At 37.9% G+C, this 134,315-nt stretch overlaps 2 protein-coding genes across 7 annotated transcripts; both read left to right on the top strand.

Annotated features, from left to right (window-relative positions):
• The first annotated feature begins 8,505 nt into the window (after window positions 1-8,505).
• On the top strand, window positions 8,506-43,313 carry cacng7b (calcium channel, voltage-dependent, gamma subunit 7b). Of its 4 annotated transcripts, XM_057834356.1 has the most exons (7): window positions 25,935-26,427; window positions 26,535-26,613; window positions 26,755-26,950; window positions 32,559-32,645; window positions 32,922-33,062; window positions 36,216-36,361; window positions 41,938-43,313. In XM_057834356.1, the coding sequence occupies exons 3-7, from the start codon at window positions 26,755-26,757 to the stop codon at window positions 42,358-42,360; spliced, it is 993 nt and encodes a 330-aa protein (XP_057690339.1). In that variant the 5' UTR covers window positions 25,935-26,427; window positions 26,535-26,613; the 3' UTR covers window positions 42,361-43,313. The 4 variants fall into 4 exon arrangements, with proteins under 4 accessions (XP_057690338.1, XP_057690337.1, XP_057690339.1 ...); XM_057834355.1 differs by lacking the exons at window positions 25,935-26,427; window positions 26,535-26,613 and adding an exon at window positions 8,506-8,831; XM_057834354.1 differs by lacking the exons at window positions 25,935-26,427; window positions 26,535-26,613 and adding an exon at window positions 20,494-21,053.
• A 20,991-nt stretch (window positions 43,314-64,304) lies between these two features.
• On the top strand, window positions 64,305-132,987 carry cacng8b (calcium channel, voltage-dependent, gamma subunit 8b). 3 transcript variants are annotated; one of them, XM_057834923.1, is made up of 6 exons: window positions 64,305-64,407; window positions 103,093-103,353; window positions 110,100-110,324; window positions 122,454-122,537; window positions 125,952-126,092; window positions 131,325-132,987. In XM_057834923.1, the coding sequence occupies exons 3-6, from the start codon at window positions 110,102-110,104 to the stop codon at window positions 132,122-132,124; spliced, it is 1,248 nt and encodes a 415-aa protein (XP_057690906.1). In that variant the 5' UTR covers window positions 64,305-64,407; window positions 103,093-103,353; window positions 110,100-110,101; the 3' UTR covers window positions 132,125-132,987. The 3 variants fall into 3 exon arrangements, with proteins under 3 accessions (XP_057690906.1, XP_057690908.1, XP_057690907.1); XM_057834925.1 differs by having other exon boundaries at window positions 64,367-64,407; window positions 103,096-103,353; XM_057834924.1 differs by lacking the exon at window positions 64,305-64,407 and adding an exon at window positions 68,196-68,871.
• The last annotated feature ends 1,328 nt before the right edge of the window (window positions 132,988-134,315 follow it).

Here is a 134,315-nt window from a genome sequence, read left to right as displayed (position 1 = left end):
ATCACATTATAATAGAATAAGTTTTCAGCAAATCAAATTGAAGCATCCCTCAGGTTCAGGTCACATGTGAGTATTGGTGCTACAATACATTGATTTGGATCATGGTAGACTTTGTAATATTGGCAAATATCTTATTGTCCAAATAATTGAGGGTAGTGGGGAATGAACCCTCTCCCACCCTCCTACTTCAAATTGATTGGGCATCTAGTGCCGTGAATGGCAGCCATTGGGTTAGCAGTGTCTGACCAAGGCATGATAGCAATTCAGTTACATTCAAGTGAGTATGAAACAATTTAGTGAGAAAAAAATAATAATAATTTTATTTTACTAAAAAACATAACTATACATGATTGCAGGGGTGGAACCTAGGAGGGTACTGGGGGTGAGAATGCACCTGGGTCTCTAAGGACTCAGATGTCTTATTTGTGGTCGTCTTGAGGAGCCTGCAAAAGGGTGGAGGAGCCTTGCCTGGCATGGCCAGACTGTTCTCCCTGTGTTTTTCAAACACTGAGAGTATAGTCTGGGACCCAGCCCATTAACGGCCTCTCGAGCAAGTACAAAATCAATCAACAAATCAGATTCGTTTATTTGCGTGACGTGTTCTTAACAAGCAACGTCACTCTTCCACATCGGAAGTCGTCTCCACAACAACACAGATGGCGAACAGGAGAGCCAAGAATATGTTCCAGTCCACGGTAAAATCAGTTTTAAATGACCAAAAACACATCGACACAAGTCATTGACAACAGTCTGTCTCGCGCTAGCCATGTTGTATAAACTCCGCTCTCCTCATATGTTTACTTCCGCGCGCAAGTCCCTCGTCCCGCCCGTCGCTGATTGGTCCACTCCGCTGTCTGTTTGCTGTGGCTTGCTCCGCCCTGGAAATTTTATCCGCTTAATGGTGGCCAGACTCAATAGCTGGAACAGCGGTGAGTCTGGAGTACCAGGCTAGGAGGAGCCCCCAAATAATCGTCAACTAACACTTCCCACCAGCCCCCCCTCGTTGAAAGGTCCACTCAGGGGACCTGTTAATATTTGTTCCGCCACTGCATGATCGGCATCTGCCGATACCACACCAAAAAATAGTAGTGGTGCAGCAATAGTTAAAAGAAAAAGGTCGTTGTCAATACATATGTGTGTATATACAGTGATCCCTCATTTTTCGCGGTTAATGGGGACCAGAACCCACCGCAATATGTGAAAAACCACGAAGTGTGTTCAAGTGTGTTTGTGTGTTCATTGTATTTATTCAGATTTAGCATTGGAAAAAGATACATATAAAACATGTTCTTTCACTTTTTATTTTTTTATTTTTGCAAAAGTATAATTTAAAAAATATGTTTTTTAATAAATGGTTTTTAAGCACTTCAAATGTAACAAAGTTTTAAACATGTTACTCAACATGTAATAAAAAAAAATATGTTTTTTAATAAATGGTTTTTAAGCACTTCAAATGTAACAAAGTTTTAAACATGTTACTCTCCCACCGAATTATGTTAAACAAGAATAAAGTAGGGCTGTCAAATGATTATTTTATTTTTTTTAATCGAGTTAATCACAGTTTAAAAATTAATTAATCGTAATTCAAACCATCTACAAAATATTCCATATTTTTCTGTAAATTATTGTTGGAATGGAAAGAAAAGACACAAGACATATATACATTCAACATACTGTACATAAGTACTGTATTTGTTTATAATAACAATAAATCAACAAGATGGCATTAACATTTTTTTACATTCTGTTAAAGCGATCCATGGATAGAAAGACTTGTAGTTCTTAAAAGATGAATGTTAGTACAAGTTATAGAAATTTTATATTAAAACCCTCTTAATGTTTTCGTTTTAATAAAATGTGTAAAATTTTCAAACAAAAAATAAACTAGTAGCTCGCCATTGATGTCAATAATTACACAATGCTCCATGGTGCTGAAACCCATAAAATCAGTCGCACCCAAGCGCCAGCAGAGGGCGACAAAACACCAAAAAACACAAGTAACAAATGGACATGACCCTGTGCTGTCATTTTAATCTGTTTGAGTGGGGCATGTGCGTTAAATGTGTCAAATATTTTAACGTGATTAGGTAAAAAAAATTCATCACCGCCCGTTAACGCGATAATTTTGACAGCCCTAAAATAAAGTAGTAGAAAAATGCTTGGCTTTAATAAATGCTTCATTGAGTGAGTTCACTCAAATCCGCTCAAGCTGCTCACTTACACACAATGAGATGCCACAGCAACTGTTTAACAAGTTAAACGATGATTGGCGCATGCGGCGCTTTTGAAGTCCGTGTCTCTGGCAATATCAAACCCAAACATCTGTCAATTATCGTTAACTTTAATAAGAAACTGAAGTGCACTGCCTGACGAACAAAGAGCAGGGAGAGGCAGGGATGGAGGGAGCGAGAGTGATAGGACAGCTCATATGTATTTTTTTTTTTTTAATTTAAAAAAAAAAAAAAACGCAATAGACTGAGGGCACAAAGTTTGAAGCATGAAGTAGCAAGGGGTCACTGTATATATTTTTACATTGTGCTTCATTCATTTCATCAGTTCAGTTGCTCTTTTCTTAAGTCATTCTCAGACATGTTCGAAATAAAGACTTCACTCACTCAAACTCATCATACTATAGCCCCTTTCAGACTTATTTTCCTGGTAAATTCCTGTGTAAGGTGACCACCGGATTTACCCGCGTCATTGCTTTCACACATGGAGAGCTATCCCACTATCTTCCTCGGCTCTATGATCCAGTAGCAATTTAATTTCGTTATGTTTTCAGTTTAATTTTGCTATTCCCAATTTGCCGTGTTGATAACTGCGATGCTTGTTTACTGCTTTTCAACTCATTGCGAAGAAAGAGGAAATGACGATCGGTCCACGATGATATTTACATCATCAGCCATCACGCTGTGACCCGGGAATTTAACGCCTGCTTTCACATATACCGTTTCCGGGGAAAGTCCTGGACATTATACTAAGACACAACTCTGTAAATGTCAGCGTGATCTCCGTGACAATCGACCCGGGAAATTGCTTTCACACATGAGGGCTACCAGTTCAAATCCCGTGATTTTAACGGTGTTTAGGTATGTGTGAAAGGGGCTTAAGATGTTTCTGTACGGAATTCATAAACAGACAAATTAATGCAAACCTGTAATATTTTTTAAGTTTGTTGAAAGTCAACACACTGTAGGACCCTTATGTGATATATGCCTTTAGGGGCATGGCCTGGTTGGTGACATCCACAGTCTAATTCCATCCTGTTGTTGGTTCATAAGGATTTGCTCCAGTTTGCGTGTTTTCCATTCTCTTTGCCATTATTTTCATTTTATTTTTGTTTGCTTAACTAAAAATCAAATGGCTTAACACTCACTGGAAACTAGCCAACATCATGCAAAAAGTGAATGACTGATGCTGAAAAGGAGTTGAACCCGGTTGTGTTGACATGCGGTATAGCTGCAACAACCCCCCACCACCACCACCACCCCCACTCACCCACCCACTTCCAGTACATGCGGCTCATCGCTCACTGTCATTCGTGACGCCACTCTCATCCCTCTTTCTCTATTTCTATCCTTCCTCTTATCGTGACACTCCATTCCAACGTTCTCACCACCGTGCTCCTTCCCTCACTCCTTATCACCGTGACAATCATGTCACCAGTGCCTTAAGGTCAGAGTGCGCCAGGGACTTGAGATTTTGTTGCTAAAACTGAGAAGATTCTCTCAAGTGCCCTCTAAATATAGACGGGACCTCTGAGACCTCTAACAGGGCAAGGACGCGACGAAGACATAGCAAGAATGAAAGGAAAGAGAAGAGAGATTGAGAGGGGAACCTGAACGAAAAAACAGTAAGTGGGAAGATGAGCAAAAAGGATAATGCGGTGATAAAGCAGGGTAAGAAAATGGCTAGATGACTGACATGAAGTCAGAACAGAAGAATGAAAATGGAAGGAAATCAAGGTAAAACACAAACGATGAAGAAAAGGAGGGAGGAAAGTGAGAAGACAAATGAAAGGGGACTGATTATAAATAAGGTGGCAAATAGAAAGAACGGAAAAAAAGAAAATTCAGGGAAAATGTCGACATCTGAGATGATAAAAATAAATACTCTGAAAGGAAGACCAACGGAAAAATGGAAAGCTTGAAAATTGGCAGGAATGAAAATTGAAAGGCGACGTGAAGAAAACGATTTAGATCGTTTTGACAGTTAATTTCAAGGTTTCTTTTATGATTATGCAAAGCATGAAAACTAAAAATGAAACTCTTCTGTCATCAAAATAAAATATGTTTGTTTCTACCTTATTACGTTGTTTAGTAATCGGCAATTGAAATATGTCTCAACAAAATCAACTGTTTTGGACAAAAGATTTGACAAATATCTTTTCAAAAAGATATATTTTTTGACATTGACACTAATATTTTTGTTGTTGTCAATTGCATTTAATGTTTGAACTAAAAAAAACAATAATAATAATTAGCCAATCAAAATTAATCATAGTAATTGAGTTAAAGGGACAGGCAACACTTAGTATAAATGATTTCATTTAAAAAACAGTTGCTTCAAGTAAGTCGGCAAATCTCAAATTTTTTAGACCTCGGATACTGGAGAAAATAATGTTTACAAACAATAAACGACACCGTTTATGAGCGCAGCAACTTTGTGACGTCAGTTCTACCCAAACATACTGTACTTAATTAACTCAAGCACAGATGCATATGATAACTGGTATTACGTCACGAGGTAGGATGGGAAATACATATGCAGAGGTGGATAGTAACGCTTTACATTTACTTGAGTAACTTTTTGAGAAAAATCTACTAAGCCATACTTTTTATTTTTTAGCCAAGTACTAAGCCATACTTTTTACTTTTATTTGAGTAGATTTGTTAAGAAGAAACACTACTCTTACTCAGCTACATTGGGCTACACTAGTTGTTACATTTTTCCTCTTTATTCTACATATTAGATTTTACTTTTTATTTTATTTTATTTTTTTGCCAGTGATGCCAACAATGCCTCTACCAGTTTCACCAATGAGACGTCGCAACAATAATCACATGACTCTATTATACTAATCACACTCAAGCTTGCCGTTCTATGATCACGCCAGCCTGTTCAATCGCGTGGCATCTTTAAATCACCATAAAAAATTAAGTATTTGACATAGAGACCTGCTGTCAATAGGACTCGAAAGGGTGGACTTTAACCTCACTCCCAGTTTTTATTTGGCACTGATTGACCAAGAAAAACCGGAGATATGAGACTTTTAATGTCATCATAGAAAATGTGTTTTCTCCACTAGAGGGCACTCATGCTCTTTGGACAAATTATGCTTCATTTCTGGAGATCTTTTTTCTCTCGACAGAATTCAGTGGGGTTTTTTTTGTTTTTTTTGGCTTAATTTGGTTATGTAATAGGTTATAGTAAAGTATAATAACAGTTCATATAGAAAACTTGAGAGAAAAAAAACATCCCCAAAAAAAAAAATCGTAAAGTTACTCTGAATATTACTCATTACTTGAGTATTCTTTCCACCCAGTACTTCTTTACTTGTACTTGAAGTAAATTTTTTGGAGGACTATTTTTACTTTTACTTGACTAAAATTATTTTGAAGTAATGCTACTCTTACTTGAGTAAAATTTTTGGCTACTTCACCCACCTCTGGAAATATGGGATACTCGCATTTGATTGGCTAAATTAGTATTGGTACTGACAATATCAAGGGCGCACTGTAGGTTTACATTGGGACGGTAGGGACATAACACTACCTTTCTAACACTAACTTTCAGGATACTCAAATTGTCCCCACCAACCTTTAAGCAACCTTATATGCATTATATAATAGTTCAGTTATACAGGTAATTTAGATTGTATTCCCATATGTTGTAAGGATAAAATTGACCCTACCATTATTAAGTGAATTATTTTCATTGTGTTCATCTTATATTTACCCCTTTTCACTTGCTGAATGCACCGGTCCATCCCCCCCCCCCCCCCCCCCCCCCCTCAAATGCACGTTTGATTGGCTGATGACTTGACCCACCCACAACACACACACGCATGCTCACACTCACACAGCCCCGGCAGAAATACCGGTACATGTCGACAACATGCTGCCTCCTCCGCCCCCTTCGAAGACAGGGGATATTTGAATTTTTTTCCCGCCAGCTGCAGCCACTGTAAGTAATTTAAAAAGACACCAATGTTGTGGAGGTGGGAAACACACCACTAATTTTGCGACTGAAAGTCCGACCTGCATCAGAGTTAGCATAACATTAGACTGTGTGAACTTGCTAATCTGCAAAATTCGAGTAGGAGCTGCTTAGAAGTGTCCTTCTTTTTGTGTTTTCTACTGTTAACATGAATTAAACTAAGAGAAATGTAGTGAACTCAGCTGAAAATGGTAGAACCAGCTAAAGTGAGCTAGAAGATGCTTAGAGAGAGATGGGTGCTGCATAACCTCATATGTTGCTCACCAACACAACATAATCATAATTAACTATGTACTAGTGTTGCACCAATACAAATTTTTGGCCCTTATGTATTTTAAGCAAAAACAACTGTTGTGTTTGATAGAAAAATATGTCTATATGCTGCCACAGCAGATTCATGGCGCATTAAGCCACCAAACTATTTTTAATTTGTGGAAACCCCCGTTTACAGACGTCGCACAACCGCTTTTGTTTCAACCCAGCCATAAAACAAAGGTAAATATTTATATTTATTATTCAAAATGTCTGTCATTTTTAGCTTAGAATCATTAATTGATGTCTAATATTTCGTTAAAAAAAAAAAAAACAACTTAAAAAAATTATTCACTCGTGTAACAGGTACACGTCGGTCCGTAGCGGAGCGTGGAAACCTCCCTTCCGATTCCTTCATGTAGGGACGCTGACGACTGTACCTTTGGCTCAAGCTTTATTGGCGCAGTAGTTAGCGTCCCTACCTGTTCGCGTCCCGGCCTGGTCAGAGGTGGGAGCGGAACGTGGGGCGGCGTTGACACAGCGGTTACACTCACATATTTTAAACTTTTAAACAAACAATGAAAAAAATGGTGTCTGCAAAAAAAGTCACGGATATCTATATATATCGATATATTTTTTTGTTACTGTCGCATATTCTCCGATATGTTAGATGATAAATAATCGATCCAAACAAAGAAAAGTTGAAAAACAACATTTAAAAGGGTAAATATATGAAAAAGAACATCTCGACCACTCCTTGATGTCTGCAATTTCTGCATTGTGACCCTTGTTATATTACCATGTTTCACCCATAAAATCCCCCCAAAATCCAGCTCTGGCCATTCACAGCTGTGTCTTGACACTCAGTGATACATGCTACATGGAATTTTTGGATCGAAACAAGGTAAGTACGCGATAATATCTCGTTAAAGTCATGGCGTCTTCAATTCTGCTCTCGCGTGCTCTCACCTCCAGATAGGGTTTTTCTGTTTAATGTTTTTTTTTTTCAAAATGCCCTCCTGTTCAAATTTTTCTTCCCCCAGAAAATTGCGATTTTAAGCTTTCCAATGATGTATCACACATGCATATCGGACAATTTTGAAAGTTGTCCAAATCTGGGGTCTCAGAGCGGAACTTCAAGTCACCACAGACAAGGCTGAAAAAGCAAGCAGTTTCTGCTCTTGCACCCCTCTTTAAAATAAACTGCCATATTTTAAGCCAAAGAAACTGTTGTGTTTGATAAAAAAATATGTCTATATGCTGCCATTGCAGATTCATGGCGTATTAAGCCCACAAACTATTTTTAATTTGTCCATTTTACCCTGGAAACCCCCGTTTACAGATGCCGCGCAACCGGTTTTGTTTCACCCTAGCCATAAAAAGAAGGTAAGTAATCCTATTTATTATTCGAAATGTGTGTCATTTTTAGCGTAGAATCATTAATTGATATAATAGCAACTCTTGGCACGCGCCTATTTTTCTTCCTATTTTCCCATCAGTTTGAATCCCCCTGTGTTACCATGTTGCCCCTTGCAGGTTAGTCTTGGTACTACAACCAACATTGTGTGATGTGATGTTAGTTATCTCACCGCGCACTGACGCACACACATTTTTGAGCTTTTCATCACGTGTGGGCTCTTCCACATTTTAACTTTTCCGTGCCATTGACGATGATGGACGACCAAACGTGAGACTCTGTCGTCCTGATGTGAATTTAAATAAGTTCATCACTAATAAACGTTCAGTTAATTCGAAGTGGATTCGCTGCCACCCTCACAGTTTAAATGGATAGGACGTATATTACTGGGAAAGGTATCTATTTAGTTAATCATTTAAATTAATGTTCTTTAAAAATTGGAACGCTTAAGATTTAAGAAATGAGGGGAAAATGTCCACAATCTCCATTCCATTGACGTTGTACGAATGAGTCACAGAGTGATGAGCTCATACATCCACTTAGTTCACTTTATCTTAGGGTCACGTGGAGTTTGGCTTCTCGGTGCACCATTTCTCATCTTCACACTTGCACTACTCCACTATTTGGTGAAGGCATCATTACAGGACACACAACCTCGCTCCTTTCCCCCTCTCTCCCCCCTACTCTCTCGCTCTCTCCCTCGCTCACACATACATGCACACACACACTTTTCAAGCCGAAGTGGCGGGCAGACGCGCATCCGCACCGCAGTGCCCGCTCCGGATGGATCCAAGCAGGGCTGACGGATATGATGCTGGCCTGGAGATGAACGCACGGGGGGAGTGAAGACCAACAACCCATCGAGCGTCCCTGGCGTGTGTTTTGTGTGTTAGTACGTGTGCTTTCTGGGCTGCTGACGTGTGCGCACGACTCTGGTGGCAGGGTGAGTAATTCCTTTCCTCTAATAATCAAATTGTGTGTTTTGCCAGTAATTGTCCGTGATGACGACATCCTCAACCAGACTTATTTTGGAGCAAAAAAAAATGTACGTGCGTGAGTGATGCAGCGTGGTGCACATGTTGTGTTAATATGCGCAGCGTAAATGAGTGTGCATGTTTTCTCCGTGTGCGCCGTTGACTCACGTGCACGCACGCCGTGTTTGGGGGCTCCAAACTCCGGCTGTGAGTGCGCCTGGGTTGGGGGGGGGGTGTTGGGAGGAGGGTGGAGGTATCATCCATTAAATGCGCACGTCGGTGCTATACCATGTAGGTAGTTTGAGTGTTTAACTCATTGACTGCCTTTGACGGCGATGGACGTCCAATCCATTTGGACTGGAAGAGTCATGTCAGCAGATGATCACTGCAAGCCCTCCCAGTCCAAAATGATTGGAGGTATATCGCTGTCAGTGTCAGTGGAATGTAATCATTCACTAAAATGGAAGCAGAAATTTCATTAGAAAATCAAAATGGATTGGACGTCTATTGCTGTCAATGGCACTGAAGCGTGATCATTCACGACTATGGAAGCTGAAATCTGTTTAGACAGTCAAAATGGATTGGACCTCTATTGCTGTCAATGACACTGAAACATGATCATTCACTACCATAGAAGCTGAAATCTGATTGGACGGTCAAAATGGATTGGAATCTATTGCAGTCAATAGCACAGAAACATGAAAATTCACTGGTATAGAAATTGAAATCCATGTGTGAAGTCCAAATTAATTGGACGTCTAGTGTAGTCAATGGCAATGAAACAGGAACATTCACTGCCAATCCTTCCAATCGAGATTGATTGACATCAGTGTACACACAACTGTAAGGCTAAACTATGTACTAGTTGGCAACTGTGCTACTAGTACCTCAACTGAGTACGACATTGAGTTATAAATGTATGTATATTTTCTATATGTAATTAGTAGGGTTTAAGATATTAGATTAGATTAGTTTAAATACTGGAGTGTTAAGTATTTGTTGTAGCAAATAGTAAACTTTGAATAACTCTCCAGCAAAATTACAAAAATGGAGTTAGCCCACTCTAGATCTCAGTGGCTTTATTAGGTGCAATAACATATCTAAGTTGTTTTTGTCTGCAATGTGAGCATCACGAACAAGTGAGTCATTCCACCAAAATACGACACATAAAAACTGTACTTTTTGGACTGAAGTTATTGTGTTTTTTAAGCATTCAAAGCTATATTTAAAAAAAAAAAATAAAAATAAAAATAAAATCTGATTCAAAAGTTAAAAAAAAAAAATACATTTTACAGCTTTAAATTTGGGTAAATTCAAGACGACCAAATATGAAAACACATCTAAAGAAACCAAAAGGAATTTTGCCTTAAATGGTCTTCTGAGATTGTCCTTAATTCAAATAAATGGACTGTGACAGTCATTTTGATCATTTACTGTAACTTGGCACCACCACTATGTAGAGGTGGGAACCTCTTGGTACCTCATGATACGATACGATTTGTGATACAAAGCTCACGATAACGAAGATCTCACGATTTGGCGATATAACGATTATCGATACATTGGTAAGAAAATCATTTTACAATACAACCAATAAACAGAAAAAACAAGCTACCTACATCCTTCTGCTGAAAGTTTATCACTAGTAGACGTCCAGTCCATTTGAACTGGGAGGGTGACAGCGAATTAACCCCTCCAACTTCAAACGGGCCCCTCCCACTTCTACGGCAATCAGTGGCACCCAATGCCAGGCAACGAGGTAATTTTGGGCCATTTCACTTCCTGTTGATTTTGGGGCATTTTATGGGTCACTTCCAGTTCTGTTACTCAAAATCAACAGAGAATGAATTGGCAGTTACTCAAACCCGATAGGAAGTGACCTGTAAATGCCCCGAAAATTGGAAGCGTAATTGTGAACGCTTGGTTCTGAATGAACAAACGTTCATTCGCCCTTCCCGGTCCTAGTGAACTGGGTATCGAGAGCCGTCCATGGCAGGCATAGAGTTAACTAAGGCTACATTCATATTACAGGTCTTAATGCAAAAATCCGATTTTTTGTCATATCTGTTTTTTTGGCGTGCCCGTTCAGACTGCCTTTGTCCATTAAGACCATTCAAGTATTAGGCATGCGCAATAATTCGCAGTCCGACACGCGCTGAGCAAGACGACCCGCATGCGCAGAAGCCTCAAAACAAATGACCACACATGCTGGCTGTCATCCGTCATTCCAGGGATATCATATTTTGCTTTCTAAAAAGAGGACACAAATAACAGACATAAATAATCCCCGTCTAGGCTTATATTCAAAGTATATGGATCGATAGCATGCACGCTCTGTCCGTGCGTGTCACACACACATACGGGCAGTTTGCCCCGACTCTCGGCCGTGTAAGCAATGTTGAAATTTTACTTATATGGAGCAGACAGAAAACCGATCATTCTGAGGCTTATCCTCAACCCATTTTTGTTTTTTTTATGACTGTTGTCAAGTCCAACCCTTCCTAAAAAGCCGTGTTCAAGGCAAGCTAGGCGCTAATAATGCACAGCTGCACCACTACCGTAGCGTTTCTCTCGCTTTTTGATGACATAATTGCTGCATGAATTCCGATTTGAGAGAGCAGTACAGACCGCCGCGACAGTCTGGAAAAATGTGGCCCAGATCGGATTTGAACTATATACGAAAGTGACCCAGATCGGATTTGAAATGGTCCAGTTCTATGCGACTTGTCACGTTCAGACCGTCAAGTTAATGCCTCATTCGAGTCGGAAAAACACGAAAAAATCGGATTCGTGCATTAAGACCTGTAGTATGAACGTAGCCTAAGACACTATTATGGTGGAAGATTTCGGTAGCAACTTGCTGGTTCCTTTTTTATTTATTTTTTTTTATTTTAAACATCGACACCTTTTTACAATGATATCTCGATTCTTGGCATGAGCATATCGATAACCTTTTTTGATGCAAAGTATCACGATTATCACCATTTCGATATTTTGTCACACCCTTACCACCATGCTACCTGGAGTACTGCATGTAGCAACCAATATTATTTCTACATTGAAAGCTCCTACCAAAATAAGCATTTTTGCGTATTTTTTTCCTCAATGCATGCTCAAACACAACTTTCGGATCCAAACCAGCACGTGAATGTTTCTGAGGTGAAAGTTTACTCCTAAGGCTTACATCTCATTTTGTCACTGTGCGAAAAGGACTGTTCTCAGTGGAACAGCTCTCAAATGTTCTCCAGTTTCTCTGACGTATTTTGACCTATACTTTGCTATCTTCCGTGAGTTCTGTTCCTTCTAGCACTTTACCTCTCCCTTTTTTTTCATCCATCACGGCCTCTTTCCCTTTCCCCGGAGAGGCTCCGTGGTGATGTCAGCCAGGAGATTGTGACACACGACAGAGATTGAAACCCTTTCGTTCTCCCTGGTGTTGCTTCAATCTATCCAATTCAACCGGCTCATTTCTTTCTGGGCCAAGCGAGAGCTTGTCTCGGAAGGCCGAAGAATGCATTGTTAACACGCGTCTAACAGGGAAAGTGGCTTTGTTTCCATTCAATCTCAATCTGGACTGTTTCAGGTTTATCTCTATAAATGTTGGCTGCTTGGTTGGTTTCAGTACAGAGTTGAACACACTCAATTTAATTCCCCTCTCGGGAAGAATAAAAATGTCTCTTATGTGTGATGTGTTGTTGTTTTTGGAGCTGGTGAAAAATAAGGTTGCTCTGTTTGTTTCCAAAGAGGCTCTCGTTGACGCAACGGAATGATTAGCACTCATTCCTGACACCTCGGACCTTCATTCCGAGGTGCGATTGTTTATTACTGAAGGGCGTCACTCGGTTGCCTACCATTTCCTCCACTCTCAGTCACGTTGCTCCATTTCTCTCCTCCTCACATGAGACACAAGAGCTCGTGCAAAGGGCGCCATTTGCGCAAATTAGAACTTTGGACGTTTGATCGCTTTGATTTGAAGCTCTCTGCGACAAAGGAGGTTTTCATCTCTACCCTTGACATTGGCATTAGTAACTCTGTGTGTACTTGGCACTCGTCAGCTCTCAGAGAACTTCTGTCTTTGTTGCCTTCACTGGCTGGCGCACTGCTTTGTTCTTATGAACAGAAAGTCTTGGTTGCGTTGCATGCTCTCAGTCCAGATACAAGACAACTGTATGTCCCACTTAATGCACGCGCAAACTCTTCACTTGAAGCATTTTGGCACACTGAAATACTGAATGATAGGCGTGAGGCAAATTTGTTGTCTAAAGGCCCGCGTTTGATTTTAAAATCTAACAGATGGGCTCGTGCATTCATATTTGAGGTAAAAGAACAAAGTCTTATTGTTCATTTGAACAATGCAATGATAAATCATTGATATTTTTAAATTATATTATTCATAATGTAATTAAATATGCAGGTTTTGTTTCAACAGAATAAAACAGAATATGTTTAAAACTCACTGGCTCCAAAAACCTTGTACTAACACACAAAAAAACCTCTTAAACACACTTCAAAAACACTTACACATAAAAAAATACACTGGAATCCCGTATTGTTTTCATGAACGATGACGATAATGAAAATAGTTCGTCAATGAACACTTTTTTTCATTACAATGACGAGACAATTACGGGCTAAAAATGTGTTTTAGGCAGTGTTGTCACAGATTACTTAAAAAGTAATTTAATTACTGATTACTGATTACACCTCAAAAAAGTCATCTAGTTACTTTACTGATTACTTTATTATCAAAGTAACCAAGTTACTTTAAAAGTAACTTATCAGTTACTTTTTACCAATTTTTCTCCTTTTGCTGCCTCAACATAAAAATGCCAACAAAAAAATGTCATCGCATGCAGTGTTGTCACATATTACTTGAAAAAGTAATTTAATTACTGATTACTGATGACGCCTCAAAAAAGTAATCTAGTTACTTTACTGATTACTTCATTATCAAAGTAACTAAGTTACTTTAAAAGTAATCTGTCAGTTACTTCTTACCCATTTTTCTCCCTTTGCCGCTTCAACATAAGAATGACAAACGGAAAAATGTCATCACATGTAATTGACTTTCCGATGAATGAATTTAAAGGGGAATGTCAGAATTTCGCGCTAGCTTAGCCACTCCGGAGCCCTGAAACTAACAAATATCTGACAAACTGCTTGGAATTTGTTGAAATCAACTCCACCGACCAATTAAACCCCGCTAACTCTAAGATTAAGCCTAATGTCAAAACTTCTGAATTTCGGCTTATGGTTAACAGCATATCAGTGCCAGTGTAAAACAATGCAAACTGACTGCACAAAATTGCAAAGGTGGTGGGCACGAATGCGCGTCCACAACCCGGAAGTAGTCCTCTCAACACACACGCGGTCAATATGGCCACAAAATGTGGCGGCAACTAAGCACTTTACACTCAATAGGACTTACAACAAATCCCACAGATGCTAAACGAACACATCACCTCATGGCATAAATGTGCAACACGCATATGATGTAAACAAAGCTTGCCAACTTGGAGCGATGACTGCCCGTCGTTGCTACAGCAAAGCTACGAAGCGGCCGCGCATGTAGGAAGTCCAACCTTTTGCTGATACCCTCCAGAATGAAGGAAAAATACTCATCTTCATTCATGGATATCCACAGATCAACAATCCCTCGCAACGTGTCAACACTCGGCTCCAATGTCCACCCGCCTGGCTCATGCCTTCAGTCCCACAACATATGTGACACGAGACCAAAACAGGAAATAGCTAAGAGGTTGTCATGGAAACACGTACCGAAACCTTTTATTTTAGCATTTTCTATTCAAAATGCTCTTCGTACATGACTACAATAATCTTCATTTTACATAAGTTATGAGGCAATGAAAAAATAGTAACGCAGAGACACTAAGGAAACTAACTTTAATCAGATTACTGGTGTAGAAAAATGAACGCGTTAGATTACTCGTTACTGAAAAAAGTAATCAGATTACAGTAACGCGTTACTAACTAACGCGTTACTGACAACACTGATCGCATGTAATTGAATTTTCACATAAGGCATAATCTTTGAGTTAGCGGGGGTTTATTTAGTCGATGGAGTTCATTTCAACCACCATTGACTCGCGCTAGCTTAGCCACTCCTGAGCCCTGAAACTAACAAATAACTGACAAACTGCACGGAATTTGTTCAAATCAACTCCAACGACTAAATAAACCCCCACTAACTCCAAGATAAAGCCTAATGTCAAAAATTCTGAACTTCCCCTTTAAAATACAGACCTTTCTGTTGAAATACTGTCTATAAAAGTTTTAAAGCAATAAAACAAACAACAAAAATTAATGAAATGAACAAGAATCCTACAACGTATTTCATATTGGGTCAAAATCATTTTTCGAGCAGATCATGTGACTAGCACCTAAGGCACTAGCTTTTGCTTTGTTAAGCCAAAACTACACCTATGGAGGCTAGATGGATATTTTGAATTTCTGTAAACCTGAGCTTTCAAACGCAACCAACAACAACTGAGCTTGAACAGTTTTATATATATGTATATATACAGTATTGGCCGAAAGTTCGGCGAAACCTCAAAGGTGGATACTTTGAAGAATGTAGAATATAAAACCTGTTTTTCAGTTATTTCCCTTTTTTTGCCATTCCACATGTTCGTTCATAGTTTTGATGCATTCAGAGAGGATTTACAATAGTATTGAAAATATATCGAACGCAAAAATGATGAGGTCTGTCCAAACTTTTGACTTTTGTTTCAGTCATCAACATGCTTTGCCCCCAGTCCCACAAAAGCAAAACTCCGCCTATGGTTACAAACACTAACAATAAAATGTGCATAAAGGCTGGTTACAAACTATAGAAGTGCTGGGTTACCTGTAGGCTTTGTTTAGAGTTTTTTCACGTTGTGCTGTAATTCCAAGTGCTTCCTTGGTGAATTGGATGTAGAGTTTTTAGCGGCCGACAGCTAAATTTTACAGTATGTGTAATTAGCATGCATTGTAGCAGTGTCTGGTTGTGTCACTCATGACGTGCAGCGCTCACTCCGCCCCAATTCCCGACTCACCAGTGTGTCATCTCCAGTCTCCATGCAGGTTTGCAAACCATGGTAAGATTTGTTTTCTTGGTTAGAGAGAATATGCAAAGTTGCTTTAGCCTTTAAAAGTCTGTGCTGACTCTGCTGAGTGATCATCACACACTAAATGTAACTCATAGTGTTAGCATAGCATTCGCGTTAGCATTAGGCTAATGCTAACGGCGCGCTTCCTCTTAACTTTCAGACAACATTTTTTACATTCAGTTCGTGGCGTCCAGGTGGGTATATTTACAGTAATTGAAAATAATCTATTGTTTTACTATTTAGTGTGTTGGCGTTGTCCTTATAAGCACTACAATATGTATGTATAACGTCTGTCAATGTTCATTCAAAATCCTTTATTTATTTCGAGAATGATTTTATTTTTCTATTTTACAGACGAATACATTTGTAGTAAACGTCGACTAAAACTAGACGAAATTGGTCTTGAGTTTTCGTCAACAAAAACTAGACGGAGACAAACACGTTTTGAGATGACTAAAATATGACTAAAACTAAAAAGTGTTTTTGTCCAAAAGACTAAGACTAAGATGAAAATTGAAAAGACTGCGAAAAACAACGTTGGAAGAAAAACTATCAACACACAAAAAATGCTCACATTCACAAATTTACAGGCAACAAGAGAGTTTTAACAACAAAATAACATTAAAAAAACCTCACACACACATCAATACAATCTTATACACTGACAACCTCTCAAACACGATAAAATCTACACCCACAAAAAAAGGCATAAAATAGATGCTCTCGCACACACGCAACTCATAAAAAAACCTCTCACGTGCCAAAAAGCTCACTTCGTTCACACTCATGAAAAAGGCAAAAGCCCCCCCTAAATTTTTAGACACATTACAATTTTTTCCCACCACACATAAATATAAAACAAACATTGAAACATTTATTGCATTGAGAAACATTTCTTCAAGCTCAAGTTTCTTTATTCTTAAAGTTTTTTTTTATCGTTCCTTTCATTTCTTTAAACCTTTCTTCATTCCTTTGGGTCTCCGCTTTTTCAGCCTCATTCAAGTCATTTTGCTTTGTGTTTTTTTTATTTTTTATTATTATTTTTTTATTATTAAAGCCTCTTCCGAAGTTTTCTCAAGGAACAGTTTGAAGACATTCATTTTTCATGGAGCAAAATAACCACCTTAGCCTACTTTCACACTGCACGTCAATTCTGATTTTTTTGCCCATCTGCGACATGTATATGACATTTCCAGTTTTTCCATACAGTCTGAAACAGACCAATTTCAGTCGTCAACAAGTCAAATATGTCACCACCGTTTCACAAAACAAACAAAAGAATGGCGGACATAGGCACAAAAAAGTACCTTTTGCTTCTTGATACCACATACGAAGCTGTCAATGATGCTATAAAAAGTTGGTCACTGTAGCATAAAATCCCCCCAAATGGCTGCAAGAGCGTGACAGCATCACGGACCCTTCGCAATGCGAGTTGCATATGTTTATGCAATATGAACGGCAACACAAAATCAGCAGATTTATCAAAAAAGTCTGAATTGGTCATCACGCCCTGCATTGTGAATGTAGTTTCAGATCCAAACAAAGTGTGTTCCGATATTTATGTATGTGGGGTAGAATAGAATAGAATAGAATAGAATAGAATAGAATAGAATAGAATAGAATAGAATAGAACAAGATTTAAAGCTTTGCCATAATGTGTGCCACATAAAACAAAAGCAAAAGTACAATAAGGCTAATACATATATATTAAAAAACACAGGTTAAAATGTACATAGATTGGAAATAAAGTGAATAAGTGATTAGCAACCAGTGGTGAGCGAGTAGTAATATAACAGTGCGTATATGACAATTTACAGTACTCAGACTAGGAGGCAGATGGCTGACTTGATATGATAGTGCAAATGGCAGTTTGTGCATACAGTACATTTTGAAATAACACTCTAAAAAATGCTATAACGTAGCAGTGCAACAATTGCATATGCAGTACCTCGATTTAGATAGATGTCTGAGAAAATATTACTTAGTGAGATGCATGTGACAATGTTGTGGCAATAGCAGTGCAATGACAGCAATATTTCAGTGCAAACTTGAGTTGAGTATGGTGACAGCTCTCGGAAAGAAACTGTTTCTCAGGCAAACCAATGACCAACTCCAATCTAACATGAATTGGATAACTAATTCATTGTCACAAACAAACAAACAAACAAAAAAAAAACAAACAAACATGAGTGTAAAATAACAACAGCAACATAAACTCAGAAAAGTAAGTAAAGTTACTTTAACAACTCACCCCAAAAAAAAAAAACTACAAACTTCCATACATTTACATTATACATACTCTCATTTGGTGTATATTACATACACCAAATATGATTATGATTTTTTAAAAAATTACATTCAAATAGGCCTAGGTCTCAAAGGTGCAGTCCAGGGACCAGTTACAGCCCACGCAACAGTATTTTTTTGGACCACATTTGACATCCAGTTGTTGTATTAGTGTTGCCCACGTGTATTTTGCAATGGGCAAATGAAAAAAGAAATTAAATAATTCTAAATTAATCGAATTAATCAATTTGAGGCTCCATTGTGGGAAAATAAAACACGTATTTGAATAATAATAATAAAAAAGAATTTAAAAAGAAAATGCAAACTAAAAAGGTCATGAGTAATAAAAATATAAATTAATTTTAAAAATTAAAACTTTTATTTTTTTTATTAAATACAGTAAATTAAAACAAATTGTAATGAATTGGCGGGGAAAAATAAGAAAAATTGGGGGAATGGAGGGATTGGACATCTATTGCTGTCTATACGTGTTTTCAATATCATTGTCCCTCGTTACTAAGTACGACAACACATACTCTGTCATCTGAGCTGGCAGTGAATTAATTAAGCTAAAACTTTTATATTGCTGTCCACTGTAGTGACCACTGTCCCTGAAATGTTTAAAAATCTCATAAACTATCTTCTTTGAAGGTGTATGCAAGAGCTTTTTCTTTAGGCGTGAGGATTCCATTGTATTTTTTTCACCTATAAGCGGATGTGGGTAGAGTAGCCAAAGATTTTACTCAAGTAAGAATAGTGTTACATCTAAATAAAATTACTCAAGTAAAAGTAGTCATCATCATCAAGTAAAAAAGTATTCGTTGAAAAGAATACTCAAATAATGAGTAACATTGTGAGTAACTGCTTACAATGTCTGTTTTTTGTTGTTGTTGTTTTTTAAATAAAATATTGTTTTTTACCAGCACAACTCTATTTGTATAAACTCTTGTTATTATTATACTATACTGCAACCTATTGCATGACCATATAGGCCAAAAAGATGTCACAAGAATCATGGAATTCAGACCAGAACAACACTACGAAGCATCACCCATCCAAAGAGCATGAGTGCCCTCTAGTAGAGAAAAAAAAAACATTATTACTTCTGATTCAAGTCATGTAGTTAATGTTGCGACTTCTCATTGGTGAAACTGAGACGGCCACTGTAGGCAACTCTGGCAAAAATAAAATCAATATGTAGAATAAAGACGAAAAATGTAACGACAGTAGTGTAGCCCAAAGTAGTGGCGCAAGAGTTGTGTTTCTTCACAGATCTATTCAAGTAAAAGTAATAAGCATTGGGTGGTACAACTACTCTTAAGACGTACATTTTTCTCAAAAGGTTACTGAAGTAAATGTAACACGTAGAGCTGTCAAATTTATCGCGTTAACGGGCGGTAATTAATTTTTTAATTAATCACGTTAAAATACTTGACGCATTTAACGCATGCACGGAATGACCTACTCATGCATTGCCTCAAACAAATTACAATGACGCCGTTTTTGCACCTTGAGAGCTAAAAGGCAGTGATATGCGAGTGGACACAGGCGTTCATTGAACCGTGCCTTTTATTGGCGTAAGCTTTGGCAACTCTTTCACAACAAACATAACTATTGTGGCAAGCGACTTGGGGAAGAATGACAGGAGATTATCTTTTTTTTAACACGCTTTATGGAACACAACGCAGAACATTTACCATTTGCAGCCACCACTGAGAGTCATGGTTGCCCAACTTCCCATCATGCATTTGGGCGGAACAAGTCACTACAGTATCATTTAGTGAAAGCACAAGAAAAATAATATTCCCATCTCTCAAAAAAATAATGTTCACAAAGAGCAAGTGCAAAGAGAACTGGCATTCCCAATCAAAATAACTATGCAAAATACACATAAAACTCAGACTTTGCCTTGGCTGGATCTCCAATTAATTTAAAACTCACCATTGACACCTTGTGGTGTATTTCAATCACTACCTTACGTATTTAAAGACACTGTGGAAGAAAGGCAGAGAGCCCATGTGACGTCCCGCTCGGCGACGTCAACAATGGCGAGCTATTAGTTTATTTTTTGATTGAAAATTTTACAAATTTTATTAAAACGAAAACATTAAGAGGGGTTTTAATATAAAATTACTATAACTTGTACTTACATTTATCTTTTAAGAACTACTGTTCTTAAAATGTTCTATCTATCCGTGGATCCCTTTAACAGAAAGAATGTTAATAATGTTAATTCCATCTTGTGGATTTAATGTTATAATAAACAAATACAGTACTTTTGTACAGTATGTTGAATGTATATGTCCCTCTTGTGTCTTATCTTTCCATTCCAACAATAATTTACAGAAAAACATGACATGCCATATTTTAGAGATGGTTTGAATTGCGATTAATTACGATTAATAAATTTTTAAGCTGTGATTAACTCGATTTAAAATTTTAATCATTTGACAGCCCTAGTAACACGTTAATACCCACCTCTGCCTATAAGTCTGTCTGTGGAAAAATAATTGGATTTTGCTCTCAGGACAAAGAAAACTTGTGTTTTCATGTGGAGCTTTTCAATTTGAGAAACAGACAGACGATTGGCATGCTCACAAACAACAGCACAACAAGGATGTACAGACGGGAAGATTAAAGGCATTCTGTTTGAATGTTTGTGCAGCTCAGTAACATCAGCAGCAGATTTATTTCCAGGCGATTTGTGTAAGAACAACAGAAGTATTTTGTTGACAACCTGGCGCGGATACCGCAGCAATGTCAAACCATGAACAGCATACCGAGGGTAAATATGTACGTTCACTTTTTACGGTCATGGGTATTTAGTCAGATGTCAAAGTCAGGCTTGGATATTAGCATACAAATAAATGATGTGATTGGTTGTGTTTTCCACAACTTCCTACCATTAAAATAACACACAATTATAGCATGATTTTTCTTTTTAGTGTAAAAAATATTCCATCCCCCACATGTTTGTGGAGTGAGTTGCTATTTTTGCTGTGTGTCGCTGCAGGTTATGTGCATGCACATGGACCTCACGCAGGCTCATGTTGCTGTAAAATTATCAACTAAATTCGCATGAGAGCACATTTTAATATTTTCACATTTTAAACCTGATGAGAAAAAAATGTTTTAGTCAAAACGTGATTACAATTTTTAATTAAAATCTTGGAATTAATGAGCTACTTAATGTATTCTACATTTAATACATATCACAACACACTATAATAAAAAAAAAAAAGTTATATGCTGAAATAATCATCATGTTTTACATATGTGCTCTCTTAGTGTGAACACAAAGCCATTATTCAGTTGTACGAAGAGTTGAAGGTGAATACGCAGATTAATTGCGCCTTCTGCTGTTTAATGGCAACGCTTTAATTTTTCTGCCTGTACCTCACCTGCATATATAGGAGAACAGCAGGTATTATTTTGAGTTAATAATTATAAGTTTAAAAAGTAAAAAAAAAAAAATTGATAAAGTTGTTCGATAATGACTTTTTAACCGATAACCAATATCTCAATACTGTCCAACTCCAAAAATCCGATACCGATATGAAACCGATACCGATATACAGTGGGGTAAATAAGTTTTTAGTCAACCACTATTTGTGCAAGTTCTCCCACTTGAAAATATTAGAGAGGCCTGTAATTGTCAACATGGGTAAACCTCAACCATTAGAGACAGAATGTGGGAGGGAAAAAAACTGAAAATCACATTGTCTGATTTTTGAAGAATTTATTTGCAAATCATGGTGGAAAATAAGAATTTGGTCAATACCAAAAGTTCATCTCAATACTTTGTTATGTACCCTTTGTTGGCAATAACGGAGGCCAAACGTTTTCTGTAACTCTTCACAAGCTTAGTTTGAGGGAGATTATCACTGGTCTTGTATGTCTTCCGTTTTCTAGTAATTGCTCCCACAGTTGATTTCTTTACACCAAGCGTTTTAGCTATTCCAGATTCAGTCTTCCTAGCCTGGTGCAGGTCTACAATTTTTTCTCTGGTGTCCTTCGACAGCTCTTTGATCTTGGCCATAGTGGAGTTTGGAGTGTGACTGACTGAGGGTTGTGGACAGGTGTCTTTTATACCGATAATGAGTTAAAACAGTTGCCATTAATACAGGTAACAAGTGGAGCCTCATTAGACCTCGTTAGAAGAAGTTAGACCTCTTTGACAGCCAGAAATCTTGTATGTTTGTAGGTGACCAAAAACTTATTTTCCACACTAATTTGGAAATAAATTCTTTAAAATTCAAACAATGTGATTTTCTGTTTTTTTTTTTCCACATTCTGTCTCTCATGGTTGAAGTTTACCTATGTTGACAATTACAGGCCTCTCTAATCTTTTCAAGTAGGAGAACTTGCACAATTGGTGGTTAACTAAATACTTATTTGCCCCACTGTATGTGGTCGTGGACTTAACAAATTATGTCTATGTATTTGAAATGTGATACCCCACTGGATGTTTGAGTTTATAATAGGGCTGTCAAACGATTATAATTTTTAATCGAGTTAATCACAGCTTAAAAATTAATTAATCGGAATTTATCGCAATTCAAACCATCTCTAAAATATGCCTTATTTTTCTGTACATTATTGTTGGAATGGAAAGATAGGACACAAGACGGATATATACATTCAACATTCTGTACATAAGTACTGTATTTGTTTATTATAACAATAAATCCACAAGATGGCATTAGCATTATTAACATTTTATCTGTTGAAGGGATCCACAGATAGAAAGACATGTAGTTCTTAAAAGATAAATGTGAGTACAAGTTATAGTAAATTTATATCAAAACCCTTCTTAATGTTTTCGTTTAAATAAAATTTGTAAAATTTTCAATCAAAAAATGAACTAATAGCTCACCATTGCAGACGTCGCTGAGCGGGACGTCACATTGGCTCCCTGCCGTTATTCCACAGTGTCTTTAACTACGTAACGTACGTATCTGGCCAACGAGTGCGTTATGCCCCTCGACTGACGCCGTAGTTTCCGGGTTCATTGTACCTTACGTTTATTTGAGTGTTGACTTCACAACGTACGAGACCTCTGATAGTTTGCGTATTGTGACTTAATATTGCCATCCAGTGTATTTGTTGAGCTAAACGAAATGTTTGAATAGAGTTTGACCAAATTAAATTTTAATTTATTTTTGTAAATTACATCTTGTGAGTCCACATGAGAGGTTTCTGGGACAAAATTTTGAATGATTAACCCATGTTCCTTTCTCATTACTAAAGAACGCAAAAAAGTTAGAATGAAACTTTTCTTTCGTGGTGATAAAACAGAGTCTGTTTTTTGATTTGGTTGATTCAGTTGTATATCTAAATTTATAGTTGTAAACTAAATTTTGCAAAAATTTCAAAATGCTTGGCAAAAGCCAGCAAAATGTAGCTGGAGACAAGCCTTTCATGCACAAATTATGATTATTTTTTTTCTCAGTGTTTTTAATTACGTTTCATAGCTCAGGGGTCTTTACTTGTGGATCTCAGTAAAATATTTTGCGGCCACTATTTGACATCCAAATGAACAATTCGTGTTGACTGCACGTATTTTGTGGTGGACAATAAAATATATGTAAATAAAAATAATTAATTGAAGGATGCTTTGGGCAGGGGGGTCAATTATTTAAATAGTAATGAATGGGGAATTAATTGATGGATGATTTGGGAGGGGGCAGGGGGGTCAATTATTTAAATAGTAATGAATGGGGAAAAAAATGCAAATTAAAAAATTACTGCAATTGAAAAATTAAAACTTCAAATAAATTAACAAAAATTTGCGGGAAACAAAAATCGAAAAATAGGAAGCATAAAGACACAAATTCAATTATTTTTTGGGGCGGGGGGTTGTTTTATAAATCTTTAGTAACCTCACATAGTTGGCTCATAATTGTGGCCTGTGTGAATTTTAGTGCTGCAACGATTAATCGATTAACTCGAGTACTCGATTAGAAAAAAAATGTTCGAATTCAATTTTGTTTCCTCGAGTATTCGTTTAATTAAAGTGGTGTTGTAATGGTTTATTTTGAAAGTGTTTGCATTTAGTTTTATTGATTAGGGTGAATACACTGCCCTCTGGTCTGCCTCTTTTCACATGGCTGAATCCAACTGCTCCCTGTTAAGACCAACGTAAGTTAAGTTTTTTTTTTTTTTTGAGCTAATGTTTTTTAATGCATTCATAGTTTAGTTTATGGGTATATTTAGCTGTTTTTTTTTTTTTTTTTTTGTGGGACTATGGGTCTGAACCATTTGTTTAGAGCAGGGGTGTCCAAACTTTTTGCAAAGGGGGCCAGATTTGGTGTGGCAAAAATGTGGGGGGCTGACCTTGGCTGATGTCCTTTACATAGAACAATATATTTAAGCAAATTTTAGCAAGCCGTTCTGTGCGTCACATTTGCTTTATTATAGGGCTGCAGCTATCGAATATTTTGGTAGTCGATTAATCAATGGACTAGTTAGTTCCAATAATCGAGTAATTGGATAAGGAACATGAAAAATTAAAACACCTGAGCTGAGCCTCAAAGGATATAATTTTTTTTTAGATGAGGATCTGTGTGTAAGAAAAGTACAATTGGCTAACTTGGATAGAAAAAGTCTGCTAGCTTAAATGCTATAAAATGCTAAAGTTTTTAAAAAAAATTTTTTCTACAATGCTCTTAACAAGTGGTTCAGACACATATTCCCACAAAAAACGGCTAAATATACCTACAAACTAAATTAAGAATGCATTAAAGAAACATTCGCTCAAAAAAAAACTTAGCTCATGTTGGTCTTAACAGGGAGCAGTTGGATTCAGCCATGTGAAAAGAGGCAATGCCACTTTAATTAAACGAATACTCGAAGCAACAAAATTTAGTTCGAATATTTTTTTCCAATCGAATACTCGAGTTAATCGATTAATCGTTGCAACACTACTTTTTTTTTTTTTTTAATTAATAATTTCAACAATTTTGCAAATAGCCTTTGTGGCGTTCTCTTTCGACTCTCGAGCTCTTGCGAAATACTGCTGCTGTGAAATTAAACTAGCTTCAAGTTGCTTCAATTTCTCGCTACGTATCTACTCTGTAATCTTGTCGTACATGTCAGCGTGTCTTGTTTGATAATATCGCCTCATATTGAACTCTTTAAAAACAGCGACTGTTGAGGCAAATGAGGCAGACACAGTCGTTGCGTATTTTAGGGACGAAATAGCCCAGTTTCACAAAGGGTCACATGTGGTAATGTTGCTTAGAGTGCCGCTCCCTTTTAGTGGGTAAATGAGGAGCAGCATTTAGTGTGTAAGCTACTTCATATGCTTGGAGCAGTACTGCTGACCAATTTATTAAGTCTGTGTGCGGGCTAGACGTTATTGATTTTATGACAGAGGCTGGGGGCCGGATGAAATCCGACAACGGGCCGCATTTGGCCCCCGGGCCGGACTTTGGACATGTCTGGTTTAGAGCATTGTAAAAAAAAAAGTTAGCATTTTGTAGCATTTAAGCTAGCGGACTTTTTCTATGTAAGTTAGCCAATTGTTCTTTTGTTTTACATAGATCCTCATTTTTTAAAATAAACTTATACCATTCGAGGCTCAGCTCAGGTATTTTAATTTTTCATGTTCCTTATCCGATTACTCGATTATTCGAACTAACTAGTCCATCGATTAATCGACTACTAAAATATTCGATAGCTGCAGCCCTAGTGTATTTTACTCTGAGAATTTTATCTATTTATTTATTTTTGTTGTTTCGTGACCTCACGCAGATGAATTCTTTAGCTGCCATTGACGGCAATAGATGTGCAATCTATTTCAACAGATGAAATGGATAGTAAATGTATTGCTGTCAATAGTGTTTTCAATATAAATTCCCCTTCCTTACTAACTACTACAACACAGAATCTGCAACCTGGGTTGGCAGTGAATGAGTGGAGCAAATGATAATGGCAGTGAAATGATAACTATTGATTAGACGTCCAATAGAACGACCACTGTCCCTGAAAGAGTCAAAAATACCAACTGTCTGTCAGCATCAATCAAAAGCGAGCACTCTAATCTTCATCTTCAGCGTTGATTTGACTGTCGCGCACATGATGATGTAACGAACTCAATCAAAGCGAAGGAACGTGAGCTGACATGAAGCAGCTGGCGCCCGATTGCACATTCAGACTTCCAAATGTAAACAGACAGCATGCTCTCAACAATTTGTGCACGCTTTTTTTTTTCCTTTTTAAGTGCTTTACTATAAAATCGTCATGTGTTGGCTTCACGCTAACCTTTAACAGGATTGGTCGAGGAGGACGACTTCATCTTTAGCAGTAACGAGGCGAGACAGGAGGATAGCCAGAGGCCGTGTGCATCCAAGTGTGCTTGCTTACACATACCCCTTTACCCCGCCTCCCCTCAATCCTAACAACTTCCCTTACGTGACCCACTCCAAATAAATGTGCTGTACAAACACACACACATAAATGCATCCACGAATCTCCTCTCTGTCCCCTCCAGATGAGTTCGTGCAGCAGCCGTGCGTTGACCATCCTGTCCACAGTGTTCGGGGCCTGCGGGCTGCTGCTGGTGGGGGTGGCCGTGTCCACCGACTACTGGCTCATCATGGTGGAGGGGGTCATCCTGCAGCACAACCAGAGCATGGAGGTCAAGATGGCATTGCATTCAGGCCTGTGGAGGGTCTGCTTCGTGGCCGGTAGGGATGTGATAGACACGCGTTGAGTGTGAGACCAGCAAAAAATTATATTTGGCACTGGAATATACAGTGGTTGGAAACGGTTTACAGCACACGGGTTCAATGCTAGCTTTTTGTGATTTAATAAAAAAATAAAAACTTTGTTGCTCTTAAAGTGCCTATGTTCGCAAAAAAAGCATGTTTATTTCATATTTCACGCAGTATTTTATGCTCCTGAGTGAAATGGACCGCTTGGATTTGTGTGGAAGTGATCGATATATTTATAAAATTTTTTGAATCTGGCACCCTGAAAATGAGTGACTTCCTGGATTGACGAAGAATGCGAATGTGACGTCAGCGGGCTAATCATCTTCAGCGTACAGCCAATACTACAGTATACGGATTCAACTGATTTTGCGGATTATTTCGTTTATTTTTCGCATCACGCCATACCAATGTGCTCCAGGCTTTTGTTGCTGCACCAGGGATAAGTATGTGCGCCTTTTTGGGTTTCGAAAAGTTCCCGTTCACTGCGGATAATGGCTAAAACAAGTCCGACAACTGTGGGACCATTGGACTGACATGGAAGTGAGCAAGCTACAGTGTATCACAAAAGTGAGTACACCCCTCGCATTTCTGCAGATATTTAAGTTCTTTTTAAGGAACAACACTGACAAAATGACACTTTGACACAAGGTGTCACACTTGGACGGAATGGAGCGGACTCAAGTGCAGAATTCAGTCTTTTAATGAACACAAATAATCAGAAGCAGTAACAAACTGAGTGCGCTCCAGAAGGAGGAAATAACAAGCTATGAAATAAAATGGTACAAACGGGAAACAAGAGAGCCAGGCAAAAACGCACTGGAGTAGAATACTATAACAAAGGACTTTGCATTAAGCATAAAAAACAAACTGTAGAATACTATGAATAAACTCACAAGGTAGAATATCTTCGACTATGAATATGGGCTGTAGTGAAGACGAAAGACAAAGACACTTTGGCACGAGAATAGGGAGAGACAAACAATTTAAGCACATGATGAATAGGACACAGGTGGGAACAATTGGTAATCATAATCAGAGACAGGTGAGACAGCAGGAAGGCTGAGTGGTGGAAACAGGAGGGTGAGGCTTCAAAATAAAGCAGGAAGAAAATATACCAAGACGTGAGAACCCTCACCCAGGCGTGACACAATGAAAAGTAGTCTGTGTGCAGCTTATATAATATAATTATTTAATTTCCTCTCAATATAACTCAAAATATAGCCATTAATATCTAAACCCCTGGCAACAAAAGTGAGTTCACCCCTTAGAAAATACGTACATCCCTAAATGTCCAAATTGAGTACTGCTTGTCATTTTCGCTCCAAAATGTCATGTGACTCATTACAGGAGTGCTGTCAGCATTGCTGCAGAGATTGAAGAGGTGAGGGGTCAGCCTGTTAGTGCTCAGACCATATGCCGTACTCTACATCAAATTGGTGTGCATGGTTGTCACCCCAGGAGGAAGCCTCTTCTGAAGACGGTACACAAGAAAGCCCGCCCGTCTCATCAGACCATAGGACATGGTTCCAGTAATCCATGTGCTTTGTTGCTATGTTTTCAGCAAACTGTTTCCGGGCTTTCTTATGCACCTCTTCAATCTCTGCAGTTATGCTGACAGCACTCCTGTAACGAGTCACATGACATTTTGGACTGAAAATGACAAGCAGTAATCCATTTGGACATGTAGGGATGTACGTAGTTTCTATGCGGTGTACTCACTTTTGTTTCCAGGGGTTTAGATATTAATGGCTATATTTTGAGTTATTTTGAGGGGAAAATAAATGAACTCCATTATATAAGCTGCACACTGACTACTTTTCATTGTGTCAAAGTGTCATTTTGTCAGTGTTGTCCCATGAAAAGATATACTTAAATATCTGCAGAAATGCCAGGGGTGTACTCACTTTTGTGATACACTGTACATGTTTTATATTATGTCAAATACTAGGATCATGCCACACGTTTTAATAAGGAGGTGGCTTGCATTTTGTCGGTGACCATGCTCTTTGGGCCACTTAGCCGACGACCGGCGACTTGTCACAAACCATGGTCACTTCCACCTCCTCGGTCCTATTCGCATGCCCGCCGAGAATGCACTTTCCTCGGCTTGGCCACAAGCAACCCCCCGCTCCAACGTCGGCCGGTTTGTCCACCTAGAATGGGCTATTTTCGGCGTTCATTCCCGGCAATGAGCACTGCCAACCCGCCATGGCCGCAGCAGAACAACCAGCCGAAACTTGCTCGTCGCCTAGGCCTGGCCGATCCTTGATGACAATCAATCCCGCCGCCATGTGTGACATGAGTCAGAGAAGTTTTGTTTGATTTTTTCCAGTGGTGAGAAAAAGACTTGGAAAAGCTGCTCAGTTTGTGTTAGCATGTCAGCTAGATGTCATGCCTCCTGTTTTGTTTGCACTCTTTCCTCCGTCTCTGAAGCCGGGGCAGGGAAATGACAAAAGCCGGAGGCATAAAATACCGTTTGGAAGAAAACGAAGTCGGCGGTTTTGACCATTATGCAGTAATTTTGCCGTCGTACTGAATAAATGCATTTTTAATATTTCATATTCCATTTAGCACAAGAATGTTATTTGTTATGACCATACCACTTATTTAGCAATTGGGGAAAAATACTTCGATAAAAAGAATATCCTGTAAAAATATTGGACTAGAGAGCTTGAAACAATCATGACATTTAGCTGCTCTCTGTTGTATTTTCCTCATTCTGAATCTTCCCCCTCAATGGGCTGAATTCTAAATCAGATGAAATCGTGACCCTGCCGACGTCATCATCCAGCTAGGGACGGTAGAGCGCAATAATGACAGGCGGGTCTAAACGGCAGATTAAAAGACTAATTTCTCGTCATCTGAGCTTTGCCAAATTGTTGTATACAGTTGAATCGTCTCAAAATATGATTCTAATTCACATATTAATGCTATTTAAGATTTTTTATGCTGTCACAGGCACTTTAAACTATGGAAGTAGGCATGTGCCGGTATGAGATTTTGACAGATTTTGACCTTCAGCAAAAATGTCACGGTTTCATGGTATCACGGTATTGCAATTACAGCTCTAAAATGTGTTACTTTGAGATATCTGGGTTAAAAAAAGAAAAAGAAAAAAAAAAATCCCATTGAACAGGATTTTTATTTTTCAAAACATATTAGCAAATTGGGACATAAGTATAATGTTAAGTTAAAATAAATTGGAAAAAAAAAAACAAACGTAAATATTCTAAATAAAATTAAAATAAATGCAGTCCTTTAGGAGAGCGTAACCCCACAGCCACATCTCAACATTATTACCATCAGAGCAAAAATAATTGAATTATTTTCCATGAAAAGCATGTGCGTATGACTAGTATTATGTTTACATTTTACACACATTCTCTTTCTCAGTTGCAATAAAGAGAAAAACATATGTTTTACCACCACTAGACACACCAAACACGTGGAGATAACCCTTATATCTGGCGGGAAACATTCATAATAGTATTTCCTAACTTTTAATTTTGTATAAATGTGAAATCATATTGTTTTACATGACGGTTGGCCCTCCTCCTCTGAGCCTCGGCCCTCTGTAACTTTTCGGTAGCCGAAGTATTCCCATTACAGCGATTTCGTCTTCTTCGATGAGGGGAAAAAGTTCATGAGTTTCACCTCCTCCAGCCATCGTGTAGCACAGCTGACACTGAGGACTACTCTACATTCCTTTAACATGCTTGGAACTTTTGTTCAAATAAAAACAACAATAACAAAAAAACTTTTTATTTTGATATCGGCCAGGGACTCGGTATCGGCCGATTCTCAAAATCGGGTAACTCGGACTCTGACAAAAATATGTGATTGGGACATCCGTAGTATGTACTTTATATCAGTATTAATGTGCACATAAATAACAAGACCCGCAGTCATTTTAAGACACTATCTCATCCTATTGAATAGTGAAATAGAGACCTCACCATTCAGTAAGAGGTGGATGGGTATCAAAACCTTTGACCGCGGGTGTACTATCGGGATAGAAATAATTAATTTCATGACAGTACAATAAAAGAGGTTGAACAAAATGGAATTTTCAATGTCGAGGCCAATACAGATATTTAAAAGAAGTTGAGAGTTCTGATGTCTGAAGTCGATTTTTTTAAGCCGATATACTTTTGTTTTTAGGCGTATTGATAATGTAAGGCAATTGAAATACACAGAAGTGAAATGCTTTTTCTGCTAATTCCTTTTGTAACACTGGCCACTATTTGGCTGATATCTAAAAATACATATATATTATACATATATACAGTATATACAGTATACATATATATATATATATATATATATATATATATATATATATATATATATATATATATATATATAATCGTCAAATGATTAAAATTTTTAATTGAGTTAATTACAGCTTAAAAATTAATTAATCGAAATTAATCGCAATTCAAACCATCTATAAAATATGCCATATTTTTCTATAAATTATTTCTGTAAAGAAAAGACACAAGACGGATATATACATTTAACATACGGTACATACAGTAAGTACTGTATTTGTTTAATATAACAATGAATCAACAAGATGGCATTAACATTATTAACATTCTCTTAAAGTGATCCATGGATAGAAAGACTTGTAGTTCTTAAAAGATAAATGTTAGTGCAAGTTATAGAAATTTTATATTAAAACCCCTCCTAATGTTTTCGTTTTATTAAAATGTGTAAAAAAAAATTCAATCAAAAATAAACTAGTAGCTCGCCATTGTTGATGTCAATAATTACACCATGCTCACTCATGGTACTAACCCATAAAATCAGTTGGACCCAAAAGCCAGCAGAGGGCGCCAAACACCAAAAAAACTAGTAACAAGCGGACATTACACTGTACTGTCATTTTAATCTGTTTGAGCGGGGCATGTGCGTTAATTGCGTCAAATATTTTAACGTGATTAATTTAAAAAAATTAATTACCGCCCGTTAACGCGATAATTTTGACAGACCTAATATATATATATATATATATATATATATGTATATTTATATACACACATATATATAATATATAAACATAAATATAAATATATATGATATATATATTTTTTTTAAAAGTCTATACATCGGCCTGATACATCAGCTGGCCAATATATCGGTGGACCTTCATAAGGAAGATCATCACTCAAACAGTGAACATAACATTTTTGGGGGGGCAAAAAATGGTATCGGTGTAACACTAAATAATATCATAGCAATAAAACTAATTATAGTAGTGTGCCGTTTCAATTTCAATGATAAATCATATTCACTTGGAAAAAATGACAAAAAGTTGTTAATTTATACAGTAGACATCATTTCATAGCAGGATTTTTTTCCCCCATCGTGAAAAGACAACTATTAAAACTGCAAAAGTATGCCTTTTTTTCTGTTATATCATAACACTTTTTTATGTGGTAATTCAGGCTTATTGTTGTGATATTTCAACTTTATTCTCATCAAATCTTCAAAAGCCAAAAACTATTAAAAGTCTGTACTTTGCTCACACTCATTAGGGACACATCTTCTAACTCCATTTAACGATTCCTACTTTTAGGGGCTGAAAATGGAAGATGTGTAGCATCGGAGTACTTCACTGAACCAGACATCGAGATCACCACTGAAAATACTGCAAACATCCTCAGTGAGTATAATCTATTGATTTGAAGTTAGAAGGACCCCTGCTGGTGGACTGCAAGCACTGGTAGTAGCTTGTAATGCAGAACTGTACTGCATCTGATTATTTATTCAATATGCAGAACTCTTATTTCTCCTATCACTATGTCTACAATTCTACTTATTACAATGCTTACTATTATTATATTTGCTTTTACTATCAACACTGCCGCCCTCAGTACTTTTTCTATCACTGCTTGGGTTAGTACTACTTGCAAAAACACTGCTGTTTCCGTCCCTGCAGAGATGGTACGCACAGCGACACCATTCCCAATGGTCTCGCTGCTCTTCGTCTTCACCGCCTTTGTCATCAGCAACATCGGTCACATCCAGCCTCAGCGTACCATCCTCGCCTTCGTCTCGGGGATCTTCTTTATCCTTTCAGGTACTGCTTGGTTCCATCCGACCTCACCATGCCAGTGTCAATAGTTTTTTTTTTTAAAAAGCTCAATTTTAAAGTTGGTTTGGTTGGTTGTTTTGAACTACTGCCCAAGAAGGGACATTTTCAAAACTAAAAAATTACAGCATGTAAGGAAAATACAAATGCAACCAATAGGTACTAGTATAACAGCACAATTATACACAGTAAAATATAATTTACAGAATGTATGTATAAACTAAGGATGTCCCTGATCCGATCATGTGATCGGAAATCGGGCCTGATCATGTTAATTTCAGAGGATCAGAATCGGGTGAAAAAGAAAAAAAGATCAGGTTTTTAAAATGTATATACACCTTTGGTCAAAGGTTTTGGAACACTTGCTTGAATGTGAAAGTGACTCAAAACTTTTAACAATGGGTGTATTTATTTGTATTTGTAAGTATTAATTTACTGGCTGTCATTGACAGCGATTGACATCCAATCCAATTTGACTGGTAGGCTAGCTGATAGCTTTCCAGTGAAACATGATCACTCAATGGATTTGATGTCTATAACTGTTATTGGCAGTGAATGAAATAAGGGTTACAAGCAACTAAATACTACAGAAGTATAAGAATATTACAAAATAACACAATAATATATACAGTATGTTTCATACTATATATATAGGCTACTGTAATTTTCGGACCATAAGCCAGTACTTTTTCCCCTCATTTTGAATCCTGCAGCTTATAGTGCAGTGCGGCTAATTTGTTGATTTATTTAGGTTAATCGGTAACACTTTGTTAGACAGTGACGTCATAAGACCGTCATAATTATGACATGACACAGTCATGGGCATTAATGAATGCTTATGACAGATGTCATTAAGTGCCATCCGGCAAATAATGTCACGTTTTGTCCAGCTCGGATTTTTTACATCCATTCAAAAGTGAGATCATTTGCCACAAAATGACATCTGTCATCAGCATTCCTTAAAACTCATGGGAGTGTTATGTCATAATTATCATGGTCTTATAACAGTCTTATGTCGCCAGTGTCATAAAGTGTTACCAAATACCATAACTAGCAATTAATGAAACCATTGGAACTGTAACTGAAGAAATAATTAGCACTGAACATGAATTTTGATTGTTTTTTACATTTGTAGCACTGCAATGCAAGCTAGGAGGCATGTTTGACAACAACAGTGTTGACAGCAGGTGACAGTAGAGGTTGACTGTCTCCCCCAAGGGAGCAGTGATGGCCAAATAAAACTTCTTGAAGCAATGAAGCTTTGCAGCCAATTGGTTCGAAGTTTCATGGTGGTTCATTGGGTCTTATGACAGTCTTATGATGCCGCTGTCAAATAACGTGTTACTGGTTAATATCTTTTGGTGTAAATATCCCATAATACAATGAGTACAGCTGCGGCTTATAGTCCAGTGCGATTTATCTATGAAAAAATGCTGTTTTCTTATTTGAAAGCAATTTGTTTGCAACAATATTCTGTGCCGCACAACTGACTCGCGAGAAGACCAGGGGATTTATAAATTTATTTTCATTTTTTAAAACACTACTGTACTAATAACCCTTTTGTATGGCTTTAATGTTTGGATAGCTTTGATCAAATTGGTTAAAAAGGAATCATCTTTTTCCCTCAATACATGTCAGAGGTATCAGCAGATCCTCAAAATCAGGTGACTTGGATTCACATGCAAAAACATATAATCGGCACATCCCTGCTATACACTGTAGCTAATAATAACTACTATATGTGTTGGTTATATTACATTTTGTTTGCACAGTGATTTTTTTTATTCTAAAGCACATTTAAAAAGGTTTTCAATTTTGTTTTATGAATAAAAAAAATATTTCTAGCAGTAATACTAATAAAACAATCATACATTTTATGGACTTTCAATGTCCTTCTTCAGACAAAAAGCAAATAAACAGAAAAAATATGCCAGAACAAAATAACAAATACACAATACATCAAACCACAAAATTTTCTAATTAATATTTGTTCAATGTAATTTAAATTGGTTTTAGTCTCGCAAGTAAAGCCACAATTTTATTTAATCAATCATATTTTACAGTTATGTTTGAATAGTCATTGTAAAAACTAAATACTACTACTAATATTAATATTATTATTAGTCAAAACCACAAAAAAATCCAACTACAATCCAGGTTTTATCTATCAGGCACATTTCAAAATTATTGCTGACATCGTGACTGTACTTTCCTGCCAAGACAGTATTGTAATCCACTTGAGTCATGTGATTTTTCTGCATTATTGTAGTTCACGCCATTGAACGGCAGGTGGCTGTCATGCTCCCACTAATTTAGTGTTGTCAGTGGCCTGAATGGAAACACATTGACGCTCTTGTGTTGCGGCACTGCGGATCATCAGACAGCATCATAAAGTGTGTAGAAGGGGGGATCAAACTGTCTTTGGAATCAGATGTCCCTTTTTTTTTGTGTATTTTTTTAATGCACGAGCTACTGTTGAGAATCAATCGTAATGATTTTTAAGTCCTCTCATATAAGGAATGTAAGATTTATGACCTAATTTAACAGTATTGGCTAAAACCAAAATCATTTTTATGTTTCTGGTTGCTAATACAATAATACATCAGCATGAAGAAGCCTCTTAACTGGAATGATTTTTGTAATGATATAATGTCACCGTTATTGTTGTCCATTAATTTCAAAACGTGCTGTTTTACAACGAAATTATAGAGAAAAGACCATCAGGATTTATTGACTCAATTTACTTGTACACTTAACTCATTCACTGTCATTTGGACATGTATCGGAGTCAATGGCAGCCAATAGTTTAATAACTGAGCTGATTTGTGTTTTAGTGGCAATCTTGCTCCACAGCTGCTGTGTTGACAGCTTTTTTTTTTTTTTTTTTTTTTTTTTTTAAATAAGCTTACCAAGCAAACATACGTAAAAAGGCTATAGAAGCTTTAAATATTGCATTGTAGAGTGAAATTATTCATACTCAAAGCGTGTATCTGTCTTTGAATATTGATCATTTGACGCATGTTATGCATTTGTCACTCTGCATGGAAATGTTCCTAGGAGCAGATTTTTAATGTTGCATATGAAGCCCCCATCTGGAGACCCTCAAGTCACTATTCCTCTACTATGTCCATGCTCTTTCAGGCTTGAGCCTAGTGGTGGGCCTTGTGCTCTACATCTCCAGCATCAACGACGAGGTGATGAATCGACCCAGAGAACCTGAACAGTTCTTCAACTACCACTACGGGTGGTCTTTCGCCTTCGCCGCCTCCTCCTTCCTGCTGAAAGAGGTTAGTCTGGGACAACACTTTAATGCTGCTAGCCCATCCCAGGTCAGATAGATTGGACGTCTATCCCCGTCAATGGCAGTGAAACAATCATTCACTGCCATAGAAGCCGAAATCTATAGCATTCTAATGAGGTCCATTGATGTGTGCGCTGCTTTTTGGTGCAATTTGCTACGTCCTCGGGCTTCCCTCCCACCACTCCTCCTTTATCCGCATCACCATTTGGTGCAGTGTACAATTCACCCCCTTCCCCCCTCAATTCTCACATTCACAGCATCCACCACATTCTCCTCTGTCATAAAGTCATAAAACACATTTCCAAAGATGCTTTGTCAATTTTGGCAAAGCACAAAAGACTGCATGAGATGCCATCTTTTTGGAAATACTATTGCTGCTATTTGAAGTGCAAATATGTCAACATTCAATATTAAAAATACGTGAGAGCGTTTTCAATACTTGACTACCTTTTTTGTCAAAGTACTGAAGGTCTGATTGATTGCTAAAGCTGTAATACATCAACTTGCCCACTAGAAGGCGCACTAACACACGGAGAGTTGCAAAGCCTCAAGGTGCATGAGTACCCTCAAGGTAGTGTAAGTATGCAAGCGCAATAATTAATGAAAACCTAACACATTTTTATTTCCGTGAGTATTTGGAGTTTATGCCACTTTGACTAGTTGCCTGTCTGTCACAAAATAGTAAAGTAGAATTTTACCTCTATAATTTGCAGTCTTTAGGGAATTTAACAACAGACCATAGACTTCATAATATATTGACGGGACACGGGGCGCGGGCAGTGGCGGACTTCAAAATATATTGACGGGACACGGGGGGCGGGCAGTGGCAGACTTGGCAATTTTGGGGTCTAGGGCTAACATATCCAGGGGCCCTCTTCATGGGTCAGGGGTTAAAAAGGTGAGAAGGGTGTGGAGGAAATACACTAGGGCTGTCCTAAACGACAAATTTTCTCCTCATTAGTCAGCCGACTAGCTTAACAATTAGTCGACTAATCTAATCTTTTTTTTTTTTTTTTTTTTTTTTTAAACTAATTGAGGAATGAAATTTTTGTTGTCGCTTATTAATTCACAAAACCATTTTGGAACACTTAAATTCTTTATTAAAGTACAAATAGTTATGTAGATAACAATAATTAATCACAAATAAACAATGAGGTTAAACGCTGATAACATTTACTAGTGCAAAAGAATGGAAAGTAAACAGATTCAGAAAACTGACTTTGCCTTTCCAACATTATTCAAAACAATTCTTAAAAAAAAAATTCTAGCATTATTATTATAGTATACTATTATATATAATAGTAGTATAATAATTATAATAATTGTTCATTGCCAATCATATTTGTCATAAAGAGTGTCATTTGAAAGCTATTCTTAGTGTAGAATTTGTATTATGTAGTATTTACTCAACATATTATAATATTAATTCTGAAGTGAGTGGGATTAACTCCAGAAATCGTTATTTATGTGACGAACATGACGTGCTTTTATTTTGAAATGTTCACCAGAGGTACGTTCGCTAAACCGCTAACCAAAAGCTTCACACTCCGTAAAAAAACATTCTTCGTCATTGCTTGTGGTGTCACTAATAGATTTAATTTTTAGCAAATGCTGTTAACCAGCTGTTGAGTGTTATTGTATGACTGATTGGAACTATACTGCATTATTTCGCCACAGGGTGTGCTGTCGTGTATTTTATGTTCTGTGTGAAGAAGAAGAAGAAAATTAAAAGAGGCATTAGCGACCTCCGGCCTATTCTCAACTTCTCCCTCATTGCACTTTGGCTCTCATGGAGAGCACGTTCAACTCATGTGTTCGAAATAAACGATAGCCGACGTGCAAAGTAGCAAGTGAGCTGTAAAAATAGCGAGCTTAGTGGGGTGAAAAAGCAGGAGAGTTAAGTGAAGCTAACGAACAGCTAAGCGGAGCTAAGCAATGCTAAACGGAGCTAAGCGAAGCTAAACGGCGCTATATGAAGCTAAGCGACTGATAGCAGTGGAACAGTCCATTGTAGTGCGTGTGTCTGTGTGTGTGTGTGTGGGGGGGGGTAATATAAATGCAGCATTCAAATGGCTTTCTTTTTTGTTTTGTTATTTGTTTGTGTGGTATGCTGACATAATTATACATGATGAATAGTTGGGGGTGCTGCTGGCTCCGGTGGCCCAAGCCTTTACTCGTTGGGGCAAGGGCAGCTGGTAGGGGGCCCCCTACTGGTTGGGGGCCTAGGGCGATCGCCTACTTCGCCTGAATAGAAGATCCGCCTATGGGCGCGGGGCCAATTAGTAGGGGGCATATCTCCGTCAAAGCTGACCGAGTGGAAACACAGACAAAGAGCTTTTTATGTTGAAAATTCTTGTGAATAAATGCTTAAATCCCTGAATTCATTATAGATATAGACGTAAAACAGTTTGGATTCTTGGTTCAAAGCAAAAAAAAAAACAAAGAAAAAAAAACGGGCAGTTAGCATTTATTTTACGTGAATATGCCGACGAATGTGCTGCTAGTCTTTAAGCCACTGTGACGCCGCCTAATCACAACAAAGAGCTTATTACATTGAAAATTCTTGTGAATAAATGCTTAAATCCCTGAATTCTTTATAGATATGGACGTAAAACGGTCCCGATTCTTGGTTAAAAGCAACAAACAAACAAAAAAAAAAAAACAGTAGTTAGCATTTATTTTACGTAAATATTTGGAATGTGCTGCTAGTCTTTAAGCCACTGTGGCGCCGCCTTATCACCACAAAGAGCTTTTTATGTTGAAAATTCTTGTGAATAAATGCTTAAATCCCTGAATTCTCAATAGACATGGGTGTAAAACAGTCTCGATTCTTGGTTTAATGCAAAAAAAAAAAAAAACGGGCAGTCAGCATTTATTTCACGTAAATATTGTGAATTATGACGCCAATGCCGTAGCGGTTCATTTCTCCCATTGATTTTTTTCACAACGTTTCAAAATGCATGCATGGTACTAAAAATACAATAATTAACTTGAATCCTCGAACAAATCACTCCTGAGACAATCGTTCCTTTTTGTATGCAGTGCAGCTTTCATACTTTTTCAACCTAAATCAAGCATTGGATCGCTGCATGTGTTTGAGAATAACTGCGACCGACTTGGGCCAACTGAAGCGGAGTGTGGGACGGCCCCCTACTTGAAGGCGTGGCGCAGTGTCTTGGGAATGTGTCCCGTCAATATCATTATGAAGTCTATGAACAGACATAGGCATGATCATTAATGATATAGCTGGTCACTGCTTCTAACCCTAACTACTACTATCATTATTATTTCCAATATTACTATTTCCACTACAGTCACCTCTACTCCTACTATTAAAGCTTCCTAATTGTGATAATTTACTAATACTACTACTAATACTACCACTTAACAGACAAGTGTGTTGCATTCAGGTCCAACGCAAAAAGGAGGACAAATAAGGCTAGGTCTTAATGCACATTTCTGATTTTTTTGTCATATCTGTTTGTTTGGCGTGTCTGTTAAGACTGCCTTCGTCCATTGAGCCCGGTGAAGTATTACGCAGGCGCACTAATTTGCAGTCCGAGATGAGCAAATTGACCTGCGTGCGCAGAAGCATCAATACAAATGACTACATATACTGGCTCTACGTCATTCTGGGGTGATCATATTTTGATTTCCAAAAAGTGGACACAAATAACAGACATAAATAATGTGTGTTTGGTCTCATATTCAGAGTTTATATGGATTGAAAGAATGCATGCACACACTGTACGTGGGTGATGCACCCACATACGGTCAGTTTGCCCCTTCTCTTGGCCATGTAAGCAATACTGAAATATTTGGCGTACAGAAAGAAAGCTGAGCATTCTTAGGCTTATCACCCTCCTATTTTTAAAAAAAAAAATTTTGACTGTTTGCAAGCCCGCCTCTTCCCTAAAAGCCGAGTTCAAGCTAGGCGCTAATGCTAATGTACAGCTCCATCGCTGCCGTCCTCCATTTATCTCCCGCTTTGCTGACGGAATTGCTGCATGAATTCTGATTTCGGAGACTTGACAGTTCTGACCGCAGCCACATTCTGGAAAAAGGTTGTCCAGATCGGATTTTAACCACATACGAAAGTGACCTTGATCAGATTTGAAAAGGTCCACTTCTCTGGGACCTGTCCCGTTCAAATATGACTAAATATACGCTACATATACTAAATTTTTGTTCAGAATTAGCTTCTTATCATTGGTTATGATGCGACTTCCTTTTCATTCATTTGGTCATTTATACAGTGTAGAAGCTGTGCTTCTGCAGAGTTGAGAATACATTGCTCCACTACAGCAAAACGAGACGAGTCACTGGCTAAAAGCAGGGTTTATCCCGCCCATCGGACGCCGTGCGTCTCTGGGGGTCTATGGGCAGTGGGCGGCTCGGCTGGAACAGACGGTGTGATTCTCTGCATGATGATTGGATGATACCGTATGTCTGAGGCTGAATCCCTTTTTGATTGACAGTGAAATAAGAAAATCAGTGATCTTGTTGTATTAATATGCAGCATTTTTCAATTTTCATTCCATTGTTCTGAGTATAACTGGAGACTTTCATCATCGTCCTAGCAACATTTGCTTTGTTAAAAACGACTAGCGAAAAATCGAGCTTATTTCTCATGTTTTTTTCATTTGTAGTTGCTTGTGTTTGAAGACTTTACTTCCTACACTCTAGTTTCCTTCCTGACTGAGCGGCGAGTTCCGCTGAGCCACTCCACTGTCACAAAGCAATCACAGGCAGACAAACTTTGAGCATCCCCTCATTGAAAGACCAGCATCCGCCACTGATTACGATTACTACTTAACTATTATTTATTTTATTTTATTTATCTATTTATTATTGTATTAAACTAATTTTACTACTACTATTACTGTTGCTACGATGACTAATATTACCACATTATCACTACTAATAGTAATATAATCTATGGAAATAAGAATTTCACGGCTAGCTTGCTTGACAGCTGTGAAAGAATATTTTATTCATGCTTGTGAGACTGTATCCGCATGTATTTCTTTGAACATAATACAAAGAGCTTCTGTGGACTGCCATATCTGATTTTACTCCCTCTCGTGCCAGCTACGGCTAAGTTCCCAAGGTCATAACTCATTATGTTTTTCTGTGGTAAACCAACAGAGTAGAAATTTAAAGTTCACTTTCGTTTTCGTAGGTATCGTTTCAGAGTCATCAACAAGCATATGAAGACCCTTGACATGTGTATTCTCTTTGTACTCTTTGTACTCCTGCGTGTTCACAGCACCTGGCTGGAGCACACAATTTTACCCCTGATATATATCTTGTTCATAAAGTATTCGAAGCAGGCAATCCTTGGCTGTGTTGATTCATTTCTCATTTGAGCTATCGAGCTGATACTTGTCTTGGAGTTCAAACTTGAACTTCCTTGACAACAGCAAGCTTGATAGCTAGCTAGATTGCAATCAAGCATGACAAATGAAACAGACAGATAGACATATAGATAGATATAGATACCAATAGAGAGATAGGGCCAGTGTTGATAAAGTATATTGATCTCCGCTTTTGTGTTTTTAGGGCGCAGGGGTGCTCTCCGTCTACCTTTTCATGAAGCGCTACGCAGAGGAGGAGATGTACCGCCCTCACCCGGCGCTCTACCGCCCCCGCCTGTCTGACAGCAGCGACTACAGCGGTCAGTTCCTCCACCCTGAGTCATCATGGCCGCCGCCCAAACGAGGCCGCAGCACGTCCGAGGCGTCCAGCGACATCTCCATCCAACTCAACCGGCCACCGCCTCCCCCGCCCAAGAGTGGCGGCGCCCACATGGGGGGCCAGGGCAACCCAAATCCCCCACCATCTGCCGGGTACCCGACACACAGCCTGCCCAGGTCGCACTCGCCGCATCCCCAAGGCCAGGCCCTGTCTATGGCCGCTCCACCTCCGGCTGTACCCCCACCACACTACCACACGCACATGCATGCAAGCGCTTCCCCTTGTTAGGGAATGGCATAGACTCCGTTACACCATTTAGAAGGCAAACGTCCTGCCTGGATTCAAAGAAGTGCAGTGGACAGATCATCTAAGTAACGAAGATTAATGAAGTTTAACAGAAAGCACATCCAAATGATCATGGGGCGCAGGCCAAAGTCGAGTACGTTATTAGTAAGGGAAAGCATTTACTGGAAGGACCCGTGAACATGCAAGTGATCACATGACGGAGGAAACGCAGACTTTTCTACCTGCCGTGTGTATCTTTCTACAAAACTGGAATGTGATTTAATATACTGGATATTTCGTACATTATCAGTCACACTTTGAGAGCGGTGTGTTACCTACTAGGATTATTTTGACAGTCAACAATACAGTAGATGGTGAACATTGTATGTGAATGTTGTCACCGTTTTGAAAAGAAATGCAAGTGGACGACGATCCTAAATATCAAGTTTATGTTTTATATATTTGTTAAAGTTATTGTACTTGCAGTTGCTCACTGGATTTCATGTACTATAGATAATATTAGGCTTCGACACATGAAAAAGACAAAGGGGGACTGACGCTTTTGCCTAGAGACTCTGCAGTAGCCTGCTGATTACGTTATCTACATTCTCTTGACGTCACAAAATATTTTGTCCTTACACCAGAAAGCTTTATATTCTGTCATCCTGTCCTGGTTTTAGTCACCGGGATCAAATTTTAAAATGCCAAAGCAGTATCAACCCTCTGTTGGCAACTTGCTGTAGCGACTGCTGCCTTGTTCCTTGCTACATGTTAACTACTGCAAACAAATATTGATTATTCTTTGATGATTCATTTCACTGATTAGGTCATTTTAAAGAACACTTTAGTTTTTGTGATAAAGTTATTCAAACTAAGCCATGGATGGTCACTAATATGAAAGTTAATCTTTGCTGTTTGAATTTGAATTTCTAACATTTTAATTATTGTTTTTTTTAAAAAAACATTTTTTTTTTGAAGTAACATTTTCAGGATCAAAATTCACCCGCAAAAAATTGAGTTACAAAAAAAAAAAAAAAAAAAAAAGCAAAAAATTCAGTTTTAAGCTGCAACATCTTCGTCAGTAGCCAGGGAGAAGCAATATATACCCATTTCATTTAATCGGATGTCAAAGCAATCAAGTTATTGGTAGTTTAATTTCTCTTCCCTGGTCATGTGACAAAGACTCAAGGTTATTGGTTTCATTTCGTCGAGAGGAAGTAGAAGAAACAACCACAGCAAAAGATGTTCATACAGCTATGTAGGGCTGCCGCTATCGATTATTTTAGTAGCCGATTAATCGGTAAACTAGTTAGTTCGAGTAATCGGATGAGGAACACGAAAAATTAAAATACCTGAGATGAGCCTCAAATGATATAAAAATAAATAAATAAATAAGGATCTATGTACAACAAAAGAAGAATTGGGTACATTACATAGCAAAAGTCCTTTAGCTTAAATGCTATAAAACGCTAACTTTTTAAAAAAAAATTTATAATGCTCTTAACAAATGGTTCAGACACATATTCCCACAAAAAAGGGCTAAATATATCTATACCTATAACTAAATTACGAATGCATAAAAAAAAAACAAAAAAAAACCAATAATGCTCTTAACAAATGGTTCAGACACATATTCCCACAAAAAGGGCTAAATATATCTATACTATAACAAAATTACGAATGCATTAAAAAAAACAACAACAAAAAACATTAGCACAAACAAAAACTTGGCTTATGTTGGTCTTAACATGGAGCAGGTGGATTCAGCCATGTGAGATGTGGCAGACTAGAGGGCAGTAAATCCACCCAAATTAATAAAACTGAATGCAAACACTTTCAAAATAAACCATTACAACGCCACTTTAATTAAACAAATATTCAAAGCAGCAAAATTTAATTCGAATCTTTTTTTCTAATCGATTACTCGAGTTAATTGATTAATTGATGCAGCACTACAGCTATGTCTTCAGATGCTAGAACAACTGACAGTACAGTAAAAGTTGGTCATAGCATGTTGCGAGTATGCAAATGAGGCACGGATCGATTGCTTCTCCCTGGGTGCCTGGATGTTGCAACGGAATGTTTTGCGATTGAATTTTTGAGACAGAATTTTTGGTGACTGGATTTTTTGCAACAAAACTTCTGCAATTGAACTTTTATGTTAGTAGGCATTTTGTGGCTTTTTTTTTTTGTGACTGAATTTTTAAACATTTATAAAATTCTGCATTTTGATGCTGAAAAAAATTCAGTGTTAGAACTTCGATGCTAAAATAAAAGGGTTAGAAATTCAAACTTCAGTAGCAAAGATTTACTTCCATGCAGCTGATTTTAGTAGAAAAGAGTGCAAAAATGTCGAATCCAATCAATTTATGATATACTCTAGCATAGACTTCACTATCAGTTTACAGTCTGTAGGGGGCCAATTTTCAAACACTTAAAATTCAAATATTTTCAAAACCAAAGCCGCTAGTGACCTAAAACCAAAACAGGCACCTCCCTTAGGCATATATGAGTCTCCATGAGCAGCGGCATAAAAAAATTCAAAGTCGTTCCCTAATAAAATCCCGATTAGTTATTTTTTATATAAATATAACAAAACTGAAAATGACTATAAAATTTTCAGATTTTACGCTAGATACACAAAAATCACCAAATGCGGAGATAATCACCTATATTTTCAGGATCAATAGCTATATTCAAATTACCATGTAGGTTTTTGCCCAGAATAGTGACTTCATTTTTTTAAATGTAGTGCAATTAAGTTTTCAAAAGCTGATAAATCACTCAATTTTCACACCAGAAACTTAATGCTTGAGGAAAGCATGCAGAATCATCTTAATTTTACTCAACAAAAGTAATTTTTGCATTTTTCTATATACAATCACAACTTAAATAGGTTGAATTCCGATGTCACTATTGCCTCAGCACGCCTTGCTGGCTATCTGGCCCTCGTCATTTTTATATTGAAATGTTACATTAAATAAAACACGTAAAAGGCTAATTCTTTTTTATGAATGCAGAAATGCCTAAAGTACCAGTTTCTCGCCAAAAAACAGGCAGTTGGCTGAATATTACCTGATTATTTGAATGTAAATCACGCTATTGTGTATGGATACAAAATCCAACATAGCGGACATCAAGAAACAAAGAACTTTTTAAGGCGAAAACTTGCTTGTTCTTGCGTAAATCCCCGAATTTCTATAGGTATGAACATAAAACGGTCTAGGATCTTGGTTAAAAGCAAATAAACGGGCAGTTATCATTTATTTTAAGTAAATATTTCAAGCGTAAGTTACGCAAATTATTTAAATTCATGTTATTGTTTTCACAATATTTCAAAGTGCATGCATGTTGCTATTTTATATAATAATTACCTGGAATCCTCGACCAAGTCGCTCTTGAGACACTCCTGCCTGCTTGTATGCACTTAAACTTTCATTCTGATTCCACCTTAATCCGGCGTTAGAATGCAGCGTGTGTTTGAGTTTATCCCAGTGAAAGCTGTCACGATCCTCTGCCTGGCCAAGCCCCCTACGGGAAGCCGTGGCGCAATGTCTGTAGGAGCTGTTTCGTCAACTGATAGTGAAGTCTATGACTCTAGTATTGAGAGTTGCCATTTGGTTGGGAGCAAAGGTGGGGTGACACCATTTTGAGAGAGAAAAAAGAAGACTCTTAACTCATTCACTGGCATTGACAGCACTGTTTGCCCCTCCCAGTCAAAATGGATTGGTCGTCTAGGGCTGTCAATGGCAGCCAATGAGTTAAAATTGAAACCTGGATACAAGTTATTTGCTTCCCTCTTACATGTTCCAGTTGTAAGCATTCCAAACGAATTGGAGACAACTGAGGGCGGTAAAAGGAATAAACCCTTCTAACTCATGCCTCTCGTTATAAAATGGAAGTAATTGGACATGTTCGATTGTCAGACAAGTTTGCAAAGTTGAAATTGTGCTGATTGGAATACAGTACAAAAACGTTAAAAGTCATTCTCATGTCTAATATTTACAGTAATTCCGACTCAATAGTGTCATTTTGTCTCCTGTACTAATTTTGGGTGTGTATGCTTTGTAAAGTGTACAAAAAGATAATACAGTGATCCCTCGCTACATCGAGCTTCGATCTTTGCGCCCTCAGTCCATCACAGGTTTTTTTTTTCAATTAAAAAAAAAAAAAAAGATGAGCTGTCCCAAGCTGATTGCGTAGTCTCCCTCTCCCTCTCCCTGCTCGTTGTTCGTCAGCAGTGAGTGCACTGGAGTTGCTTATTAAAGTCAACAATGATTGACAGACATTGATGTTTTATGTTGCCAGAGAACCAACCTTCAAGCACCGCATGCATCAATCATCGTTTAATTTGTTGAACAGTTGCTGTGGCAACTCATTGTGTGTAAGTGAGCAGCATTGGAGTTGAGTGGACTCACTCAATGAAGCATTTAATAAAGCCAAGCATTTTTCTGCTTTATTCCTGTTTAAAAATAATTCTGCGGGACAGTAACTTGTTTAAAACTTATCCGAATTATTACATTTGAAGTGCTTAAAAACCATTTATGAAAATATATATATATAAAAGTTTTTTTTTTTTTATAGTTGGGGAGTGAAAAAACGTCTTATATATATGTATGTATATATAAATATACATACATACATACATACATACATACATACATATTTGTGGTAAGAATGGTTACTACGAAATATATGGCGGAAAACCTGAGACCCACAATTTGGCCAAATTTCAGAATTGTCCGATATGCATGTGGTCATTGGAAAGAATAAAATCTCAATTTCCTGGAGGAAGAAAAATTTTGAACTGGAGGGCATTTAAAAAATAAATAAATAAAAATAAACAGTAAAACCCTATTTGGAGGTGAGAGCACGTGAGAGCAGAATTACAGACGCCATGACTTTAACGAAATATTACCGCATACTTACCATTGTTTCGATCAAAAAACTTTATGTGGCATGTATCAGAGTGTCAAGACACAGCTGTGAATGGCCACAGCTGGATTTTTGTGGGATTTTATGGGTGAAACATTGTAATATAACAAGGGTAGCGATGCAGAAATCGCAGACATCAAGGAATGGTTGAGATTTTCTTTTTCATGTATTTACCCTTTTAAACTTTTTTTTTTTATTTATTTATTTTTTTTTTTTGATCGATTATTTATCATATAACATATCAGAAAAAATGCGACCGTAACAAAAAAAATACAATTAAGCGATAGTTGTGAGGTAGAAATCCGTGACTTATTTACGACACCATTTTTTTTCATTGTGACGTCATTTGTTTAAAAGTTAAAAATATGCGAGTAAATAATTTTTTTGAAGTTGTTTTTTTTTTTTTTTTTTTTTTTTTTTTTTAAGAAATATTAGATGTCAAGTAATGATTCTAAGCTAAAAATGACAGACATTTCTAACAATGAATATAATTAATTTAGTTTTATGGCTGGGTTGGAACAAAAGTGGCTGCGCGACCTCTGTAAACGGGGGTTTCCAGGGTAAAACGGACAAATTAAAAATAGTTTGGGGGCTGAATGCGCCTTGATTCTGCTATGGCAGCATATAGTCATATTGTTCTATCAAATACAACAGTTGTTTGGCTTAAAATACAGCAGTTTCTTTTAAAGAGGAGTGCAAGAGCAGAAACTGCTTTTTCAGTCTTCTCTGTTTTCCGCCATATACAAATATATATATATATATATATATATACAGTGAGGAGAACAAGTATTTGATACACTGTGACAGTGAAGATAAGACACAAGATGGATATATACAGTGCCTTGCAAAAGTATTCGGCCCCCTTGAACCTTGCAACCTTTCGCCACATTTCAGGCTTCAAACATAAAGATATAAAATTTTAATTTTTTGTCAAGAATCAACAACAAGTGGGACACAATCGTGAAGTGGAACAACATTTATTGGATAATTTAAACTTTTTTAACAAATAAAAAACTGAAAAGTGGGGCGTGTAATATTATTCGGCCCCTTTACTTTCAGTGCAGCAAACTCACTCCAGAAGTTCAGTAAGGATCTCTGAATGATCCAATGTTGTCCTAAATGACCGATGATGATAAATAGAATCCACCTGTGTGTAATCAAGTCTCCGTATAAATGCACCTGCTCTGTGATAGTCTCAGGGTTCTGTTTAAAGTGCAGAGAGCATTAAGAAAACCAAGGAACACACCAGGCAGGTCTGAGATACTGTTGTGGAGAAGTTTAAAGCCGGATTTGGATACAAAAAGATTTCCCAAGCTTTAAATATCTCAAGGAGCACTGTGCAAGCCATCATATTGAAATGGAAGGAGCATCAGACCACTGCAAATCTACCAAGACCCGGCCGTCCTTCCAAACTTTCTTCTCAAACAAGGAGAAAACTGATCAGAGATGCAGCCAAGAGGCCCATGATCACTCTGGATGAACTGCAGAGATCTACAGCTGAGGTGGGAGAGTCTGTCTATAGGACAACAATCAGTCGTACACTGCACAAATCTGGCCTTTATGGAAGAGTGGCAAGAAGAAAGCCATTTCTCAAAGATATCCATAAAAAGTCTCGTTTAAAGTTTGCCACAAGCCACCTGGGAGACACACCAAACATGTGGAAGAAGGTGCTCTGGTCAGATGAAACCAACATTGAACTTTTTGGCCACAATGCAAAACGATATGTTTGGCGTAAAAGCAACACAGCTCATCACCCTGAACACACCATCCCCACTGTCAAACATGGTGGTGGCAGCATCATGGTTAGCGCCTGCTTTTCTTCAGCAGGGACAGGGAAGATGGTTAAAATTGACGGGAACATGGATGCAGCCAAATACAGGAACATTCTGGAAGAAAACCTGTTGGTATCTGCACAAGACCTGAGACCGGGACGGAGATTTATCTTCCAACAGGACAATTATCCAAAACATAAAGCCAAATCTACAATGGAATGGTTAAAAAATAAACGTATCCAGGTGTTAGAATGGCCAAGTCAAAGTCCAGACCTGAATCCAATGGAGAATCTGTGGAAAGAGCTGAAGACTGCTGTTCACAAACACTCTCCATCCAACCTCACTGAGCTCGAGCTGTTTTGTAAGGACGAATGGGCAAGAATGTCAGTCTCTCGATGTGCAAAACTGATAGAAACATACCCCAAGCGACTTGCAGCTGTAATTGGAGCAAAAGGTGGCGCTACAAAGTATTAACGCAAGGGGGGCGAATAATATTGCACGCCCCACTTTTCAGTTTTTTATTTGTTAAAAAAGTTTAAATTATCCAATAAATGTTGTTCCACTTCACGATTGTGTCCCACTTGTTGTTGATTCTTGACAAACAATTAAAATTTTATATCTTTATGTTTGAAGCCTGAAATGTGGCGAAAGGTTGCAAGGTTCAAGGGGGCCGAATACTTTTGCAAGACACTGTACAATCAACATACGGTACATAAGTACTGTATTTAGTTATAATAAGACTAAATCAACAAGATGGCATTAACATTAACATTCTGTTAAAGCGATCCATGGATAGAAAGAGTTGTAGTTCTTAAAAGATAAATGTTCGTACAAGTTATAGAAATTTTATATTAAAACTTCTCTTAATGTTTTCGTTTTAATAAAATTTGTTAAATTTTCAATCAAAAAAAAACAAAAAAAAAACTAGTAGGCCGCCATTGTTGATGTCAATAATTACACAATGCTAATGGGTGCTGAAGCCCATAAAATCAGTTTTTTTTTTTATATATATTTATATATCTTTCCAATGATAAATCAGAATAAATACATTGAACACACAGACAAAAAAAAACAAAAAAACTTTGTGATTTTTCACTTATCGCGGTGGGTTCTGGTCCCCATTAACCGCGAAAAACGAGGGATCACTGTATTCATGTTTTTGAACTCGGAAAAACAACATATATTTTCTACTAAATGACATGGCATTACATGTTTACTCAATCCTGCTTCATTTTGGTGAGAACAGATATTGTAGCATTACTCTAAGACAGTCATCTGCACAAATGGAAGCACAGGGTAGACACATTTTTATTATAATTACCTGACTCGTGAAGCATGTAGCGAAAAAGGCCTTTTGTCAAGGAAAGTTCACCAATTTTTGTAATACGAATCATTTATCATATGCACAACTTTTTTTTTAACATGAAAGTAGTCTTCCATTTTCAATTTTACTGTTTGAAGACACATTTTCACATGTTTTGGAAATTAGTTTTTAAAATTATTACCACTGTGAGATGATTGAAAACCAACAGAAGACGTGTTTTTTTGTTTAATTCATTAAAGTGACATTGCAGAGATATATCATAATTATAATCATCATCAATGAAACCTTTAGCTCAGATCATTGCACATCTTTTCATGCATGCAATTCCACACCGTAAGAGCCATTTCGGCTTTTCTGGATAAAACTGTAGTCTTTTCCTTCTAAAAAGTCCACCATCATCATTTTGCATGAGGATTTATTCTGACATCTTACCTCCTGTACAAATCCATGTTTCATTTTTAAACCATTTCTCAAACCATTCAGTGCCTCTTTAAATCCTTTTTCAAGCGTTTTCCTTCCCTGCAGACAACATCGTATCAAATACTTTAGCCGTGCTTGCTTTTGCATTGTCTTCCTGACGTTAAAAAAAAATTGCTATTATGGCCTACATAATGCTGTACTATGCTGATGTTACATGACTGAAAAGGTGAGGTGACTCTTTCTGCAGCTAAACATCAATAAATCTTTAACTTTGTGGGCTTTCTGGCATTCTCTTCAATAAACAGGAAAAAATGCACCAGTAGTAGTGGATATAAAAAGTCTAGACACCTCAAACTGTCAGGTTGAGATATATTACATTTCCTAACATTTTTAATCACAAAAAATAGGCATTTGAACAGGGGTGTGTAGATTTTCATTTATTTATTTTTAATACACTCTATGACCATAATGCTGCTGTCAGTTGTGATGAGACAGTGTAGCCTCAGGCCATAATTGATCAATGCGTCCGTCGTCTGTGAGCCTTTTTTTTTTTTCTCCAAATCACGTGTATTTGCATGTGTGGGCGAAAGCACGAGAGAACCTAATTTTTGTCGAGTTAGGTCTGACAGCTGTTTTGAACTAATTTTTGAGTGCCAAATCCAAATTTGTTCACCGTTTTTCACTGTCACATCATGTTTATTAATTAAAGTATCTGCGTTTTCTTAAAAAAAGAAAAACTATGAAAATACATGAATTAAAAAGTTACAATATTGCCATACAATGAAATATGGAAGAAACAGGCTTGACTGCAATGTTCATTTAACGATATTATGTTTTTACAAAGGACATGGCTAATGTAATTATAAAAGTGTCGGTAGTTTAACCTTGATATACGTATACAAGTGATTATTTTTGGTTAATGGGAGTTTGATATCATCAACAATTATTATAGGATTTCTTATTAATACTATTAATGTATTGTTTCATATTGTTTTCACCTTATATGGTATAAATATGCATATTTATATATAAATGAAATGGTAATAAATATCAATAAGAAAAATCAAAATAACTTTCAAATAAAAAAAAACAGGAATAAACGTTTCACTTGCCTATTCTTAAATTACATTGTGTTGAAATGAGTGTCTTATAGAGCGTCAAAGTAGTAAATTACATTTATAGCTCTTATGAAACTTTTAACTTGACAAATATTGCTATCAGTGCTTAACCCAAACCAATAAATACACTGAATTTCATTGATATTTTGCCACTTCTGATAATTGGATTGGATGAAACTTTACCCATCGAAATCAAATCATGAGGTTTGGCAAACCCTCTTTGCTATTTTTGGCTCTTTGAAAATGGTTAACAAAATGCAACTTCAAATGACGCAGCGTACTCATTGCTCATCAAAAACACATTAACATTTAATACAACCAATGAAAACATGAAATATCCCCGGCCAGAAATTGCTGTTTGAGTACAGTAAAAATCAGCGCAGAATTTAAATTTTTTTTAAATCTTTATTTATTTATTTTTTGCCTAGCAAAACAAATGAGGGTCTGAACTTTTTTAATTTTTCTTATATGTAAAGAGAAAGTACTTGATTTAAAAAAAAAAACAACAACAACAACAACACTGCAATTTTGTAATACCATGTTAATTTTAAGTTTTAATGGGCATAAAAATGATACACAAGAGAATCGTTTTTCAACTCTTTTTATGACGCCAAACTACCACTGTTCACATAAGATCGCTACAACAAATAATAACCTTATTTTGGTAAAATAGTAAATGATTTGTGATGACTTAAAAGAAAAGGAAAAAAACCATTTTAATAAAACAGTCTTTGAAAAATACAGATCTTCAGCTAAGATTACCCATTTTTGGAACAACACTGTTTTTAAAATCACTTTTTTTTTTAATTAAATTAGTTTGTCTCTAGTAGATATCCAATCGATTTGAACTGGTAGGGTGGCAGCATTCGACCATTCGCTGCCACTATTCCAATAGCGTACCGCACGAATGCTATTTTTAGACCGTGACGTTGCCATCGTAACCCAGAAGTGCGTCAACATAGACACGCCCTCGCATACAACTCATGTTATTACTACTTGTTTTCTCCCGGCAATCTTTCAAAAAAAAACATGCCGAGTAATCACTGCTGCTATGAAACCTGTAGAAACGACTCTTGACATTACGACATATGGAGGATGTTTTCTTCATACTTTCCCAAAGCCAAAAAAGAGGAAAAATGTGAACAATGGATCAACTTGTGTGGACGTCCAAAAGACCAGTTTAACACCAGCAAGGCAAAGCCATACACCTTCATGGTCAGTAAACATTTTGTTGGGGGCCATGGTCCTACAGAGGACGAAGAGGCAGGGCCGTTCCTGCCCAATTTGGTGCCCTAGGCAACATATTTATTGCCCCCCCCTCCCCTATTTTCACCACATATATTTAAACACTCACACTGAAAAAGCACATTATCTCTTTGTAATTTTCTATATTAAAGAAGACAACGAACAAGTGCAGAAATTAAAAGAAAAATGCTGTAATAACTGTTCATAAGCACCAATGAAAACACTTAAAAAACAAATGCATTAAATAAATTACAATTGTTATGATTATATGATTAACACCCACCCACACAAACCTATATAAAGACACACAGAACACTTTAAAATGCAACTTTTTTTTTCACCTTGACTTATACCCTTACTCACCTTGTCTTCACTGATGCAAAAGCATTTATTGCACTTTCATGTGACAGTTGTTTTGGAAGGTGCACTTCTTTCCTGGACTTGGTGGGCTTGGACTTGGTGCTGATGTGGATAAGTTTGCTGTAAAAGATGGCCCAGGATGTACAGAGGTAGAAAGAAAATATTTCAGAAGAGCATCTACAAAGAGAAGAAAGTGGAATGTTACATTATATTAGTCAAATAGCTGTTGATTGTGAAATCAGCATGACATAACCATAATAGTGCCTAAATTCTTGCAGTCTACTGTACCTGTCTATTGGATCCGTTCACAATCTTTGATGGGCGTAGTTAAAAGAAAAGAAAATCTTGAAGCACGGCAACTACACAGGACCATCCAATAATAATGAATTAAATAATATATGTTAGCAAAAAAAAAAAAAAAATTGAATATGTTTTTACATGAATGTGATCGCCATTTTAATGAATTAATGCAGTACTTCTCAAATAGTGGGGCGGGCCCCCCCAGGGGGGCGCAGAGCGATGCTGGGGGTGGCGCATGTGATCTTGGGGAACATACTTTTTTGCTGTACTAGAATAAAGTGTAATTGCACATCCACTCAGTTGGTGGCAGTGCCGCTCTCATTTTCAGCGTGTGCACAACATTTTTGAACCAAACAAGAGCACACGGATAAGAGCACTGGAGATATGAAAAGCTAAGACAAGGAAATATGACGAAGCGTATGCAGCATTTGGCTTTGACTTTTAGTACAGTAGGAGATGAGGAAAGACCAGTCTATTTACTTTGTCTAAAAATGTTCACAGCGGACAGCAGGAATTTTTTTTTTCAGCGAAAACGTGCCAACAATCCTCCCGCTTTATCAGTGTTACATCAGTAAACTAGCGAGCACCGTCATATAATCATATAAGGTGGCATACCAAGTTGCTCAGTGCAAAATAACTCCACAACATAGGAAAGGAGCTGATACTGCCAGCAGCAAAAATAAACTGTCCCTCTGTCCAATGACAATGTCATTTTTGTTCTATTAATTTTTGTTTTTTCGGTCTAATTGTTTGGCATATTGTCCTCGTAAATTAATGTTGCTAATCAATTTGAATTTATTATTATTTATTGACTTTTTTAAATTGTATTTTTCAGTATCAAACGGTGAAAAAATCTTGAGTGTATTTTTACAGTATGGATGAGTATTTTTTTTTAAACTTAATTGTAAGTTAATCTATATTACTTTTTTCTTTAATATTAAAAAGAACACAATGTTATGCAGAGGAATATTTTATATACAAATGATACTACAGTATATTTACAGTGGCGGCAGAGAGTTGGGGGGGCGTGGAACGTTTATGTCTTCCTGGGGGGGGCATAACAGAAAATAATTGAGAAGCACTGAATTAATGACACATTTAATAACAAATGTTTGCATTTAAATCTGTGGCACTTTTAGTCCTCAATACCACAGAACTTCGAGATTATTAATTCCATATTTAATGGTGTATTTATTTAATTAACCTTGGCACTTTTAAGCAAGGCAAATTTATTTGAAAAGCACAATTTAACACAAGGTAAAAGTGGTTCACATCACATGAAAATAAGCAAGACAATTTTAGTCTCCCATACACTTTGTCCAAATTTCTCCAAAATTGGAGGGGGAGTAAATTTAACTGAAAGCAATCCACAGCTGGCTGAATACTGAAAATATTTCTAAAACAACAGCCTGGCTAATGATACAGTATAATTTTGCTTTAGCACTAAGTCATATAAGCTCTATGTAAATAACCGCTAGCTTGCAGTTGCGCTAAGTCTACGTGCTTACGCTGTTGAAAAAAATCATCACAACAAACCTCTTTTTTTCTTCACGTCTTTGATGTCTTCTTTCTTTTTCTTCTGACCCGAGGGTTTTTGTCTTTTCATGAAGTTGTCTTGTCACCGTAACGTCGCTCAATTGCGGAGGCTAAAAATAGCACCTTCAGGTAGCTCGCTGGTCTGCTGGGTGGTGAGACTAGGGTCCGTGGTGAAATTATCACATCACAGGAAAAAGTGAAGCGGGCAGTAGGCACACTAGAAAAATGATTTCATTATTATTTAAAGACTTATTATGAATGGTTCTGTTGTTCTTTTGTTTTATTGTTTTGTATAATTATTTGAATACTGCTTTTATCAAATATTATTTGAATATTTTTCTTGACACCTTTTTGGATGCTGGTGCGCCCTTAGGCGGTTACTTAAATTGCCTATGGGCGGCACGGGTCTGCGAAGAGGTAAGCCATTTTGATATTTTTACTTGTTTTTTAGCGTGGCGTTTTGCCATGCTGCTTCTGTCTGACAATGAATGACCTAAAAAAAATAAAATGGTATGTGACTGCCACTGTTGCTACCTTTTCTGTTGTAAAAAAAAACAACTTTAGTGTAAATAAATTATAGAATTAAGATTTGTAATTAATGAAAAAATTAGAAGTGTTCGTTGGCGGTCACTGAGTAGCATTTGCGATCGCTAAACAAAAATAGCAATGTAAATTACCCCCAAGAACGGTCAGAGACCTAAGAAAACCAGAGGATATAGGCCTAATACATAATAAGAAAGACAAGGCATATGGTGGTAAAGGATAGATTGTTGAAACATGAGCATGTCTGTGGCGTAAGGCAATGCACTCAAGAAAAAGGTGTCGATAAAAAAGCTACCTCTCGAAACAGGTCAGCTCTTTTCCCCGTCTTTTTCAGCCCTCGACACTCAAGCCATCTCTTGAATTGAACTTTTGTATGTTCTTCCACATCTTTACCAGTGAATTTGGCACCAGGGACATCATTTTCATACAGAATTGCTAGGTTTAGCTCAGTTAACATCTTGTTCGTACACTAATTACATGCATTTAGCATTGGAAAAAACGCGAGCTTGAACCGCCTAGCAACAATTGCTAACATCATGAATATTAATGAGCAAAAGTGACGTGTTCAAATGGATTTGATGTGTCTCACCGTCAAGTCATTAATAAGGTGTCGTAGCATGAGAAAGCCACATTTGTGCAAACAAATGGGGTTACATTATATCTTAGAAGCACTTTTCTAAGTGATAATGCACCTTTTTCTCACTATGTAGTCGATTATGACCTTTTTGTATGCGTGCGTGTATGTGTGCGCAGCATGGAGTTGAGTGGATCTCCCTTTTCACCATCGCCATTACTGCATGAAAGAGCTGTCACTCCGAATTAGCTCGCTACGGCTCTCCCCCCCCTCAGTGCGTGCATGTGTGTGTGTGTGGTCAAAGCCATTTTAAAGCTATTGAAGGTCATTGTCTGCTGGGTTTTGTGCAACCTAACTGTTTTGTGTGTGCGTGTGTCCTAAAGCAGCTCAGCAAGTGGCTGCATTATCTGTTTTGTTTTGTTTTGGGGTTTTTTTCAAGCTCACAGGGTACATAATTCAGCCTCAACCAACAACAGCATTGAAATCATTAGAGTGAATGATAGTGATGGGCATAAGAGGAAACTTCAACCCGTATTGATATGTTACTATTGACCATTAAGTTACACACATGTAGAGGTGGGTGGTAACGCGTTACATTTACTTGAGTAACGTTTTAAGAGAAATGTGCTCCTTAGAGTAGTTTTACTAAGCCATACGTTTTAGTTTTACTTGAGTAGATTTGTGAGGGGAAAAAAAGCTACTCTTACTCGGCTACTTTGAGCAACACAAGAGTTGTTACCAAAGATGTCCCAATCAATCGGGATGCCGATCAATCGGGTCCGATCACGTCATTTTCAAAGAATCGGAATCGGCAAAAAAATATCGGACATGCCTTTTTTTAATATATATTTTTTAATTAAATCGTTTTCTCATTGGATTTAACGTTACAGACAAAATGTCTTACATTCATCCAGAGTCTTTAGTTTTGGCTTAAAGTAGGGCTATCAAATTTATCGCGTAAACGGCGGTAATTAATTTTTTAAAATTTAATCACGTTAAAATATTTAATGCAATTACCGCATGCGCTGCACGACCCACTCACGCATTGTCACATTCAATCTATAATGGCGCTGTTTTACCTATATATAGAGCTAACAGGCAGCGTCAAATGAGTAGAGAGAACTTTGGCAGTCTTTGGAGCCTCTTTTTAATTGGCTAAAGCCTTAAAATCCCTCTCTCAACAATTAGAAATATCGTGGGAAGCAATGTGGGGAAGAACGGTAGTGGTTGATATTTCCTTAACACCCTGTGTTACTTTCCAACGCAGAGAATATATATCAATTGGTGCCACTACGCACAGTCATGGTTGCACTTCCCATCATGCATTTGGGCAGAACAGTTAAATGGCTACAGTATCATTTACTGAAAGCTCAACAAGTACACTATATGGCAATATTTAGTCACAATATACAAAGTCACATTTATCCTTTAAGAATTACAAGTCTTTCTATCCGTGGATCCCTCTCACAGAAAGAATGTTAATAATGTAAATGCCATCTTGAGGATTTATTGTCATAATAAACAAATACAGTACTTATGTACTGTATGTTGAAATTAGTTTTATTCATTTTTTTCTTAATGTATTGCCAAAATGTATATGATCGGGAAAAAATATCGGGAATGATTGGACTTGAATCGGGAGCAAAAAAAAAGCAATCGGATCAGGAAATATCGGGATCGGCAGATACTCAAACTAAAACGATCGGATCGGGAGCAAAAAAACATGATCGGAACAACCCTAGTCGTTACATTTTTCCTCTTTATTCTACATATTAGACTTTTTTTTGCCAGCAATGCCCAGAGTAGCTCCACCAATTTCACCAATGAGACGCCGCATCAATGATCACATGACTCCATTATACCAATCAGACGCAAGTTTTCCATTCTATGATCACACCAGCCTGTTCAATCACGTGGTGTCTTTAAAGCAGAGTAAAAAATGAATTACTTGACATATAGAGCTGCCCTCAATGACTCGAAAGCGCGGATTTTAACCTCTCTCCCCGTTTTTATTTGGCACAGATGAACCACGGAAAACTGGAGATATCCTTTCAATTTCATAATAGTAACTATGAAGGGTATAACTCGCACCAGCAAAAAAATGCGCAATGAAAAGGAAAAAAAACAGATATAAGTCGCATTTTTGGTGGGGGGGAATTTATTTGATAGAATCCAGCACTAAGAACAAGCATGTCATCTTGAAAGGCAATTTAAAATACAATAGAAAACAACAGGCTGAATAGATATACGGTATGCTAACATTACATGACGCTAGAAGTTAGATCGGGCCTAAAAAATCCAGCCCGACCCAACCGGCCCGAGCCCAATCAATTAATTTGATTTGCTTGCCAGAGCCCGAAAAAACCTGAAATTTTATGTTTTATTTGTAGGCACGAGCCCGAGAATTTTTTTTTTTTTAATTTTGTTTTATTTGTGAGGACTCAGGAGAACGAGGAAATGCGGGGATGCGATGCGTGGTTGCGTTTTGTGTGATCACGTTTGTGACGATGCCGGTGCATATATGCACGATGATAACAAATTAAAGCCTGTCTTTAGTAACAAATTCTCCCAGTTAAACAAGACTGTAAGATGGATATTCAATAAACAGTTATATGTTTTATATTTGCTTGTCTGTTCTAACAGGCGGATAGTGGATGTGACTTTTATTTTAATCTCGAGTTGGCAGAAAAAAAAAACGCAAATTTTCTCAATGTTTAAATAGTCTACATATTTTTATGATCATTATAAATGCATTTACACAATGAAATAACGCTGAAAAAGTTTGTTAAATATATTTCTCGTATGAGACCAGAGCACCACATTCGTTTACATTCAGCGAAGCCGACAAAGGTTTCCGTATAGTAACTTCAACAATCAATTTGAATCCTTTCCATATCCCACTCCTACCGCAGTTGTTTGCTTTTCAATTCCCCTGTCTTTAGTTTGTTTTTCACTCCTATACCTGCTCAATATCGAAAAGGAAATACCAGGATGCTCGCGGAGGGCGGAGAAGATTGAAAAAAGAGCGGGGCCACTGCGTTCACTTGCGCAGGCATGCACAGCGCCTTCTCTGTTTTATCCAAATTATTTATTTTATTTAACATCCATACATCGTTTTGTATAAATATATGAATGTATATTTGTCTTGAAAAAAATTGCGAGAGAAGTTGGCCCGACCGTAAATAATCACACATAAGTCGCTCCAGAGTATAAGACGACTTATAGTCCGAAAAATACGGTAATCGCTATTTAAACGAGGAACTATTTTCTCCACTATGCTCATGCTCTTTGGACAATAATGCTTAATTAATAAAGTCTTTTTTTTTGTCTCTTACTGGAATTCAATGTTTTTTTGTTTTGTTTTGTTATTTTTGTATTTCTTTGTCTTAATATGGTCAAGTAGTGCTTATTTACAGTATCATTATAACAACAGTTCATATAGATAACAAAAATGTAAGCAGTTACTCACAATGTCACTCATCACTTGAGTATTGTTTTCACCAAATACTTTTTTACTTGTACTTGTGTCCATTTTTTGTATCACTACTTTTACTTTATTAATATTATTTTGAAGTAACGCTACTCTTACTTGAGTACAATTTTTGGCTACTCTACCCACCTCTGCACACATGTACGCACTAAATAGAAAGGGAACCTAAAGAACTATTACTATTAGGATGAGTACAGATTCAGGTCAGGAAAAAAAAATCTAATAACAATCTAAATAAGTAAATGTGCAGGCAGCAGGTTGGCCCAGGCGGACCAATCACAGGACAGAAAAATGTTGACCTCAACCAGGATCAACAGTGAGTGTGAATTTGAAATGTGATTGGTTGAAGAAACAATCCCATTGCTAATTGTACCATCATTTACTGGAATAAAAGTTCACATAAATTAAAGGAACAAATTTAATTTAATAATAATAATAATAATAATAATAATTTAATAATTTTTGTGAGCAGTATATACTGCACTGCTCACAAAAATTAAAGGAACATTTTGCTCCTTTAATTCATGTGAGCAGTTTACTAGTTTGTGCCCTCAAATTAATCGAAATTTCAAAAATTATGATTGCAATGGAAAATCAAAAGAGTAACTGCAAGAACCAACTGGTCCTTATTGACTGAAAGAAAAACTCTATGTTAAGAGTTTGGTACAAAAAGAAATTGTCTCCATTTGAATAACAATGTGAAGCAACTGGTCCCCATTGAGTGAAATAACGACTTAGGTTAGGTCTTAATGCACAAATCCAATTTTTTTGTGTTTTTACGACTCGAGTGAGGCATAAGCTTGACGGTCTGAAAAGGAAATGTCGCATAAAAGTGGACCATTTCAAATCCGATCTAGGTCACTTTCGTATGTGGTTAAAATTCGATCTGGGCCACAGTTTTCCAGAATGTGGCTGCAGTGTGAACTGTCAGGTCACCCAAATCGGAATTCATGCAGCAATTACGTCAGCAAAAAGAGAGAGACAGGGCGCTACGGTAGCGATGGAGCTGTGCATTAGCGTTAGCGTCTAGCTTGAACGCGGCTTTTAGGGAAGAGGCAGGCTTGACAACAGTCATAAAAAAATTAAATGAGGGGTGGTGGGGGGGAGGTGTTAAGCCTGAGAATGCTCGGTTTTCTCTCTGTGCTCCAAATGAACAATATTTCAAGATTGCTTACACGGCCGGAGTCGGGGCAAACTCCGCGTATGTGTGTGTGTCATGCACGCAAAGTGCTTGCATGCTATCAATCGATATAAACTTTGAATAAAAGCCGAAACGGGGATTATTTATGCCTGTTATTTGTGTCCTCTTTTTGGAAATCAAAATATGATCTTCCTGGAATGACGGATGACTGCATGTGTACTCATTTATTTTTTATGCTTCTGCGCATGCGGGTCTTGTCGTGTTGGACAGGCTAGGCTAGCCTTAGGCTAGGTTCATACTGCAGGTCTTAATGCACAATTCCGATTTTTGGTCATTTATGTTATTTTAGCGTGCCCGTTCAGACGGCCTTTGTCCATTGAGCCCGTTCAAATATAACGCATGCGCACTAATTTGCAGTCCAAGATGTGCTGAGCAAACTAACCCGCGTGCGCATGAGCATCACAACAAATTACTACACACGTGCTCTTTTGCCCGGACAAGTCCTCTTATTACGTGCCCTCCGGAGCGTCCGGTCGGGTTTCATAAATTCATGAAAATGTCCGGTTTTTGTGATTTTTCACAGGACCAATTTGAAGAGAATTCCTACGGCCGCTAGGGGGCAGCGCCTGCCTGCGTTGACATGGCTCCTACTAATAGGGGCGGGAGAAGGAGTAGATCTTCTTCTTTTTTGTTGGCAGTTTACCCTTTTTTTCATGGGGAATTACCACCATCTACTGACGGTTTGGCGAGAGATCAGACTACAGTAAGGAGTTCAATAAGGAGTTCTAAAAGACGTAGCTCCATACAGCTTTCTGTAAGTTTATCTCCCGTTAATGTCGATCACGTGTCTTCTGTTGTATATAGGGTTATATGTGTACACAGAGATGCAGTATATTGTGTGAGTCTTGTAATTGTTCTGTGTTCGTTTATTTGGTTAACTGCTAGTATTATATTCTAAATAGCTGTGTTTCTGAGTTTATTTTGTATTTTTTACGATAAATACGTATATAACGGCAACTGTTGACTTCTGTCGGAGATTTGTACTGGTTTAATCTGTAAAATCTCGTTTGGTGTCGCATCTTTGCGCTGCCGATGATTGTTAACTTTTATAGCAAAGTCTGATTTTGCCTCAGCTCCCGTACTCGCTAATAGGGTAGTAATCAGTGAGCTCAGCCGCGCTAGGCATTATGGGCAATGTAGTTTTGAACTGCTGCATTTGGAAACATGCTGGTTGAATAGCTTGTCAGTTTATTTCGGTTATTGTTTGTGTGCAATCTAGAACATTGAATGAGAATAAAAATTGAGTGGGAATAACAATTTGTCAAGGACAATTGTTGTGATAGTAATTTAAGAAAATGTTGAGTTGACACATAGCCTACTGTGTGTGTGTATTGACTGGACTACATTTCCATGGGTCTGCATTATATTATTTTTTTTAATCTTTTTTTGTTTGTTTGTTTTTGATGATTTTTTTTAAGAAGAATAAAGTCTGTTGAGTAACCAGTTGGGTAAAAAAAGTAGGTGATATAGGCATCTTTGAGTGATCTTCGAGTAAAATTCAAGTATCTCGAGGCCGGGCCGAGCGTCCTCTTTTTTGGAAATCAAAATGTGGTCACCCTAACTACACATGCTGGCTCAACATCATTAAAGGGTGATTATATTTTGATTTCCATAAGGAGGACACAAATAACAGACATAAACAATCCCAGTTTAGTCAGATATTTCAAGTTTATATGGATCGATAGCATGCACGCACTGTCCGCGAATGGCACACACACATACGGGCAGTTTGCCCCAACTCTCAGTCGTGTAAGCTATCTTGAAATATTGCCCATAGAGAGCAGAGAGAAAACCGAGCATTCTCAGGCTTATCCTCAACCCTTTTTTATATTTTTTATGACTGTTGTCAAGCCCGACCCTTCCCCAAAAGCCGTGTTCAAAGCAAGCTAGGCACTAACACACAGCTGCACCGTTACCGGAGCGCCCTGTCTATCTCGCTCTTTGATGACGTACTTGTAGCATAAATTCCAAATAGTCCAGATCGGCTTGAAACCACATAAGAAAGTGACCCAGATCGGATTTGAAATGGTCCACTTCTATGCGACTTGTCCCGTTCAGACCATCAAGTTAATGCCTCACTCGAGACGGAAAAACATGAAAAAATCGGATTTGTGCATTAAGACCTGCAGTATGAACCTAGCCTTAGATTTTAGATAAGCGGTTGCCACATAAAAAAGTGACCTTTATATTACTTTGTAATCAAAATCAATTTAAAAAAAATATGATGGGTAAGTAAGTAATCAGGAACGTCTGGGCTGTAAACATTTTTTGTGTGTGGCCATAATGCTGCTTCCAAGGCGGCGGGACTCAGCGCATAGCCAAAGGTGGGAGCTCTTGCAGAGTATAACTTAAATGGGCCAGCATTCAGGAGGCAGATTAGATTTACAAGGATACGAACAGAGACTGGAATCTGATTTGACCCAAAAAATAAATAAATAAATAAATAAATAAAAAACATCTCACGGTTCAACTGAAAAACAATAGCCTGCTTGGAATAATTCAAGGAAAATTTGTGAAATAAACACTGTAGTTCTTTAAGTTTATCTTTCACTTGTGAGCAAAAATTTTAAATATGAATGTGTCATTGTGCGGTTTTTCGTTTTATTTTTAGTATGTGTTTTTCAAACCCCTAAAAATCCAGAATATGTGATGATTAGGTCCCACTAAGCAGTTTCTATATTTGGGTAACCAAAAAAAAAAGATAAAATTTCTTTCATGTAAAAAAGAAAAAAAAGACGAAGAGTTACATTTTTTTATTAAAAATGGTGACTATGTAGGAAGTCCACTGCAGACCTTTTGGGAATAAACTACCTCATTTTCAATTATTACTTCTGGATTTCAATGTTGGTCACGATGGTGGTAATTCAAAGTGAGAGCGAGGGCAGCTACTCCGATTTTCATATTTTGGATAAGTGTTTATGACATGCGGCAAGTTGCTGGAGATAAACCTGCGCTCCATCAATGACATAGTGTATATTCCCTCTACCTCTACCCCTTCTGCTCACTTGCTCTACAATCTACAAAAAATCCCAATTGATCCTAAAATCTCGTGCTTTATTACACAATTGCATTGGATGAGTCCCCTTCCACCCAACGTGCATATACCCCCGCCCCCTCCCATGCACTACTCCTTGCTTCCATCATCATCCTCCTCATCCTCATCATCTCCTCCCATCCGCTTGTGTAGCGCGACGCGGCGATAGAAGCTCCTACATCCCGCAGCATCCTGCAGGTAACGTGTTTGCTTTCTTCTGCATTTGAGTCCGTGCGCTGCATTTTCTGTTGAAAACGTGCATCCTATCGCATGGCAGCTCGACCACTTTCCCTGCCACATTGATGCGCTGTAACTTAACTGGAGTGGAGAAAAACATGCCCAGTGACATCATTTTTGGACTATTTACTATAGCACGGGGACTATAATTAGCATCGTCTATTATGCAAATGACATCCTTATAATAGCTCAGTGGGAGCCCCCCTCCCTTATTTCCTCCATCCGTTTTGTAACTAATCTATTTATCATTTGGCATATGTGCCGCAATGGACAATTTCTAGACATCTCAATGGGATTTCTGTGCTGCCAGGCGTCCATTTTGACCCCGTGTGAGTGCCCAGTGCAGGCAGGGTGATGATGTACGTGTGTGTGTGTGGCTGATGGGTTAATGAATGCACCGCAGTCTGCATCACTATACACTAGCTTTGCACGCTTGCAGCTTCCTGTGTGTGCTGCTGTATGTGAGCGTTGCCCCCCTTCTCCCTCCCCGACCACCCCCTCCCACTCCCTGTAGGGCGTCATGTTGACAATGACCCACATGATGTTCATCGGAGTGAGTGTTTGTACACTTACGTCCCCTTTTTAGCGCCGATTCATGTCTTCATTAAAGCACATGTGGAGAGGAAGGTGTGAGGGGATGTTGCATTATGTGTGTGCACTGCAGCATATAGGACACCCCCCCCCCCCAAAAAAAAAAAAAAAAAAAGCTGCAGCACTCTAGCAAAACTCCTGATAAATTAGTGTAGGGTATATAAAATAACCCTGTTAACTGTCAGGACTCATTGAACCATGATGGCGTCAATCAGCACCTACTGTGACTCAACTTGCGTGACACCCCACCCACCTCCATTTGCCATATTTACCCCCAAATAGAGGTTGCGGGTTCAAGAACATATATTTCAATATTCTCTGATACCAAATACTTGAAAGCTCACTTCATTTTAATCAGATTTTGTATGAATACAAGTGTTATCCCGATACGAGTACCAGAAGGGGCATTAAAATGCTGGCATCAGTATTGGCAAGTACTGTACTAACAAATAACACACAACAAATGTTCTAGGGGTGTGACAAAATATCGAAATGGTAATACAGTGGGGCAAATACGTATTTAGTCAACCACCAATTAGGCAAGTTCTCCTACTTGAAAAGATTAGAGAGGCCTGTAATTGTCAACATGGGTAAACCTCAACCATGAGAGACAGAATGTGGAAAAAAAAAGAAAGAAAATCACATTGTTTGAGTTTTAAAGAATTTATTTCCAAATTAGAGTGGCGTCACCAACAAACAAGCAAGATTTCTGGCTGTCAAAGAGATCTAACTTCTAACCAGGTCTAACGAGGCGCCACTCGTTACATGTATTAATGGCACCTGTTTTAACTCAATATCAGTATAAAAGACACCTGTCCACAACCCTCAGTCACTCACACTCCAAACTCCACTATGGCCAAGACCAAAGAGCTGTCGAAGGACACCAGAGACAAAATTGTAGACGACACAAGGCTGGGAAGACTGAATCTGCAATAGGTAAAATGTTTGGTGTAAAGAAATCAACTGTGGGAACAATTAATGGAAAATGGAAGACATACAAGACCACTGATAATCTCCCTTGATCTGGGGCTCCATGCAAGATCTCACCCCATGGCGTCAAAATGATAACAAGAACGGTGAGCAAAAATCCCAGAACCACACGGGGGGGCCTAGTGAATGACCTACAGAGAGCTGGGACCACAGTAACAAAGGCTACTATCAGTATCACAATGCGCCGCCAGGGACTCAAATCCCGCACTGCCAGACGTGTTACCCTGCTGAAGCCAGTACACGTCCAAGCCCGTCCACGGTTCGCTAGAGAGCATTTGGATGATCCAGAAGAGGACTGGGAGAATGTGTTATGGTCAGATGAAACAAAAATAGAACTTTTTGGTAGAAACATGTTATCGTGTTTGGAGGAGAAAGAATACTGAATTGCATCCGAAGAACACCATACCCACTGTGAAGCATGGGGGTGGAAACATCATGCATTGGGGCTGCTTTTCTGCAAAGGGACCAGGACGACTGATCTGTGTAGAGGAAAGAATGAATGGGGCCATATATCGAGAGATTTTGAGTGAAAATCACCTTCCATCAGCTAGGGCATTGAAGATGAGACAGTGCTGGGTATTTCAGCATGACAATGATCCCAAACACACAGCCAGGGCAACAAAGAAGTGCCTTCGTAAGAAGCATTTCAAGGTCCTGGAGTGGCCTAGCCAGTCTCCAGATCTCAACTCCATAGAAAATCTGTGGAGGGAGTTGAAAGTCTGTGTTGCCCAACGGCAGCCCAAAAACATCACTGCTCTAGAGGAGATCTGCATGGAGGGATGGGCCAAAATACCAGCAACAGTGTGTGAAAAGCTTGTGAAGAGATACAGAAAACATTTAGCCTCTGTTATCGCCAACAAAGGCAACAAAACAAAGTATTGAGATGAAGTTTTGGTATTGACCCAATACTTATTTTCCACCATGATTTGCAAATAAATTCTTTAAACATAAAACAATGTGATTATATGTTTTTTTTCCTACATTATGTCTCTCATGGTTGAGGTTTACCCATGTTGACAATTACAGGCCTCTCTAATATTTTCAAGTGGGAGAACTTGCACAATTAGTGGTTGACTAAATACTTATTTGCCCCACTGTATATCGTAATACTTTGTATCCCAAAAGGTTATCGATATGCTCCTACCAAGAATCAAGATATCGTTTTAAAAAGGTGTCAATGTCTAAATATAAAATTACAACAACAAAAAAAGTAACCAACAAGTTGCAACCAAAATCTTCCACCATAATAGTGTCTCAGGTAACTCTAAGGCTGCCATTGACGGTGCTCGACGCCCAATCCATTTAGACTGGGAACGTTCGTTCATTCGAAATAGGGCTGCAGCTATCGATTATATTAGTAGTCGATTAATCGATAAATTATTCAGTTCGAATAATCGAGTAATCGGATAAGGAACATAAAACATTAAAATACCTGAGCTAAGCCTCACACGATATATAAAAGAAAAAGAGGATCTATGAACAACAAAAGAACAATTGGCTAACTTACATAGCAAAAGTCAGCTAGCTTAAATGCTATATAATGCTAATGCTTTTTTACAATGCTCTAAACAAATGGCTCAGACACATATTCCCACAAAAAATGGCTAAATATACCTTTAAACTAAATTAGGAATGCATTCAAAAAAATCATTAGCTCAAACAAACGCTTATGTTGGTCTTAACAAGGAGCAGATGGATTCTGTACCCACCCAAATCAATAAAAATAAATGCAAACACTTTCAAAACAAACCATTACATTACATTAATCGTTGCAGCACTAATACAAAACCAGAGCATTCGCAGTCATTCTGTCCGATTTTCGGGGCATTTACAGGTCACTTGCTGTTTATTTACAGGTCATTTCCTGTTGAGTCACTGCCTATTCATTTGGGTGATTCCCAGGCCACTTCCTGTAACTCAAAATAAACAGGAAGAGACCCATAAAATACCCCAAAATCAACAGGAAGTAACTGAAGATCAACATGCAAATGACCTTAAATAGCCCAAAATGACCTCATTGCCTGGCATTGGCTGCCACTGTTGGCCATAGACGTTCAATCCGTTTGAAGTGGGAGGGATGGCAGCGAATGAACGAATGTTCATTCGCTGCCACCCTCCCAGTTCAAATGGATTGGACGTCCACTAGTGATAAACTCATTCCAATTCACAGCAGAAGCTTGTTTTTCTGTTTATTAGTTGTTTGTAGATTATCCTAAAATGATTTCCTAACCATTGTATCGATAATCATTGTATCGTCATATTGTCAGATCACCGTTACCGTGAGCTTTGTATCGCAAATTGTATCGTATCGTGAGGTAACAAGAGGTTCCCACTCCTAAAATGTATGCTTTGAGATTTTGTTCTCAACTGCCCAAAAACCACAGAAGAAGGAAACTTCTGCTAATACGTAAAGTTGGGTGCTCGTTAGGGTTTGAGTTTGTTTTAATGTTTGATTCTTACCGGTATTTGCCTTAGTGTGTGATCGCCCATTGATTGCCTGCCCCATGTGTGTCGACCTATCGGCTGCCTCTTGTGTCACCCACCTGTTCCTCGTTGTCTCGTTACCCTGTCTGTCCATATAAGCCCTCAGTCTTTATGTAGTTCTTGTCAGATCGTCATCCATGTTATGTCAGTTTTCCGCGTCCTATATTTCCCTGTCCTAGTAAGTGTCTTTTCAACGTGCTTTTTCATTTGTTTCGCCCAGTCTTTTGTAATTGAGATCAAGTTTATGTTAAATAGTCATACTTTTTAAGTTCGCACCAGTTCCCCTGTTTTTGCCTCGTTTCCGTGCACCTCGATGTCTGCAGTCCAGCGCCCCACCCTAACAGTACTGAAGCCAATGAGGTACTATCTATTACGTAACGAATAGTACACAGACTGTGGAAAACTAATTTTGTGTATTTTTTCAAATGGTACACTATCGGCTGATACCACAAGGGTGTTATTGGAATTAGTTTTTTGTGCCCCCCAAAAGGTTTTATTGAAAAAGAGAGAGGTTTTACACTAAAAATAAGACTTTGTAATGTAACGGCTTGTCATGAGTGACATTGCAACATCTAGGAGTGTAACAAGTCATTTATTTGGATGGATTTACCAATTTGTTAAGCACAATCAAATCAAAATCGAACAACATGTTACAGCAACAAAATGCTCAAAAAGGCTCTGTATTTCTTGTTTTAGGTGAAATTTGACTGATTATGTAAATAATATTGTATTCAAGCAACACTAAGTAACTTTTCAGCTTTTATAAAATATTTTCATAACATTTGAGATAACATGTCGGCTGAAGTTGAATGACACCTCTTTTATATCTGGAGGGAGTCTGTATCACTTTAACTGGCACTAATTAATTCTGAGGAGGGTGCCAGGAACCCTGCCACACACACACACACAAAAAAACTACAAATGTGCTGACTGCTTTACTTCTTACGTCACTTCCCCTTTTCCCCATTCAATATAAAGACGGAAGTTGATGCTAATGCTTTTGCGCGAATGCTGCAAAGATGGCAGAGCAACAAAAGAGGTAAAAAGTTTTGTCTGAGAAGGAAGAAAAAGAGGCTACCAGGTTATACAGAATAAACATAAACAATAAACAATAACAACAATAAACAAACAGCTTTCACTCGCTAGCGTGACACCTTTAACCACTCTACTGAACGAGCCCTGACGATATTAGTTGGGGTGGGGGGCGGGGGGGTTTGGAGGAGTTAGCCACACTAAGCCACACGGATGTTAACCGTCAAATGCTATTATTTAGCCACAAATGGATTCTTTACCTTATTACTATTTGTCCTTCACACAGCCGCTGGAAACAGAAATGTTTAATCCATCTGCAGGCGCCCAAGAGATTGATTTTTTATTCATTGATGATTTTACAACACTGTTCGGGTGTGTGCAGGTCCTCATGGGAAACGCAGTCTTCCTTAAGGAAATACACTACTGCTTTTGTCCACCGGCGTCGCTAAAATTGACCAAACTGAAAAGTTACACAGTGTTGTTTTAAATCGATGGAAGGCCCTTGAACCAAATTGACTTGAATCTTAGCAGATTTTGTAATACTGTATTGGCCCGAATATAAGACTGTGTTTTTTGCATTGAAATAACACTGAACAAGAGGGGGTCGTCTTATATTCGCGGTCTATAAATTATACCCATTCACAACCCTAGATGGCGCCAGATATCATTGAAGCGATGTTCTGTCATGACAGATCTCAGCTACTCTCCCCATTCATGACGCTAGATGGCGCCAGATATCATTGAAGCAAGCGATGTTCTGTCATGACAGATCTCAGCTATTCTTTTTAGTTTAACCAGTTTGCATTATTTTATTGTAATGTTTTTCCTTATTCAGATTTGTTTCAAGACTACAGTTAGTTAGACTTCACTTTGATGGTTAATACAGTTATTGCAATTTTGTTGTTTTATCACAATAGATTGGTTTATTTTCATTTCAAAAACCAGAAGCCATTTATTTACGAATGTGATTGCACTTTAGTTTACATATTTAAATGTTCAGATATTAAGATTTGAATGAGGCAAAATTACCTGCTTTTTCTCTCAAATATATTATTATAATCATTTGTTTCGGATGTACTGTAAATTTTTTCTGTATAGAAATTAATTTGGTGTTCAAAAAGTCTTTTTTTCAAACTTGAGTCTTGAAAAAGAGGGGGTCGTCTTATAATCAGGGCCGTCTTATATTTGGGCCAATACGGAATTTAAAAAAATATCGTATAATATGTATCGCTCTTCAATGAATCGATTTTGTACTGAATCATGACATTGATTTCCACCTCAAGTCACATCCAACTGCTTGTTTTGTAACATTCCATCCATAAGTTTCACTTAAAAGTTGCCGGTAACTCAATGCATTTGTTATGTGGTGTATCAATCTGAACACTAGGAGGCACTAGTTGTACTGACGTCATACAGCAGATACTAGCCTCAAGGTATCAGTCGTTCCACCCACAAGGTAAAACCCCTGAATCTTGTTAACAAACATGATTTGGCATTCGGTTTCTGAGCCTTCAGCCCGCCCTCCGAGTGTTCCGTTTCCAATCTGTTTGTTAGTGGAAAATTTTGGATGGAAAATGGAAATTTCGGATGAAATTTTAAAGAAAGTACTGAACGAAACTTTCCGCATCCGCAAAACTAAACTAGTCACAATCGTGGCATCAATAGCTAACAGTGAAGGAGAACATGCAGTCGTGCACCCAGACAAGATCTGGAACCGTGGATTGAGAGTGGGGGGGGGGGGCAAAACCTGAAGCCATGGGGAAACGAGACACCAGTCCAGGCTGAAGCAGATACAATATGACGGAGATTCGATTCCCATGGAGAAAAGGTTTTTAAAAAATCTAATTGAGGCTGCAATCAAACGACTGATAAATGAAATAATTGATTGACGTGGTGTGTCCCAATACTTTTGTCCACATTTTGTTCATGACATTTTCAGTCTGAGGATTCTGGATCACAACCAAGTTGATGATTAGACTATTTGGTGACTCATTCCAGTCAATAATAGCCCGCAAAGATTAAAAATGTTTGCAGGAAAATCATTATCATTAAACACTTCGACACGTCGAAAAGTTTGGAAGACAAGTTATTTTGTTTTTTTTTAAACTCTTCTTTGCCTTGCACTTGCTTTGAGCTGAAGCAAATTCTGCAGAGATCATCACATCTGCTATCTACAGCAGATATATAAAGGTTTCACATCCTTGTTCAAATGTAAGGTTTTTGTGTGTCTGTATATAACACGACGATAAATCATTTCTTCAAATAAATCATCATTCATTATTTCACCTAAATTGATTCAAAGGAAAAAAAATCTTTTCGAGAAAAAAATTAATTTGGAAATTACCTTGGTGTATTAAACAGTGTATTCAATCATGCTTGATTATTATACAAAGAAATACAAGCTTTACTTGAGAAAAGATTTGACGTTTTCATGGACTGATTGTCCAGAGTCTGTTAAATTGATGTGCATGTTTTTGGTATGTGTAAGGAAGCCAGAGCACCCGAAAGCATGTTTGGGGAGAAAAAACTGATGAAAATGTGCCAGAGCTACTGTAAGATTTGAAACATGAACGTCACAAGTGTGAGGCAAATGTGCTGCCCATGTCAACCCTACAATAGTTGGCATTTCCATAGAAAGTGGAGACATTAGACACCGCAATCCTTTAAAAGACATGGGAGGGTTGTCAGAATGAAAATGCAGCACATAGGTTTTGTACATGAATGTATACCTGATGCAAAAGCAACTTGTAGTTGCAAAAAAGTTAACTCGTAGTTGTACAAATTGTGACTTGTGTCTGCAGAAAATTTGTATTTCTAGAATTCTTCCGAGGCCACTTAGTGCCACAGCTACAAGTTGCGCTTCCTCCAACTCTAAAATATTTCTTAATAGCAACTTACTTTTGTATTACAAGTTAGTTGCAGTGTTTTGTTACAAGTAAAAAATTTTCCGTACTTTTCGCACCAAATTTACCTCTGATTAGTTTGAAAAACTACAGACACAGTTTACTTTTACACTATAACAACTTTGTATTAGTTTAGTTTGGTGACAAGTATTCTTCTTGTACAACAAGTTACTTTATCACCAATTTTAACTCTACAATTACATGTTTGTTTTTCAACAACTAAAAAGTGACTTTTGCATGAAATGTACTTGTACAATTACTAGTTTTGTTACAACTACAGCTACAGGGTGCCATTGTGCAAAATTTAGCATTACGATTCAAAGGTAGTTTGGTTACAAACTAAAAAAATAAATTAAAAAATTAAAAAATCTACAGTTACAATTTAATTTTGGACAATGACAACTTGGTATTGCATTACAACTTAGTTTTGTTACAAGGAGACTTTGTTTTTTTTTTTTTTTTTTTTTTTGTTCAAGTACAGTGCCCTCTATAATTATTGGCACCCCTGAAAAAGATGTGTTTTTTAGCTTCTAATATTTTTTTTTTTACTTATTCAAATAATATGGGACCTTAATAGAAAAAAAAGAGAAAAATCCAACCTTCAATACAAGTGCATTCATTCAGTGGGGAAAAAATCCCACATAAAGAAAAAAATATTTGACATCAAATAATGTGTGTCACAATTATTAGCACCTCTGGTGTTAATATTTTGTACAACCCCCTTTTGCCAACAAAACAAGGTCTGGGGAGTGAGATGGCCATGGGAAGAGCTTGATTTTGTGTCTGGTGAACCAGATTTGGCCATATGTTTAGGGTCATTGTCTTGCTGAAAAACCCATTGACGACCCATCTTCAGCTTTCGGGCAGAGGGCAACAGATTTTGATTTAAAATGTCCTGGTATTTCAAAGCATTCATGATGCCATGCACCCTAACAAGGTTCCCAGGGCCTTTGGAAGCGAAACAGCCCCACAGCATCAATGACCCTCCCCCATACTTCACAGTGGGTATGAGGTGCTTTTCAGCATGTGCATCTTTCATGGCATGCCAGACCCACTTAGAGTGTTTGTTGCCAAAAAGCTCAATCTTGGTCTCACACAAAAATACACACGGTCCCAGGCTTCAACTGGCCGTGTGCTTTGGTCAGATGAGATGCCCTCTGCCCGAAAGCTGAAGATGGGTTGTACTTACCCTAGTGAGGAAAGGCGGCACGAAAATTGTATGAATGAATAAATGAATAAAATCATTACAACAGTGTAGTTATTTTAAAGCATGTAGTTATTTTAATGGAAACAGGTCATTGATACAACAAACTATAAGATGAGTAAACCATTAGAAAACTGAAACCTGATTAAAGTACACACGTAGGGCTTTTAATTCAAACTTTCAAAATATTGGAACAGTAAAAATGCATATTTTGTGAATAGACAGAGAGGTCCACTACTAATATTTACCAACCTTGGCCAGAATTTAATCACAATTGTGGAATTTCAGTACCAAAAAAATGAGAACTGTAACCTAGCTGTAACCAGGTCAAAGTTCACATGTAGGACACTTAATTCATTTTTCTAAATATTGGTCCAGTAAAAATGCAGTTTTGAGTACGTGGGCAGTCAGAGAGGTCCGCTACTGAAATTCACCAACCTTTGACAGAGCTTACCGTATTCAAAACTGTGGATTTACAGTACCACAAAAATGAGAACTGTAACCTAGCTGTAACCAGATCAAAGTTCACATGTAGTACATTCACAAAATGTTCTAAATATTGATCCGGTAAAAATGCAGTTTTGAGTATGTGAGCAGTCAGAGAGGTCCACAACTAAAAGTCGCCAACCTTGGCCAGAACTTATTCAAAATTGGGGATTTACAGTACCACAAAATAAGATCTGTAAACCGATCAAACTATACATGTAGGACTTATAATTCATTTTTCTTAATATTGGTGCAACATAACGCATAGTTTTGAGTGTGGGAGTAGTCAGAGAGGGTTACTACTAATATTCACCAACCATGGCCAGAAAAAAGCATAATAAAGTCATAATTCCTGCATGAAGGGATGAATCCTTGTTCTTCTGAGGCCTCAGTTTGAGTCAGAGCCCAAATGTCCCATCTTTGTGCAAACTCAGCACACATCGCTATTCTTCATCATTCATACAAGCAAGCGCTTATATCCAAGACTTTCTAATTGACTTAATGGTTGTGATACATGTAACAGTTAGCATTTAGGAGTGCAGTTTAGTGCAGTCGTCTCTAGAGATGTTGCTCCGGCCCTTTGATTGAAGCCTATTGTGTCAGCGGATACACTGTGTGACTCTTGTAAACATACACTGTACTCTCCCCGCGTCAGCATGTGTGGAAGACACACATACACACACTCCAAATTCAATTAAGGGTCAAGTTTGCCAGTCGCAGCTTCAGGCTAAGAATTATTAGTATTGCCGTAAATCACTAAATGGCATCCATTTTCTCCACTTTCTTTTTAATGAAGCATTTTAGGCCGGGATGAAAATACTTAATGGTGTCCTGGCCTTAACTGCGAACACTAACAGCCAACACTGCGGTCAGAAATGGATTATTTGTGCAATTACCCAATGGCAGAATTCACTCTTTCTCTGCTTTCTAATCACTATATAGGGATTTTTAGATAGTGTAGTTTTTGTGGTGCAACAATGCTTCTTGGCAATGCATCTTAGACTGATGGAAAGCCTGTTCAGTAGCCTTTTAAAGGGTGCCACATTTGTAAAAAGTGTGTGGGTTGCGTCCATGAAGCATTTGCCAAATCTTGACTGCCGATGCCAAACAGCTTAGTTGGCTGTTGTCATTGTCTGTTTGTTTTTGTGTTTGATGGAGTGAGTGTTCAGAAACAAGATATTGGTCACTCAAAGGTTAGAATTGTGGAATTAGTGCCATTTTCAATAAATCGTTTTTAATAATTAATTGTAGCTTTTTCTTTTCTTTTCTTTTTAATTTTTTTTTTTTTTATTAATTATGGACTTCATTATGATATTGACGGGACACGGGGCGTGGGGCCGATTAATAAGGGGCCTGCATTGTTGGCGTGGCCGTCAGAAGCTGACCGGGTGGAATCACAGACAAATAGCTTTTTTTTTGTTGAAAATTCTTGTGAATAAATGCTTAAATCCCTGAATTCTTTATAGATATGGACGTGAAACAGTCTCGATTCTTGGTTAAAAGCAAAAAAAAAATAATGTGCAGTTAACATTTACAGTGGGGCAAATAAGTATTTAGTCAACCACCAATTGTGCAAGTTCTCCCACTTGAAAATATTAGAGAGGCCTGTAATTGTCAACATGGGTAAACCTCAACCATGAGAGACAGAATGTGAAAAAAAAACGGAAAATCACATTGTTTGATTTTTAAAGAATTTATTTACAAATCATGGTGGAAAATAAGTATTTGGTCAAGACCAAAAGTTCATCTCAATACTTTGTTATGTACCCTTTGTTGGCAATAACGGAGGCCAAACGTTTTCTGTAACTCTTCACAAGCTTTTCACACACTGTTGCTGGTATTTTGGCCCATTCCTCCATGCAAATCTCCTCTAGAGCAGTGATGTTTTGGGGCTGTCATTGGGCTCCACGGACTTTCAACTTTCCCCACAGATTTTCTATAGGGTTGAGATCTGGAGACTGGCTAGGCCACTTCAGGACCTTGAAATGCTTCTTACGAAGCCACTCCTTTGTTGCCCTGGCTGTGTGTTTGGGATCATTGTCATGCTGAAAGACCCAGCTACGTCTCATCTTCAATGCCCTTGCTGATGGAAGGAGATTTTCACTCAAAATCTCTCGATACATGGCCCCATTCATTCTTTCCTTTACACAGATCAGTCGTCCTGGTCCCTTTGCAGAGAAACAGCCCCAAAGCATGATGTTTCCACCCCCATGCTTCACAGTGGGTATGGTGTTCTTCGGATGCAATTCAGTATTCGTTCTCCTCCAAACACGAGAACCTGTGTTTCTACCAAAAAGTTCTATTTTAGTTTCCTCTGACCATAACACATTCTCCCAGTCCTCTTCTGGATCTTCTAAATGCTCTCTAGCGAATCGCAGACGGGCCTGGACGTGTACTTTGTTCAGCAAGGGGACACATCTGGCAGTGCAGGATTTGAGTCCCTGGCGGCGCATTGTGTTACTGATAGTAGCCTTTTTTACTGTGGTCCCAGCTCTCTGTAGGTCATTCACGAGGTCCCCCTGTGTGGTTCTGGGATTTTTGCTCACTGTTCTAGTTATCATTTTGACGCCACAGGGTGAGATCTTGCATGGAGCCCCAAATCGAGGGAGATTATCAGTGGTCTTGTATGTCTTCCATTTTCTAATAATTGCTCCCACAGTTGATTTCTTTACACCAAGCGTTTTACATATTGCAGATTGCGTTGAGCGAGTGCAGTCATTCAAATTTCTAGGGGTCCATATCTCTGCGGACTTATCCTGGTCAACAAACACGTCAGCCTTGGCCAAGAAGGCCCAACAGCGGCTACACTTTCTAAGAGTGCTCAAAAAGGGACAACTGAGCACAAGCCTGCTGGTGACCTTCTACCATTCCACCATAGAGAGCCTGCTGACCTACGCTGTGTCAGTGTGGCACTCAAGCTGCACAGTGGCAGATAGGAAAAGACTGCAGAGGGTGACCAACACAGCCCAAAAGATCATCGGCAAATCCCTGCCTTCCCTGGCTGACATCTATGCCTCCAGATGCCTGAACAGAGCAAAACGCATAATAAAGGACACCACACACCCCGGCTTCCATCTGTTCAACCTGCTACCCTCTGGCAGGCGATACAGATCTATATCGGCTAGAACTAATAGACTTAGAGACAGCTTCTTCCCTAAAGCTGTCACAATACTCAACTCCAGTCTGCACTGAGTAACAATATCGTAAACTTTTTTTTTTTTTTTCTCTCACTGTTAATAACCAATATTTATCACTGAAAGGTATCACACGTCACTTTTACCTATACTACTGCCACGATCTACAAATGGACTGTAAAACTGAAATGTTTTATTGCACTGTTAATAACCAATATTTATTACCGATGCTGCTATCAAATATCACTTTACCCTTACTTTTTGACCCTTTTTATATTGTTTTATCTTGCGATATGTAAATATATACATATGTAGATATATAAATATTTACATATAGACATATTTTTTAAATTTTGCATATTGGAGGCTGTATATACTATTCTGTGTGTAAGTATGTGTGCACTCTATAGGGCAGCTTTGAATTTCATAACACTTTGTGTAATGACAATAAAGGCATTCTATTCTATTCTATTCTATTCTATTCTATTCTATTCTATTCTATTCTATTCTACAATTTTGTCTCTGGTGTCCTTAAACAGCTTTTTGGTCTTGGCCATAGTGGAGTTTGGAGTGTGACTGACTGTGGGTTGTGGACAGGTGTCTTTTATACCGATAATGAGTTAAAACAGGTGCCATTAATACAGGTAACGAGTGGAGCCTCGTTAGACCTTGTTAGAAGAAGTTAGACCTCTTTGACAGCCAGAAATCTTGCTTGTTTGTAGGTGACCAAATACTTATTTTCCACTCTAATTTGGAAATAAAATTCTTTAAAAACCAAACAATGTGATTTTCTGTTTTTTTTTTTTTTTCCCCACATTCTGTCTCTCATGGTTGAGGTTTACCCATGTTGACAATTACAGGCCTCTCTAATCTTTTGGAAGTAGGAGAACTTGGACAATTGGTGGTTGATTAAATACTTATTTGCCTCACTGTATTTTACATAAATATGTCAAAGTACGATGCTAGTCTGTCAGCCAATGTCGCGGCTATATGTAAACAGAGCTTTTCCAGTGAAAATTCTTGTGAATAAATACTTAAATCCCTGAATTCTTTATAGATATGGACGTAGAACAGTCTCGATTCTTGGTTAAAAGCAAAAAAAAAAAAAACAAAAAAAACGTGCAGGTAGGCTAGTCAGTAAGGAAATGAACAGTTGCCATATGTAAACCAAGAGCTTTTTCCTTTGAAAATTCTTGTGAATTAATGCTTAAATCCCAGAATTCTTTATAGATATGGACGTAAAAGAGTCTCAATTCTTGGTTTAAAGCAAAAAAAAAAAAAAAAACAAATACGCGCAGGTGGCATTTATTTAATGTAAATATTGCGAACTATGAGGCTAGTCAGTAAGGAAATTAGCGGTCGCCATACGTAAACAAAGAGCTTTTTCCGTTGAAAATTCTTGCGGATAAATTCTTAAATCCCTGAATTCTTTATAGACATGGACGTAAAAGAGTCTCGATTCTTGGTTAAAAGCAAAAAAAATAACGTGCAGTTGGCATTTATTTTACGTAAATATGTCGAAGTACGATGCTAGTCTGTCAGTCAATGTGGCAGCGGCCATATGTAAACAGAACTTTTCAGCTTAAAATTCTTGTGAATAAATACTTAAATCCCTGAATTCTTTATAGATATGGACATAGAACAGTCTCGATTCTTGGTTAAAAGCCACAACAAAAAAAACGTACAGGTAGGCTAGTCAGTAAGGAAATTAGCGGTTGCCATATGTAAACCAAGAGCTTTTTCCTTTGAAAATTCTTGTGAATAAATGCATAAATCCCTGAATCCTTTATAGATATGGACGTAAAAGAGTCTCAATTCTTGGTTTAAAGGAAAAAAAAAAAAAAAAACGTGCAGGTGGCATTTTTTTTACGTAAATATTGCGAACTATGAGGCTAGTCAAGTCAGTAAGGAAATTAGCGGTCGCCATATGTAAAGAAAGAGCTTTTTCCGTTGAAAATTCTTGCGAATAAATGCTTAAATCCCTGAATTCTTTATAGATATGGATGTAAAAGAATCTCGATTCTTGGTTAAAAACAACGTGCGGGTAGCATTTATTTTACGTAAATATTGCGAAGTATAATGCCAATGCTGTAGACGCTAATTTCTCCCTTTGATCTTTTTCACAACGTTTCAAAATGCATGCATGGAACGAAAAATATAATAATTACCTTGAATCCTCGAACAAATCACTCCTGAGAAAAAACATGCACTTGTGTAAAATGGCAATAACAAAGTCAAGTATTTGAAGTCGATCCTAAAAAAACGTGTCAGGTGTGTGCAGCTGTTAAGAAGTCGGCCAGGTGCAGCTGAGAGAATTTAAATTTAGTAATGAGCCATTAAATAGATTATTCCATTAGGATGAGTTTGTCGTTGTTTACTTGTGTAGTTGTTATGTTAGATTTGGGGATGACAGCATTAATATGGAGCGATGACAGAAGTTTAGCACTTTAATTCAAAGATGTATGCAGTGATCCCTCGCTACTTTGCGCTTCAGACTTCGCGCCCTCAGTCATCTCGGATTTTTTTTTCAATAAAAAAATAGATAAGGGTAAATGCAGTATTTTGTTGAGCTCTCCCGATCCGATCACCTAGTCTCTCATTCTTGCTCCTTCCGCTTTTCTTGGTCAGGCAGTGCATTGGAGTTGCTTCTTAAAGTTAACAATGATTGACAGACAGTGAAGGTTTGATCTTGCCTGATTTTGTAAGCCGAGACTTCAAAGCGCCGCATGCGTCAACTTGCCTGGCACGGCCAGACCCTGTATTTTTCAAACACTGAGAGAAAAGTCTGGGAACCAGCCCATTAACGGCCTCTCGAGCAGGTACAAAATCAATCGACAAATCAGATTCCTTTATTTGCGTGACGTGTTCTTAACGAGCAACGTCACTCTTGCGTGTCGAAAGTCGTCTCCACAACAACACAGATGGTGAACGGGAGAGCCGAGAATATGTTCCAATCCACGGTAAAATCAGTTTTAAATTATCAAAAACACATCGACACAAGTCATTGACAACAGTCTGTCTCGCGCTAGCCATGTTGAATAAACTACGCTCTCTTCGTATGCTTACTTCCTCGCGCAAGTCCCTCGTCCTGCCCTCGTCATTTTACTAACGTCACGTCTGCCCGTCGCTGATTGGTCCACTCCGCTGTCTGTTTGCTGTGGCTTGCTCCGCCCTGGAAATTGTATCCGCTGAATGGTGGCCAGACTCAATTGCTGGAACAGCGGTGAGTCTGGTGTACCAGGCAATGCGTCAACATCGTTTAACTTGTTAAACAGTTGCTGTGGCAACTCATTGTGGGTAAGTGAGCATCTTGAGCGGATTTGAATGGACTCACTCAATGAAGCATTTAATAAAGACAAGCATTTTTCTTCTTTTTTAAATGGAATGGGCGTCTACATTACTTCTTGTTTAAAATTATTTCGGTGGGACAGTAACATGTTTAAAACTTATCATAATTATTACATTTGAAGTGCTTAAAACCCTACATATGGCGGAAAACACTCAGGTGACTTGAAGTTCCGCTCTGAGACCCCCAATTTAGCCAACTTTCAAAATTGTCCAATATGCATGTGTGATTCATCATTGGAAAGCTTAAAATCTCAATTTTCTGGGGGGAGAAAAATTTTGAGCAGGAGGGCTTTTTTTTTTTTTTTTTTTTTTTTTTAAACAGCAAAACCCTATCTGGAGGTGAGAGCACGGGAGAACAGAATTACAGACGCCATGACTTTAACTAGATATTATCGTGTACTTACTTTGTTTCGATCCAAAAACTCCCATGTAGCATGTATCACCGACTGTCAAGACACAGCTGTGAATGGCCACAGCTGGATTTTGGGGGGATTTTATGGGTGAAACATGGTAATATAACAAGGGTCGTGATGCAGAAATCGCAGACATCAAGGAGTGGTCGAGATTTTCTTTTTCATATATTTACCCTTTTAAACGTTTTTTTTTTTCTCAACTTTTTTTTGTTTGGATCAATTATTTATTATCTAACATATTGGGGAAAATGCGACAGTAACAAAAAAAAAAATACAAGTAAGCGATAGTTATGAGGTAGATAACCATGACTTTTTTACAGACGCCATTTTTTTCATTGTGACGTAATTAGTTTAAAAGTATAAAATATGCGAGTGAATAATTTTTTTTAAGTCTTTTTTTTTTTTTTAACTAAAATTTAGACATCAATGAATGATTCTAAGCTAAAAACGACAGACATTTGGAATAATAAATATAATTAATTACCTTCGTTTTATGGCTTTGTTGAAACAAAAGCGGTTGCGCGACGTCTGTAAACGGGGGTTTTCAGGGTAAAACGGACAAATTAAAAATAGTTTGGGGGCTTCATGTGCCATGAATCTGCTATGGCAGCATATAGACATATTGTTCTATCGAACACAACAGTTGTTTTATCTTAAAATACAGAAGTTTTTTTTAAAGAGGGGTGCAAGAGCAAAAACTGCTTTTTCAGTCTTGTCTGTGTTTTCCGCCATATACATTTTATTATACTTGAGGGGTGAAAAAACATTGGGGGGGGGTGCTACTTCATGATTTTTCACTTATCGCGGAGGGTTCTGGTCCCCATCAACCATGAAAAATGAGGAATCACTGAATAGCATTTCTTTCAGAATTTAAAAACTTAAAACTACCGGGGACCGAAGACAAAAAAAAAAAGAAAAATCATGGATTGATTATTGGGGGTAAAACAAACAACCAAATTTTATATACACTTAAAAAGAATTAGTGGGTTATTATTATATTTTACTTTTCATTTGTAATTGTCATTATTATTAATTTTACATTTAAAAAAAAATATATATATATATATACAGTGGGGAGAACAAGTATTTGATACATTGGCAGTGTATCAAATACTTGTTCTCCCCACTGTATATATTTCCGTCAACTAGCCCTAAAAGTGTGACTTTTTGTGTAGTATATTTTGTAGTAATGCTGATTTGCCAATAATTCTCTTCCTTTCATTCCTTTTAAATAAGGGGCCCTTTCATTGTGCTTTTAACTTTTCGGCTGCCATTGACGGCGGTAGACGTCATATTTAAATGAATTAGACATGTATCTCCGTCAATAATAACAGCAGTCAATAAGAACTCTCACCTGGGAGAGTACTTTTTAGCGTGCTTCCACCTGTACATTTCTGCATGAGCGTCCGATCATCCAAAAGCACTATTTCAGGAGCCTCTTAGACCGAGGTGTTAGTGTCACCTCCTCCTCGGGCGCTTGTGCTCCGACAAGCAGCGACGAGGTCACATGCAGGCGGAGGTGGACATTCAAGCGCCTTTTAAAGATGACCTATTTTACCATTCTATTGTCATCACATTTGACAGTGCTGCTGCTTTGAGGCTTTGTGTGTGTTGATCTACCTGAGTGTGTGTTGGCGGCGGCCCGCCTGAAGATATTTCTGAGCTTTGCCTCACTATTAGGAGGAATAAACATTTGATTAAACAACGCACACATACCTGTACATTTAGCGTGCTATAGCTATCACACGCCAGACTGATTTTCATACTTTGCATCCATTGCGGGACTTGAACCTGTAATCCTGCGAACCCTCGAGTGAGCTTCTACAGCCTCGCTCCTCTTTAGGAACATTATCTTCTGCTATGAAAAATTCACTTAACAACACTATTTTTAAAAAGCAGCTGGCTAAGTACACCTTGTGCTTTCATGCTTTTTTGGGTCACCAGAGACCATATGCAGTCGATAACTTACATACAGTGTATGTGTACCGTAGTGTATATTAGGGCAAAGTGTTGAATTAAATTTTGAGGCCTTTTTAAGGTGAAATTAACTCATTGGCTGCCACTGGTGGTGATAGATGTCCAGTCCATTTAAACTGGGATGGTGGCAGCGAACTAACGTGTCCTCTGCAAACAGATGGATTTTCCTTAATATGTGGCTGACTGGATCAAAATTGGATAAGTGAGTGTTTGAAGCCTAAAGTGGGCATTGACTTAAATAATAAGGCACAGTGTGATGTCACAAAATCATAGTTAAAATCTGATCATTTTCAGATTCAGAGTAATTTGACTTACAGAAGAATTGCAATCAAATCCAAAACAACAGATGTCAAACTTCATCTTATCCATGAAACCCAAAAAAAAAAAAAAAAAAAATGGTAACACGTTATTTGAAAGTGGTGTTATAAGACTGTCTTTAGACCGTATGATAAAAATTATGATGGGGCTTTACTGTGGTAGATACAGATCTATCAGGTCACTCCCTGTTGATTTGGGGAGACATCCTGTTGATATCTGGTCACTTCTTGTTGATTTGGTGACATTTGGGCAGGGCCGGCCCAGCCTATACGCAGACTAGGCAGCTGCTTAGGGCCCCTGACCACTAGGGGGCCCCCAATCTGGCAATTGTTTAATTTATACTCTATTTTGTTTACTAAAGTTAGCTTTATTTGACTATTGTGAGTTTTGATACTTGATTACAAGCTTAAAAAAAATAAAAGTTCTTCCTTAACTTCTTTCTTTCCTCTTTTAGAAGAAGGTTTGGCGCTATCTATTGTAAGTACTCACAATCATTTGGGGTGAAAAGTTTGAAGTATGCAGTGCAACAAAATCTGATTAATATACAAAATATGGATGTATGGGTTGGATTGCATGTATGGGTTTCACAGTACACTGTGACAAAATGCTGGGCCAAAAATATGGGCCCCTTTGCATTATTTTGCTTAGGGCCCACAAATGGCCTGGGCCGGCCCTGCATTTGGGAACATGTTCTCTTGATATCTAGTCACTTCTTGTTGGTTTGGGTACATTTCGGGGACACGACCTGTTGCTATCATGTCACTTCCTACTAATTTAGGGACATTTGGAGGTGATGTCCTATTGATATCCATTTGGGGGACACGTCCTGTTGATATCATGTCACTTCCTGTTGATTTGAGGACATTTTGGGGACATGTCCTGTTGATATCAGGTCACAAAATGTCAATGGTCTGTCATGGTACACTGTCAAAAATCACAAGAACCTATGTTTTCCTGCCATTTAAAATGAATGGAAAACTTGGCCATATATGGCCGTCAATCCTATTAGAAATGAATGGGACAGTTTTGGTAAATTTGGGGGGAACCGTACGTTTTTGCCAAACTTTTATGCCCCATACCGCACTGGAATTTTTCATGTGTAAGTTATGCGATTTGGTCAAAAATTGTAACACAAGTGGCGTTTTGAATTTTGTATTTTTTTTTTAAATCCGTGTTTACGGCCGAACGGAAAATTTGGGGGCTCGTTCGAAAAATTCCCTGCGTCGCGTGAAAATTCCAGTCATTTGATATTCGAATGGTGACGGTCGGTCAAACGGTTAAGGCTGTGCAGCGCGCCGAAGAAACGCCATTCAAAAAAAAAAAAAAAAAAAGGAATTTTACTATATGGGCCTTTGCCTTGCAAAGCCCCATCTAATTATGGTATGACACTGTCATGAGTATTAATGAATGCTTATGACAGATGTCATTAAGTGTCATCCGCAACATTATGTGACTTTTGTATAGATGTAGAAGATGCGGACTGGACATAAATAGTGTTGGTGACAAAATTTGCCGGATGACACTTAATGACATCTCTCATAAGGATTCATTATTGCTCATGACGGTGTCATCATCATGTCATAATTATGACTGTCTTATGACAGTCTTATGATGCCACTGTTAAATAAATGTTACTGATAAAACTTGTGTTTGAACCCAAAACTTTGAGTTCCAACACCAATTTTCTCATCAACTAGTTTATATCTTTTTAAACTCATTTGCCGCTATTGGTGTCAATAGTGAATTATAAAAAAAACCCAGTTCAAATGGATTAGACTGGTAAGTAATGAGTTACTATCTAGCAAATTAATTTTTATTGTCAAGTGGGTCCTTGTGTTGCGTACCACCACTCGTAGTAATACGCTCACCCAGGACTGCAGAGTAACTTATTACACATGTCATCATTAATTCAACATGCTGCTCAGATTGTTGATGTATGCAATGAATAGCAAATGCTGCAGATGCTACAATATTCAAATGGCCTATATGGGATGGATCGTTGCACTGAGGCAATGCATTCATTACGCCCTGGAACCGATAGCGACTATTATTACTGCCACTGACGCCAATAGCAAATGATTGCCGCTTATCACGGAGGTTCCTTTTAAATGTATTATCGCTGCCAGCCTTGCTAGTTGGAATGAATTGGACGTCTAGCGCCGGGGCGGGCAACCTCTGACACTCAAAGAGCCATTTTGACCCAGTTTCCGCGGAAAAGACAACACTGGGAGCCGCACACACTTTTTGCCATCTGAAATGAATATGTAAACCAGGGGTCAGGAACAAACAGAGACAAATAAAAAAATCACATATTTTTAAAAGTCATCCATGAGAGCCGCATAGTTAAAAAATTTAGCTTCCCTTTAGTAAGCAGAACAAGTCAGCCTCCATTTTTATACAGCTTTATTAATCGAACACTAACGCATGTAATGAATTCACATGTTCAGTAAACAGAACAAGTCAGGCTCACTTTCTTTGTATGTTTGTTTACAGAGCACTCATGTAGATCATAAATTTACCAACTATGTAAAGTCACAGTGCCAAGGTTCAATTTCCAAGTGTCAACGTGACTTTACATAGTTGGTAAAAAGTCGTAATGGTCGTATGTCGAGCAGGATTTTCCCATAAAATTACATTATTATTCCATTAATTCGTTCCACAGCCCGAAAACCTACACTAAATTCTCAATAAATACTGATGTTACTATTGAAAATATCAAATATAAAGAGCAGAATGTGTGTCTAATGTGGTCAACAAATCAACAATCTGCTTTAAAGCTACCACAAGAGAACACAATGCTTAAATGTATGAGAGGGAAACACATGCAAAAAGTATTTTAAGGCAATGAAAAACAATAAAAACACAAATAGTAAGTACTCGCTGCTTTTAACCGATGTTTTGGACGTTTCGTCGCATAGAAGGAATTGCAGTAGACCGGTAATGTTCGTCTAGCAAGTGACAAACAAAGCATCACCCCGAGCATCCATTGCATGCATAAAACATGGCGCCCTCCGTACATCAAAACATGTACAGTTGCACCTCTACATACGAAGTTAATTCGTTCCAGGACCTTGTTTGTAAGTCGAAATGGTCGTATGTCGAGCAGGATTTTCCCATAAAATTACATTATTATTCCATTAATTCGTTCCACAGCCCGAAAACCTACACTAAATTCTCAATAAATACTGATGTTACTATTGAAAATATCAAATATAAAGAGCAGAAACAATACATTATGAATAAAAATTGGAATGAAAATAATAGTACCGTATTGGCCCGAATATAAGCCGGCCCTGATTATAAGACGACCCCCTCTTTTTCAAGACTCAAGTTTTAAAAAAGACTTTTTGAACACCAAATTAATTTTTATACAGAAAATATTTACAGTACATCCGAAATAAATGATTATAACAATATATTTAAGAGAAAAAGCATGTTATTTTGCCTCATTCAAATCTTAATATCTGAACATTTAAATATGTATACTAAAGTTAAATCATATTCGAGGTACCACTGTATGTTATTAGAAACACATAAAATACTCCCATTGATTTAAAAATCTATAATATTTAGTACAGTGGTTCCTCGAAATACGATCGCTTCGACACCCAATCTTGTCGACATAGGACGTAAAATTTTACTCGCCATTTGTTTCTACATCCGAAGACATGCACGAAGTTCGACGATTTATGATAGCGCCGCAGTGACTTTGTTTTCCCGCAAGACTGAAGCATACCGGATTTTCTTGTGAGAGAAATCAACATGGGTCCCAAGAATGTTAGTGCAGGTGGCAAAAAAAAAAGGAAAAAGTTGAGGCTTACCATGGACAATGTTGTTGAACTTACTTTAAAAAAGTCATAAATTACAGTTACAAATTACTTCTCTCAAAACGTAATTGAGTTAGTAACTCAGTTAACTGAATGTAAGCGTAATGAGTTACTTAGCAAAGTAACTGGTGTTACCTTTCATGTTTTTTTTTTCATTCCAAAACAAAACCCCAAAAAAACCATAGTAACCTTTACTTTGTTTAGAAGTCATTCAATGTTGTGAATCAAACGTTAAAGTTGTTAAAATTGCTCCCGTTATTCCATTAGTTCCCTTCTGTCTATTTTCAACATGTGAAAGTCTTAAAACTGTTTCATCATTTAAAGATAGATAGTCAAGAGTTTGCCAATTTAGGAGTATTTTAGATAAAAAGTTACTTAGGTTAGCTAGGAAGGTTCTCTACAACACACCCCTCCTGAGAAGTCTACTGCTTTAAGATGGCGGCTGTTTACCAACGCCGGCGAGTCTGTCAAACCGCATCTAGTTCTATATACATGTGATATCTACCGTAGCATCATGTGGGCGTAGTTTGTAGGCTATCGGCTACAGTCAGGTGTTAATTAAACCACCTAGCATCACGTTTGCAACGGCGTCACAACTCCCTTCCCTCTGCTCTCTCGTCTCCGTGAGTCCGTGTCTCTCAGACTTTTCTCGCGTCATTCAACCAACGTAGTAACGCATACTAACGCACCTCTTTACATCCTCAGTAGCGGTAACGGCGTTGTCAAGATGAGAAAAGTAATTAATTACATTACCGTATTTTTCTGACTATAAGTTGCAGTTTTTTTCATAGTTTGGCTGGGGGTGCGACTTATACTCTAGAGCGACTCGTGTGAAATTATTAACACAATATTATATCATTTGACATGTTATTTTGGTGTTTTGGAGTGACACTGATGGTTTGGTAAACTTGTTAGCACGTTCTTTATGCTATAGGTATCTGAATGACTCTTAATACCTACGTTACGTTAACATACCGGCCACGTTCGCATTTCGTTGTTCATGCCTCATGTATCATTTTCATACTGTACACTTATTCAGCCTGTTGTTCTCTATTGTATTTTTATGTTAAATTGCATTTCAAAATGACATATCTGTTCTATGTGTTAGATTTGATCAAGTAAATTTCCCCCAAAAATACGACTTATACTCCGGTGTGACTTATATATGTTTTTTTCCTCTGCGTTGGGCATTTTTTTGGCTGGTGCGACTTATACTCAGGTGCGACTTATAGTCCGAAAAATACTCACGACTAAAAAAATAGCGCCGCTAGTATTGCCATTATACTCTATGGCCGTTATTAACAACACTGACCATGAAAATGATACAAAAATATGAGCATGGTGGGCACGTCCGTGAACTAACTTGACAATACTGCCGTAGAATGTCAAGAATCTCGACGGTCCTCCTCCGACCTCTGTTAACCAGTCTTTATAAGTTACGGTGACAATTATTAAGTCCCCAGCTTCCTCCGGTTTTTAATCAATTATTTCAGAACTTGTGCAACAAAACATGCTAATGTCCACCCTAGCTGAACAAAGCGAAAGTAAGAAGTCCTCCCTCCCTCACTCTGTTAAGTCAGCCACGCGGTGCATTCAGGTACACCATGCAAAACACATACGCCACATTAGAACTACATTTGTTACATTATTACAGGTATATTATTATGATAATATTATTCTGATTTGTATTTACAATTTCTTTTTTTTGCTCTGTGTAATTGCTATTTTCAGTAGTACCAGCAGCATTTATTAAAGATTTAGTGTAGGTTTTCAGGCTGTGGAACGAATTAATGGCATTATAATGTATTCTTATGGGAAAATCCTGTCGACATTCGACCATTTCGACTTACAAACGATGTCCTGGAAAGAATTAACTTTGTATGTAGAGGTGCCACTGTACATGTTTTATGCACGCAATGGACGCTCGGGGTGATGCGTTGTTTGTCACTTGCTAGACGAACATTACCGGTCTTCTGCAATTCCTTCTATGCGGCGAAACGTCCAGCACATCGGTTAAAAGCGGCGAGTACTTACTATTTGTGTTTTTATTGAGCCTTTTTTTACTTTTTATTGCCTTAAAATACTTTTTGCATGTGTTTCCCTCTCATACATTTAAGCATTCTGTTTTCTTGTGGTAGCTTTAAAGCAGATTGTTGATCCGTTTACCACATTAGACACATACCGTATTTAAACCACTCGTATTTGATATAACTACGTTTAAGTATTTTCTCAAGGCATCTTTAGTATGTTTTGTCCGTATGCATCTAAACAAAACAAGCTGAAAGCACTATGGATGTCAAATTCACCTCTTGTAAGACATTTCAGCGGTGTAGCACATTTTTCCTGTCATGTTCTGCTCCTGGTCAGATTTTGTGTTGTTTCAGAGCCAGCTGTGGAGGCATTCCCGACATCGCACCTGCTCATCGACAATAGTATAAAGACGCAGCCGATTCACTAGAAGAAGGGTGCCGAGATATTTCCTTGCTGGTCGCCATTTAACATCCTTGTCAATCGAGTAGCTTGGTATTTTGGTAATGTCGCCCCTGCCGTGGGTTTTGGTCGCCTGTCGCTTTACTTTTGAATCCTTCTACCTTGTGCAGGTACGTGAGTGTATTTTAGTTGTTTTATAAGCTCTCTGCCCACCACCATGGTTTACCGTCGCGTTTGTATATTGATCCCCGTCGATCTCCTGTCACTGTTGTAGGCACTCTTTCAGGTCCTCCACGTGCTCGGTTTCAATTGAGGTGAGGTGGCTAGACTGGATTGCAAAGTAAAAGACTGGAGGCAAGAGATCATTACTGCGCAGTTTTAATTTCAGAAATTTCTGGGTGCATTCAATGACAGAACAAAGCTGTGTAGAGAAATGCACACCGAACAGAGAACTCGGCGTTGCTTATATTGTACTTAAAAAGAGGTGTGTCTGTTTGGTGATTAACTCATCCTACAAAATAGGTCATGAGCCTTGCTGGCTGGCAGTTAAAAGTCCGTGATTATCTGAGGCAAAACTAACTGTCCGCAGTTTTCTGTGAAAAACAACTGGTCATGCTTGCAAGCATATCAGAAGATTGCATTAGGCGAAATGTATACTGACTTCATCACGGACGCGTTTTGTTATTTCCCCTTTTTACCGCAATCGCGCGTTTTTGTTTTGTATTTAATAAACCCTTGTACGCTTCCCTCAGTCATTTATTGTCTGTTGTGAAGTCCAACCTTGTTTCCGCCTTCGCGGACCCTGACATTTCCAACTTTCGTCTCGTCTCATCCCGTCTTTCCTGTTCATTTTGCTTTCGCTGCTCGTTTCGTGAAATATTGACTTTGCTGTCGTGTCCATTAATGTTCTTCTCGGGTTTAAATTGAAATGGTTGAACAGATGACATGTTTATGTTGCTAGAATCATACTCTGGAAGCTCAGCAGTGTAACCCGGTAACATCACCGCCCTGCGACATCAACAACAATGGCGACCTACTAGTTAAGCTAATCTTACAAACTGAATAAAAACCAAAACATCAGGAGGGGTTTTAATTAGGGTTTTTCCAATCATGTTTTTTTGCTCCCGATCCGATCCCGATCGTTTTAGTTTGAGTATCTGCCGATCCCGATATTTCCCACAATCCGATTGCTTTTTTTGCTCCCGATTCAATTCCAATCATTCCCGATAATTTTTCCCGAACATATACATTTTGGCAATGCGTTAAGAAAAAAATGAATAAAACTCGGACAAATATACAGTATACATTCAACATACAGTACATAAGTACTGTATTTGTATATTATGACAATAAGTCCTCAAGATGGCATTTACATTATTAACATTCTTTCTGTGAGAAGGATCCACGGATAGAAAGACTTGTGACCTTGTGTATTGTGACTAAATATTGCCATCTAGTGTATTTGTTGAGCTTTCAGTAAATGATACTGTAGCCATGACCAAATGCATGATGGGAAGTGGAACCATGACTGTGCGTAGTGCTACTAATTGATATATCTTCTCTGCGTTGGGAAATAACATAAGGTGTTAAGAAAAAGATCAATTGCTACCTTGCTTCCCCTCATTGTTTCCCATGATATTTCTTATAGGGAGAGGGATTGTAAGGCTTTATCCAATTAAAAAAAGGCTCCAGAGGCTGCCAAAATTCACTCTACTCATTTTACGCTGCCTTTTGTCTCTTTATATAGGTAAAACGGCGCCATTACAGATTGAGCGCGACAATGCGTGAGTGGGTCGTGCAGCTCATGCATTAATTGCGTTAAATATTTTAACGTGATATATTTTTTAAAAAATTAATTACCGCCGTTATCGGGATAAAGTTGATAACCCTACCTTAAGCCTAAACTAAAGACTCTGGATGAGTGTAACATATTATGTCTGTAACGTTGAATATAATTAGAAAACGATTTAATTAAAATATATATGGCGGAAAACACAGACAAGACTGAAAAAGCAGTTTCTGCTCTTGCACTCCTCTTTAAAAGAAACTGCTGTATTTTAAGGCAAAACAACTGTTGTGTTTGATAGAAAAATATGTCTATATGCTGCCATAGCAGATTCATGGCACCTGAAGCCCCCGAACTATTTTTAATTTGTCCGTTTTACCCTGAAAACCCCCGTTTACAGACGTCGCGCAACCGCTTTTGTTTCAACCCAGCCATAAAACAAAGGTAATTAATTACATGTATTATTCAAAATGTCTGTCGTTTTTAGCTTAGAATCATTTATTGATGTCTCATATTTTGCTTAAAAAATTATAAAAAAAACTTTAAAATAATTATTTACTCTCATATTTTAAACTTTTAAACAAATTATGTCACAATGAAAAAAAAATGGCGTCTGTAAAAAAGTCACGGATATCTACCTCATATCTACCGCTTAATTGTATTTTTTTTTTGTTACTGTGGCATTTTCTCTGAAATGTTAGATGATAAATAATTGATCCAAACAAAAAAAAGTTGAAAAAAAAGTTGAAAAGGGTAAATATATGAAAAAGAAATTTTCGACCAATCCTTGATGTCTGCGATTTCTGCATCGCGACCCTTGTTATATTACTATGTTTCACCCATAAAATCCCCCAAAAATCCAGCTGTGGCAATTCACAGCTGTGTCTTGACACTCAGTTATACAGGCTACATGGAGTTTTTGGATCAAAACAAGGTAAGTACGCAATAATATCTCGTTAAAGTCACGGCGTCTGTAATTCTGTTCTCGTGTGCTCTCACCTCCAGATAGGGTTTTGCTGTTTAAATTTTTTTTTTTTTTTTTAAATGCCCCCCTGCTCAAATTTTTTCTTCCTCCATAAAATTGAGATTTTAAGCTTTCCAATGATGTATCACACATGCATATCGGACCATTTTGAAAGTTGGCTAAATTAGGGGTCTCAGAGCAGAGTCACCTGAGTGTTTTCCGCCATATATATATTAAAGAAAGGCATGGCCGATATTTTTTTGCCGATTCCTATACTTTGAAAATGACATGATCGGACCCGATCGATCGGTACATCTCTAGTCTCCAATTATTTTATATCATAAAAACGTTTATCTTTTAAGAACTACAAGTCCTTTAAGGGAAGCTAAATTCCTTTGTTAAATCTAGTAAACGTCACAATATGTTTTAATCAAGTACTCATGTTTTATTTTTAAAACTGAACAGCATCAGAGGAATCAAAGAGCAGCTTGCAGCTCCTGTATGCAGCGGTTTGCTGACCACTAGTCTAGTGCAATCAATGGCAGCCAATGATTTAAAATTCAACCTTGCAGGTTCCACTCTCAGTACAAATCCTTCTTCCAATTTCAGCACCGGAATACTTTATGTTTTTTAAATCTCACCCTCTTGTCCTTTCACGCTCTCCTGCTCTCGCTTGTCGCTCCGCTCTCTGTTAATTATTGGCAGGAAATGGGAAATGCTGATAATTAAATGGCAATTATGATCTTCCACACTTTAGGGACTTGTGCTGAGGGGAATAAGTGAGGTTATTGGAAAGGTCGCGCACATATACGTGCCTTTTTTGGAGGCTTTGGAGATAGCGTAAGCCGTTTAGAAGTGTATTTTCCTGTATACTAATAAGGTTGGAAGGTCATATAGTATTGTACACACACACAAGTTGTTTGTTGGCTAGAACTGCTGCGGTGTGGCTTGACAGTTTACATAATAAGGAGGCATGAGGAGGACGTCAACAGTTTCCAATGCGGCGAGGAGGAAACACGCCGTCGTGAGGAGGAGGGGGCAGGGGGGAGGTTTCACAATGCAAACGGGATGTAACCTATTTCGCTCACGGTGCCATATTGCGTCATCAAATATTAACACAGATACACGTCTGCTCAATGTGTGTGTGGATTTCAGTGTGACCGATGCTTGCGTTTCCTTTACAGGGCAAAAAAAAAAAAAAACTGCGGGATGCACATGCGCCGTTTGGGAGCATCTGCGTCGGATTTGTCACGCACACACACATCCACGGAGCATTAACGCGCATTCACGAGCATGACTTCAAAAAATGTCGCCGCTACATCCCCATTTCTTGATTTTTATACCGTCTTTTCCTTTTATTTCTCCCCCACAGCCTCCCGGTTCCCCCGCTCTATGCCGATGTAGACTTTGGAATTCAATGTTGCCATGGTAACAATGTCGGGTCGGTCCTACCCCTCCTCCCCCCTTGCTCCTCTATTCAGACGATGAGATGCAGCACAAGTCGAGCAAGAGTCATTCCGCCTTTTAGCCGTGAATGTTGTCACTGGGTTTGATGTCTTTGCATAAGAGAAGAATGCTCTGGTGTGATTGACACCATCGGAGAGGGCCTAATTGACAAATTGTGGATTTAGAGGGTAGGGGAGTAAATGCAAGTTGCAGAACAATTAAAATGTTACAGGATCCAGACAGTAATAAATAAATTGCCATTATAAAGAGAATTGACGCAATAGAAAATGCAATTCCTCAAGCAATTGCGTGGGAATGCTAATTACACTGATGATCATTTTTGGTTAAAAACTGACCTTTGTGTAAAAAGTGCAAACACTTCAAATGTGTTAGTTGTTTTGGCAATACAGTGGTACTTCGACATACTATCGCTTCGACACACGATCTTTTCGACATCCGACGTAAAATTTGACTCGCATTTGTTTCTACATCCGCCGACATGCTCAGATACGACGATTTACGACAGCGCCGCAGTTTCTTTTTTTTCCCGCAAGACGGGCGCAATGAGGATTTTCTTGTGAGAGAAATCAACAAGGGTTTCACGATTGTTGGTGCGGCTGGTGAAAAAAAAGGGGAAAAGTGAGGCTTGCTATTGAAATGAAGATGGAAATGAAATGAAAAATATGAGCGTGGTGTGCTCGTCCGTGAATTGGCTCGACAATACGGCTGTAGAATGTCTACAATCTCGACGGTCCTCCTTCCACCTCCGTTCGCCAGTCTTTATGAGTTAAAGTGACAATTATTATGATTATAACATGGCCAAAAAATCGCCAGCTTTGTCAGGTTTTTAATCATTTATTTCAGAACTTGTGCAACCCAACATGCCAACTGTCCGCCGCAGCTGAACATGAAGTGAAAGTAAAAAGTCATTTCTCATTCTGTCAAGTCAGCCACGCAATTCGTACTGGTACACCACGCAAAACACGTCTGACACAAAAGAACCTGATTCATTACATTATTACAGGTATTATTACTATTTTTATATTATTATATTATTATTCCTATTTTTATTCTTAATATATTTGTTTTGCTATGTGTAAATGCTATTTGTAAAAGTACCAGCAGTTTTTATTAAGGATTTAGTGCAGGTTTTTGGGCTGTGGAATGAATTAATGGAATTATAATGTATTCTTATTGGAAACTCCTGCTTGACATTCGACCATTTCGACTTACAATGTCCTTGAAGGAATTAACTTTTTATGTAGAGGTGCCACTGTACATGTTTTGACTTACAAAGGGCGCCATGTTTTATGCACGCATTGGACGCTCGGAGTGTTATTTATTTCCTGGCTTTTTTCTGTGAAGAACCCACAGAGGGTTATTTGGTTATTATCTATTTAATTAATAGTGTTATTATTATTTCTTATTATATTATTATTTTCATTTTATTTACTTTTGTTCCATGAAGAATTCAGAAAGGGTTATTTAATTGTGGCTTTCTGAAAAACAATAAATTTTTACTAGGGCTGTCAAAATTATCGAGTTAACGGGCGGTAATTGTTTTTTTTTTAATTAATCACTTTAAAATATTTGACGGAATTAACGCACATGCCCAGCTCAAACAGAATAAAATGCCAGCACAGTGCAATGTCAACTTGCTACTTGTGTTTTTTGGAGTTTTGTCACCCTCTGCTGGCGCTTGGGTGCGACTGATTTTATGGGCTTAAGCACCCATGAGCATTGTGTAATTATTGACATCAACAATGGCGAGCTACTAGTTTATTTTTTGATTGAAAATTTTACAAATTTTATTAAAACAAAAACCTTAAGAGGGGTTTTAATATAACATTTCTATAACTTGTCCGAACATTTATCTTTTAAGAACTACAAATCTTTCTATCCATGGATCGCTTTAACAGAATGTTAATAATGTTAATGCCATCTTGTTGATTTATTGTTATAATAAATAAATACAGTACAAATGTACCGTGTGTTGAATGTATATATCCATCTTGTGTTTTATCTTTCCATTCCAACAATAATTTACAGAAAACAATGGCATACTTTAGAGATGGTTTGAATTGAGATTAATTACGATTAATTAATTTTTAAGCTGTAATTAACTCGATTAAAAATTTTAATCGTTTGACAGCCCTAATTTTTACATTTAGGCACTACTGCAATTGTCACACCTTTTCTGTTACAAATGGACCCCGGCCTCCCATTAGAGAAGGGAAAAGTTATGTGGCCCTCACAGGAAAAAGTTTGGGGACCCCTGCGCTAGACGAACATTGCTGGTCTTCTGCAATTCCTTCTATGCAGCGAGCTGTCAAGCACATCTGTTAAAAGCGACCATTTCGACATACAAACAAGGTCCTGGAACAAATTAACTTCATATGTACAGTACCTTTACCAATGTATGTTGAAAATTGAATTGAATGATCGCTTCCGTGCAATCCCAGTTGAAATGGATTGGATGTCTATTGCCGTCAATAGGTGTTTTCAATGTTCATTTCCCTCTTTTACTGACTTCCACAACACATACTCTGTGACCTGGGCTGGCAGTGAATGAATTAAGATAATCATAAATTTTTGAATAGATGTCCACTGTGGTCGCCACAGTCCCCGAAAGAAGTTGAATTGGAAATGTGCCATAATATGAGGTGGTATAAATTTTAAAAAATGTTATAACAGTGGCGGATGCTGGTCTTTTAATCAGGGAAAGCTCAAAGTGTGTCCGACTGTGAGTGCTTTGTGACGGTGGGGAAAGAAACTAGAGTGCAAGAAGTCAAGCCTCCAAACACAAACAGCTAAAATAGAAAAAAACAGAAATAGAAGCTTGATTTTTTTTTTTTTTTCGCTAGTCATGTTTAACAAAGCGAGTTTCGCTAGGATGATTCTGAAAGTCTCCGGGTAAACTGAAAATGCCTCCCATGGATGTTAATACGACAAGATAACTGATTTGCTCATTTCGTTCTCGATCAAAAAGGGATTCAGCCTTAGACAGATCCTCCAATTAACATGCAGAGAAGCAGTGTCCGGGCCAGCCGAGCCCCGCCCAGTGCTCACAGACCCCCAGAGACGCACGATGTCCGATCAGCGGGATAAACCCAGCCTTGAGCCAATGAATCGTCTCATTTCGCTTTAGTGAAACAATGCCGTCTCTAACTAGTGACAAAAAGCTAATTCTGAGCAAAAGTTGAGCGCATTGCAGCATATTTTTAGTTAATGACATTCAGGGGTGAAAGTGGGCCGGAATGGGCCGGAACTCCGTACTGGCATGAGTTTCAGGGCCGGAACACCGTTCTGGCATACAGTTCTTTGATCCCGAAAATACGACGGCAACTGTCAAAAGTCCATATAAATTTTTTTTTAAAACTGCCACGCTGCCACACACACATCTCCAAAAAAGAACAATCTACTGACGCCAGATTTACATACAAAAGTGTTCACAACAAGCTTAATAAAGTGCTTGTGTAGCATAATCTGTTCCCACTGATATTTATTCTTTTTTTTTTTTTTTTTTTTTTTTTAAGTTGTTCTTCCCAGCATCTCTCTGTATCTTACAAGTCACCTCGCTCTGCACATGCAGGCCGCAAAAAAAAATAAAAAACTGGAATCTACTGGCCGTTCAATTGGCTGACGTACTGACATGTGATGTGCATGGATATTTAGCTCTAAATGGTTCAATTTTTGTTTGTTTGTTTGTTTGTTTGTTTGTTTGTTTGTGTGTTTAACCACGTGTAGAGGAAAAAAACAACCTTCTTGAATTAAAAGGGCAACAAAAAGGAAAACTGATCAGATCATTAAGAGGAAGGAAAGAGTTTATTTTATATTATTTATTTTATTTTATTTGGGAGGTTCAGAACAGCTTCCATTTTTATGTGAAATTTGAACTTATTTTGTTCATTTATGTAAGGCTACTTATTTATTTCCTTATAATAAAAAAATGTCAATGTTGGCTTTATCTTCATAATATATTCCGTTTCACTGTGCATAATGTAAGTCATTTGTACTTATTTTTTTATTAATGTATGTTACTCATCTTTATTATTTAAAAAGGGTCAATGTTTACTTTATCTTCAGTTTTATTGTCCGTCATATCTTCTTGAACACCGTAATTTTCGCACGATAAGGCGCACCTGACCCTAAGCCACCACCCACCCCTATAAATTTGTTGGCCACCCCGCTTGCCAGTATATCGTTAGATTGTTGTAGCATCAGTTATGCATTTCATCCCAAATGCAAATCTGCCAGCACCTGCTTTTCCCCAGTAATTATTTTGTTTTGTTAAATGTACACTTTATGTCTAATATATACATAACACAATAAAACAGAATTGTTGTGGAACTTAAAATGTTGACTGGACAGTTATGGACTATGCACATTAAATCATTAGTAACATCAAATATTACACAATACACCGAAGTATATCAGTAGCCGTGTCCTTAAGTCTTTCTGATCGTTTTCCCCTGACCTTTTTACTGCACTAATATAATGAAAACCTGAAATTATGGCATTTAGTTTTGATGTGCCACCCCAAGATTGTAAGTGGCCCCATCTGGCCACCCCTATGAAAAATTTCTGTAGGTGCCACTGACAATAAGCCGCAGCTGCCCTCACTGTATTATGAGATATTTACACCAAAAGATATCAATTGGTAACACTTCATTTGACAGCAGCATCATAAGACTGTCATAACACCCAATGAACCACCATGAAGCTTTGAACCAATTGACTGCAAAGCTTCATTGCTTCATGAAGCTTTATTCGACCATCACTGTTCTCTTGGGGGAGACAGTCAACCTCTGCTGCCACCTGCTGTCAACACTGTTCTTTTCCAACATGCCTCCTTGCATGCATTGCAGCGCTACAGATGTAAATAACTATCAAAATTCATGTTCTGTGCTATTTATTTCTTCAGTTACTGTTCCATTTGTTTCATTAATTGCTAGTTATGGTATTTAGTAACACTGTATTTGACAGTGCCGCCATAAGACAATCATAATTATGACACACATTAACGAATGCGCATGATAGATGTCATTTTGTGTCATCCGGCAAATGATCTCACTTTTGAATGAATATAAAAGATCCGCGCTGGACGTAAATGGAGTCAGTGACATAATTTGCCGGATGCCACTTAATGGCATCTCTCATAAGCATTTACTAATTCCCATGATAGTGTCTTGTCATAATTATGACGGTCTTATAACACCGCCGTCAAATAAAGTGTTGCCTATTAACCCAAATAAATCAACAAATAAGCCGCACTGGTCTATAAGCCGCAGGAGTTCAAATGATGGAAAAAGTAACGGCTTATAGGCCGAAAATTACGGTAGTTATAATTGAGGTTTAGCATTTAGATTTGAGGAAATTAGGGAACATAAAAATTAGATGGAATTTTAGATGGAAATTTGTAAATCAATGAAAAAATACAGTTTTGAATGGAAATCAGTTTCTCATTTATGCGTTGTTTCAGTGTAATGCCATAGCCTAATGCATGTGAAACCTTTCATTCATTCATTCATTTTCCGAACCGCTTATCCTTACGAGGGTCACGGGGCGCAGAAGCAAGTCCCAGCTAACTATGGGCATTAGGCGGGGTACACCCTGAATCGGTTGCCATCCAATCGCAGGGCACAAGGAGACAACCATTCGCGCACACACTCTTACCTAGGGACAATTTAGAGTGTTCGATCAGCCTACCATGCATGTTTTGGGAATGTGTTGAGGAAACCGGAGTACCCAGATAAAACCCACATAGGCAGGGGGAAAATATACAAACTCTTTGAACCCTTGATCTCAGAAATGTGAAGCGGACGTGCTAGCCACTGTGTGTGTGAAGCCTGTCTTGTTTTATTTTGGGTTGTATTTATAATTGTGTCAAAAGCAGTTTTTGCAATTAGGTGGTTTTATGAGGTTTAACCCCTCAGAAAAGAGAAAAAGGAAAAAAAAGGGCTCCATGCCAACCTTTATGTACGGAAGTTCCGGCAAGAAATTCTAGCTACAGTGTATCAAAAAAGTGCATTTCCTCGCATTTCTGCAGATATTTAAGTCTATCTTTTAATGGGACAACACTGACAAAATGAAACTTTCATTCATTCATTCATTTGTTTATTTCAGGCCATGATTTTTGTATAACCGTTTAAATCTGTAGATAGTTTGGCATTGCTTGTGTTGCATTCCCAGATTATTCCAAAAATTCACTCCACACACAGACACACAAAAACTTTTACGAGTTGTTCGAATTTTTGGTGTTTTGAAGTCTCCATATCCTCTCAAGTTATGAGTTCTCTCTTTCAGTGTGAAAAAGTTTTGCAATTTAGTTGGTAATAATTTATTGAATGCTTTATAGAGGATTATTGCGGTATTATACTTTACAAGATCGTTACATTTTAGCAGCTTTGAGTAAATAGACAAATTATTTGTGTGCTCCAAAAACCCGACCTTATGGATGATTCGCACAGCCCATTTCTGTAAGGTGACTAAAGGACTTATCGCGCTTTGATAGGTGTTTCCCCAGACTTCAACACAATATGAGAAGTAAAGAGCATTATAAAGTGCGGAGTGCGTTCTCGTGAAGAAATTGTTTAGCTTTATTTATAATTGAGAGACTCTTGGAAATTTTTGTTTTTATGTGTCTGATGTGGGGTTTCCATGTCAGTTTACTGTCAATTTTGACACCTAATAATGTATTTTCATCTACGTTTTCAATTTGGATACCATAAATAATTATGTGCAAATCAGAATTAGTTTTAATTAGGGCTGTCAAAATTATCGCGTTAACGCGCGGTAATTAATTTTTTTAATTAATCACGTTAAAATATTTGACGCAATTAACGCACATGTCCCGCTCAGAAAGTATTCTGCCTTTTGGTAAGTTTTACAGCAAGGTTTTTTGTGCTGTCTAACAGCGAACTCTTGTGGTCGCTTTGCGACATGGTTTATTGCTTTCTTGCCAGTTCAATATGGCTGCACGACGTCTCGGGCTGACGCCTACGTTGTAATGTTGTGCTTATATGATCCTTGGACAAGATTTGTCCGTAAGTATGGTTGTTGTAAAGAATGTATATATTATGTTAGTAAGCGAAATGTTATATTTTTTGTATGAGACGCTTTTTGTTTATGTTTAGTGAACCTGTATAGCGTGCTAAGCTAACGTTGTTGCTAATGCAATGCTTGTGTACTTTTTATTTTTGTAGTTTCACTACGGTCTAAAGAGGAAAGTGGTTTTAGGCCATTTTATTAATAAATCAGATGAAAAAGGAAGAAGTCTAATTATTAAGGCGTCGTTCACTAGCTGTCTAGCTTTGGAAAAAGTAGACGCTTCGGAGTGAGGACAGCATAGACAGATTTAAATGACAGTAGAGTGAAATGCCCACTAAAGTCCTTATGTACCGTATGTTGAATGTATACATATCCATCTTGTGTCTTATCTTTCCATTCCAACAAATTATTTAACAGAATATATATATAATTTACAGAAAAATTGCGATTAATTGCAATTAATTACGATTAATTAATTTTTAAGCTGTAATTAACTCGATGAAAAATTTTAATCGTTTGACAGCCCTAGTTTTAATGCTACCAAACATCATAGCTTTGGTTTTACTCAAATTTAACGACAATTTATTTATATCCATCCATTTTTTTTAATTGTAATTAGCTCCTTGTTCACGACCTTTATCAACTCATTATAATTATTATTACTATAGAATACATTGGTGTCATCTGCAAAAAGAATGAATTTTAGAGATTGAGATGCATCAAAAATATCATTTATGTATAGATTAAGCAGTTTTGGCCCCAACACAGACCCCTGAGGAACACCACAAGCAATACCAAGTTGTTTTGAAGTATACTGTCCCATTTTGACATATTGCACCCTTTCACTTAGATAACTTTTTAACCAATCCCCTGCAACCCCGCAGATTCCATATTTTTCCAGTTTATGAATTAGAATTTGGTGATTGAAACTTTGACACAATTAAAAGTAGTCTGTGTGCAGCTTATATAATAGAGTTAATTTATTTTCCCCTCAAAATAACACAAAGTATAGCCATTAATATCTAAACCCCTGGCAACAAATGTGAGTACACCGCATGGGAACTACGTACATCCCTAAATGTCCAAATTGAGTACTGCTTGTCATTTTCCTTCCAAAATGTCATGTGACTCGTTACAGGAGTGCTGTCAGCATTGCTGCAGAGATTGAAGAGGTGTGTGTGTGTGTGTGTGTGTGTGTGTGTGTGTGTGTGTGTGTGTGTGTGTGTGTGTGTGTGTGTGTGTGTGTGTGTGTGTGTGTGTGTGTAGGGGGGGGGGGGGAGGGGGGTTATTCCCACCACCATGCTTGATTGTAGGCATGACACACTTATCTTTGTACTCCTCACCTGCTCGCCGCCACACATGCTTGAGACCATCGGAACCAAACAAATTAATCTTCGTCTCATCAGACCATAGGACATGGTTCCAGTAATCCATGTGCTTTGTTGACATGTCTTCAGTAAACTGTTTGTGGGCTTTCATGTGTACCGTCTTCAGGAGAGGTTTCCTCCTGGGGTGACAGCCATGCACACCAATATGATGTACAGTACAGCGTATGGTCTTATGACATTTTGGAGGGAAAATGACAAGAGGTACTCAATTTGGACATTTGGGGATGTACGTAGTTTCTAAGGGGTGTACTCACTTTTCTTGCCAGGGGTTTAGATATTAAGGGCTATATTTTGAGTCATTTTGAGGGGAAAATAAATTAACTCTATTATATAGGCTGCACACAGACCACTTTTCATTGTGTCAAAGTGTCATTTTGTTTGTTCCACGAAAAGATATACATGAATATCTGCAGAAATGCGAGGGGTCTACTCACTTTTGTGAGACACTGTACTTTCACCGCTGATGACATGGATACACAACAGTATACATTTGATCACTTATTGACATTTGGGGGGAAACTGAGCTTCCTTTTCCCTCTCAGAGCAACCTCCTATGATGCTCAAGTAGTTTAATTGGAAGATGAATCTAATTTTACACCATCTCACAAAAGTAGCTTCCTTGTCTGGAGTGAGTGAGCCGCAGTAGCTAAATGATTATGACAGAAGGTCAATTCATTTACAGCAATTTTATTTCTTTTGAATTATTCAAGCACGTGTCAAATAGGCAGCAAACGCTAACTGTTTATAGATGAATTTGACATGACGATCAATTGAGAGAGTTGAGGAAATGATATGCGCATGTTTCCATTCCAAATGAGGCCCCGTTTGATTTCATCTGCATATTTAAACGGCCCATTCTTTATTTGTGTGTGCAGCAGCTGAGCAGAGATGATGGGCCCTTTGGTGGTGGCTTCCTGCTAGCGGAGGAGCCAACGAAGGAGAGCGGGACCAGCGTCCAAGACACACTCCAGTGAGAAAGACAGCGGGAAAGGGCGAGCGAAGGGGCGAGAGAGAGCGGGGGGAGCGGCTGAGAACAGTCGATGGATGCTGTCCGGATTGAAGGGGCAGCACGTTCTTCACTGACGAGGGAAGGAAAGATTTCAAAATTGAGTCGAAGGATAGAAACTCGCCGTCAGGTAAGTCGAGTTCTCCTTAGGTCATGAATTTTGGGTCAGAGGTCAGATTTTGTCACCAGGCAAATTATTATTACATCTGTACGAAGACGATTCTTTTTGGATTGACATCATTTGATTGAGATCATGAACTCATTGGTTGCCGTTGACGGCGCTAGATGTTCAGTCCCTTATTTCAATCTCAGTCAAAAAGGGATTGGATGTCTAGTGCTAATAGAACTGTAAAATGAGCATTCATGGTCAGTTCTTACAATTTTAAATGAACCGGATCTCTGTCGTTGCTAACCCCTTAATCCGTGAATTTATGTTTGGCAAATATATATTTTAAAAAAGCATTAAGGGAATACATACAAGTGCATAAAAATAGTAATCATAAACAAAAAACAAAAGGTAGAAAATTACATTGATAAATACAAATAAAAATTGGAAACTATAGTCATTCATTCAAAAGAATTCATTCAAAATGAAAAATACGTTTAAAATAACTCAAATAAAAAGAATTTAGTCATGAATTCCTTTTTTTGATTTTGAAAAATTTCCCCCCAAATCCTTTGATTAATTTTAAATTAAAATATTTTTTTCTATATTTACATGACTTTCTTTAAAAAAAAAATTTTTTTTAATTATTTAAAATATATGTACTTATTTAATTTTAAGATTTTCTCATTTTTTAGCTGTATATTTTAAATTTCATTTTCTATCCAGTGCACTACTTTGCGCTTCAAACTTCACGCCCTCACTCCATCACATTTAAAAAATTTTTTTTTATCCAATTAGAAAATAAATTTAAAAAATAAATGCCATATTCTATCAAGCTGTCTTGATCAGATTACCTAGTCTCTCATTCTCCCTCCTGCTGCTTTTTTGGTCCGGGAGAGCACTGGAGTTACTTGTTAAAGTTAACAATGATTGACAGGCGTTAAGATTTAATCTTGCCAGAGAAGTTGGAAGCTGAAACTTCAGAGCGTTGCATGTGTCAATCATCGTTTAGCTTGTTAAACAGTTGCTTTGGCAACTCACTGTGTGTATGTGAGCAGCATGAGTGGATTTGAGTGGACTCACTCAATGGACAAGCATTTTTGTAAATTATTTGTGTTTAAAAATAATTCCGTGGGACAGTAATGTTTAAAATTTATCATAATTTTTACATGTGAAGTGCTTAAAAACCATTTATTAAAATATATATAGATATAAAAGTTGTTTTTTTGTTGTTTTTTTTATATATTTTGCGAAAACGTGAAAAATCATGTCTTATATGTATCTCTTTCCAATGATAAATCTGAATAAGTACATTGAACACACACACATACACAAATGTTTTTTATTTGGGGTGGGGCGCTACTTTTCGCGGTTATTCACATATTGCACGGGGTTCTGGTCCCCATTAACGAAAAACGAGGGATCACTAGTTTAGTATTTTTGTATTGAAATAATTTGTATTTACTTACTGTATGTATTCCTCCAATGTTTCATAATATTTGTTAAATGTAAATTCAGGTATCAAGGAGTTAAATGTGAGAAATTGTCCAAACTGTCCTTAGCAACCATCCATGATTCAAATAAACAGATTTCTGACCCTCATTTTAATCATGTATGGACTCACCATGCTACACGCTCTATCACATTTAGCAGCTGATACAGTTTATCTCAAAAGTGAGTGCACCCCTCACATTTCTGCAGATATTTAAGTATATCTTTTCATGGGACAACACTGACAAAATGACACTTTGACACAATGAAACGTAGTCTGTGTGCAGCTTATATAATAGAATTCATTTATTTTCCCCCTCAAAATAACTCAAAATATAGCCATTAATATCTAAACCCCTGGCAACAAAAGTGAGTACACCACTTAGAAACTACGTACATCCCTAAATGTCCAAATTGAGTACTGGTTGTCATTTTTCCTCCAAAATGTCAAGAAAGAAACGCAAACAGTTTGCTGAAGACATGTCGACAAAGCACATGGATTACTGGAACCATGTCCTATGGTCTGATGAGACGGGCGGGCTTTTTGTGTACCATCTTCAGAAGAGGCTTCCTCCTGGGGTGACAGCCATGCACACCAATTTGATGTAGAGTGCGGCATATGGTCGGAGCACTAACAGGCTGACCCCCACACCTCTTTAATCTCTGCAGCAATGCTGACAGCACGTCCGTAATGAGTCATATGATATTTTGGACTGAAAATGACAAGCAGTACTCAATTTGGACATTTAGCTTAGCTTAGCTTTATGTAGTTTCCAAGGGGTGTACTCACTTTTGTTGTCAGGGGTTTAGATATTAATGGCTATATTTTGATTTTTTTTTAGGGGAAAATAAATTAACTCTATTATATAAGTTGCACACAGACTACTTTTCACAGACTACTTTTCATTGTGTCCAAGTGTCATTTTGTCAGTGTTGTCCCATGAAAAGATATACTTAAACATCTGCAGAAATGCGAGGGGTGTACTCACTTTTGTGATAAACTGTACCTGTAAGCATGATGAAAACTGGTTAAAAACCAGCAACTTTGGAGTATTATTTAGTTATTCTCTGGTTGCTTCTGATTGGTCATCTTTTCTAGGTAAGGGTTTATTCAAAATCGTTTGGGATACATCCCCAAAAATTTTGAAAAAAATAATACTATTATTTGTGCTGTAAAACACCATTATTTGTGCGAGACGCGTCTACCCTCACAAATGATAACAGTCACAATTTCTCGGAGATCAGGTTTATTTCCTAGTTGCTTTCGATACAAGAAAATACAGATTTGACAAAATAAAGGCGCAAATATCTTCATCTTGATAACCTTATCATGATCTGTCTATTGACTATTGCTTGGTTTTGAGAAGATTTGGTTGTGTTTCATGTTGTGTCTCACATTGTATTTCCCCATTAATTTATTTGTATTTAGTTCCCTGCTTTCTTTCAGTGTGTCTGTTCATTTTTGTCGCTGATGTGCGTTACTGCACTTTTTTTAGCTTTAAATTTGGATATTTTCAGTGGAGGATTTAGTGAATTTGGAATTTTAACTTGGGCTGCCAAAATTATCGCGTTAACGGGCGTTAATTAATTTTTTAAATTAATCACGTTAAAATATTTGACACAATTAACGCATGCACTGAATGACCCGCTCACGCATTGCCTCAAACAGATTTCAATGACGCCGTTTATTGACATTAAGAGTGAAGAGAATGCCACCGGTCGCTTGGGGGCAGCGTCGTTCCATACTAATTTTATTCCTTCTACTAGTGGGAGAATTAGTAGCTGTGAGACGTTTATGCTGTTACATTGTGCTATTTGTACTCCACGCAAATTTCTGTAAGTTTTCTTTCTTCTAGTGGCAATTATGTGTCTCTTGTTGTATTTTGGGTAAGATATGTACAGAGATATATATGTTATAAAGGCGAGTGGACACAGGCGTTCTTTGGACCGCGCCGTTTATTGGCATAAGCTTCGGCAACTCGTTCACAACAAAAACATAAGTATCATTTAGTGAAAGCACAACAAAAATAATATTCCTATCTCTCAAAAAAAAAAAAATAATGTTCACAAAAAGAAAAGTACTTCAGTCTGTAGTAAAGAGGCCCTATTCTCACACAGTTAAACAACAATGCAAAGTGAACTGGCATGAACTGGCAACTTACTCAGACTTTGGTAACTCTATTCTTATTATTTTTATTATTATTATTATATTACTTCTACTTTTGATTGAAAATTTTACAAATTTTATTAAAACGAAAACATGAGGGGTTTTAATATAAAATTACTATAACTTGTAACTATAACATTTATCTTTTAAGAACTACAAGTCCGTGGATCACTTTAACAGAAAGAATGTTAATAATGCCATTTGTGGATTTATTGTTATAATAAACAAATACAGTACTTATGTACAGTATGTTGTATGTATATATCCGTCTTGTGTCTTATCTTTCCATTTCAAACGATAATTTACAGAACAATATGGCATATTTTAGAGATGGTTTGAATTGCGATTAATTACGTTTAATTAATTTTTAAACTGTGATTAACTCAATTAGGAAAAAAAAAAAAATTATCATTTGACAGCCCTAATTTAAACCTATTCTATCACATTATGTTTGACTGAGTGACACAAACATTTCACACATTTGATTTTCTGATCTGCCCTTGTGTGTGAAAAATATAAGCTTGGGAAGCAAGGTAACGGAAAACATGATGACGTTGCAAACTCTTCTGGACAGTGTCAGACATGGACCATTACATTTTATTACATTTCTGGATCAAGGTGCAGGTTAAGGGAAGCAGTTTTACTTTTACAGTCAATTTGCATTGCGGGCCATGGAGTTAAGAGAAAGGTAGACACGTTCTTTGTAATGTCGGCTTCTCGTAAGCTTTGTAATACCTGGTAGCACAAAGTTTGAATGAATAACCTTAAGAACAAAGATCACAGGATGTCAGAAAGTGAATTTGTGTTCAACAACTTTGTTTACAACTCTTTGCCCCTAAATCCGTCTTCTCGGGCTTACTTTGATGATTTTTGCTGTATTTGTTCTTAAAGAGTGTTGAGGATTCCTCCACCGTGGATCGATGCTATTTAAATGTGTAAAGTAGCGTCCTTATTGCCCTAAAGGGATTTCACCAGGGATCTGTTTATGCATTCCTCTCCGCTCTCGCCTTCCAAGTTCTAAGAGGAGCGGGGGTGTCAGGGTTATGAATATGGAGTAGACGGGCAGGGTGTGATCTGTAGTGTTTCACATCACTTCTGGCTTGTTAAGCGGAGTCAGCAGAGTCATCCAACTCTCCTTCCAAGGACACATCATTGAATAGTGCCACTTGCACACCTCCCGGTTTTGTCTTACTCACCTTGCGTCCTATCTCACCTCCTTATCATCTCACCTGCATGACTGCTGTGTTTTTTAATGAAGTGCGGCTCACTGAGGTTAGGCAAGTCCTCATGCGAGATAATTCACTGCTTCATTCTTATTCTACCAGAGGCCACTTAACATTAATGTTGCACCGATTATATTTTTTGGCACCGGATGTCGATTTCGACACCTGGCTCTTATTAGGGGTGTGACAAAATATCGAAATGGTGATATATCGTAATACTTTGTATCCCAAAAGGTTATCAATATGCTCCTGTCAAGAATTGAGATATCGTTTTAAAAAGGTGTCAATGTTTAAAAAAAAAAAGGAACCATTAAGTTGCTACCAAAATCTTCCACCATAATAGTGTCTCAGTTAACCCAAAGCCCAGACTTCCCTCTCCCCAGCCACTTCAACCAGATCCTCCGGCGGGATCCCAAGGCGTTCCCAGGCCAGCCAAGAGACATTGTCTCTCCACCGTGTCCTGGGTCGTCCCCAGGGCCTCCCACCAATGTGACATGCCCGGAACACCTCTTCAGGGAGGCGTCCAGTAGGTATCCGAACCAGATGCCCGAGCCACCTCAACTGGCTCCTCTCAACACAGAGGAGAAGCGCGGAGTCCCTCCAGGATGACCGAGCTTCTCACCCTATCTCTAAGGGAGAGCCGGACACTTTGCGAAGGAAACTCATTTCGGCCGCTAGTATCCGACATCTTGTTCTTTCAGTCACGACCCACAGCTCGTGACCATAGGTGAGGGTAGGAACGTAGATTGACTGGTAAATCAAGAGCTTCACCTTTCGGCTTAGCTCATTCACCACTGAGGACCGGTGCAGAGTCCGCATTACTTTAGACGCTGCACCGATCCGCCTGTCGATCTCCAGCTCCCTCCTACCCTCAGTTGTGAACAAGACCCCAAGGATCTCATCCTCGACCCGGAGAGGGCACGTCACTATTTTCTGACCGACGACCATCCCAACCGCTTCACACTTGACTGTGAACTGCTCCAATGAGAGTTGGATGTGACGGCTTTTTGAAGCCTACAGCACCACATTATCTGCAAAAAGCCGAGATGCAAGGCTGAAACCACCAAACTTGACCCCCTCAACGCTTCGCCTGCGCCTAGAAATTCTGTTCATAAAAATTATGAACAGAATCGGTGACAAAGGGCAGCCTTGGCGGAGTCCAACGCTCACTGGGAACGAATTGGACTTATTGCCGGCAATGCAGACCAAACTCTGACTCGAGTCATACAGGGATGAAACAGCAGAAGAAGAAAATGCTGACATCAGCATGTTATTTCTTAGAACTCCCTGATATCGACGACGTCATTTTAGTGCTGTATCAGTACCGATAGTAGTATTGGTGCAATATTACTCAGCACTTTCCTGTTGGTCACACACACCCGCGAAGTGTAGTCTAGTTTTTTGGTGATCCATGCGACCGGTTGCGAGAAATTTGGCTCTATAATTGGTGTTAAAAATCTAACTTAACAGAATTTTCAAAATGGTTCCCCGATGTTATTTAAGATACAAGTATTTTGACATATTAGCATGGTTACAGAATTGATCAAATTCACATATCTACAAGCAAAATAAACTTATCTATAGAAGGGTTGCATGTAGCTGTAGATGTCGGGGCCCATTTTGCTCCCCATCCCACTATGGACCACCTCCAAGTTTTGATCCGCCTTATTACGCACTGTCAGCTAACATTGTGTTCATCCCGTTTTACTCCATCCGACAAGATTTCATCTCCACACCGTGGCTGCCATGACCAATGTTTTGACAATTTTAACATCTTGCCAGACATCCACAGCAACACGGCTTGTCACATTTGCCCATCCTGGCCAGAAACAGTCTGCCTTGTCCGGCGGGAACGTAATTCTAATGTCATTTTCCTTTTGTTTTCAAAGGCATGGTGTGTGAGAAGGGGATCCAGATCCTCCTCACCACCGTGGGGGCATTTGCTGCCTTCGGCCTGATGACGGTGGCCATAGGGACGGACTATTGGCTGTACTCCCGTGCCCTAATCTGCAACAGCACAGCCAATGTCACGCAGGACGACCCTCATAACAAGGACAAGAAGGATCCCGGGGCGCTCACCCATTCAGGACTCTGGAGGATATGCTGCCTTGAAGGTACAGTGAAGAGCTAAAGCGTTGACTTAACTCATTTAATTATGCCGTCAATAGCATCCAATGAGTTACAGGGGCCAACAACCCTTAGTATAAATTACCTTCATTTGAAAGATGGTTGTGCTGTACAGTCCCTGACAAAAGTCTTGTCGCGTACCCATTTTGTAGAAACAATTGCTAATAACCTGACTTTTAAGTATTCAATTGGTTTCAGAAATGGCTCATATGAAAGCTAAGACCCTCCCAAATGATGTTGAATGTACAAAAATATATTTGTTTCACTAAAAAAGGATTTATTATTTAATGAAGACATAAAGGTCAAATTTTGGCAAGACAAAAGTTTTGTCACGTAAAGAAAGTAGTGTGAAAATTGAACAAAAAATGTACTTCAAATACAAAAATACATTACATAACATAAGCGAATTAAGTAGTGGTGTTGTGAGATCCAAATTTAATATTTTGAATGACTTCCATGGGCTTGAAGGACTGCATCCATGCGGTTTGGCAAGGATTCATACAAGTCATCAGAAACATCAAAAAAAGCAGTCTTGCATGCCTTCCAGAGTTCATCAACATTCTTGGGTTTCGTCTTCCATGCTTCCTCTTTCATCCTGTTCATGTTTGGTGACTGGGCTGGCCAGTCCTGGAGGATCTTGATCTTGTTTGCCTTGAGGAACTTTGAGGTAGAGATTGAAGTATGCGGTGGAGCACCATCTTGCTGCAGAATTTGTCCCTTTTTATGGCTAGGAACGTAAGAGGCAGCTAAAATTTGTCGATATTTCAGACTATTTATTTTACCTTCCAACCTGCAGATCTCTCGCACACCCCATACTGGATGTAACCCCAGACCATGATTTTGCCACCACCAAACTTTTTGCTCATGACAAATGAAGACTTGATTTCCCCAAGTGATATCTTTTTAATCCCAGGAAATAACACCATTATTCATCCTATTTTACTAGAGAGGCAAGAGGAAATTAGTTTTTGTTTCAATGTGTTTGTGTGATACTCTTGAAGAGCCAAGGCTGGAATCTCCGGATCGTTTGTTTGCGCCGAAATGTTGTCATACCTCCACTGTAATTATTATCATTACCAGCAAAAGCACGCATCAAACTCCTGGACCGTGCCGTTGTGACAAGAAACAATTGGAAACAATTGGGGGATAATTACATGATACCAAAGCCCAACCCTCTCTCCAAATGATCCATTAATCATCGTGGCAGCGCTGGCTGCCATCGTTTAACTCGAGTGCAGAAACAAAAGCTTGTATTCCGCCTTCAGTCCAGACTCCTCTCAGTACAAAAAGAGTGAGTCATTCATTCAATGATACGATGGTAACTGTAGCGTTGAACAGCCAGTGTTTCTAAAATAATTAAAGCTTCTTTAAAAAAAAAACATATACTGCACTTTAGTGGATTTAAATAAAACATCGTTTGAAAATTGAATAGAGTCACTTTCACGTACTACTAGAGGGAGCCACAGTACCATTGGTGGTACTCCTGCCACACTTTGGGAACCACTGAATTATGCAATACTAGCAGTATGGCCTGGCGTTGAAGGCATACTACTTGTGCTGGATTGTTGGGTCCAAGGTTTGTTCAATCGACACATAAGAAACCTCAAAATCAAGGCTTCCAAACGATTTTTTTAATGTACAGTGGGGCAAATAAGTATTTAGTCAACCACTAATTTTGCAAGTTCTTGCAATTGAAAATATTAGAGAGGCCTTTAATAGTCAACATGGGTAAACCTCAACCATGAGAGACAGAATGTGGGGGGGGGACAGAGGGACAGAAAATCACGTTTGATTTTTAAAGAATTTACTTGCAAATCATGGTGGAAAATACTAAGACAGACAGAAAATAAGTATTTGGTCAATTCCAAAAGTTCATCTCAATACTTTGTTATGTACCCTTTGTTGGCAATAACAGAGGCCAAACGTTTTCTGTAACTCTTCACAAGCTTTTCACACACTGTTGCTGGTATTTTGGCCCATTCCTCGATGCAGATCTCCTCTAGAGCAGTGATGTTTTGGGGCTGTTGTTGGGCAACACAGACTTTCAACTCCCTCCACAGATTTTCTATGGGGTTGAGATCTGGAGACTGGCTAGGCCACTTCAGGACCTTGAAATGCTTCTTACGAAGCCACTCCTTTGTTGCTCTGGCTGTGTGTCTGGGATCATTGTCATGCTGAAAGACCCAGCCACGTCTCATCTTCAATGCCCTTGCTGATGGAAGGAGATTTTCACTCAAAATCTCTCGATACATGGCCCCATTCATTCTTTCCTTTACGCAGATCAGTCATCCTGGTCCCTTTGCAGAAAAACAGCCCCAAAGCATGATGTTTCCACCCCCATGCTTCATAGTGGGTATGGTGTTCTTCGGATGCAATTCAGTATTCTTTCTCCTCCAAAAGCGAGAACCTGTGTTTCTACCAAAAAGTTCTATTTTGGTTTCATCTGACCATAAAACATTCTCCCAGTCCTCTTCTGGATCATCCAAATGTTCTCTAGTGAACCGAAGACGGTCCTGGACGTGTACTGGCTTCAGCAGGAGGACACGTCTGGCAGTGCAGGATTTGAGTCCCAGCGGTGCATTGTGTTATTGACAGTAGCCTTTGTTACTGTGGTCCCAGCTCTCTGTAGGTCATTCACTAGATCCCCCCGTGTGGTTCTGGGATTTTTTCTGACCGTTCTTGTTATCATTTTGACGCCACGGGGTGAGATCTTGCATGGAGCCCCAGATCGAGGGAGATTATCAGTGGTCTTGTATGTCTTCCATTTTCTAATAATTGCACCCACAGTTGATTTCTTTACACCAAGTGTTTTACCTATTGGTGCAGGTCTACAATTTTGTCTCTGGTGTCCTTCAACAGCTCTTTGGTCTTGGCCATAGTGGAGTTTGGAGTGTGACTGACTGTGGGTTGTGGACAGGTGTCTTTTATAAAGAAAATGAGTTTAAACAGGTGCCGTTAATACAGGTAACGAGTGGAGCCTCGTTAGACCTCGTAGAAGAAGTTAAGACCTCTCTGACAGCCAGAAATCTTGCTTGTTTGTAGGTGACCAAATACTTATTTTCCACTCTAATTTGGAAATAAATTCTTTAAAAAATCAAACAATGTGATTTTCTGTTTTTTTTCCACATTCTGTCTGTCATGGTTGAAGTTTACCCATGTTGACAATTACAGGCCTCTCTAATCTTTTCAAGTAGGAGAACTTGCACAATTGGTGGTTGACTAAATACTTATTTGCCCCACTGTATGCTGGATGGATTTATCAAGTAGTATAGCCCGGCGTTGCTCGAGTGAAAAAGTAAGAATTGGCATTTTTCATGCTAGTTTGTTTGAGTTTCGAATGAGTTTTCCTCAAATAAATGGAGAGATCAAACCCATTCAAGAACACTCCCAGACACATAAAGTACAACTGTGTAAAATTTCGTCAATATCCGCCCGGCCGTTTCGGCATCCATAAAACACGAACACACAGACAATTTTTATAGAGCTTAAGATATTTAACCGAGATGACTCTCTTATTAGTATTCCGGAAAATTGTACATTTTTCTACTAGCAGCAGTTGCCCACAACTAGTTTTGGCAATTAGCATGTAGGCTACTAGTAGTAAATTTGGGAGGCGCAATTGTTAATACGACACAATCGTTCTTGAATTTTCCCTATTAATACCAGTTAATTTATCGTTTTTAGCCCGTTCAGACCTGCACTTTTCTGCTGGGCCCCCAAAAAAATCTGCGCTGATTTTTACTCTTCTCAAACACCAGAGCAAAGTGCATTTTTTTGGTCGAGGATATTTCATGCTTTTATTGGTTAATTTTAATGTTAATGTGTTTTTATAAGAAATAAGCACTTTACGTAATCCTTTTTGAAGTTGCGTTTTGTCAGCCATTTTTAAAGAGCCAAAAATAGCAAAGAGGGCAAGCCAAACCTCATGATTGGATTTCGATGGGTAAAGTTTCATCCAATCATCTCCCAGAAGTGTCAATCGCAACTAAATTCAGTGTATATATTGATTTAGAGACGTGAACGCATCATTTCCTTCAGCAGCATGCTTAGGTCTGAAGGGGTGAAATCGAAACAGTAATTTTAGTAGTTTTGTAATATATAAAACACTCAGGTGACTTGAGGCTCCGATCTAAGACCTCCGATTTGGCAAAATTTCAAAATTGTCCGACATGCACGTGTGATACATCATTGGAAAGCTTAAAATCTCAACTTTCTGGGGGAGGAAAAATTTTGAACAGGATATCATTTAAAAACGCTTTTAACCCTTTTAAACGTTTTTTCATCTACAATATCGGGGGAAATGCGACAGTAATGAAAAAAAAAAATACAATTAGGCGATAGTTATGAGGTAGATATCCGTGACTTTTTTACAGACGCCAATTTTTTCGTTGTGACGTAAGTTGTTCAAAAGTTTAGAATATGCAAGTGAATAATTTTTTTAAGTCTTTTTTTTTTTTTAAACGAAATATTACACATCAATTAATGATTGTAAGCTAAAAATGACAGACATTTCAAATAATAAATACGATTACTTACCTTTTATGGCTAGGTTGAAACAAAAACGGTTGCGTGACGTCTGTAAACAGGGACTTCCAGGGTAAAACGGACAAATGAAAATTAGTTTGGGGGCTTATTGCACCATGAATCTGCTTTGACTGCATATAGACATATTGTTCTATCGAACAAAACAGTTATTTTGGCTTAAAATACAGCAGTTTATTTTAAAGAGGGGTGCAAGAGCAGAAACTGCTCTTTCAGCATTACAGTATCTGTGTTTTCTGCCGTATATATATTAATCAAGGGTTTTTAAGCACTTGAAATGTAATAATTTTTTTAGATTTAAACATGCTACTGTCCCACCGAATTATTTTTAAACAAGAATAAAGTAGAAAAATGCTTGTCTTTATTAAATGCTTCATTGAGTGAGTCCACTCAAATCCGCTCAAGCTGCTCACTTACACACAATGAGTTGCCACAGCAAATGTTTAACAAGTTAAACGATGCAGCGGCTTCCAAGCATCTGTGGCAAGATCAAACATTAAACGTTTGTCAACCGTCGTTAACTTTAATAAGCAACTCCAGTGCACTGCGTGATCTACTCTGGACGGCTCATCTGTATTTATTTATTTGTTTATTTTTGATAGGAAGAAAAATAAGCAATGGTCTGAGGGCGCAAAGTTTGAAGCAAGATGTAGCGAGGGATCACTGTAGATTTATTTATTCTTAGACGGTTGAAAGTCTTAAGACATCAAAAAGTATATCAATTGTCTTAGCTCCTTGTAGAATTATTTTGGTAAGCTCCAGTGCGTATGATGTCACGCTTTACGTAGTTTACGATATCTACTCCCTCCTTAGTGGAAACGCAAACCAGATTAGGGCTTTTCTACGTCAAAATGAACTAAAGCAATCGCGGCTTAATTCGCCCTCCTCTCCGGGCGAAACAGCCAATTAGAGATAAGATCCTATCAGCAGTACTGCAGTGCACACACAAATGTTTTCAGCTTCGTGCGGTGGCCCTCATTCACTCTTCTTGACGTCACACTTCCGCTGTCTTCTTTTCTATTCTTTCTGCTCCTATGTCGGGTGGTGGTAAAACTGACAGTGTCTTGGCATGGCTTCCAGGTCAAGTATCCTCCAGTCAGCCAAGAAAGATGCTCAGTGGCCATGCAGCCGTGCAGTGAGGTGCAGCTGGAGTACAAAACATGCTTGCTCGGAGAGATTAATATGCCTACAGTAAGCTGCATCTATGTATACAGTTTATCTAAATATATAATAGCGATGTTGTAATATTCACATTATTGTGATATAGGAATATTAACACTTTCATGCTCAAATTATGACTTTTTATTTTTACTCATTTTACTCACTGGCTGACATTGACGGTGCTAGATATCCAATCCATTTTTTGGGGGTGCGACACAGAAAGTATTCACAGCCCATCCTCCCAGTTTAAATGAAACAATGTATTTTGCCGTCAATAGCATGGAACGAGATAAATACAATGAAAACATGTATTTTAAGGTGTTACTTGGGAATGTAACAAGAATGTATTTGTTTTATTTTAAATTTGATTTAGCTTTCAATAACATTGTGTTAATTTAAATAAATCTATTGGTAATAGTATAAAAATAATATTTTAAAAAAACTATAATGATGAATAATTTTAAAATAAATATAATTACCACTGATATTTACGTAAAACAATAGGTAACCAGAGTGTATTTGTTTTTATTCATTTTAATTTGATTATGCTTTCAATAATGTTGTGCTAATTTATAAATCTATCTATATGATATGAAAATAATGTTAAAAATATAACAATGATCAACAATAATAAATGTATTTATATATAATAATTGCTGCTAATATTTACGTGTTTTTAATGCCAAAAGTGGAAAAGTGGTCACTTGCCCTTGCATGTTTATACTGTGTATGTATGTACACATATATATATATATATATTAGGGCTGTCAAACGATTAAAATTTTTAATCAAGTTAATTATAGCTTAAAAATTAATTAATCGTAATTAATCGCAATTCAAACCATCTATAAAATATGCCATATTTTTCTGTAAATTATATATATATTCTGTAAAATAATTTGTTGGAATGGAAAGATAAGACACAAGATGGATATATACATTCAACATACGGTACATAAGGACTGTAGTGGGCATTTCACTCTACTGTCATTTAAATCTGTCTATGCTGTCCTCACTCCGAAGCGTCTACTTTTTCCAAAGCTAGACAGCTAGTGAACGACGCCTTAATAATCAGACTTCTTCCTTTTTCATCTGATTTATTAATAAAATGGCCTCAAACCACTGTCCTCTTTAGACCGTAGTGAAACTACAAAAAAAAAAGCACAACACAAGCATTGCATTAGCAACAACGTTAGCTTAGCACACTATACAGGTTCACTAAACATAAACAAAAAGCGTCTCATACAAAAAATAGAACATTTCGCTTACTAACATAATATGCACATTCTTTACAACAACCATAATTACGGACAAATCTTGTCCAAGGATCATATAAGCACAACATTACAACGTAGGCGTCAGCCCGAGACGTCGTGCAGCCATATTGAACCGGCAAGAAAGCAATAAACCATGTCGCAAAGCAACCACAAGAGTTCGCTGTTAGACAGCACAAAAAACCTTGCTGTAAAACTTACCAAAAGGCAGAATACTGTCTGAGCGGGAAATGTGCGTTAATTGCGTCAAATATTTTAACGTGATTAATTCAAAAAATTAATTACCGCGCGTTAACGCGATAATTTTGACAGCCCTAATATATATATATATATATATATATATATATATATATATATATATATATATATATATATATACCCTTTGTTTTTCGCGAATAATGGGGACCAGAGAACGCCGCGATGAGTGGAAAAACTGCAAAGTAGCGCCCCCATGCAAATTTTTTTTTTTTTTTTTGAAATATAAAACACGTTTTTCTCTGTTTTTTCCAACAGTATAATTAAAAAAAAAACTTTTATGTATTTATGTATTTATATATTTTGATTCATGGTTTGTAAACACTTCAAATGTAAGAATAAAGTAGAAAAATTCTTGTCTTTATTAAATGCTTCATTGAGTGAGTCCATTCAAATCCGCTCTAACTTCTCACTTACACACAAGAAGTTGCCACAGCAACTGTTTAACAAGTTAAACGATGATTGACCCATGCGGCGCTTTGAAGTTTTGGCATCCAAGCGTCTCTGGCAAGATTAAACCTTCACGTCTGTCAATCATCATTAACTTTAATGAGCAACTCCAGTGCACTGCCTGACCAAGAAAAGCAGGAGGAGCAAGAGTGACAGACTGTGATCGGATTGAGACAGCTCTATAAAATAAGCATTTATTTATTTTTTTTTTTTAATTGAAAAAAAATACGCGAAGCACTGAGGACGCAAAGTTTGAAGCGCGACGTAGCGAGGGGTCACTGTACACTACTACTAATAATATACTAACATAAAAAAATACAATAATGATGAATAAATAAAAAGAAATAATATAGTAATAATTTCTAACATTTTATTAAATGACCAGAGATAATAACTTGCCCTATTGTATTAAGGGTCAAAGGCCCTAAGTGTCAAAATTAAGAAGGTTTTTCAAACGGCCACAAGTAGTCTTGCTCTTGTTAAACAGGAATTTCAATATTGTTGCACCCCTAATATCCCCTGCATCTTTAATGTAGTTAGAATCTCTTTTTTATTTCTACACTGCAAATATATGCAAGCTATAAAGTGACTTGATTTGCACACAGCAAAGCAGCTGATAGGAACCTCTCATTTATTTTTATGGATGCGATGATGCGCCGCAATGAGGGGAAGACGCTAAAGTTTAGTCGGCCGCTCAAGGATTCCCCGAGTACTGCGGTGAAGTTGAATAATTTAATTGTACACTTTGTTTGTTTTACTTACACACAATTGAATACACACACACGGGCCAGGGCACTCAAGGACAGGACTTAGAAACAAATGAGTGTTCTCCTTTGTAAACCCTTGGTCTGTTTCTTCAATTTTAATCAGGATTTTCAAACTAATGTTTTTAACTAGACATTATTTAATTGATGGAGAAATAGCTTGGGAATGCTTTCATGCTGATGGTGAAATTTTAGTGGATAACGGCAACCTTTTGGTCAAAAATGTGAACGCAAAAAGTGGTTATTATTGTCGGAATATGTTGATTGATGTAAATAGGCAAAAATTTGAAACTTGTATTTGAAAATGTCAATGGGTTTTAAAGGGAGCCTTGGACTTGTAGGCTCTAATAAGCCACAATTGTTCTATTTTACTAAAATATGTTATTAGAAACACATAAAATATTGCCATTGATTTAAAAATCTATAATATTTAGTACATGTCTTGACCTACGTAGGGCGCCGTGTTTTATGCGCGCAATGGACGCTCGAGGTGATGAAGTAGTTTGTCACTGTCACTATACAAACACTACGGGGTTACTGCAATTCCATCCACGCGGCGAGATGTCCAACACATGCGTACATCGTTTAAAAGCGCCGAGTACTTACTACCGTATCGGCCCGAATATAAGACGGCCCTGATTATAAGACGACCCCCTCTTTTTCAATACTTAAGTTTGAAAAAAGACTTTTTGAACACCAAATTAATTTTTATACAGAAAATAATTACAGTACATCTGAAAAAAAAAAGATTATTACAACATGTTTGAGAGAAAAAGCATGTTATTTTGCCTCATTCAAATCTTAATATCTGAACATTTAAATATGTAAACTAAAGTGCAATCACATTCATAAATGAATGGCTTCTGGTTTTTGAAATGTAAATAAACCAATCTATTGTGATAAAACAACAAAATTGCAAAACTGCATTAACCATCAAAGTGAAGTCTAACTGTAACTGCAGTCTTGAAACAAATCTGAATAAGGAAAAACATTGCAATAAAATAATGCAAGCTGGTTAAACCTGAGAGTAGCTGAGATCTGTCATGACAGAACATCGCTTCAATGATATCTGGCGCCATCTAGCGTCGTGAATAGGTATATTGTCTAGACCGCGAATATAAGACGACCCCCACTTTTTCAGTGTTATTTAAATGCAAAAAACATCGTCTTATATTCGGGCCAATAGGGTATTTGTTTTTTATTGAGTCTTTTATTGCCTTTTCATTGCCTCAAAATACTTTTTGCATGTGTTTCCTTGTCATATTTTAAGCATTGTGTTTTCTTGTGGTAGCTTTAAAGCAGATTGTTGATCTGTTGACCACATTAGTCACGTAGCCGGTGCTTAATTTGTAAATCATAAGATGCCGGAACACAAAGTACACATGACAGAGTAGGGATGACAAGATGGGCACAGGTCCGGGAACATACGCAGAAAATGGTGCTGAAAACAACACACAAATGCCCACTTGCCATGCTGTGGGACTTACAAACCTCAATTTCAGATAATATCCATGGTATAAATGTTATGACAACAATTTACAATTATTTAGGCTCTATGCTGCACAGCAGGGCAATTGCCCACATAACCACAGGTGGGACTGACAGTACACCCGGCTTGGCTGGCTGTCCGTGAACCTGGCTAGCCTATGCGGCGCTAGCCTTCTGCTGCACCCGGTCCTGCCTGTTAGCATGATCGCTGTAGCTGTCCTCATCGCCGGTTGTTGCTTTTCTGACTCATTTTGAACCATCTTCCTTCTTTTTGAAAAAAGACTGTAAATGCAACTGTCTTTTAGGCATGTTAAAATACCGTTTGATCCTGGCTGCTTGCTTTCTAGATGCCGCAAATTTCCAAAGTTGTTATTTTTATTTATTTTTTTTTTTATGTCAAGAGCGTGGTTTCTTGGTCCAGTCTTTTCAGTGCATTAACAGATCTCCGACACTTTCAAATGAGGTTAAATTTTTATGAACAACATGAAATTCTTGGGATGTGTTCTGTAAATGAATTCATGCATTTTATTATTTTATTTTATAATTAAAAAAAAAAAAAAATCATGTTATTATTATTTTCTATACACGAAAGGTGCCGCATCTGCCCAAATAAGTCCCGGAACACAGGGAGGCCAAAATCAAGATGTGCCGGATCTTGTTCCGGCAGGATATGGCGCAAATTAACCCTTGCACATAGCGTATTTAAACAACCCTTATTTGATAATGCTATGTTTAAGTATTTTCTAAGGCATCTATAGTATGTTCTGTCTGTATGCATCTAAAGAAAACAAGCTGAAAGCGCACTTTGGGTGTCCAATTCGCCTCTTTTAGAAAGTTTTGCCGGTGTAGCACATTTTGGCAATTTTTTTTCCTACTCTCGTCTCATCTCATCCTGTCTTTCCTGTTCATTTTGCTTTTGCTGCTCGTTTTGTGAAATATCGACATTTCTGTCATGCTCATTCATGTTCCTCTCAGGTTTAAATTGAAACGGTTGAACAGATGACATGTTTATGTCGCTAGAGTCATACTTTGGATGCCCAGCGGCGTAGCCAGTGACATCACAGCCCTGCAACCTCAAAAACAATGGGGACCGACATGTTAAACTAATTTTATAAAATGTATAAAACTAAAACATCAGGAGGGGTTTTAATACCAAATTATTTGAACTCATAACAACATTGATCTTTTAAGAGCTACATATCTTTCTATCCGTGGATCCCTTTCAAGGGACGTTTTTGGTCAAAAACAATGATCACCAATGGAGATGTAATTTCAGTAAATGTCAGTAAATGGGAGCCAATGTGTATTGATTTTGTGGGTTGGAGTTCAATTTGACTGGGAGTATTTGGGGAGTTTTTTGTGGGTCCAGTAACATTGACCAAGGAATCAATTAACTCCAAAGGAATTAATGCATACTTTTGGTGAAATTTTCACTAAAATGTGTGTTGTTGTTTTGTGTTTCTTAGGTCGAAGTTTAAAATCAATAAGCGTGAATGGATTTTATTTAGTGTTTTTTGTGAGTGTTAATCAGTGACAATGAAAATTAAAACAGCAATATTACCGGGGGGGTGTCAAAAAATGTGTTTTTGGGGAGAGACGTTAGATTTTGGGCTAATAGAACAGAAATTTGGAGTTACAACAATGTGAATCGGGTTTAACACTTAGACAAGTGGTTGTTTTGAGGGGGGTTTTGTTTTTTTTTGCGACAAAAAAAGTGGCAATAACATACTGTAAATGAGATGCTTTGACTTTGTCAAACAACACAACTACAGATTCAATGGTTTAATACATTTTTAAAATTTTTGCTGATGTTCACCTCCATCTGCTTCTTCACAGAGCAATGTTGCCGGGCGAGAACAAGAAGCTGCCCGTTTCCATCTGTCCCTCCATCTGTGTCTTCATTCCACCACTTCATCTTATCTCACAATCCATCAACGACCATGTCATCATCATGCGTGTCTGTGTGTATGTACATACTAACACCATATGCCCACTTTGTGTTATTAACCCAAACAAAAGCCATCTTGCTTTTTCTTATCTGTATGCTGAGGGGACACTGATGTCAGTCTATTCGGCTCTCTGGAGGACACCCGTCCTTCTCCGTTTGTTGCATTTGTCTTTACGATTTCTTGTTCTCCCTCTTGTGTGTGCTCATCACTTATTCTTCTCTCGCGCATCTCAGGAGTCAAGCGAGGAGTGTGTTCTCAGATCAACCACTTCCCAGAGGATGCGGACTTTGACCACGACGGGGCTGAGTACGTCCTACGTAAGTCAAACCGCTGCTTATTTTGCTTTTTTTTTTTTTCAAGCGGATCAACATGTGACGGTTCATACTAAAAGTCGTGGGAGATGGTGCGGCCTAGTTCACACTAAACGCCCCGCAGGGAAGCGTTTGTGCTCTGTGATACGCCGCATGTGCGCACAGAAGCTTGTTTACAATGTTGTGCAGGCATCTTGTTGGCATTTAGCTGGCATTTTCTCTCCTGTGGCCTACTTGTCTTAAATGTGTGTGTGTATGTGTTTGTGTAAATTTGCATATAACGCAACTGAATTTTCAATTCGGCTCAGAGGAAACAACCATTTTTTTCAGACTATAAATCACACTTTCTCAGATTGACTGGGGCTGCGACCTATAGACCCTACTCACCAACGTCACAGAATGACGTGTCGCTGTATCCGGCTGCCATATTGTCAGTCAGTGTTTATCCGTATTCTCAATGGTTTCAATTTGTCCTGCAATTTATAGTGCAATTCATGGAAGCCCCGGTGCTTTCAGACGCTGTAAACTCATTGGATGCGTTGCATATAAGGAGTTATGTGGAAAAGCTTCAGTCTATCCATTCGCCAGATCCATATTTGATGCCTAAATCAATATTTTTCGACCCGCTGTCTTCGCCCTCTCTGCCTGACATCCGCTATCCTGATATCTATAACTATCTTGTCCACACAAAATCAGCCTATTCTCACAAAAGTTTGAAAAACTTTAAGAGCAGCACTCTAAGCAACATTACCCCGTGTGACCCTTTACTTCCAATTTTCAAAAATGGCGACAATCAATTAAAAAAAAAAAGTTGACTGCGATGGCTGACGCTTCAAGGATAGGTGGATATTGGACTATTTCTTCAATAAAACACGCAACAACTGTGTCTGCCTCATTTGCAAAGAGACAGTCGCTGTTTTCAAAGAGTTCGATGAGACGCAATATTACCAAACAAGACACGCTGACATATACGACAACATTACAGGGAAGATACGCAGCGAGAAATTATAGCAACTTGAAGCTAGTTTAACTTCACAGCAGCAGTATTTCGCAAGAGCCTGAGTGTCGAAAGAGAACGCCACAAAGACGAGATTGTTGAAATTATGAATTTTAAAAAATTATAAAGCAAATGTCACACACAGAAGGGCTTGCTAAAATTTGTTTAAATATATTGTTCTATGTAAATCAGCCAAGGTAGCCCCCCGCATTTTTACCACACCAAATCTGGCCCCCTTTGCAAAAGGTTTGGACACACCTGTTTAACTTCTTTCACTTGGTACCAGCTAAATATTATTCAAAAAAATAATGATGGTGGAAGAAATAAGCATCTTGAATTTGAAACTGTATGTTGTCGGCGATTAGCCTCGCAATGATCTTAATTGTGGTTGTCAGCCAAAAAAGCACTAAATATATATTAAATCCATCTTACCAGATATAAAATGACTACTACATAATCTGTAGTGATCGTTTGGTGCCCAGTTTTCTCGTCGAATTGCAGCAGTCCATCTCGCTCTCCTCTCCGGGTCTCTCGGAATACGGTAGAACTTCAAGTCTCTCCGTCTATCTTCTCTGTTATTGCAACCAACCGCCACACACGCCTTCACCATTTTGACTATTAATGTTAACGAGCAGAAAAACACGCCATAATAGGAGGAATTTACGTAGCGGTAATGCTTAAACCTGACGAGCTGACAGACAATATGGCGCGTAGGCGTGGTTGTGACGTCATGTGAGTAGGGTCTATAGGCCTATACAGTGGGGCAAATAAGTATTTAGTCAACCACTAATTGTGCAAGTTCTCCCACTTGAAAATATTAGAGAGGCCTGTAATTGTCAGCATGGGTACACCTCAACCATGAGAGACAGAAAATAAGTATTTGGTGAATACCAAAAGTTCATCTCAGTACTTTGTTATGTACCCTTTGTTGGCAATAACAGAGGCCAAACATTTTCTGTAACTCTTCACAAGCTTTTCACACACTGTTGCTGGTATTTTGACCTATTCCTCCATGCAGATCTCCTCTAGAGCAGTGATGTTTTGGGGCTATCGTTGGGCAACACGGACTTTCAACTCCCTCCACAGATTTTCTATAGGGCTGAGATCTGGAGACCGGCTAGGCCACTCCAGGACCTTGAAATGCTTTTTAGGAAGCCACTCCTTTGTTGCCCTGGCTGTGTGTTTGGAATCATTGTCATGCTGAAAGACCCAGCCACGTCTCATTTTCAATGCCCTTGCTGATGGAAGGAGATTTTCACTCAAAATCTCTCGATACATGGCCCCATTCATTCTTTCCTTTAAACAGATCAGTCGTCCTGGTCCCTTTGCAGAAAACAGCCCCAAAGCATGATGTTTCCACCCCCATGCTTCGCAATGGGTATGGTGTTCTTCGGATGCAATTCAGTATTTTTTCTCCTCCAAACACTAGAACCTGTGTTTCTAGCAAAAAGTTGTATTTTGGTTTCATCTGACCATAACACATTCTCCCAGTCCTCTTCTGGATGATCCAAATGCTCTCTAGCGAGCCGCAGACGGGCCTGGACGTGTACTGGTTTCAGCAGGGGGACACGTCTGGCAGTGCAGGATTTGAGTCCCTGGCGGTGCATTGTGTTACTGATCGTAGCCTTGTTACTGTGGTCCCAGCTCTCTGTAGGTCATTCACTAGGTCCCCCCATGTGGTTCTGGGATTTTTACTCACCGTTCTTGTTATCATTGTTATGAGATCTTGCATGGAGTCCCAGATCGAGGGAGATTATCAGTGGTCTTGTATGTGTTCCATTTTCTAATAATTGCTCCCACAGTTGATTTCTTTACACCAAGCATTTTACCTATTGCAGATTCAGTCTTCCCAGCCTGGTACAGGTCTGCAATTTTGTCTCTGGTGTCCTTCGACAGCTCTTTGGTCTTGGCCATAGTGGAGTTTGGAGTGTGACTGACTGAGATTGTGGACAGGTGTCTTTTATACCAATAATGAGTTAAAACAGGTGCCATTAATACTGGTAACGAGTGGAGCTCGTTAGAAGAAGTTAGACCTCTTTGACTGCCAGAAATCTTGCTTGTTTGTGGGTGACCAAATACTTATTTTCAACTCTAATTTGGAAATAAATTCTTTAAAAATCAAACAATGTGATTTTCTGTTTTTTTTTCTCCACGTTCTGTCTCATGGTTGAGGTTTACCCATGTTGACAATTACAGGCCTTTCTAATCTATTCAAGTAGTAGAACTTGCACAATTGGTGGTTGACTAAATACTTATTTGCCCCACTGTAAATGCTGATAATGATGGACTAAAGTCACGTTGGATTTACAGTGATGCGATGTAAGGAAGCCATTAGTAGTTTCGTATTGGTACCCTGTAGCATGACTTAATGTAACTCACATCATTTTTTTGTTGTTAACCAAATTTTTCCTTTGACTTTGTAGGCGTAGTTCGGGCTTCCAACATCTTCCCCATCCTCAGTGCCATCCTGCTGCTATTGGGAGGCGTGTGCATCGCTGCAAGCCGTTTCTATAGGAGCAAACGGAACATCATCCTCGGAGCGGGGATTCTCTTTGTGGCTGCGGGTAACCTTATGACATGATATGTTGTGGAGTATATGCGTGCTTGAAGCATTCTTTTGGAGTGGGTGGTTTTGTTTATCATACTGATACTGCCTCTCTTGCTTGTTATTTTAACTTGTTTGCTGCCAATGAACGCTGCCAGCCCCCTCAGTTTAAATTGAAGGGATGTCTACCACTGTTGATGATTGCAAATTTCTTTATTGGCCAATTTTAGGGCACCTCATTTAAAAGGAATGAACGGAACTGCCTTCATTGTCGGTGACTTAACATTCCACAACATTATAAATTTTTTTTTCATGTAAAAAATATGGCAAAGTAATAGGTTCCCTGATCCTCAGTTTTTTTACTTTATTATCTATTTTTACTTTTTATTTTATTATTATTATTATTATTATTTTTCTTTCTTTCTTTGTAAAACCTTAGTTTGGTTCAAAAAAAAAAAGGAAAAGCAGAAGAAAACTGTAAAACAAAAATTTTTTTTTGTTTCATCTGGTATGTTGAAAGAACAAAGGGCTTTTCAATAAAAAACAATAAATGTGAAAAAAAAAAAAACATTCCACAAAACGGCAAATCCCCCGATCTAAGTTGAGTCCAGATGCCACCATTAAATTACAATAAGTGTGTAAACACCAAGTGTCAAACCCAGGCCCAGATCTGGCCTGCCTCATCACGAAAGTAAATTATGTTTTGGCTAAAATGAAATTCAAATAAAGAAATCTCCTGTCCTAATACATTGATTGATGATCAGATAATTATTTTTTCCCTTAATTTAAAATAGTAAAATAAGTAAATAAACATTTTTTAATATTCAAAAAATAAATGTACACGAAATAATGACTATTTCCTCTTTCTCCTTTTTAATTTAAGTATTTACAAATTTAAAACCAAATAAATAATAAGGCAATCTTTTCTGTATGTAAATGGCAGAAAAGACTCAGGTGACTTGAAGTTCCACTCTGAGACACCAATTTGGCCAATATTCAAAATTGTCCCATATGCATGTGTGATACATCATTGGAAAGCTTAAAATCTCAATTTTCTGGGGGAAGAATAATTTTGAACAGGAGGGCATTTTAAAAAAATAAAATAAAATAAATAATTTTTAAACAGCAAAACCCTAACTGGAAGTGAGAGCATGAGAGAGCATAATCAAAGACGCCATGATTTCAACGAGATATTATCAAGTACCTCCCTCTTTTCAACCAAAAAACTCTATGTAGCATGTATCACCGAGTGTGAAGACAGCTGTGAAATGCCACAGCCGAATTTTTGAGGGATTTTATGGGTGAAACATGATAATATAACATGGGTCGCGATGCGGAAATCACAGACATCAAGGAGTGGTTGAGATTTTATTTTTCATATTTTACCCTCTTTTTTTTTTTTTTTTCAATTTTTCTTTGTCTGGATCGTTATTTACCATCTAAAATATTTGGAAAAATGCGACAGTAACAATGTATATATATATATATATTTATACAATTAAGCGATAGTTATGAGGTAGACATCTGTGACATATTTACAGACACCATTTTAAAAAAAAATTTTAAAGTCGTTTTTTTTGTTTTGTTTTTTTAACTAAATATTAGACATCAATGAACGATTCAAAGCTAAAAATGACAGACATTTCAAATAATAAATACAATTACTTATCTTCTTTTTATGGTTGGGTTGAAAAAAAAAAGCGGTTGCGCGATGTCTGTAAACGGAGTTCCCCAAGTTGAAATGGACAAATTAAAAATAGTTTGTGGGCTTAATGCGCCATGAAACTGCTACGGCAGCAGTATGTAGCAGTATGTATATACATATATGTGTGTATATATATATATATATATATATATATATATATATATATATATATATATATATATATATATATATATATATATATATTAGGGCTGTCAAAATTATCGCGTTAACGGGCGTTAATTAATTTTTTAAATTAATCACGTTAAAATATATGACGCAATTAACGCACTAGGCCCGCTCAGACAGATTTAAATGTCAGTACAGTGAAAGGCCAACTTGTTAATTGTGTTTTATGGAGTTTTTCCGCCCTCTGCTGGCGCTTGGGTGTGACTTGCATATGTTATGTGGCGTCATGTCGCCCTCTGCTGGCGATTCAGTGCAGCTGATGATTTGGGTTTCGGGGCGCTTTTCTCACGTGATTATATGTCGACGCGAACTCACACTAATAGACAGTGCTATTCAGACCAGCTAATGTCCGCATCCAGTATTCAGTGGCAGTTGTCATAGCCCCATCACACTGTTTGTGTCTAATACATGCATCGCTTGTGAGTTATATTCCTCCTTTGTTTATATTCATAAACATTAGATAGTTATTGATGATGTGTATTTAAATTTGTTCACATATATGGTGAAATGCAGTAACATTGTTAGATGCTTGTGAGCTAATTGGCTAGTGCTACTGCTCAAATGGACACGTGTGTGTACATTTTATGTTATTTTGTGATTTATGCAAGTTATTGACACATTGCCTTGTTATTTTTAGTTTATCAAAAATACAAGAAATGTGCTCCTGTCAAAAAGAGATGACTTCAGTAAAGCCCATGCAACTTTGCCACACCGTCTGATTTCTTTTTGGAACTTATGTTCGCTATCTGTCAATTTGTGTACTCACACACATTGAGGACAGAATAGGGCTACTAGCTTATTTTTTTGATTGAAAATTTTACAAATTTTATTAAAACGAAAACATTAAGAGGCGTTTTAATATAGCATTTCTATAACTTGTACTAATATTCATCTTTTAAGAACTACAAGTCTTTCTATCCATGGATCACTTTAACAGAATGTAAATAATGTTAATGCCATCTTGTTGATTTATTGTTATAATAAACAAATACAGTCCTTATGTACCGTATGTTGAATGTATATATCCATCTTGTCTTATCTTTCCATTCCAACAATAATTTACAGAAAAATATGGCATATTTTATAGATGGTTTGAATTGCGATTAATTGCGATTAATTACGATTAATTAATTTTTAAGCTGTAATTAACTTGATTAAAAATTTTAATCGTTTGACAGCCCTAATATGTATATATATATATATATATATATATATATATATATATATATATATATATATATATATATATATATATATATATTAGGGCTGTCAAAATTATCGCGTTAATGCGCGGTAATTAATTTTTTTAATTAATCACGTTAAAATATTTGACGCAATTAACGCACATGTCCCGCTCAGACAGTATTCTGCCTTTTGGTAACTTTTACAGCAAGGTTTTTTGTGCTGTCAAACAGCGAACTCTTGTGGTCGCTTTGCGACATGGTTTATTGCTTTCTTGCCAGTTCAATATGGCTGCACGACGTCTCGGGCTGACGCCTATGTTGTAATGTTGTGCTTATATGATCCTTGGACAAGATTTGTCCGTAAGTATGGTTGTTGTAAAGAATGTACACATTATGTTAGTAAGCGAAATGTTATATTTTTTGTATGAGACGCTTTTTGTTTATGTTTAGTGAACCTGTATAGCGTGCTAAGCTAACTTTGTTGCTAATGCAATGCTTGTGTATTTTTTTTATTTTTTAGTTTCACTACGGTCTAAAGAGGACAATGGTTTGAGGCCATTTTATTAATAAATCAGATGAAAAAGGAAGAAGTCTGATTGTTAAGGCGTCGTTCACTAGCTGTCTAGCTTTGGAAAAAGTAGACGCTTCGGAGTGAGGACAGCATAGACAGATTTAAATGACAGTAGAGTGAAATGCCCACTACAGTCCTTATGTACCGCATGATGAATGTATATATCCATTTTGTGTCGTATCTTTCCATTCCAACAAATTATTTTACAGAATATATGTATAATTTACAGAAAAATATGGCATATTTTATAGATGGTTTGAATTGCGATTAATTTCGATTAATTACGATTAATTAATTTTTAAGCTGTAATTAACTCGATTAAAAATTTTAATCGTTTGACAGCCCTAATATATATATATATATATATATATATATATATATATATATATATATATATATATATATATATATATATATATATATAATTAAATACATGAAAAAATATAAATATTTATGTTTTACAACTAATAATATTTACCTATTTTTCCCTTATTTAAAAAATGTAAATTAAAAAAAAACCTTAAAGAATATTTGCACTTTCTGACCATTTTTAGGTCAACAATGTCAGTAAATGATTTATCCACTGTCAAAATTGTTGTCGCTTAATTTGCAATTCCATTAATTGTCCATTAGTCGATTAATTGGGGCAGCATTAGTTGGCAGCAGTGTTGTTTTTGGCAGCCCTTTCAATTTTCGTCATAGTCTTAGTCTTTTGGACGATAATACTCATTAGTTTTAGACATATTTTAGTCTTCTCAAAATGTGTCTTCATCTAATTTTTGTTGACGAAAACGCAAGACTAATTTCATCTAGTTTTAGTCGACGTTTTTCGTCAGTGAAATTTTAAAAAACTTACTCTAAAAATAAATAAATAAAAGTTCCCACATGTTTCGAATGAACATTGACAGTCGAGCACATACTGTAGTGTCTACAAGAAAAACGCCAACTTGGTGATAATACACACTTAGCAGGATATCAGTACATTATTTTCAAGTAATTATACTAAATTGGATGTCACGAACTGCATGTAAAAAAAAAAGTCCGAGAGTTGAAGAGGACTCTCGCCTCTAATGCACACACAAATGCCAATGCAATGCTAACGCTATGAGTTATATTTAGTGAGTAATGATCATTCAGCACAGACCTTCAAAGGCCAAAGCAACATTGCATATTCTCTCTGGCCAAGATAAGAAAACAAATCTGACCATGTGTGAGTGTGTGCAAGCTTGGAGACTTTAGAGCAGCAGCACCTCACATGAGTGACACAACCACACACTGCTACGATGCAGGCTAACTACACATAAAATGTCGCACATTGTGAACATGTGACGAAAACTATTGCTCATTTTCAACTCGTTCTTGTCTCGTCAGACGAAAACTGGCATTTGTCTTGTTATGTTTTAGTCTCCTAAAACACTTTTTTAGCTCGTTATCGTAATGAAAAAAAATGTCGTTGCAAAATATTTTTGTTATAGTCATCGTTGACGAAAACAGCACTGGTTGGCAGATTTAATGGCTCTCTGAATTAAATCAAAATACAATGTGACCCGTGGCAAGGATGACTTTTCCAACCCTGGTGTAAACGATACCGTTGTTCTCCAACAGGTTTGAGCAACATCATCGGCGTGATTGTGTACATCTCAGCAGCTCTTGGCGACATCTCACCCAAAAAGGACGAGGACAAGAAGTGGCAGTACTCGTACGGTTGGTCTTTCTATTTTGGCGGTCTCTCTTTCATCATGGCCGAGATGGTGGGCGTGCTAGCGGTCAACATCTACATCGAGAAGAACAAAGAGCTGCGCTGCCGCTCTCGCACCGACATCTTCAAGAGCACCACGCACGCCATGCTGCGCCTCCCCAGCTACCGCTTCCGCCGCAGATCCCGCTCCTCGTCACGCTCCACCGACCCCTCCCGCTCGCGAGACCCTTCGCCGGTAGGGGGCGGCGTGGGGAAGAACTTTGGCCTGCCCCCATCGGCGCTGCTCTCCCAGGGCCCCATCTCGGTGTCCACGCTGCCTAATCCGCACTCGCGCTCGCACACGGCGCTGGCAGGGGGCGACATCTCGCTCTACACGCTGTCACGCGACCCCAAATTGGGGGGGCTGCCGCCCATGTACGGCACGGTGGACCGCGCCACCCTCTACCAACTCCACAACTGCTTCCCAAAGGACGGCGGTGGCGGCGGGGGCGGGATGATGAGTGGCACGCTGCCATCACTCAAGTCCCACAACCCTTCCAACTCTTCCAACTCCAACGTGCCAATGCCCAACTCGGTGGGGTCTGGACCGCCCCCCTTCACCTCGTCCACTGTGGACAGGGAGCGAGGAATGGGTACCCTGGACAGGCTTAAGGGAGACAGAGAGAGCAACTCCAACACCCTCAATAGGAAGACCACACCTGTGTAGAATTAAAGGCAGGAAGTAGCGGTGGTCCAGTCAAGTGAAAATGTTCATCTCTAAGCGTACATTCGCAACAGAGCGATAATAACAACAACAATGAACTCTCACAACAAAACTATTTTGATATTTCCACATGCTAGAAATGATTTATTTTGTTAACGATCAACATGCAAACTAACCTCGGGCTACTTCGAAAATTGTGACCTTGTGCAATATTCTCGCTAATTTAGCAGACCTGCGTTGGCGTCGATTGTTGTTGCGATTATTCTTTGCATTTTTACTAGGGATGGACATAACAATCTATTTGTGATTGTGTCATGTTTTAAGGTCGAAATAAACTATGACACACTACAAGTTCGCTAAACGACATTTTTGTAGATGTGACAAGAGTTTGCTCATAGTACTACATCGATTTTGTCAAATCGCATTAGTTACCAACAGCTAGTCTTTCCCAGGTAGTGTTACAATGTCAGGTAATGGCAGTTTGGCCTCACTATTAACATGTAGCTAACCTACTAGTATGCCACAGTTGTCCTACTAGCAAGGAAAAAGATATACATTTATGGATATACTGTACTGTACAGTTAGAATAATGATCTGCATTTTTTGCCTTGCTTGAATTTAAATTTTTTTTTTTTAAATTTACTTACAGTGGTATGAAAAAGTATCTGAACATTTTGAAATTTCTCAAATTTCTGCATAAAATCACTATCAAATGTGACCTGATTTTTGTCAAAATCATACAGATGAAAATGCAGTGTCTGCTTTACCTAAAACCACCACATTTATAGGTTTTTATATTTTAATGAGAATAGAATGCAAACAATGACAGAAAGGGGAAAAATAAGTAAGTGAACCATCACATTTAATATTTTGTGCCCCCCCCCCCCCGCCCCCCCCGCCTTTGGCAGTCGTAACTTAAACCAGACACTTCCTGTAGCTGCAGATCAGTCTGGGACATCGATCAGGACTAATCTTGGCACATTTCTCTACAAAACTGGTGTCGTTCAGTCAAATTCCTGGGATGTCTGGCATGAATCGCTGTCTTTAGGTCATGCCACAGCATCTCAATGGGATTCAAGTCTGGACTTTGACTTGACCACTCCAGAACGTGTATTTTGTTCTTCTGAAAGCATTCTGAAGTTGATTTACTTCTGTGTTTTAGATCATTGTCTTGTTGCAGCATCCATCCTCTTTTTAGCTTCAACTGTCTGAGACGGCCTCAGGTTTTCCTGCAAAATATCCTGATAAACTTTGGAAATCATTATTCTATTAATGACTGCAAGTTGTCCAGGCCCTGAGCTAGCAAAACAGCCCCAAATCATGATGCTCCCTCCACCATGCTTCATGGTGGTGATGAGGTGTTGATGTTGGTGAGTTGTTCCATTTTTCCTACACACATGCGCGGTGTGTTACTCCCAAACAAGTCAACTTTGCTTTTATCAGTCTACAAAATATTTTGCTATAACTTTTGTGGAGTGTCCAAGTGCCTTTTTGCGAACATTAAACGAGCAACAATGTTTTTTTTTTGTTTGTTTGTTTTTTCTTTTCTTTTTTTAAACAGCAGTGGCTTCCTCTGTAGAATCCTCCCATGAACACCATTCTTGGCAATAGTTTTACATATAATTGATGTGTACACAGTCATATTGGACTGCGCCAGTGATTTCTGTAAGTCTTTAGCAGACACTCGAGGGTTCTTTTTTTACCTCTCTGAGTATTCTGCGCTGGACTCTTGGAGTCATCTTTGGTGGACCGCTCTCTATTTGTAGACAACAACTCTAACTGTTGATTGATGAACATCCAGACTTTTAGAGGTGGTTTTGTATCCTTTCCCAGCTTTATACAAATCAAGAATCCTTGATCGCAGTTCTTCAGACAGCTCTTTTGACCGAAACATGATGCACATCAGACAATGCTTCTCATCAAGACATTTATTACAAGGTGTGTGTTTTATAGTGGGCAGGGCAACTTTAAACCACTCATTAGTGATTGGGCACACACCTGACTTAATATATTTCGTAAAAATTGGTTTCAATTGCTCTTTAAGTCTCTTGGGCAGAGGGTTCACTTATTTTTCCCCTTTTGTCATTGTTTGCATATTATCCTCATTAGAATATGATAACCTATAAATGTTTGGGTGGTTTTAGTTAAAACAGACACTATTTTCATCTGTGTTATTATGACAGAGATCAGATCA

The sequence above is a fragment of the Corythoichthys intestinalis genome, chromosome 4 (genome assembly GCF_030265065.1).
Source record: "Corythoichthys intestinalis isolate RoL2023-P3 chromosome 4, ASM3026506v1, whole genome shotgun sequence".
Taxonomy (NCBI): Eukaryota; Metazoa; Chordata; class Actinopteri; order Syngnathiformes; family Syngnathidae; genus Corythoichthys; species Corythoichthys intestinalis.
This window is presented reverse-complemented; position numbering and strand designations above follow the sequence as displayed.

What these genes read in the sequence shown, in the direction of transcription:
- cacng8b (XM_057834923.1), top strand. Translation starts at nt 110,102, where the DNA reads ATGGTGTGTGAGAAGGGGATCCAGATCCTCCTCACCACCGTGGGGGCA. An exon ending in CGGGGCTGAGTACGTCCTAC is followed by an intron (nt 122,538 to 125,951) that starts GTAAGTCAAACC and finishes TTGACTTTGTAG; the next exon opens with GCGTAGTTCGGGCTTCCAAC. An exon ending in GATTCTCTTTGTGGCTGCGG is followed by an intron (nt 126,093 to 131,324) that starts GTAACCTTATGA and finishes GTTCTCCAACAG; the next exon opens with GTTTGAGCAACATCATCGGC.
- cacng7b (XM_057834353.1), top strand. Translation starts at nt 26,386, where the DNA reads ATGAAGCAGCTGGCGCCCGATTGCACATTCAGACTTCCAAAT. An exon ending in GCACATTCAGACTTCCAAAT is followed by an intron (nt 26,428 to 26,754) that starts GTAAACAGACAG and finishes TGTCCCCTCCAG; the next exon opens with ATGAGTTCGTGCAGCAGCCG. An exon ending in GATCTTCTTTATCCTTTCAG is followed by an intron (nt 33,063 to 36,215) that starts GTACTGCTTGGT and finishes ATGCTCTTTCAG; the next exon opens with GCTTGAGCCTAGTGGTGGGC.